This window comes from Hippopotamus amphibius, chromosome 3 (assembly GCF_030028045.1).
Source record: "Hippopotamus amphibius kiboko isolate mHipAmp2 chromosome 3, mHipAmp2.hap2, whole genome shotgun sequence".
NCBI lineage: Eukaryota > Metazoa > Chordata > Mammalia > Artiodactyla > Hippopotamidae > Hippopotamus > Hippopotamus amphibius.
Genome location: NC_080188.1, coordinates 48,967,401 through 49,111,579, shown reverse-complemented (window position 1 = coordinate 49,111,579; position 144,179 = coordinate 48,967,401). Strand labels below are relative to the sequence as shown.

The 144,179-nt window shown below is 35.8% G+C and overlaps 1 protein-coding gene across 4 annotated transcripts; it reads left to right on the top strand.

Moving 5' to 3' along the window:
• Window positions 1-28,131: 28,131 nt before the first annotated feature.
• Window positions 28,132-132,103, top strand: CNOT6L (CCR4-NOT transcription complex subunit 6 like). 4 transcript variants are annotated; one of them, XM_057726629.1, is made up of 12 exons: window positions 28,132-28,693; window positions 69,676-69,797; window positions 72,413-72,599; window positions 73,885-73,970; window positions 85,563-85,652; window positions 95,863-95,931; window positions 98,641-98,798; window positions 100,775-100,929; window positions 112,073-112,224; window positions 116,217-116,444; window positions 118,616-118,818; window positions 123,628-130,942. In XM_057726629.1, exons 2-12 carry the CDS (start codon window positions 69,686-69,688, stop codon window positions 123,838-123,840), a joined length of 1,653 nt encoding a protein of 550 aa, XP_057582612.1. In that variant the 5' UTR covers window positions 28,132-28,693; window positions 69,676-69,685; the 3' UTR covers window positions 123,841-130,942. The 4 variants fall into 4 exon arrangements, with proteins under 4 accessions (XP_057582612.1, XP_057582613.1, XP_057582610.1 ...); XM_057726630.1 differs by lacking the exons at window positions 28,132-28,693; window positions 123,628-130,942 and adding exons at window positions 28,912-29,063; window positions 131,962-132,103; XM_057726627.1 differs by lacking the exon at window positions 28,132-28,693 and adding an exon at window positions 28,913-29,063.
• Window positions 132,104-144,179: the final 12,076 nt, after the last annotated feature.

The window sequence follows — 144,179 nt, the reverse complement described above, 5'->3', positions numbered from 1 at the left end:
TATTCCATGAGAATTAAGTATCCTTCACAGTCTACAGTAAGAAAGCATTATCACAATTCATGGCAAAATCTGAACAAATTATACTCATTGGCTAATCCTTCTTTGTCATTTATGTTGCCTCTTTCAAATAATTTAGCAGGTTAGAAGGAAGCTTTATTTTTACAAAACTGTTCTGTTCTTATCACGTTGCCAAAAATCCACCTGCTACAAAAATGCTTCATTGTCTCATTTTTTCCTGACATTTTTTTTCTCCTTGCTATAATCTGCTAATTATTGATAACTTCTTATTTTAAAACAATACTATACTGGTTATACTCCATTTGCTACCAACTATATCCTTCCTTTATCCTGTCCACCCTGCTAGGTGTATCCTTGGAGACTGACTGTTTTAAACTGTACCACCCCTGACTAATACAGATACCTCGTCAATAAACATTTGCTCCTCAGTATCTGTGGGCAATTTGTTCCAGGACCCCCCATGGACACCAGAATCTGATGATGCTCAAGTCTCTTATATAACATGGTGTAGTATTTACATATAACCTGTACATCCTATGGATTATTTGTAATACTTAATACAATGTAAATGCTATGTAAATAGTTATAAATACAATGTAAATGATACGTAAAATAATTGCCAACATGGCAATTTCAAGTTTTGCTTTTTGGAAATTTCTGAAAACTTTTTTTCAAATATTTTTGATCTGTAGTTGGTTGAACCCTAGATGCAGAACCCTCAGATATGGAGGGCCAACTGTATTGCTAGATCAGACTTTAGGTGGAATACACAGAATTATATGTGCTGGTGAATACTTTTAACACCATGCTAACAATTTCCATAGTTCAAAGGAAATGCAGGCAAGAGGTCAAACCATTCATGGCAGGTCCTCTTATGGTTACTTTAGTTCTTAACTCTGTCCTAAGGTCTGTGTTTTACTGTAAGAACACCACTTACATCTTATTTTCAAGGTACAATCCTTCACCAGTCTTTGCTGAAACTGCTTCTCTACTTAAAAGAGATGGCACTACCTCATGATCTACAGTATAATACATAGCCAATATTTGGAGTCGTTCAGTTAAAAATAATGCCCTGGAGACTCCAGCAAGTGTCCGTTAGCACTCTCCAAGGACCACAGAACAGTTCACTACAACACTGGCATTACAATCTGATTCTCTTTAACTTTTCTCTCTAGTGCAAATGGCAAAAATGCCTCTTTGTTGTTTCAGTTGCCTAGCAGGTAACTATTAGATCTCTCTCTCTCTCTCTCTCTCTCTCTCTCTCTCTCTCTCACACACACACACACACACACACACACACACACACACACCCCTCCTAAGGGGAAGTACGGATGCTCAGAGATAGTATATATTGTTAATATAGTATTGGAGCACAAATTTTTTTCATTGAACCGACAACAAATTAAGCTAAAAAATCTAGATTTCTGTCTTCTTTTGAAAATAACCAACAGACGAAGCTATACTGGGCCCATATTTCTACATGGTCATGATGTAGCTCTCAGCTTCAGGGGCAGCTGAGAATGCACTGCACTTTTTAGTTGGGGAATCAGCTACCTGTGCTCCATAACCGTCACCACTCTCTATTGCCTCTCTGGGCATGTTACTAATTCAAAGCATCGGCCTGGACTCTGCAGACACTTGAGTTTGCGTCATCCAGTCCCACTTATTTTCAAATCATGTCCTCTGGAGTCTGTCAGAATGAGAAATAGGGCTATTGCTGAAGAATAAACCTCTTAAAATGGCTGTTCTAGTAGCAAAAATACCTGGCTGATGCTTTGAAATTACCACTTGTAAAAATGTGAGTAAATTCTTAGATAAGGTCCATTTGCCTTTCATATTTTAAGCAATTCACCAAAGGGCCCTGCTATCTGAACCATGTATATTTAGTAAATATTTATACAGTTTGCTACTTTTTTTAAAGTAGGTAGATGTTTCCCATCCTGATGGTGTCTTTCTCTATTTTACATACTTTTGAACACATTGGAAACTCTTAGTCAAACTTGTTTAGGTAAACCAGCTTTCAGTAAGTTAGTCTGAGCTTGTCCAGCTATGTATTTTTTAATGAATGAATTCTTAAAAGTTTTTTTGTTTGATTATTGAACTGTGTTTTGTCCAGTTTGAGTTAGTTGTATACACCACGAAATGTAATACAGTGCTAGCTGAGACATTTTTTATCCTCAGCCCAGAATTCTTATTTGAAGCCTGTCCACTCCATTCCAACCCATTTTTTAAACTTGACCTCCCGCATTATAATATAATGCAACTGAATTTATTAAATCAGTATTGTACTGAGGGTGTAATGCTCTAAACGGAATCTCCATTGCTGACAAAAAACTTTACACTTATTTTAAAAGTGCAAAACTTTTAAGACTAGTTTGTCACTGTGGCATCTAACAGTGCCCATTTAAACTTTGCCATCGTCAAGTCACTACTGGCTTTAAGATGATCAAGAAAAGATGGTCTTGTTGCATTTGTAGTACTCATCCTTTTAACCAACTTTCATGCAATCAACTAACCAAATTAATTGGACATTAACAACAACAAAATAGTAGAGTATAACCTTTAAAAACTGTGGATCACTAGGTTGTATACCTGTAAATTATATAACATTATACATCAACTATATTTCGATTAAAAGAAAAAGAAAACAAAACCCAAAAAAACCTGAACTCATAGAAAAATTAGTCTTTTCAATAAGCAGTGCTGGGATAACTGAACATCTATATGTAGAAAAGATGAACTTCAATACATACCTTACACCTTACACAAGTTAACTCAAAATGGAACATAGCCCTAAATATACAAAACTATAAAACTTCTAGAAGAAAACATAGGAGAAAATCTAGGTGACCTTGGGTTTGGCAATGAGATGTTAGATAAAACACCAAAGGCACAATCCATGAAAGAATGGATGGATAAATTGGACATAATCAAAATTAAAAAATTTGTTTTGTGAAAGATATATTAATAGAATGAGAAGGTAAGCCACAGACTGGGAGAAAATATTTGCAAGCCACATATCTGATAAAATACCCAAAATATGTGAAGAACTCAACTATTATTAACAATGCTAAAATGGATATTTTTGTCCATAGATTTTGCTAAATATTTTTATTATTGAAAAAAGATTAGAGTTAGAGAAAAACAATTACTATACCAGAGAATAGGAACTATTTAAAGCATACCTCTTAACTTTCTAAAAGCAGTAATATTTTATTTTTTGTGACAAAATTAGTTACTCTTAAATCCAAATGAGGCAGAGGGTGTAGAATAAGGAGGAACATTGAAAAGGAAATGAAGACAGTTGAATAAAAGCAGAAATAGGATTTGGAAACTAAGGAAATAATAACTAACCCTTATATAATACTCATGCCTGGCCCTGTTCTAGGCACTTTACATATATATGCATTTTATTCTATGACAACTTACGAGGTGAGTACTAGTATATTATGCCCATTTTGTAGGTAAGGAGGTTGAGGCATAGAATGATATTTAAAAACATACCCAAAGTCACAAAGCTAGTAAGTAAAGGGGGTGGCAATTGAACACAAGATCTGGCTCCAGTGTATACTCTCAACTATTATACTGTACTGCCATTGAAATCAACAAGCACCTGTCAAATGTCTAACATGCATCATGCATTGTGTAACACATCACCAGAAAAATAAGAGCATTTTGTTCACAAGAAATATGTAATGTTATACAAGGGAGAAACCTGCTGCTAACTCACTATGGGAACAAATAAGAGAAAAAGACTAAGCCCAGGTGGGCAGAATCTCAGGTTTGGAATGAAAGTAGAACTTTCTTTAGCAGCTTGAAGAATGTGTAGGCAAGGAAACTGATAAGGTGGTAAAAAATACTCAAAGGAGGCTGAATTTTTGGTAAATTGGTCATTAACGGCTGTGATCATTAAGTAAATAAGCTTTGAGAAAATTAGCTTCAGATTAATTTATTTCAGTTAACCGATTTTAGACTATTGTTTTTGTTTTTATTTGTTTGTTTAGAAGGATTGGTTTCATATGAAAGCCTTGTTGAGCACTTACTGTGAAAACAAGTGGGAGTCTGAGGGTGAGAAGGATGTCAGTGGATCTCTGCCCTAGGGCTGTGGGTCAGCATCTCCAGAAGTGCTGGTTAAAACACACAATAGGCCCCACCCCCTTTCAAATTCAGTAGGTCTAGCATGTGACCAGAGAATTTCTATTGCTCACAGGTTCTTAGGTGATGATTGCTGCTGCTGCCAGTAAGGGACCACACTAGAAAACCGCTGCCTTAGAGGAATCTCAAACTAACTGGAAAAAAGATTGGTATTTGGGAGGATTTCACCGCTGAGTTTGTAATGGAAGGTTAAGGGGAGGAAATTCTGGGCACGGTGTGGCCTTTTCAGAAGCAGAGACTGTCAGAGAAAATTCTTGGAAAGGAAGTGGCTTAGGAAGTTTGGAAACCAGGGAAGACTTGGGGAGGCCCACCAGAAAGAGCAGCTCTGGCCTGCTAGGCTAAGGAGTTGGTTTATCATGGTGATCCTTGGGGACTGAGGATTTTAATAAAGACAAGGGAGAAACTGTAATAATTTCATCACAAAACTCCTTTGACACCCATGAAAGTTAGTGATATCTGCCACATTCCATTAAAAATGAGAATAGAATTTAATAATGCAACAGTACTTAAAAGCAATTATTTCTAAATGACCTTTTCCCAAACAAAAGTCTACAAGTGGGCTGCATCTTTGGTACAGAGGGATTTCTATTAGATAATCTGTTTTAGAAACTCAAGATAAATTTATTTAATGCTGTAGCAATATTTAAGAAAAAGCATTTCAATTTTTTCTTCATTTCTGGTTGTAACTAATTACCTGGGAGGGGAATATAGTTGACTTTTCTCGGCAGATTTTGACGTTTAAAATAATATGTAAGCCCAAAGGGTAGGAATTTTCATTACTAACGTTTACTTTTAGTAAATCAAATCACTGTTTTGTATAATGTTATCCAGCAGGATTTGTTCCATATTAAGAATCAAAAGAACATTGTAAATGGGTATTAATATCTCATATATATTTAAATTTTAGTAAGGAATTAAAGCCAGCACAATAATAATGTATATTTATCAGTGATTATACTGAGACATAACACTGACAAATATTTCAGAGGCAGATAAAGCTAAGAAAAAGTTTGGAATAGAAAAAAAAATCGTTTAAAGAACATTTGTGTTTCCAAATAGAACTATGAAACAGTAGGGTTATTGCATCTATTAGTTGAAAGCTGTAATTCAACATTGGTGTCAGCCAACCACCTGTACTGGTGCTTAGACTGGGATAGGTACCAGGCATAGCTGGCACCCACCAAGAGTGGGTTGTGTTCTAAGAGTTGCATGCCACAAAGGAAAACTTTTAATTTCCACAACAGTTTGTAAATGCAACTGTGAATGCCTAATTCACATGAACAATAGATGGAAGGGAAAATGCTGTTCAGAACACAAAAGGTCAAGAGAGGTAAATATCCAAAGCCAAAGAAGTTTAATAAAAATTCACATGAACATTAAAGGAAGTAGGGGAAAAAAAACTCATTTGTGCATACAAACAAGTTTCCCTCTATAGCAACTAGCTTAGTTCCAAAAAAACTACGGGAAAAAAACTCAATACAAACGTAATAAGGGAAAGAAAGAAAGGAAAATAGATTTAGTAAAAACTGACCTACTGCCAAAACCTTAATTTTCCTTTTCTTTTTTCAAAGTATACCTATCAATACCATTTTTTTAAGTAAGAACCATTCCAACTCAATTTTAAAATGTGAAATTCAATAAAATATAACAAAAAAATCTCAGTATTTCAGATCCATTTTTAACTTTGTTCATTCTCTCCCTCTCTCTCTCTTCCCAGGCATAGAACAGGAGGAAAGCATCTTTCCGCCTGGAGAAGAAATGTGAGTTTATATATTTAAAGACTGCAAAGACTTGCTAATGATGACCATAACATTTCTGGTAGATAAGTTATAAACCAAGATGCTAAGCCATACTTGCGGTAAGTAGACATTTCTTATTTGGCTTAGTCTTTCATCTTTTCCTGTCAAGCATTTACTATAGCAAATGACCCACTTATTTACTGCCATGGAAAGAAAGCATTGCAGTACTACCTCTTTGTTCTGGGGAGACAACAGGGTGCAGGGGGCCAAACAGTAGTCTGGAGAGACATGGTCAATGAACACTATCCTGTCTTTGCCATTTCTTACCTTCAGGATCTTAAGCAAAGCATTTATTCATCCATCCATTCATTCATTTAATCACTTTTTAAAAACTCAGATAATAGCACCAGAGGAGTAGTCGTGAGAAAAAGGTAATTAAAGTATATGAAAGAGTTTTGTCAACATAAAATGCTTATTTAATCATTCCTTTAGAAATTGAAATATTAGAAGCAAACATTGTTTATAGAATGGATAAACAACAAGGTCCTACTGTATAGCACAGGGAAATATATCTAATATCCTGTGATTAACCATTATGGAAAAGAATGTAAAAAAGAGTACATATATATGTATAACTGAATCGCTTTGCTCTGCAGAAGAAATTAGCACAACATTGTAAATCAACTATACTTCAATTTAAAAAAGAAATAAAAATATTACGTATAACTTATTTGTTATATCAGATTTTTGATTATATAAACTATCCCTTGAAAATAAGTAGGGAATTTTTAAAGTTAACTTTTAGAGATTATTATAAAATCTCTTAGGTTACTAGGGGGAAAAAAACTGTTTCAGAGCCCATACTGATATCCTTCTATTTTCAAAGTTATTCTGATTTCAAAATAGAGTACAGCTAAGGTCTATTTAATGTATTCACTTGACAAACATTTACTGAGCACCTACTGTGTACCAAGAATATAGTCTATCCCTTGAAAAATTTAGGCACACAAAAATCTCTGAGTACAATCAAATAATGAAATACTTGCGAAGGGAGAGAAGTGAATGAAAATAATTTTTCCCAAGTGCCCATAAATATAAGCTAAATTGGTAAAATCTACTTTAGGAAGTAGAGAATAATTTTTTTTTTCACCCTGAGAATCATACCCATTGCCTCCAATGTCTGGATGACAAGCCTTTTTTCAGTTTGGGTTATTAATACAGCACATTAAAGTTCTTTACTTTTTATAACAGAAGTAATATAATAATTCTAAAGTATGTAAAGTAAAAGTGGAAGTCTCTCTCCAGTAATCCCACCTCCTAGGAATAACTACTGTTAACATGTGTATTCATCCAGACTTTTTTTCTATGCACTAAATTATAATAGGTGACCCAAGAAAGTAGAAATTTCCAAAGTACTGGGTAATTTGAGAATTAAATCTCTTCTATAATTGGCGCGAGCCCAAGAGAATCTTGTTACCCAAAGATTGTCAGCACTGTGTGCCTCTCCCAGTTGGTCAGTGGTCTGTTGAGCTTCCTCCCCACTTTAGTGTATAAGCAGCAGGATATAGGGAACGCTTTCACAGTCCTATTGATGTCCATAAAAGAGTTGAAAACTTCCAAACTATCACAGTATCAAAATTTTGTCTTCACTCTTCACAGGGCTTTAGCTTGTCCTGTTAATAACTGCTAGACTTGAACTTCATGACATCACATATTGGATATTTGCAGCAAAGAGGCCTTTAATATATCCCCTTTCCCAGCTTATACTCTCATTTGGATCTGAGAGACTTTCATAATTGTGGCCAAACATGCATGTGAAAACCAGGCTACTATTTATTCTTTCAATGAGAATTTTTTGAATACCTGCTTTAAGTCAGAGAATATTTAAGAAGGAATACCCTGAGATGACTTTAAGGCCAAACCTCTCATTTTGTAGATTAAAAAATTGAGGTCCAAGAAATGAAAAGATTCTTCCAAAATTACACATCTGGCTGATTAAGCAGTCAACTCAGGGCCTGGGTCTGTACCCAGGTTAGGGTACTATATAAGGGAAAGAAGTTTCCAGGATACATTAATCCCCAAAGAGAACAAAATGAAATTTGAAAAAAAAAAGGTAAAATTTAAGATAAATATACAAAATACAAAATGATTAGTTGCTTAACAATCCTTTATGACTTCCAAGAAATTACTGCTGAGAGTAGAAAAACAAAGCAACATACAAGAGACATCAAAGACAAGGTTAACAACTTAGTCCTCTTTCTGAGTAAAACAGTCTATATGCCCCATGTAAACTGCTCATAAGATGTTTTCGATCAAAAGACTTTCCAGGAGCCAGAACAAAACCCAGTATTAAATTCTAGGAGTACATGCAGAGCCTGTTGCATTTTTTAAGCCTCATGGATCAGGCTCTCTTGTCAATTATACGAAAAAGTTGGTGCCGGCATATTTCTGTTCTAATGCTTTCTTTGCTTTATGCCACATCTTAGTCTGCAAATGTATAATCATAGAAATAAAAATATAATAGAAATAAGAACTGATAGAGATTTTAATCCACATCTTAAATGACCTTACTGAATTGTCTTACCTTACAGCCTATGACGTTGTCGTACCCCCTGTGTGACAACCACCGAATTCACAAACACCCAGGACGTAAAAATAGGCTGTTAGACAACTATCTTAAAAATATATTTTGGAAAGAAATTTTTTGTTAGTTGGGATCTGATCTTATGTGAAAAGTACGGAAAAGAAATAGTTTTTAAAAATGTGGTTATCACTGTCTGATTTGCAATTTGCCTTTTAGTATGGCAAGCAGCTAAGCGCATGAGACTTGTGCACTTATAAGAATTATAAGACTTAGTCGTATGTGACTTAGACATATACAAGACTACTGAAGACTTTTGAAGGTAATATATTTTAAGTTCTTTCATATTTACTTCATTTTTAGTTTGTCATTTCCATTTAATCCTTCTATTAGAAAACTCTTTCTCATAAGGGGTTAATGTCCCAAATATTTAAAGAACTCATACAACTCAATAGAAAAACAAACAACCCCAGGTTAAAAAATGGGCAGGGAATCTGAATAGACATTTTTCCGAAGACGTATAGATGAACAACAGGTATATGAAAAGGTGCTCAATATTACTAATCATCAGGGAAATGCAAATCAAAACCACTCTCATCCTTGTTAGAATGGCTACTATCAAAAAGACAAGAAATGAGAAGTGTTGGTGAGGATGTGGGGCAAAAGTGCTGTACAAAATAGTAGCCTTATGCACTGTTGATGGGAATGTAAATTGGTGCAGCCACTATGGGAAACAGCATGGAAGTTCCTCCAAAAAATTAAAAGTAGAACTAACATACGATCTAGCAATTCCACCTCTGGGTATTTATTTGAAGGAAATGAAAACAGAAACTCAAAAAAATATCTGCTCCCATTTTCTTAGTAGCATTATTTAAAGTAGTCAGGACACGGAAGCAATGTAAGTGTCCATGGATGGATGAATGGTTAAGGAAGATGTGAGAATATACATATACACATAATGGAATACTGTTAGCCACAAAAAAGGAAATTCAGCCATTTAGGACAACTTTATGTTAAGTAAAATAAGTTAGAGAAAGACAAATACCGTATGATGTCACCTATATGTAGACTCTAAAAAGAAAAAGTAAAATCCCTAAACTCACAGACACAGAGAACAGGTTGGTGGTTGCCAGAGGTGGGAAGTAGGGGTGAGGCAAGGTGGGTGAGGGTGGTCAAAATGTACAAACTCCCAGTCATAGAATAAATAAGTCCTGGATTTGTAATGTATAGTATGGTGACTATAGTTAATAATATTGTATAGTATATTTGAAAGTTGCTAAAAGAGGAGATCTTAAAAGTTCTCATCACAAGAAAAAGAAAAGTTTGTAACTATGTGTGATGATGGATGCCAACTAGACTTATTGTGGTGATTATCTATATCTACCTATATATATACACGTATATATAAAATCATTCTGTTGTACACCTGAAACTAATATAATGTTTTATGTCAATTATATCTCAATAAAAAAACTCTTTGATGATTTCTATTCATTTATCTTGATTTCAGGTAATTGTAGCTGCCCCACGTTGTTTCACTGATATAAATCTTATTCCACGAAAGTTCATTTGGATGAAAAGTCAGATTAGTGTCATATTCATTTAATATTATAATAGCCCCCTAACTTTCCAATATTTTGATAATTGGTGTTAATTCATTAACACAGACAATTGGGTAAATGTTCTCACTCTAATGCAGTCTTCAAAATATAGCTCATTAGGGAGGTCTCTTTGGATTCAATGCAATTATTTGGACCTAGAGTGTCTGTCTCCTGGGTTTCTCCAGCTCCTATGCTTCTGGAAGCAACATCTACATTAGTAGTTGCTAAAGTCTGGATTCTAAATGATGAAATGTTTTGTCCTACTAGATAACCACATAATCTATACTAATTTTCTACACGTATCTAGTGAAAAATATTTATACAATAGAGGTTGTGATTCAGAAACTTCAACATAATTAAAATCGCATTTAAATGTAAATATAAATAGCCTTATGAAATAATGTATAGCATGAAGAGGTAAAAGAATCATGTTCTAAAGGTAAGAATGCCTGGATTTGAGATCTAGATCTGCCACATATAGGCAGATCTTGTGAATTTAAAGATGTCATTTGGCTTTTTCTTATCTGCTAAAAATGACAGTTGTGACATAACTCTGATTTTTTCAAAAAAAATTTGTTCTAAAGACCAAATGAGCTGATTGTACATCAAAAAGTTTTATAAATTGTAAAGTGCTATACAAAATGAGAACTATGGTGATAAAATATTTGTTAAAAAATGCAAAGGAGTATTTCATTTTTCTTCTTTCACTAAAATTAGGAAAAACTGCAGAGGTTTAGAATGGCATTATATTTTTTCACCTCAATTCATTTTATTGGACCTTTGCCACACAAGTCAGATAACAATTTTTATTTTCTCATCTGATTTTAATAAGGCAATATTGTTTATAACAGACAGCATGCATATGTTCACCATTAAGAATTTTAACCAGCTTCTGTAATATATTATGTGTTGGGGGTAGGGGGAGAGAAACACACTAGGTACAGATTTTTCACTTTACTAATAAAACATTTACTAAATATCTTCTGGAGAAAATATAGAGAAGGCTATTCTACCAAAAGTTAAGAATGGCCAACTTGAAGTACAGAAAAACTTAAAAAAGAAAAAACAAAAAATGAAAAGAAACCAAACTTGAAAGATAATCAAAGAAAAGCTTCCAGGGAAGTTTTTTCTCCAGTCAAGAAGGATATGCTCAAAGCTTGCTTAAATAAAGAGAGGAGGGAGCTATTAGAACAATAGGAATTGTTAATATGAAAGAACATAAGAATGGCATCAAGGGAGTGAAAAAGGCAAGGAAGATGAAGCACAAAAGCACAAGTGCTCTTAAGGGAGAAAGAAGTTGAAAAATGCTTACAAAAAGAGAGAAAGGTAATGAGCTGGGGAACTTGAGACATCCTTGAGTTATTTATGTCTGTGTCTATCTCCACCACTAGATTTTTAGCTCCTTAAAGCAAGATAAGGTATCTTATTCATACTTGTGTCTCCCAGAGCAACTAGCTCAGTTTCTTGTGCATAGAAGATACTCAAAGGGTATTGAGTTCAACCTGAGTAAAAGCTGCCTGTGCTGCAGCTTAGATGCTGGCTATGAAACACAGTGAGAGGTACACAGCAAGACAAATCTCAATAAGTATATACTGGTTTATTTATTTATTATACAAATTCTTAGTGAGCATCATGTACTGGAAAGGCTCTGAGGATAGAGCAATGAATCATATGTGTTAGGGTTCTGTTTTTCTTTACAAAAATATAACCCAGATCTTCCAAGTTTAGCATTGAAGAATTTCCAGACGATCAGGCAACAGGTGGACCACATGGCCCTGCCTGTTTCTCCTGCCTTTCCATGGCCATTGGAGTCTTTAAACTGATTGCCATTGAGACAGCTATGCTGAGGGTGGGAGATGGGGTAGAGAGCCTCCTTTTGGTAGTCTGGTCCAGGCATGGACAAATGACCCTCTCTTCATTTCCTGTAATCCAGCTAAAATAGTTTATTAAAGATTAGAGGGTAACAAAAGGTAAATAAAGCTAAATAACAGCATGAATTTGGGAAATCTGGGTGAAGATATACCTTGCCTTCAAAGTTCACGTTACTCTGGAGGGAAAAAAAAAGACAATTAAAAAACAAACAGATCTTGGGACTTTCCTGGTGACACAGCATTAAGACTCCACCTGCCAATGCAGGGGACACGAGTTCAATCCCTGGCCCGGGAAGACCCCAAATGCTAAGAGCAACTAAGCCCACGCACCGCAACTAAGCCTGTGCACCACAACTACTGAGCCTGCACTCTAGGGCCCACAAGCCAGAACTATAGAGCCCGTGTGCCACAACCACTGAAGCCCATGTGCCTAGAGCCCGTATTCCGTAACGAGAAGCCACCACAGTGAGAAGCCTGCTCACTGCAACGAAAAATAGCTCCAGCTCTCCGCAGTTAGAGAAAGCCTGTGTGCAGCAACGAAGACCCAACACAGCCAATTAATTAATTAATTAAAAACAAAACAAAACAAATCTTATCTGTGTTCATCCTTCTTGGCTCCCATATGGGGAATCAGGGAGCCATCCTTAACAGTAATTACCAAGAGTACATTTCCAAACATTCTGACTCCTTGATCTTTGGAGATCAAATTTTTGTATCTATTTTGGGTCCACCCACTCAGTCAAACTTCCCTGTCTGAGGACTAGATTCTTGCCTTGACAATTATCAACAGGAAAAACCTAGTCCTTCAGACTGTATCACAACATAATAAGCTGAATATTCTCTCAAGAGGCACATACAGTACAGTATAAGGTGAGAAAGTTAGCCCATATAGTGAGGGTACTATATGCCCTAGAGTCTTCTTTCATTCCTAATTAGGGAAATGTGCTCTGTATCTTTTAAAACAATAACAATATAAAGCTAAAAGTTTGTTAATTGTGTCCAGATATCTCACAAAATTCCATACGCATGTCATACAGAAAGAAAAAATACCCTCTATGCACACAAGTCCAAATTTTGAATCCTGAACACTTTGGCCCAAAGCACTCTGTGAAGGGAATGGGATTGTAGGGAAAAGATAGGGGAAAAGAAACTACTCTTCTCAAATTTTCCCTAGTGCTGTATAGTTCTAGTAACACACGAATATCTCATGTGCCTTCATAACAGTTCTAGGAATTCAGCTCATTTTTTTTAACTTTGAATCTTCTATATTTATTTATACTTTTGAGCTTTAATATTCTCTCCTTTTTAAAGCTCTTTATTGGAATATAACTGCTTTACACTCTTGTACCAGCTTTTGAGGTACACCAAAGTGAATCAGCTGTATTTATACATCTATCCCCATATCCCCTCCCTCCCATGGAGTCCCTCCCACCCTCCCTGTCCTGGCCCTCTAAGGCATCAACCATCATCGAGTTGATCTCCCTTTGTTATACAACAACTTCCCACCAGCTATCTATTTTACAATTGGTAGTGTAATTATGTCTATGCTACTCTCTCACTTCACCCCAGCTTCCCCTTCATGCTCCCTCAACCCTGTGTCCTCCAGTCCATTCTTTGCATCTGCATTCTTATTCATCAGCTCATTTTATAGGTGTGAAAAACAAAATACCAAGGATCTAAGTGAAGAAGTCTGTTCATGTTTAGCTTATAATCATTGTGCTGAATTAGACTGAACTCAGCTTCATGTTGTCACTCAACAGATATTTGCTGTGAATTTATTAGGTACAAGCATTACAATATAACATAGTAGAAACATAGTTGCATATGTTCTCTGTCCTCAAATTACTTCCACTCTAGTAATGGAGACAAAAAACACTCCACTAATGAGGAGGTCATTCATAACCACTGAAACAATATTTCAGATAATAGTTGGGGGGGGGTGAAAGCAACCACCTAGTCATTTAAAAAATTAATGGCTGGTGAGGAAAAAGAGGCAATGAACATGTACTAGAATACTTCCTGGACGTGTTAGTTCAAGTTAAAAATTCTCAAGCTCCTTTAAAAATTGAATTTGCTCAGTTATATTGAGTCATTTATTCAGAGACAGACTGAGGGTAGGGACATTAATTAGAACCAATTGTAGCAGATCCAATTCTAACACAGATCTCCACTTTAAAAGGCAAGGGAAGGAGGGACTGGGGAACAGCCTCGTGTTTCCAGAAAAGAATTGTTCCAGGAAGATCAAAAAGGAAAGGCAATTATGAAGAGAAGCAGAACCAGAAGGTAAGAAAAGAATTGAAGAGGAGAATGGCTGCTCTAAGAAGTAATACAAACTTCATCTGACAGAGTATTGCTGTGGCAAAGTACATGGATTTAAACATCAAAAAGATCTGGATTTGGATCCTGGCTCCCTTGAAGAAAGTTACTTGGTATCTTTGAGTATCAGGTTTCTCATCTGTAAAATAGGGAAAATAATAATACCTCTTACCTTTATGTGGCAATTGTAAAGGTTAAATAACCAAATGCAAATAAAATGTCTGGGATATTGTGTGCTCTCAGTTGGTGGTTCCTATTATGATTATTCAGTAATTTAAGAAGACTGTGTTCTTGAATTTAGTGAACAGTTGGTAATTCCCTGGTCCCAATTACTTCAATGGAATGGTAAGCAATCTTTAAAATACATTCTACAGTAGCAATCCTTAAGTAGTATGTACCCACTCAAGGGTGGGAGTATTTTGAGAGTTTGTAAGGAAGGTTTTTGGACATCATAATCACATCGGTAGCAGTGGGAAGTGATACTTTGGATTAGTGGACAGGGGATGGGGATGATAGATGTTCTGGAATCCTCAGGAAAGTTCTGCACATAAAAGGATGCATGCCCTTGCATCCTATGTGATTTTCAAATGTCTCTCTAGACATTCATGTAGGTAAAAAATTCATGTATGTGATCTGAACCTAGACCTCAACGTCATTTTACATACAGCATAAATTTTTTTCATGGTTTTAATATAAATTTTCTAGTACTGCAGTTATTGTATAAATAAAGGAAAGACTGCATTTTGTTTTGCTTCGAATTTTACCAAGAGTAGCTCACCATCTTGGTAAAATCATGTGACTCACAATAGTGTCACTCACATGACAAATCAACATATCTGTATATTAGTCTGCTTTTGTAGTCATGACTTTCGAGTTAAAACTACAGGAGAAAGACAAATACCATATGATTTCACTCTTATGTGGAATATAGAAAACAAAAAAACAAATAGGCAAAACTGAAAATGAACATATCAAACCAAACAAAAACAAACGTGTAGATACAGAGAACAGAGCAGTGGATATCGGGGTGGGGGGGGGGTACAATGGGTCAAAGGGATTAACTGTATGATGACAGATGAAAACTAAATTTTTGGTGGTGAGTACACTACATTGTATACAGAAGCAGAAATATAACTTTGTACACATGAAACTTACCTAGTGTTATAAACTAATGTTACCTAAATAAAAAATAAATTAAAAAAAGAAAGCTACTTATAGGTACAAACATCTAACTTTTTCACTCTGCCTTTCAATGAAGTCACACCTGAGCATTCTAATTACCTTATATATTATAGCTAAGGTATTATCTTTTTTAATAAATTGTTTACACATATACAATATGAAATCTATGCATTTCATCTAACAATAATGAAAAAGGTATTAGAAAATATTTGCTATGAAAGGGAAGTATTGGGTATTATGGGGTTTGAGAACTGTGCTCTAGAACTATATTTAATGTTATGAAAAGACATTAAAAATATAAGATCAAGTGAAAAAAGTAGATTCAAAGCATTACCTATGGATTAATCCCATTTTTTTATAAACAAAAAAACAAACACAATTTACAAAAACTCACACTCCCTTCACAGCCATATCTCATGGAATCACAGTAACCCAACTGAATAGGTCTCTTCTTATGTGTTCTACAGTTCTGTAACATTTTGACCAAGTAATTTTTTTATTTTATTTAGGAAATTATAGAAGTGTATTGTCTGAGTTCCCAGGAATCAGAATGGAACGAAATATGGATTCTAATCTTGGCTTTATTACTTAAGCCAAGTCATTTAACTTTTAAAAGTCTATTTTTTAATCTGAAAAACCTTAAGATACATGATCAATAACACAAGATTTCCAGCTTTCTGGTGCTATGATTCTAAAGCAAATGTTTGCTGATTATAGGTTTAGGTCATGTTTCCCTAACTATGCTCTATTGGGGGACATTTAAGCATGTTGAATATATAGAGCTCTGTGGTCAATATATCTGAGAAAACACTGGATTAAATGAAGTAAAACATGTTTCTGTAGGTAGGACTTTTCAGTTCTTTTGTTAAGCTTAAGAATATTGTGAGTTTTCAAGAGAAGTACAGTGTGTAGCATTTCCTGTACATATTTGCCCATAGAATCTCCCTGGTCCCTATACCCTGAGAATCTCATGGAAATAGTGTTCTGCATAGCAGGTGTTGGGACACACTAATTTAAGATGGTATATATTTTAATATATTTTACAAAAGCTTTTATTTTCCAAAGACTGACTCCCCATGGTTAATTTTCAGGAATTACAAGCAGCAATAGGGAAAACAGTTTTGTGTGTAGTGATTCTATTAAATCGCATCATATGTTGAAATTAGAACATTTAAGTTCAGGTTAATAGAAAGAAGGAACTGAAAATGTTAACAAAAAATCACGAATTGTAATGTGAGTGAGTATGAGTCATTTTAGAGCTAAAAAGTGACATAGAGGCTCTCTTCACATCAAAAGATTGATCTATTTCAAAAAAATCTGTTCATAAACACAAAGCAAAAGACAGGTTTGGTGTGTCCATTCAGTCAAAATATTTAAGTCTGAACGTTGTTTTTAGAAAAACTGCACAGTGTAGATATAGAAAGAATGTAGTATTATATATGGAAAGTAAATAGGAAGAAATTAGATGATTTGAAATATTTGAAATATTGTGCTTTCTTGGTTATTTTGGGGGATTAGGCCACCAATATAGACAACCTAAATTAAAAAGTGGAGTATAATTCTAGAAAGAACACAAATAACAAGATTATCCCTGCTGCAGAAAAGAGCATAATTCCTTTAACTGATGATTGTTTTAAAGGTCAGCTGGTGGAAGTTCACTGAATTTGTTTTGTGTAGGTATATCAGCAGTCGGTATTAGTTAAAAAACCCCGAATGTTTGACATTTAAAAAGTTATTTCAGATTATATGTTTCAAATTTCAAAATGCAAATTTTGAGTGGAATATCTGTTGAAAGATTTTTAACATCTAGTTTATCTGTCCTACCATACAGTTTGTTTCTGGGCCACAGTTTCCTGCACAAGATAGTTTATGAAAACTAATCTTAATAATGTACCAAGTAAAACTTAATTGTGAAGGTAAGTCTACCATCAAAATAAAAACAAAACAAAATACTCAGATAATGGATTCTAAAACCAAGGTAAAGCTTGACTAATATATAAAGTCCTTAAGGGCAAAAACAATACTGAAGTCTATATTTAACCAAATAGTTATTACGTCTCTACAGGCAAAACGTCCTTGAGCTAGATTTCTGGGGAAGAAAATTGTCATCACTCTAGTCCAGGGTCCAGATTCATTATCATTTCTTGTGAGTCAACTAGATGGTATGTATCTTCTGATGCGAGGCATGACACACAGAATATACCTGTATTGTAGTTGAGCCAAAAATATTTAATTTCAATCCATTAATCTTTCAGATGTAGCATTCAGTTTACAGAAAACACAGAGAAGAGTGGAACAGACTAAAATGATAACATTAGATAAACCAGAAAGTGTGACATTCTCCAGAACAATTGTCCTGGCTCCTTCAACAAGTCGGGGTCGTGAAAAACCGACAGTGTTAGATAAAAAGAAAACTTAGCCATATTAACAAGATGCAAAGGGCTTCTGGGGTCTAAAGTGCAGCTCTGCAATTTTCTTTTTCACATTAGATGGAGTAGACTGGGTTTGTAGTCCAAAATGTTAGCTAGACATTTGAGCAGAGCCTTCTTCACTGCCTCCCATCATGAGGACGTGGCCTGACATCCTCTCTCTGTGCCACCTTTTGCTGCCTGTCCATCATTCTCCTTCTTGCTGATGCAGCTTCTCATGTGCCGCAGGGTAAGTCTGCTAACCAGCCATTTTCATCTCTTTGGGAAAGAATCCCTGAGTTGGGCCTCAGCCCAAATAGTGTAGCTAGTTCAACAGTCTCTAGCACAGTATGGGACATATATTTAGAGGCTATATGATAAATGTCCTTTGTTGACAGGGAAAAATCCCAGAAAAATGTACTCGGTTTCTGAAAGAAATATAAAAATGATTCAGGGAATTCCCTGGAGGTCCAGTGATTAAGACTCTGGTGCTTCCACTCCCAAGGGCACTAGTTCGATTCCTGGTAGGGGAACTAAGATTTCACAAGCCGCGTGGTGTGGCCAAAAAAATAAAAAGCTTCGAATAGAATGTTTAGAGAATATGAAATGTCAATTCCTCACAGTCCTTCAGGGAAATTATAGTACTATGCATGCTTTCAGGGTAATGTGGCAGACAGCGAAATCTTGATAAGTGTATACTGTCTTTGCACCTCTTTGTTTCTTTAGGCACTTCTATTTCTCTATTGAATGTGCTGATATTTTAATTTAAAAGTATGTAATCAAAATAAAAACAAAAATTAATCCAAAGGTTGAACATCTTTATTCTTTTGGAAATTTGGAATTTCATGGAAATTTCTCATCTGAAAAATCATCCCTATAGCAACTGACTATAACTTTATCAACAGATTCACTTAGTGTGAAGCCTGGATTGATGTCATATAGTCTTTCTCAGATTTCAACCCCCAACTCATGCTTGCCACACAGAACTGCAGGTTGCCCTGAAAAACAAGAACGAGGAAAACAGAAAAGCATGTTCTTCCTCAGTGATTTTAGCACAAGAACACGATGACATTTGGTATTTTTGGTAAAGCAGTTATGTGGGTCAACCCAAGCATTAGCATGTAATCTTCTTCCATCCACCAAAAGGGTGAGTCAGGTAAAAATATTAATTTAATGTATCAGACAATTGTAAATCCTGCACTATTAAAGGGAGGGAAGAAGGAAGAAAAAAGTAAAGTAGGTGGGTAGGTTGGTTCTGGGGAACTGCTTAGGGTGTGCTATGGGCAAACAAGTCATTTTAGCTGATGATAAAGAAATTCATTGGAGGAAGAGAGCCAAAAGAGACATACTTTTTAAAAACCATGTATTGTCTTATAATAACATAATTAAAAGACTTAATATATAACATTTTTTGTTATTTTTATTTCTCATAATATTTTCAGTTGGTCATCTTCATCTTCAATTTGTTTAGGGTATGTAATATCCTGTTTTTGTTCCCCTGTTTTCGATAGTCAAAGAAGCTGTGAAAGGAGAATCCTGGCAAATTGCGAAAGGTAGCAAAGCTATTTAATGACAGAATTGGAAGTCCAACACATTACAGCTGCCTCCCAACCCAGTGCAAACAGATATGTGTATTTCCACAAGTTTTCAGGCTATGGTTACCTATAGATTATTAGTGAAGAGATTTCTTGAATTAAACACATGCTTCAAGTATTTTCTACTTGTGGTTATGTCTTTTAATTATGTCAGTGTGTTTTGGTTTTGTGATTTTTTTTTTACTTTATGCAAAATCTGGTGGAAGAATGCAGTAGCTGCTCCTTGAAAATATCTTTGAAAAATTCACAGTGTTAACACAAGTCAGCACAAGCCTGTATGCTATATTTATTAATTTAGCCAAGAAACATTGTCTACTCTTGTCAAGCTTAACATTTACTATTTTACTTGTTTTCATGCCAACCCTGCAAGTACATATTATACTGCTGTTTCAGATGAAGTTGAGCAATTTGCCTGGGATCATATAGTAAATGGCAGAGCCAGAATTTGTACCCAGAATGGTATTACTCCAAAAGCCATAGGCTTTCTACTACACCAAGATAACATGCCACAGTCTCCTCTCTCAAAGTGCTGTGGGTGTTCAGATGGGGAGGAAGGTATATCTGGTTGGGTTGGGGTGGGGGTGGAGAGGGATTCAGAAGGCTTTGTTTTTTTATTTAAAAATTTTTTAAATTTGTTTTTATTTTTGGTCATGTTGGATCTTCATTGCAGTGCTCAGGCTTTCTCTAGCTGCAGCAAGTCGGGGCTACTCTTTGCGGTGCGTGGGCTTCTCAGTGCGGTGGCTTCTCTTGTTGCAGAGCTCAGGCGCTTAGGTGCGCAGGCTTCAGTAGTTGTGGTACATGGACTTAGTTGCTCCGTGACAGGTAGGATCCTCCCGGATTAAGGGTCGAACCCAGTGTCCCCTGCACTGGCAGGCTGATTCTTAACCACTGCCCCACCAGAGAAGTCACCTGAAGACTTTGTGAGTGAAGGAGCATTGGAGCTAGTGCTTGAAAGATGTGATTCTTTTGGTCATGTTTAATTGAAAGGTTGAGAAATGTAAGCCAAGAGCAATGTGAACAAAGGCATAGAGTGGGAAAGTCAGAGCATATGCAGAGAACAAGTTTGGATGGAATCTAAGTGAGCAAAGTGGAAATGTGCTAAATTTGGAAAGCTGTTTGAGGTTATAAAGATCCTCAAACAAAAGGCAGTGGAGAGGCTTTACTAATTACCAGTGGCTTACAAATGTGGGTATGAATTAAAACACAGAGTCCTAAAATTTCAATGGTATCTGGGTTAGGAGAATGACCCTCTTAAGAGGAGTTTTCATTTGTTTGTTTGATTTGCGAAGACTAATGGAATCCTTCTACTTGACAACTCAAAATTTAAATATAGATGGTGTTCGGGATACCAAAACCTAAGTCTACTGACCTTTAATTGAGAGCGAGAGATAGAGAGAGAGAGCGACGTTAATTATTGGTTTCTAAAAACAGAGCATGAAAGTTTTGGTGAAAGTATCTTGCTTTAATTTAGATAAACATAATTAGAAGTTTGCTAAAGTTAAGATTTTTAGTTATGAAACTCAACACAATGCTTTAAGTCTATTTCTTTGCACTCATCAACCATCCAGTCAATGTTGAAGTGATGGATTGTATATATGCTGCACCTATACTGAGGCTGCCCAGTAGTTTATTTCTGGAGGCAGTGTGTTTATCTAAAACACTGATTCCCAGCTTCCCTTTCAGCTATTTGTGTCCTGTCATTAAGTTTTGGCCAATGAAGTCTAACCAAATATTTTTTGTGTGGGCCTTCCAGGCCAGTGCTTGAGAGCAGGGATAATTTTTGCCCAGCCAGGAAAATGGAAAGGATTGCTGGGATCTCAACAGACACAATATCACTTATAGAAAGAAACATCCATCCTTGCAGGTGAATTAGAAAACTTTCCTCCTCTGGATAGATGCTCCTCTCGCTTCTTGGTTGGGTACCTTTGCAGTAAACAAACTGCACAACTCTGGCAGCCATATTGGACTATTAGGAAAGAAGGGCATGTTCTAAAGATAACAAAGCCAAAGAGAGAAGGAGCCGGGTTCCTACTGACCATGGATGTGCCGTATCAGCCCTGAATTGACTATTTCCAGACTTTTCATATGTGAGCGAAAAATAAAATTTATTTTGTTTGTGATTTATTTCTGATATCTTTTACTAGCAGCTAATTGCTAGTAAGTTAAGACACACGGTAATATTTGAGAAGTGCTACTCTTAATTAACAAATTAAACAAATGTTCCTTGAGCATTATGTGTCAGACACTCTGTGATGCTGTGATATACTAGAGATAAAGACAGAGCTTGCAGTCTAGGACGTGGACGACAGATGTGTACTTAGATAACTGCAGTATACTGTGATAGGGTTGCTCAGTTTGCATATTGCATAAAAACATCTGGCCAAGAGGTGAGTGGAGGCTGTGCTCTGACAGACTGTGTTCACCCAGAAGGGGAAGTTTTCTAGTTCATCTCCACAAATGGGATGCTTTTTTTAAAAGATTATAATTCAACCAATAAGAATGCCTTATTGTCATTTGGTTCAGTAATTTCCAAATTTATTTTAGCAGCAGTTAGTCTTCTTTGAAAGAACTTTCATGCAGAAACACAATGTATTAGTTGAGACATTTTGGTTGTAGAGGTCTAACTCAAATTAGTTTAGATGTAGAAGAGAATTTACTACTTAATTTAGTCACACATTGTAATAGAGCTGAGCACGGTGCTAAGGCTTTTAGAGACGGTTTTACAAAGGAAGTGATGCTTGAGCTAAATCATGAAGAGTGATTTCAAGAAGAAGGCAAAATAGAAAAGAGCACACCATGCTGAGGAAATATCATGTGCAAAGATACCTAAGAGAGCACGTCCTGTTTCAGAAACGGCAATAGTTCCCTAAAGGCCAGGGGTGAGAGAGAAGGTTAAGTGGCTGCAGGTGGTGATGGTAAGTGAGAAGCCGATCATTAAGGGACAGATATGCTTGTGAAATAAAGTTTTAGTTTATAAATTATGGGAAGTCATTGAAAGATTTTAAAGAGCAGAGTAACACAAATAGAATATGTTCTAGGAGGATGCTGGGATTATACTTAGTAGGGGTACGTTAATAGACAAAATACAAAAGCCCAGGCAGGAGGTCACAGGCTAACTTAAGACATTAGCAGTGCATTGGGATGGAGGGACTTGAGTAATGAAAATATTTAGTAGATCAATTGGTAGATCATGGGGAAGATGGGAAGAAAAGTTAAGGATGATTCCTAGGATTCTGCATTGGGTGACCATTCATATGATTACAGGGCCACTAGCATGGTGGCACCATTTTTAATGAAAGAGGGTCACACAAGGCCAGGAATACATTTTGGAGGAAAGACAACAAGCTCAGTTTTAGACATAGTAATCTTGAAATATGAAGACTGTCCAAATGGAAATACCTAGGAGGAAATTGACAATAAAGATATGAATGTGTGGCAAGAACCCTAAATTGGAGATGTAGATTTGGGAGTTATAAGCATAAAGATGGTAGTTAAAACCTGGAGATATGACAATCTAAGACTCCAAGAGTGTGTTTGGGTCCAATATGAAAAACATATGAAAGTCTCAAAGTGGAAAAGGGGTCTGTTATGGCCTCATGCCACCAAATATTGCCATTGTGATTTATACTTTTAGGTTGCAGTTGTATCTCTAAGCAACTGTCTCTTAAAAATACCACTGGGAAGAATTAAACTAAGATGACAGGGTAGTATAATGAAGAGAACAACTGAACTAAATATCTAGAAATCAGTTTCTAACACTGACTTGCCATTGACTGCCTGGGTGATATTCAGCAAGTCACTTTGCTTTAGGTTCCTCATGTGGAAAATGAGGACGTAAGACCAGGTAACCTTCAACATTTGGGAGACTATGATTCAAACAATAATATTGTCCTGTTATAGTTTAGTTCCGCAATATTTAGCAGCTGTTAGCCTTCTTTGAAAGACCTTTCATGCAGAAACACAATGTATTAGTCAGGATGTTTGGTTGCAGAGGTCTAACTCAAGTTACTTCAGCTGTAGAAGAGAATTTATTAGTTAATTTAACTATACTATCTGCAGTTGGACCCCAAGGATGACTGGAACCTGACACTGATTCACCACCAGGACTCACTCTCTACACTTCTCATCTCTGTGCAATGGATTCTTTCTACACAAAACAAAATGTAGCCACTGGCTGCTCTCAAGGCTTCCTTCTTCTTTCCTTCCTTCTTGTCTCAGACTACCACTATGGTGGACTAGCCCTTCTTTCCTTAGTCATCTTCATTTTTTTTTTTAAGATTTTTAAAAAGTCTTTATTGAATTTGTAACAATATTGCTTCTGTGTTATGTTTTGGTTTTTTGGCTGTGAGGCATGGGGGATCTTATCTCCTGGACTAGGGATCAAATCCACACCCTCCGCATTGGAAGGCAAAGTCTTAACCACTGGACTGCCAGGGAAGTCCCCTTCCCTTAACTCCATCTGAAAACATTCTGAGGAAGAACTCTGCTTGTTTTGGCTTGAGTCATAAGCTCACCCTGTGTTCAAGAAGTTGGGGGACTCTCTTGAGCTGCAACTGCCACCAGAATCACCTGTTTATAGTACAGAAAGGAATAGTTCCCCCAAAGGAAAGGAGCATTGTTCATAGGAAAAGGAAAATTCCAATGCAGACAGTCAATATGTAAAACAGAGGCTTTCTAGTTGAGATCCCACCTATCTGGTCCCCTCTGTGTATCCTAGGTGGCTTCTTAAGCATACCTCTGAAGGCCCTGTAAAGATCATTGGAGTACAACAAATAATTGATTTTATTGATTGGATAGCATGCCAGGTGCTTCCAAATCCTTGAAAAATTGAAGTGCTAGATATTTATTTGTGGTGGTGGTACATTTCTGGAATGTAGGGAAGTACTGGAAAGAATGGTGCTAATGTTGATGTGGTTGGAGTGGAGATTCTGAATGTTCTCAAGGGAGTGTAGAAAGCAGAGGCAAGACAACAAAATGAACTTTGCCTACTTTGTCATTTTATGTAAGACTAGCATATCATATGGCACACTATTAAAAATGGTGAAAAATGTTTATCTTTGGCCAAGAGAGAGGAATGGTCCTTGGTGTCATCCATAGTCATTCTAGAGAAAGGAGCAAATAGGAGGCTGACGGAGAGAGAGAGCTGATGGACCGGAAGAGGGGTGGAGGCAATGAGTAAAGCCACCTTTCTGGATGAATATACCCATGGTATATGTTACCTCAAAAAATATTAGAAATGGGGATGGACAGGGAGAGAGGAAGAGGAATGAGTAAAGACGGGAAGTTAGAGAGGAATGTAGTTCAGTAAAAGGTAGAATATGTCACTGGACTGTAGTTTGGAGGTCCTGTCAGGAGGCCTGGGAAGTAAAAATTCAAGATCATCTTGATTAACACCTATTTAAAAGCTGTACTAATGACTACCAGGTAAATTACATTTAATTATTTTATTAATTATACCTTACCTTAAATGTAACACTTTTCTTGAAAAGCTTTGTAGCTATGAGTAATAAAATCAAATTTAATTGATTCTCTATAAAATAGTAATAAAGTTCTTAAATTACAAAATTTAAATCTTTGCCTTTCGAGCAAGTTGCTCAACAGAATTTCAGAAAACAAAGGAGTGTAGTTACAAGGGATCTCATAGGTCTAGCTATCTGTGCTACCAACAGAAAGAACATGGAGAGATCAGATTTACTTAGATAAAATATTAATTGCTAATTTGGAAAAGATGCAGGTGGTCACTAGAACATCAAGTACTTTTTTTTTTTGAGAAGTAGTGAACCAATTCTGTAATAATACAAATAAATATAAGTATTTTCAGAACAAGTTGTACCTACACAGTACTACTGTTAAACCATTTTGGTCAAAAAGGCTTTATGTAAGCCAGAAGTTTTTACTTGGATAAATCACCTCTTTAAAGAGATATTTTCTTATTGAGTTTTTTTTTATTTTTATTTTTTTTCAGTATATACCTCCTTCTCTTTCAGTTCCCTAAAAATGTAATTTTCAAAATCAGCTCTCTACTTTTTTCTATATTTTCTTTCATAGAATTGTGTTCTCTTTTTTAATCTTAATTAAAAAATTGCAATATCTGTCAAACATGAAAACTTCCCATGAAATAAGCTATCAAAATCAAGTTACTATTTTGTTGCAAACTTTGATCTACTACAAAACTACTTTTTAAAAATGGCTTAAGTGCTACTCTTTTGTTGTTGGAATGTCTTTTGGAGTCTTATTAGGGAGTTTTAAAAATATCAGCGAAGATTTAATTTCTCAGCATTTGTACAGGGCCAACCATTTGAAAGGTTATTTCTTTAACCTCAATTTCCTTGCAAATGAGAAAAATAACAAGCTATTTTTTGATGATATGGTTATACTCATTAATATATGAAAATATTGCTTTCCTGTTTTTAGTGAGTCAATCTATTCTCTATGGTGTAAAGAGAACAACCCTGAGAGTAGAGATTATTTAAACTTAACCTCATTCAACTGACCTTTTTATAATAAAATCCACTGTTCTTAACTCTGAATGTCACAACTGTAATTATTCAATGGATCGTGACACATTTAGTACTTAAAATTTAAAGGCCAGCAATGAACATGGCCTATAGAAATCTGAACTTCAGGACCAGCAAAACCCACCATGTATTCGTGCTTCTTTAGCATCCACAGAGGCTCTCTCCTCCTGCCTCACCCCAGTCACTTCTGCTAGTCAGCCTGTGAGAGTGGCAGGTATCACACCGCTCAAGTGAAATTGCCAGTGCCATCAGCTTTATCCCCCTCGGCATCATTGTGACTGCTAATTTTGTGTTACCTTTCATACTTTCATTTCTGGTTTGTTCTCTGAGAATTTCCTGTTTATGGGTCTGCTTCCCCAACAACGACTGTGAGCTACTTACAAATAGGGACTACATATGCTTATTTTTGTATCTCTGGTGCTAAATACAATGTCTGGAATATAATATACCCTCCAGAGGTGTTTGTTTATTGTATATGAATGGCTAGGAGTCTTTATATCTACAGGTATTTGAAGAAGCTTAAATCTGTGAGGATATCTCATCATCTGACATATTTCTCAGGTATTTATTTTCCTCTTTTCTTCAACATTTGGTGGTATTTCTCCTTGGGGCCAGTATTTCTGTGCCAAGGAGAAATGCTGTGGCAAGATGCCATTGAGGCAGGTTTACTATTCCAGGCTCCTGAAGTGATTTGTTTGGCTTTGCTGCTTACAAAGCCAAAGATAATTATTCATTATATGTCAGTCTAGAATCAAGACAGTTAGGAATGAGTGGGACTTCTAGGATGAAGGCCATTTTCAGATCCATGGCAGAAGCTGGTAGGGGGGTGATGTAGCTAGGGAGGGAAATGGAAACTTAACGAAGGTGGAACACAAAGTAGCCTGCGGTCTTCACGAAGGTGGAACACAAAGTAGCCTGCGGTCTTCTACCTCTTGAGGGGCTTCTCCAGTTACTCACACTTCGTGGTGACAAAGATGAAAATGATGCAGTTGTTCTGCTGGTGGACTCTTTCAATAACTGATCAGTTCTGGCTCAATGATGATTTGCCTTTTTACCGCGACTTTGCCCCCAAGAAATGAAGGCCTTTTACATTCAATAATAAGGCCTACGATTAATTGCAACCAACACCATGTGCTTTGTGTGCTAAACAACACCTCTGTGGGGGAAAAAAGTCCTGAACACTGCTGACATACCCTTGACCAACACTGGTAAGTACGCAAGCCTGGGGCATGCATTGGGAAAGAGATTGTGCAAAACTGCAACAGCAGTATTTTGCCTCTAGAGCTGGTTAAATTTGTTTTTGGACTGCTCGTGGTAAAAGCTGAAGCTGACTCACAAAAACAAAACTAACCCCCATAAACTTAAGATGTCAGGGCCACATGCACCACATAAACATTACTATTCCTGGTTTACATTCTGCCGTTTGCATTCTGTAACTGGCACGGCCAAACAAATGTATTTCTACCGTGAGAGGGGAGACTCAGAAAATAAATAGGACGGGGTTATCGTAGAGCGTCACAGGTTCTTTTATTTACCTCTCGCCATGTAACTTACAGATGTTACACGTTAAAAAAAAAATTAAGCCACTGAAGATGTCAGGAAACATTTTCTCCGGTCACTTCCTTCACCTCACCTGGCGTCCCATTCGCCACCCTGACCTGCGCTGTGCTTCGCGCTCAGGCCGCCTCCGGCGAGCGTGCAGTAAACAGCGACAAGTACATGCACAAACACCGGCTGAGGAGGGCTCACCACTGTCTTCCCGCCACCCTCCATGGCTTTGCGGCTGTGGCTTTTTGATAACCTACCACCCTCCTCGGCTCCGCTCATCACTTAAGCCAAGAAAAGCGAGCAAGAAAACAGCAAGGCTAAACGAGAAAACGGGAAAGAACACTGGCAGCCGCGCGCGCAAGCGCACCACGATCGACGCGGCGCCCCGGGGGCGGGGCCAAGGCGCGGCGTTGGAGCTCCGCCTCCTTCCCCTCACCCCACCCCTCCGCGCCGGGGAGTGACTGACTCTCGCCAGCCCCTCCACGTCAATCAACCCTCCTCCTTCTCGCCCTCTCTGCACCTTGTTATTAATCTCAATACCGATACCGCGAGGACGCCTCTCCCCCGGCCGTCGGGGGTGTGAACGTGTGTGAGCTAGAGCGGAGGCACCGAAAGCTGGCGTCTCAGTGCAGCAGCCTCGGCCTCGGCGGCAGCAGCAGGCGCAGCAGCGACCCCCGCAGCGGCGGCAGCCCCAGCGCCAGGAGGCCAAGGCCAAGGCCAGGCTCTGTGCGGCTCTCCGAGTGATAGCCGCGGCTCCGGCGGCTGCGGGGGCGCAGCTTCCTCCGGCAGAGGCCTTCGCGTCGGCGGCCGCGGCCGCGGGGCCTTTCCTGCGCGCCCAGGGTCACCGTCCCCGAAGCCCGGCGGCGCGGCCCCCGGCCCCCTCCCCGCCCCCCCATCCGTCTCCTTCTCGCTCCCCTCAGCCACCCTCTTCGCCGCCGCCTCTGCCGTTCCTCAGGCGGCCCGGCCCGGCCCGCCCGCCCCGCGTCCCCTCCGGCCGGTGCCTCTTTCCCCGGCGGGCTGCCTGCATGTCTTTGCTGCCCTCAGCCCCGCCGCCACCGCCGCCGCCGCCTCCCCCGCCGCCGCAGCACCAGCACCAGCAGCAGCCGCCCCGCCGCCGCCGCCGCCGCCGCCGCCGCCCGGACCCCGGCGCGCTGAATGCAGGTGAGGAGGGGGCGCAGGCCCTCGGCGACCCCAGGCCCGGGCGCCCTGCGCGCCCTCTGGGGCGCTGGGATCCGGGCCCTGCCCGCCGCCGCGGCTTCCCTTCGGGGCGGGCGGGAGCGAGGCCCGCCCGTGGGTGTTTGTGTTTGCGTCTGCGGCCGCGGCTCTGGAGGGGAAGCATCTGTGGGGGCCTGGTGCGCGCGCGCGCGCGTGTTTGTGTGTGTGTATGTGTGTGTGTGTGTTTCCCCTGCCGCGGGGAAATGGCTGCTGTTGCTTCTTCTGGGCCAGAGGAAGAGAATGAGGTAGACTGTTTTTGTGCCTCCGAGTAGGATCGAGAGTGTTGGGAAGAGGAGCGCGTCCTCGGGGAAATGAGGTGGGAGAGGGACAAAATGTGCGTGGGGGTGTGCGAGTTGGGACTTCGGCGGGCGGGCGGGCGGGCGGCCTGAGGACCCACAGCGAGTGGGTGTGTGTCGGATGCGGGGCTGACCCGCGTTTCTGTCGGAGGCGGCGAAGGTTCCGGGGTGCGTGTGTGTGTGTGTGTGTGTGTGTGTGTGTGTGTGTGTGTGTGTGTGTGTTGGGGGGTTGTCCGCGCCCAGGGCCCGGGACTCTGGGGGCGGGTTCCGTGAGTTCGGGACCCCCGAGTGCCGTGTCCCTCCCCTTTGTGGCCGAGGCTCCGGAGCCTCGCAGGTGAGAGCTGCTTCGCGGAGGCCGGGGAGGGTGAGTGTGTGCGCGGCACACACAGAGCAGCCGGGCCCGGGAGCTGCGGGTCGGGGCCGCGCCGCCGTTCCCCGGGCCGCGGCAGGAAGCGCGCCGGCCTGCAGCGCGGCCTAACCGCCTCGGCGCCCGCCTGCCTGCCTGCCTGCCTGCCTGCCTCCCGTCAGCCTCCCCGGACGCCTCCCGGGGCGCCGGGCCCGCGCGGGCCCAGGGCGCTGCCTGGGGCCTGGGCAGGTGAGGGTCGGAGGCGGGACGCGCCGATCGCCGTCGCCTCGGCAGCCCCCGCGTCTTCTGAGGAGAGGCGAAGGCATATTTTTGCGTTACAACTGCAAGCTCTACCCCTGGCCGGCGGTGGGACCCGAGGGAAAGTGAATCAAAGCAGTAAATCTCGAGAAGACGCGGTGTTGAGATCCCTTCCTTTCATCCTCTCCTTAGGGCTGTGTGGAGGGACTAAGTACATATTTTCATTTTTTTTTCGTTGCAAATAACTTTCTCGTTGATAGTTATTTACGCATTTTTTTTTTTAAGATAAAATTTTTCTCTGAGGGGCGGGGGAAGAAATGGAAGCTGGCTTCCCTGTCCAATGTTGTGGGTAGGATTGGATGGATTTTGTGCATTTGAAATTGTTTTATCCTGCCTCCTAGGGGGAAAGGCGTGTACACGCCGAGTTTAGGAGGTCGGTGAGGAAGAGGAAGTTACTGGAGCTGTCATGCTGCTTAGCACGGCCGACTCTTTAGCTTAGGCTGTTTAATTGCATTGTGTTCAGGGAATTTAGCTGAGCTGTTTGTACACATGGGAAGCACAGTACTATATTTTAGGAGATACTACCTTATTGTCTCTAGTTATCTTAATTGTCAATCAAGATAGTCATGTACAAACAAGTTTTCCCTCACAGTCTCCAAAACCTAGATCAAGCAGCCTGCATTGTCTACTCCAAATGTGTGCTCTCAGAAAGCTATTTTGAGAGTAGTTTAAACAGAACGCAATTATAAAGGTAAATCTGCTGCCAGTACGTGTGCAGTGCATTTCAGAACCAAATATAAATGTTATTTGGATGATAATTTGCTATTTATCTGCTCCACCCTTTATTTGCTCTAGTTAGCTCATCTAGCTGAAACCCTGTGGATGAAGTCATATACAGATTCCATCCTTGCGGGCCATGCTCTGTGTAATGGCCAGAGATTGCTCCTTTCTGAACCTGATGTCACAAAGAATGTTTCCTGCTCTTCACTGGAAAGTGAGGGGAAGAGCAGGAGGGGTGGAGAGCTGTTTTCTGTGAACATTACTGGACAAACAACACATGTAGTTTAGTGGAAAAAGCACTTGTTTTGCGGACCTCAGAACTCTGGCTGTGCTATTTTTCTTAGCTGTTTGACCTTAGGCAAGGTACCTGATGTCTATAAATCTGTTTTCTCATCAGTAACAAAGAGATAAGACATTTATAGTGAGGCTGTCCTGAGGATAAATTGTAAAAACATATGTTTGGCACATAGTAGCTGCTTAGTTAAATATTAGTTCTTCCTCCTGCAGTCCTGACTTTGGGCATTGAAAAAATACACGTATAGTTACAAATACTCATTGGATTACAGAGAGCAATATTATGCCACTGTAAGTTAAAAATCAAGACAATGGAACATTTGAGTCCTTTGATGTATGTGAAGCATATATAAACAATGTTAAATGTCTTTTAGAAGTCTTTCCTAGAACTGACTGTCATTAAAATAGTCTAGTGTACCAGTTTATAGAGACTATCTAGTCATACTTGATTTGTTTTCATATTTTCGAATAGGCCTTCTTTCAGTTTCATTACTCTTTTTATGAGTTCCTGCTATGTAGCCCTGGAAAAAATTGTTTAAGCTATATATATCACATATATGTTCCAATACAATCAAGCATGAAAAAGGATCAAAGACCTAGAGTTTATTTATATCAATCCACAAAATATAAGTGCCACAAAATAGCTACGTAATTGTTTTAGTTCATGTTGACTGGTTCTGGGAAAAACAAAAACAAAGACTTGGAATATTTTTCTGAGTGGAAGCAAAAATCTTCTATCAACTTTCAGTAATTTTCCATTTCTATTATTCTTTGTGGAGTGGTAAATGTGCTGTTCATTTAATTTTAATTGTGTTGTGGTGGAAGAAATAATGGTATAGCGTTTAACGTAAAGGCAACAGAAAGGTTAAAGAGTTTTTTCTTTTTCTGTTTTCTCTCTCTTTTTTTTTTTGGTGAAGGCAGGGTGAAGATGATGTGGGAAGAATTTCATTGGTTTAAGTTTGTAATGTCTCTGTTTACTAACACCAGGTTTCCTTAGGCCTTATATCATTATTATTTATATCAGCAATGTTAAGCTTAAAAAAAAACCCTAGTAAAGCACTAAAATTTCAACACATTTGTGAAGTATTTTTGTGAAGGATAGGAGAGAGAACTTTATTAGAATGCAAAATGTCATGATTTTGTTAAAATGTATGTGTGATGGGTGAGTGTGCATTTACAGTGAACAGAATTACCTGCCATATGGTTGTATTTAAAGGAAGAATTGTTACCTTAAAAATTATGTGATAATTTTTAATACTTTAAAAACAATAAAATGGAGATGATTGTTGCCCTTAACTAGGTATTTGGTAATTTTCATTAGACATTATGAATTATGGTATTTTAAAACACTGTAGTTTTTTTTACACTGGGAGAATTGAGGAAGACATTTTTCTATAATAATCATGAAAATAGATGATATTGAAATAACATGTTAAGACATGTGAACAGTGAAATTTATTACTAACAGTAAGACTTCTCTTGCTATCATTTGAAAGTAATTACAGTAAAATCAAGGTGGAAAATTGTTTAGGTTTTAAAATTTAATGTTACTTAAAAGGGCTTTTTAAGCAATCTTTCCAAAATATCCCTTATAAATGTCTTTAATTAGGGGGAATTGAAATACTTAAGATTTGTGCATGTTTTACTTTGGGTAATGCTAATTAGGGTAATAAATATACTCCAAAATTTCAGTGGCTTAACACATGTAAGTTTGTATTTTGCTCACATAACAGTCCAGTGCAGGTGCTCCTTGTTAGCAGGCTTGTGGCTTTCCTCCATGTGGTAATTGAGGAACCCAGACGCCTTACATCTTATGTCTCCACTGTTCCCTGGAGCCTTGGAGCCCTGCCTGCTACCCACAGGACATTTCTTAAGAACCCCCAAAAAACAAACATCTGCCCACATTTCATTGGTGATAATTTGTCACAGAGCCTTATTTGAATGCAAGGGGGATGGGAATATAGTCTCTGGGTGGTGGACAGCTTGGGGCATTTCATGATGTTATTTTAGGTGGTAGCACATATTTGTGAAATTATGTCTGAAAGGTAAATTGTAATACTAAAAATTGCTTTCTATCTTCAAAGAGTAAAGTTGTGTGAAAGTGGGGAGTTAGTGGAAAGAGAAGGAAAGGAGTAAGAGCCACAGGAGGAGGAGGAAAGGAGAAGGACCATTTTTCTAAGGTGGGTTTGAATGGCAACTAAACATCAGCAGCCATTTAACATACAGATTTTACAAAGAACATTACAATTGGATTTTATAATTTTTCGCGGGTCTCTCCTTTACTCTCCAGTTATTGATTGCTGTTGTGGTCTGCTGGGTTCTGGCTGTTTGAGTTCTTTCTTTTTGCGCTTTAAAATCAGTTGACTTTGAATTTCAGTTTCTGAGGTATAGTTTCATGGGAAACATATTTTTAAACTTTTTCTTTTTCTGTTAATAGTAATAATAATAGCATTATTATTATCATTATTTTAAAATATCATTTAGATGGACCTTACTGTGCTCTAGTGTTTTCTGTTGCTGTTTTTGTAATTCTAAAGTCATTGTAATTCATATTTGTGAGCCTTAACCCAGAAAGAACAATACAGTCATCAAGTAAACAACAAAAGCTTAATTGTTAACTTGTGCTCCTGTTTCTTGATGAAAATACTACAACTTCTTTTGACCACCTGCACTAATACTGAACCGTGATACATCACCTGCACTAATACTGAACCATGATACGTTAATTTTATTCTTGGACAACTTTAATTTTAATTGAATTGCAACTTATTCTATTATTGCCTAGGATTATTGTAATGTGAAACTCAGCTCTAGGTATCCTTTTATTTATCTTTATTCTGAAGAGTTTGGTTAGGAATCTGAGGAGTTGTATATATGTCTGTATTCCCCAAAAGGAAGATTTTTGAGTAGTCTGGCAAACTTCTCCATGTTAAGTATTTCTAACATTTTGCGTTTTGAAAATTAAAAACCGTGTTTGAGAGCCCAGTCTGTACCCATTGTTATACTTGGTTCTAAAAAGAAGTAGAAGAGACCCTTGTGAAGCTTGTAACTTATGAATAAGGGAAATAAAGCATATAATTTAGTGATTTCAAAAACAATAAATGAAGACGTGCGAGTCACTACAATATAAATTGTTTACAGACATTCTGAGGGGGAGTAACATAAAATGGGATGTGGTGGGCCGGGGACTACTCAAAAGTTGAGATTTTTTTTGGTAACAGCTTTTTTGAGATGTAATTCACTTATCATAGAAGCAGCTCATTTAAAATATATAACTCAGTAGTGTTTAGTATATTCACATTTGTGTAGACTTCACCAAAATTTATAGAACATTTTAATCACCTAAAGTATAAATCCTGTATTGTTTAAAAGTTATCCCTCATTCTCCCATACCCTTAATTCTAGGCAATCACTGATCTGCTTGTAATTCCATATAAATTTTAGGATTAGCTTATCAATTTCTGCAAAGAGGCCAGCTAGAATTTTGATAGGAATTGTGTTGTCTGTAGATCAATTTGGGGAGCATTGCCATCTTAACAATATTAAATAAGTCTTCCTGTTTATAAACATGGGATCTTTTCATTTAGATTTTTAATTTCTTTTGACAGTGTTTTGTGGTTTCCAGAGTATAAGTTTTACACTTCTTTTGTTGCATGTATTCCTAAGTAGTTTATTCTTTTAGATGCTGTTGTAAGAATTGTTTTCTTAATTTCTTTTTTGGGCTGCTCATTGCAAGTAAATAAAAATACAACTGACTTTTCTGTGTTGATCTTCTGCAGCCTTGCTGAGCTTGTTTATTCTAATAGTTGTTTAAATGAATTCTGTCTGGTTTTCTGTATAACAAGGATTGTATCACCTGTAAATAAATATAGTTTTACTTTTTTTCCAAGCTGGATGCATTTTATTTCATTTTCTTGCTTAACTGCCCTGGCTAAACCCTCCAGTACATTCAGTACATTGGAAAGAAGTGTCAAGAGCAAATATTCTTGTCTTGTTCCTGATCTTGGGGGGAAAGCATTCAGTCTTCCACTATTAACTATGATATTAACTATGGGGTTTTCATAGATGCTGTTTATCAGGTTGAGGAAGTTCCCTTCTATTCCTAGCTTGCTGAGTGTTTTTATCATGGAGAGGTGTTGAGGTTGAGTTTTGAGGGAAGTATGAAATGTGAATTAGAAAAGTGAAGATGCTAAGTACAGTAATAAGTGGCAGATGATGCTTAACTTGTTCGGGAAAGAGTGGCTAGCTTCTCCCCTCCTCTTTTTTCCTCCCAACCCTTTCATGATCTCTAATTGTCTTCCCATTAATCCATATACACGTTTGAAGGGCCCTTAATCCTTTACTGAAGATTTTCTGAATAATTCGGGTTTTTTGATCGGTGGCGAATATTGCTTCTTTTGAAAAATATTAAAGTGTGGAGAATTTTTTTTTATTGGTTTGATAGCTAGGTTGGAGGGGGACACAGGAAGCAAAGAAACTAAATCACAAGTGAAGTACTAAAATAGAATTAAAAAGGGAACAAATCTTTGTGATACCAAGTGTATGGTTAACGAAGAGTTCCATGTTTACTTTGAATCTGGCTGTCACCTGACTTTTTTCCCCAAACATTTCAGCTTCAGTGGATTTGCTTTTGTAAGTTTTCTGCATAGTTTTCTAAAAAGTTTAATAGATTTCTTAGGAAATTTTACTCTGCACAGTAAGTTTATGATTCACTTGATGTGGTGATTATCCTTTGTTTACTTTTTGAAATTATAATTGTATTTCCATGCAGCTACATTCTGATTAATGTTAAAAAAAAATTTGTCCACGTTATAAGTCTCAGAAATCAAATAACTTCGGGTTTAGCTAAGAATCTTTCTGTTCACAAGACAAAAATTGATAAATAGTAACAGAATTTTTGTTTTGTATCCTCTTTTGTAGCAGGATTTTCATTAATTTTTGAAATTAATTTATTTTTGGCTGTGTTGGATCTTTATTGCTGCGCACAGGGTTTCTCTAGTTGTGGTGCACAGGCTTCTCATTGCCATGGCTTCTCTTGTTGCAGAGCACGGGCTCTAGACACACGGGCTTCAGTAGTTGTGATACTCAGGCTCAGCAGTTGTGGCTTGTGAGCTCTAGAGCTCAGCCTCAGTAATTGTGGCTCACGGGCTTAGTTGCTCTGCAGCATGTGGGATCTTCCTGGACCAGGGCTTGAATCCGTGTCCCCTGCATAGGCAGGCGAATTCTCAACTTCTGCACCACCAGGGAAGTCCCGTTTTTCATTAATTTTTTTTCAATCCACTTTAAAATCTCATTACAGGTAAAAGTTTATTTCTGTTTTTTTGAGGAAATGAGTAGTTCACTTTCTGTTTGAGAGACTCATCATTCATACTGAATAGATGCCTGGTAATTGTGGGTTTTCATATTGTTTTCATTACTAGCAATAGAAATTGGTAACACAAAATAGAAGTTACAGTACTTTTTCTTAATAGTCATCTTTTGCAGAGAGAACTTCTCTCTGTAAATATAGTTTAGAATCTTTTTATATTTCTCTCCCCAAATTACTTAAATAGATTCCCTAAACGAGTAAAATAGATCAGAGTTATATAATACCAGTTACAAAAGCTACTAAGAGAATAGAACTAAACTTAGGATATATTAACCTTAATGTCTTTCTATACAGAGACTTTGTTGGGATCTTTACATATGTATACATTGCTCTCTGACCATAATGTTTATATTTAAACAAAACCAAAAAGTTGACAAGGTGTATTCTGCTATAGGTTCATATGTGGTGCAATCTCCTGCAAGAGCTACATTTAAATTTATGAAATAATATGTTGTGAATTATGTACAAAGTGATAACCTTGAAGTAATAAGAATTTGAATTACCAAAAGTATATCTAACCTATTAATAAGTATTTATTAAGCTTCCACTGGCTATAAACTGTTATATTCAGGATTCTAGGAAATGAAGTTTAGAATATAGTATTTTATACCAGGAAGTGGAACTAATATTTATTGGACTACTGAGTACTAAGGACTGTGAAAACCATCACCTTCCCTTTTAAATATGTAATCTAAATTAGTGTTCATAAAAGTCCTGTGAGTTAGACAGTATGATTCTCATTCTCCAGCTGGTTAGAATGTGAGCCTTTTAATCCTTCACTTTCTGGCTCTTGGGAAGCTCATTTAACTTCTCCAGGCTTCAGTTTCCTCATCTGTAATAGGGAGATAGTAATTAATAGTCCTTATCTTATGTGCTTGTTGTGAGGGTTAAATGAAATAATGCCTATAAAGTGCTTAGAACAGTATGTGGCACATCTGAAGTAAAAAAGCAAAACTAAACTCAATAAATATTAGTTGTTACTGTTTCTTATTATTAGGAGCCATACAAGTTAAATATCAGATCTTAAATATTGATAAAACTAATATTTAAAACATCTGATGAATCCAAAATATTTACTCTTATACTACTTACACTTATAGGGGATTTCAGCCTGGATAAATAGCAAGCAAGTGAAGGGAGAATATGCTAAGTGACAAAAAACATTAAGTGCTATACCATATGGCAGAGTACATATGGGTTTGTAGCCTACAGGGATAAAGAGAAGTTCATCTCACCTTTATAGTTAGAAGGAGGAAAGGAAAAGTTAATGGATTACTGCAGTATTCTTGCTTGTTTCCCAGCATCCATTATTGCTGCTTTAACTTCTGTTTCTTTGTAGACGTTGTCACCAGAGAAATCCTTTTAAATTTTATTCGGTATTGCTTAAATTTCCTTAAAATCCTTAATAATGTTACTATTTTTTGGTTGCCTGTTATGTGCTAAGGGTAGGAGTTGGTGAGGTTTTTATGTAAAGGCCATATAGTAAATGTTTTGGCTTTGTGGGTCACATAAAATCTCTGTTCTATACTCTTTGGGGTTTTTTTTGTTTGTTTTAATTTTGTTTTTTTGTTAAACAGTCCTTTAAAAATGTAAAACCATTCATTGCTGGCAAACCAAGCTGTAGTTTGCTGACCCTTGTGCTAGGAGATTTACATGAATTAACTTCTTGTTAGAATCTTGGTAAAATTGATATTATTAATTCCTATTTTATAGTTGAGGAAACTGAAGCTTGGAGAGGCAAATTTGATGAAAGTCACAAAGCAAGTAAATGACATGAGGTTGAATTCAGATTTAGATCATTGGAATTCCTCAGCTTGCATACTTTTCCACCATATCCTGCTGCTGCTTATTGCTTTTAGAATAAAATGGAGCTTTCATAACATTATATATAAGGCCGAAAATGATATTGTCCTTTTGTACCTTTCCAGTTTTTCATTTATTATTCCTCTCTCTTCAAACATATTCTCTAGCCTAACCATACTGAGTGACATATATAGCCTGGTTTGTGCTTTATATGTTTTTACAATACCTTATACTTTACTACCTCACCGACTTCTTTAATAATTCACCTTGGATGCTTCTTCTTACTCCAGGAAACCTTGTCTCACACTTCCACACTTTGCTTTATGCTTTTTCTCTGTGCATTCTGCATTCCTCTTTTATGACATTTACTGCACTGTTTTGTGTTTACCAGATTTATGTCTCTGCTTTCTCATAAGGCTGAGGTTTTTTGTTTTTTTTTTCCAAAGTGCACAACCTGACTAGACTGGGATTTTTAAGGGCAGAGATACCTGACTTTTGTAGCTCAAGTATTTGATACATAATAGGGGCTCAACCCCTACTATGTAATAAATGTTTAGTATATCTTACAGGCTTAGTAACTTTATTAAATGAATGAATGAATCAAATGGCATTTCTGATAATAGAAATTACATCACCAAATATGTAGTAGCAGAAAAGTATGAGTCCAGATTCAAGGAGGAGAGGGACATTGAGTTAATATCTGGTTAACTTCCAGAGCTTCATTGGCAATAGGGAGGTGATAAAGCAAATTGAAGTATGATTATAATGGAGAGGTTTGAATGAGGAAATTAAAATTATCCTAGGTTTAACTCTAGAGCACCAAGTGGTTTTTCACGTCTATATATTGGGGTTTTATTAGTAATACCTAAATTTTATGTCATAATATTGTATAGATGATATTTTATAGGACATGGCTATATAATTGTTTTGATTTATAGTTATTAATAGTTATTGCAAATATGGCTCTAGAATCATGTAATTATCAGTACTACTATTAAAGACATCGGGAGCATTGAGTGATTTTGAAAGGTTGGTTGCAGTTTGGAAATAATTATTTAAGATTAATCTGGTTGAGGTATGCAGAATCAGTTGAGGAGATCAGAATGGGAGGAAGGAGGCTCTTTTTTAAAGAAGTAAAATTAAAATATGAAGTCAGGAGAGAGATGTGTCAGTTGGGATAGAAAAGAAAGCTTTTAAGTGACATCAGAATGTGAAGGATAAAGTCAAAGATAACTGAAAAATCAGAAGGAGGATACGATTTGGGGAAGAAAATTACGGATTTTGTATTAGACAAATAGATTGAAATTGGAATTATTTCTATTTTTGCCTAAATTTAGGCCCTACTTGCTTTATGCCTGAGTAATTAGAATACCCTCATGATTGGTTTCCTTTCCTCCCTCTAATGCATGGGTGTTACGTTTGGATATGGGTGGATGTTTATGGACTCTTTGGCAGTCTAGAGAAGACTGTGAAGCCTTTTTAGAATAATGACTTTAAGTGAATGAAATAAATAAGATTAAAAATTAGGCAAATATTATATTGAAATACATAAAAACAAGTTTGCAATATATTAACGTATGTGCCCTTTTATTGGCGCTTTTAAAGAACAAGGTCTAGGAGTGAGTCTAATACCATAATTTTAAAGTAGTATGTGTGTAGATGATGTTTTGAGGTATCTATAACAACTATAATGTGATATGAAAATATAACGTGTTAGTGACAAAAATCACAGGTGCTGCTTAATATTATTATGGTAGGTTGTCTAGGTCTAATTGGAAGAACGTACTAAATTTTAATTAGAGGTTAGCGAAACTAGGCATATAATTTTTTTTCTCTTTATAAATTTACAGATTCTTTGCGGTTTATGGACCCCTGGTTAATAATCTTTGCTGTATTGTCTCCTGGTTTCAGTCTACTCTGTGTATTTTTGTCATATTATTCTCCTTTTCTTTGCAGATGGGAATATTTTTTCATGTCTGCTTTTGGAAATAATTATGTGCTCTTGTGTAAAAAATGATACAGAAGAGCATAATTTTTTGGTTATCCTATCTCATGGAGATCAAGACTGTTAGTAGTATTGATACAGTGTATATACTGCCATTGGCTGTGTTTGGGCACTATGAACTTACATAACCACATAAACATACATAAATAGAATCATACTATATATACTGTTTTTTAAACTTGCTTTTTGATTTAACAACATATTGTTGGCATTTTTCTCGATCAGTAGATATGCTTCATGTTTTAAAAAATTTATAGCTTAAAAAAAATTGAGATGTATATCATATAACACAAAATTCGCCATTTTAAAGTGTACCCTTCATCGGTTTTAGTGTTTTTCACTATGTTGTGAACCACCACTACTACCTAATTCCAGAACATTTCCATCACCCTCAAAGAAATCTCATACCTATTAGCAGTTCAAGTTTGCCATTTCTTCATCTATTGGCAACTACCAGTCTACTTTCTGTCTCTATGAATTTGACTATTCTAGGCATTTAATATAAATGGAGTCATACAATATGTAACCTTTTGGGTCTGCCTTCTTTCACTTAGCATAATGTTTTTGAGATTATGCCATGTTGAAGCAAGAAACACTACTTCATTTCTTTTTATGGCTGAATAATATGCCATTTTATGGATATACCATATTTTACCTGTTCATAGCCGATGAATATTTGGGTTGTTGCCTCTTTTTGGCTGTCATAGATAATTTTGCTATGAACATTCATGTAAAGGTTTTTGTGTGGACATAAGTTTTCACTTCTCTTGAGTATGTACCTACAAGTGGAATTATTGGATCATATGGTAGTTCTGTGTTTAACTTTTTGAGCGACTGACAGACTTTTCCACAGCAGCTGCATCATTTTACGTTTCCATTTATCATGCTTTTTAATGACTGAATTGTAGTCCATTTTACTGGTGTGCTATATAATTCAGTCTGCTGTTGATTGGCAATTAATTGATTTCCTTTTTTTCTGCAATTATCAACATGAATGCGATGAAAAGACTCATACATATACCTTTGCACACTGTTTTAAAGGGTAGATTTCTAGACGTGGACTTGCTGGATTAAAATGATTGCACATTCAAAATTTTGATATCTTCTCAGGTTGTCCTTTAGAAATGTTGTATAAAATTATATTCCCACCAGTTATGTAGCAGATGTCTATTTCCCCACAGTCTTTCACATTATTAATCTTTGCCATTCTGATGATAGTCATATATATTTTATTTATTTATTTAATCACTTACTTATTTTTGGCTGCGTTGGGTCTTTGTTGCTATGCGTGGGTTTTCTCTAGTTGCTGTGAACAGGGGCTCCTCTTCGTTATGGTGTGTGGGCTTCTCATTGAGGTGGCTTCTCTCATGCAGAGCATGGGCTCTAGGCATGCGAGCTTCAGTAGTTGTAGCACTTGGGCTCAGTAATTGTGGCTCATGGGCTTGGTTGCTCCATGGCATGTGGGATCTTCCCAGATCAGGGCTTGAACCTGTGTCCCCTGCATTGGCAGGCAGACTCAACTACTGTACCACCAGGGAAGTTCTAAAGTCATATACTTAAAATTTTTTTCGATTATTTGATAATTAATAGGGTTATATTTTTTCACTTTTTTTGGGTCATTGTATTTATTCTATTATGATTTGACTTATGATCTTTAACCCCAATTTTTCCCTTGAGATGTTTACATTTTTTTCTTATCGATTTGTAAAAGCTGTTTGTATTTTAGAAACATTACCTCATTGTCCATTATGAACATTACAGAGACTTTTTGCTCTACTTTCCTCTTTACCTTTTGATTTTGATTTTATGACTTTGCTCTTTGCCTTACAGACATTAATTTTTTTGCGTGTTGTTTAATCTGTCATTCTTTTTCTTTGTGGTCTTTACCTTGCTTTGAAAAGTTTTTTTGCACTCCAGAATTATGACTATTCTTTATCTTCTTCTAGAAATGTCTAAAATTAAAATTGTCATGATTTAGTTGAAGTAGCTTGGATTTTGTAGTTGGACTTACCCATGTTTAAATTCTGGTTCAGTCACTTATTTGCTGTGAGGTGTTGAATGTTTCACAACTTCTCTGTACTTCAGCTTCCTGATTAATACAATGGCAGTTAATAATAGTTTATAATTTTAGCAAAATTAAATGTATAATGCATGGAAATCGTCTAGCACAGTATCTGGACACAGACTGAGCATTCAGTACATGTTTTCTTCTCTCTCCCATTTATAAACTCTGTCTTCCTTCAGCCTACTTAAAATCTGATTCAGAAGGTAAGGGGGGAAAGTTTCAAGAAAAGAGGGTGGTCCTCAGTTTTTAAAGCCAGAGAAGCCATACAGCATGAGTACTGTTTGAAAAGGGGATTGAAAATCAATTTAGTAATTTGAAGTCAGGTATTATTAATAAGAACATGTTTTATTAGAGTGGTAAGAGAGACAGCTATGTTTTAATAGGATGAGGACTAAAACCCATACAACATACATGAAGGATGATATTCACATATGCACCATGTATCCATCATTATTTATATCTTTAAGGAATAGTTGTAACTCTTTTTCTCTCATTGATAGAATGGTGGTAAAAGGATAGAATTAGCAGTACTAAATACACATATAGTATATGTTGTGTGTATAAATTGTGTACAAACTGAGGTCATTTTTACTATTATTAGTTTACAAATCATAGTGCTTATAGCGCATTTCACAATTACTCATCAAACTGGTCAAGAACTATTGTTCCATTCAAATTTTATTCTTCTTAGTAGCTCTTTTATTGAATTTACACACATTTTTTCATTAAACTACAGTTATTTGTAAACAGTGTTAAATATTCTTTATGGAAAGCAACTTTAAATACATTTTAGAAAGAGGTGGAATATACATAAATGTTTACAATATAGTAATCATTGTTTACCTTTTCCTCATCTTTCCTAGACTATAAGGTTTTTAGGGCAAGAAACACAATCCTAATAATCAGAAATAATGGATTTAAAAAAATTTTTTTTTATTTTTTGGGGGGGTACACCAAGTTCAGTCATCTGTTTTTATACACATATCCCCATATTCCCTCCCTCAACTCCCCCCCCCCGCCTCGAGTCCTCCCCACCCTCCCCATCCCAGTCCTCTAAGGCATCTTCCATCCTCGAGTTGGACTCCCTTTGTTACACAACAACTTCCCACTGGCTATCTATTTAGTTGGTACTATATATATGTCTGTGCTACTCTCTCGCTTCGTCTCAGCTTCCTCTTCACCCCCTGCCCCCCCCACACCTCAAGTTCTCCAGTCCATTCTCTGCATCTGCGTCCTTGTTCTTGTCACTGAGTTCATCAGTGCCATTTTTAGATTCCATATATGTGAGTTAGCATACAATATTTGTCTTTCTTTCTGACTTACTTCACTCTGTATGACAGACTGTAGTTCTATCCACCTCATGACATATAGCTCCATCTCATCCCTTTTTATAGCTGAGTAATATTCCATTGTATATATATGCCACATCTTCTTTATCCATTCATTTGTTGATGGGCAAGAAATAATGGATTTTTGATAAATGTTTATAAAGCATTACATTTTCTTTTAGTCTTTTTGTAAAACAACCTAAAAATAAAGTTTAAAAAAAATTTTTTTTTTTTAAATTTTTGGGGGTTATACCTATTCACTCTTCTCAAATGGAGAAATAAAAGACATGGATTATGTGCAACTGGGTTTTAAAAAATGATATCAAATTTTATTCCTTGATTCTGGGTAGCTGCCTTTTGTTCCTAGTATGTTGTAAGAATGCTATCCTCATTTTGTCAGCCTCAAAACAAGAAGAAGGAAATTCTGTATTGGTTAGCCCAGGAGGAAGGTAATGAGTTTAAGTAACAAAACAGGAAATTTGTTCCTCTGTGACCTTTGATGAGTTTGTGAATTTGGCATTTTGACTGCAGGGTTGAATTTCAGAACAGCTTTATATTTAGTTTGCTTTGTTGCTTTTGCAGAATATCTACCTACCAGGAAAAAATAGGAATCTAAGTTAAAGGCTCTGCTGCCTTTGTGGGAAATAATGGACAATACTCTTCCTTTTGCTGACAAAATCTGGGTATCTGTATCTTACAATGGCTGGTTTTTGCTTTCACATAGAGCCAAAGTATCCTTTTCCTGGAACCAAGCATGACTCAAAGCCTTTGTAAGTTCTCTTATTCTTTATCCTTTTAAGCAACTATTTTAGGAACTGTTTTAAAGCTGACACCCCTTCCCTTCAAACCTTTTCCGCTCAGCACAAAGCACCACCTTCTTGGCAGTCATTTGTATGAGTAGAGTGGGTACTCTCCTTAGGCATTTTATTCATGTCAAAAAGTTAAGGATTAGCTCTGTTGTTTAATGCTATCTGCTTTGGATCAGTGCAAGTCTGCATTGGCCTTGCCTTTTAAATTCTTTCATAATTAAGATGCTGGCACCTTGGAACCGTTTCTTGGATGGAGCTTTTCTTTGTGCCTTATCGAGTTTTATCCCAGTGTTTAGTTACTAGGGTTTTTCGGTTTTATTTCACTGTTTTTAATGGAGACTTGTTGATATAGATACGGCTTTTCCAAATTCTAAGCCCTGGTTCTCAGATAAGTAAAACTCGGTTGAACACCTCTATGTATATTTTGCTGTGTATATCTAATGCTGGAGCATTGTGCAATGGTTCAGGCCAAACAGTATGGGACAGCTATTATGATTACTCTCAGACTTTAATGTTGGTCAGTAAATCCTAGTATTCAAGATTTAATTAAATTGTTTTCCCAAAGAAATAGAAAAGCTAACATAATTAGAAAAGTATTCATTATGAAAAGGGTTCATTAGCTAAATCCTTAGTTTTTGATGTTGCTATCATGTTCAGTTTTCTACTAATGGAAACTAAATGATTTCTTGAATTAGTGTTTAAATTTTCTTGATGCAATACAACATAGTTTATACACAGATGATTTTTTTTGCTTAAAGCATTATACTTGTGAAATATTACTGATTTATTTGATTTTATATACTGCTAGAGAGGCAGAGCCTGAAATTAGAAGGTAGGAGAAAGAAAAAGATGAAGTGTTTTGTTTTGTTATGAAGTGTTAGCATGTTACATCAGTTCTTTTTTTTTTTCACATTTAACAAGTTGGACTAAGTCCAGTTTTTCTAGTGCATTTGTTATTTAGAGTTACAGGAACTCTCATACTCTTGATATGCTTGCTTTTTTTTTTTTTGGCTGTGCCACACAGCTTGCTGGAATCTTAGTTCCCTGACCACGGATTGAAACTGTGCCCCCTTCAGTGGAAGCTTGGATTCGTAAGCACTGGACCACCAGGCAATTCCCTTGATATGCTTACTTTAAACAGTATGCCTTATCTAGACGATCTGTGATCCTCTTACAGCTTCCCTTGCAACTTGTCTTATTTTGGGTGTGAACATATTTACTCTTGAATTTCTTTATAGCAGCAAAGATGTTTTCATTTCTGATAGGTTTGAAGCAACAGATTTTGCTGTGGATTCTTGTTTACTCTTCTTTCAGATTACACCAGACAACTGATTTAGGAGAATACTGTTCTTTGGGTACTACTTGTTATTGATTAGCAGCTTTAAGAGAATGCTTGCAGTAAACTTTCTGATCTTAAATCTTTGTGAGTAGAGTACTCTTGCTTCTGTTTTTTTCCCCTACCACTTCAGTAGGTTAATTGTGATGGAAAAGAGGAGTTTGAAGGAGAATTTCCAACAGTCAGATATAGTGACCTTTGATGATTAGTATGTTAAGGAGAGTGCTGGAGAATAGACAAACAACTTTGCCTGTTTATCCTTGAACACATATATTGGATAGTTCCCTCTTGACTACATAATAGCATCTCGAGTACAGTAGTAAGGTGAAAACTTTGTTCTCATCCTGTGGCTTTTTTCTTGCTTACCTGGATATCTTATAATTGCCCTACAAAGAGGTATATTGGAGTTAAGCTCACAGAGAATTTGGAGGACAAGAGTACAAATTTTAAAAATCCCAGACCATTTTTCTTATTTATTTTGTCAGTGTCTGTAGTTTGATTGAAGTAGGAAATAAAAGAGAGGAACTTCTAGTGTGAGAATTCATTAGAGAAATGAGAACATGATTTCCCTTGTGTTATCTCAGTTTGTTGAATAGTAAGCTGTACTGTAATGGATATTAAATTTGTTGTCAGAAAATTGAACTGTTCCTGAGTCACTGTGTACTCTGTTCAGGTTACTTGGATTCAGTATGTTAGGGATATGATTGTAATAGGATTTGGGTATTCCTGGGTCTTCAGCTATACTCTCATTTGCCCATCTATCCAGCTAGTTAGAGTTGCACTTGGCTACTTGGGTTCCTTCCTCCCTCCCTCCCTTTCTTAATTTATTGGCGTATAGTTGATTTACAATATTGTGTTAGTTTCAGGTGTACAGCAAAGTGATTCAGTTATACATATACATATATTCATTCTTTTTTACATTTCTTTTCTCATATTGGTTATCACAGACTATTGAGTAGAGCTCCCTGTGCTATACAGTAGGTCCTTGTTATCTATCTTATACATAGTAGTGTATGTATGTTTATCTCAAGCTCCTGACCCCTCCCCCCCACATTTCCCCTTGTGGTAACCATAAGTTTGTTCTCAATATCTGTTTTGTAGCTAGTTCATTTGTATTTTTATTTTTAAATTAGATTCCACATGAGTGATATCATATGATATTTCTCTTTCTTTGTCTGACTTTACTTAGAATGATAATTTCTAGGTCCATCCGTGTTGCTGCAAATGACTTTATTTCATTCCTTTTTTATGGCTGAGTAATATTCCACTCATAAGTCTTTATCCATTTCTCTGTCCTTGGGACATTTTTTTTTTTGTATTTTTATTTATTTATTTATTTTTAGCTCTTTATTGGAATATAATTGCTTTACACTCTTGTACCAGTTTTTGAGGTACACCAAAGTCAGTCAACTGTATTTATACACATATCCCCATATTCCCTCCCTCCCTTGACGCCCCTCCACCCTCCCCGTCCTGGCCCTCTAAGGCATCATCCATCATCGAGTTGATCTCCCTTTGTTATATAGCAGCTTCCCACTGGCTATCTTTTACAGTTGGTACTATATATATATGTCTGTGCTACTCTCTCACTTCATCTTGGGACATCTTCTTTATCCATTCCTCTGTCTTGGGGTTTCTGAGGGGACTATATATATGAAGAAAAATGAGAATTGAATTAGCAAGTTATTAATGCATAGGCCTTGTGCTGGGCTGCTTTAAAATTAAGACCTATATGGATGCCTTACTCCTCATCTCTTCTGTTTCTAGATCAATTTCTTTGAAAATCAATTTGCCTAAGGATCAGCTTGCTGAAATTACAGAAATTAATTTCTTTCACTAAGCAAAACTGTTTTGAAATTTATCCATGTTGTCATGTGTATCAATAGGTCAGGCTTTTTTTTTTCTCTCATTTTCCAATAAGTTCTTTTATTTAAAAAAAAATTGGAGTTAATTTACAATGTTATATATGTTTAAGCTGTGGCACAAAGTGATTAAATTCTTTTCCGTTATAGGTTATTACAAGATATTGAATATAGTACCCTGTACTATATAGGAGATCCTTGTTTATTTATTTTATATATAGTGGTGTGTATATGTTGATCCCAAACTCCTAATTTATCTCCCCTTTCTTCCTGCTATCCCCTTGGTTTTCTATGTCTGTGAGTAAATAAGCCCATTTGTATCATTTCTACTTCTGTTTTGTAGATAAGCTCATTTGTATCATTTTTTTAGGTTCCACATAAAAGAGATATCATATGGTATTTGTCTTGCTCTAACTTTCCTTAATGTGATAATCTGTAGGTCCATGTATGTTGCTGCAAGTGGCATTATTTCATTCTTTTTTTTTTTAAATTGGGTTATAGTTGCTTTACAATGTTAGTTTTTGCTGTACAGCAAAGTGAATCAGTTATACGTTTACATATATCCACTCTTTTTTAGATTTCCTTTCCATTTGTCATTCTTTTTTACTGCTCATATTCCACCACATATATGTACCATATCTTCTTTATTCCTCTGTTGATGGATATTTAGATTGTTTCCATGTCTTGGCTATTGTAAATAGGGCTGCAGTGAACATTGGGATGCATGTATCTTTTTGAATTAGAGTTGTCTCTGGTTATATGTCCAGGAGTGGAATTGCACGATCATATGGTAGGTCTATTTTAGTTTTTTAAGGAACATCCATACTGTTTTCCATAGTGGTTGTACCAGTGTACATTCCTACCAACAATGTAAGAGGGTTCCTTTTTCTCCACACGCTCTCCAGCATTTATTATTTGTAGACTTTCTGGTGATAGCCATTCTGACTGCCTTGAAGTGATACCTAATTGCAGTTTTGATTTGCATTTCTCTGTTAATTAGCAATGTTGGGCATCTTTTCATGTGCCTGTTTGCCATCTGTATGTCTTCCTTGCAGAAATGTCTATGCAGGTCTTCTGTCCATTTTTTTGATTGGGTTCTTTGCTTTTTTGATATTAAGCTGTATGAGCTGCTTGTAGGTTTTGGAAATTAAGCTCTTGTCAGTCATATCATTTGCAAATATTTTCTCTTAGTCTGTAAGTTGTCTTTTCATTTTATGGTTTCCTCTGCTGTGCACAATGTTTTTAATTTTAATTAGGTCCCATTTGCTTATTTTTGTTTTTATTACCGTTACTCTAGGAGATGGATCCAAAAAATATTGCTGAGATTTATGTCAGAGTGTTCTATCTATGTTTTCCTCTAGGAGTTTTGTAGTATCCAGTCTTACAGTTAGGTCTTTAATCCATTTTGAATTTTTTTGTGTATGGTGTTAGGTAGTGTTCTAATTTCATTCTTTCACATGTAGCTGTCCAGTTATCCCAGCACCACTTATTGAAGAGGCTGTCTTTTCTCCATTGTGTATTCTTGCCTCTTTTGTCATAGATTAATTAACCACAGATGCTTGGCTTTATTTCTGGGCTTTCTATCCTGTTCCATTGATATATATATATCTGTTTTGGTGTCAGTTCCATGCCATTACTGTAGTTTGGGTAGTATAGTCTGAAATCAGAGAGTGTGATTCCTCCAAATCTGGTCTTTTTTCTCAAGATTGTTTTGGCTCTTCAGGATCTTTTGTGATTCCATACAAATTAAAAAACTTTTTTTTCCTAGTTCTATAAAAAATGCCATTGGCAATTCGATAGGGGGGATTGCATTGAACCTGTAGGTAGCCTTGGGTGGTATGGTCATTTTAACAGTATTGATTCTTTCCATCCAAGAACATGGTGTATCTTTTCAGCTATTTGTGCTCTCTAATTTCTTTCATCAGCGTCTTAGTTTTTGGGGTGCAGGTCTTTTGCCTCCTTAGGTAGGTTTATTCCTAGGTATTTTATTCTTTTTGATACAGTGGTAAATGGCATTGTTTCCTTAATATCTCTTTCTGGTATTTTGTTGCTAGTATGTAGAAATGCAGTAGATTTCTGTATGTTAATTTTTTTATCTAGCAACGTTACCAAATTCAAAGTCATTGATGAACTCTAGTAGGTTTCTGGTAGCATCTTTAGGATTATATATGTGTAGCATCATGTCATCTGCAAACAATGACAGTTTTACTTCTTTTCCAGTTTGGTTTCCTTTTATTTCTTTTTCTTGTCTGATAGCTGTGGCTGGGACTTCCAAATCTTTGTTGAATAAAAGTGGTGAGAGTGGGCATCCTTGTCTTCTTCTTGATCTTAGAGGAAATGCTTTCAGATTTTCACCCTTGAGTATGATGTTAGCTGTGGGTTTGTCATATATGGCCTTTATTATGTTGAGGTGTGTTCCCTCTATGTCCACTTTCTGAAGAGTTTTTATTGTAAATGGATGTTAAATTTTATCAAAAGCTTTTTTTGCATTTATTGAGATGATCATATGGCTTTTATTCTTCAGTTTGTTAATGTGGTGCATCACACTGATTGATTTGCAGATATTGAAGAATCCTTGCATCACTGGAATAAATCCTGCTTGATCATGATGTATGATCCGTTTAATGTATTGTTGGATTCAACCTGCTAGTTGAGGATTTTTGCATTTATGGTCATCAGTGATATTGGCCTGTGATTCTTTTTTTGTGTGTGTGATATCTTTGGCTGGTTTTGGTATCAGGGTGATAATAGGCTGATAGAATGAATTTGGAAGTGTTCCTTCTTCTGCAGTTTTTTTGCAATAGTTTCAGAAGGACAGGTGTTAATTATTCTCTAAATGTTTGGGAGAATTCACCTGTGAAGCGCTCTGGTCCTGGACTTGTGTTTGTTGAGAGTTTTAAAGTTACTGATTCAATTTCAGTACTGGCAATTGGTCTGTTCGTGTTTTCTGTTTCTTCCTGATTCATCCTTGAGAGATTGTGCCTTCAAAGAATTTGTCCATTTCTTCTAGGTTGCCCATTTTATTAGTGTACAATTGCTCATAGTAGTCTCTTATGATTTTTTTGTATTTCTGTGGTGTCGGTTGTAACTTTTTTTATTTCTGATTTTATTGATTTGGGCTCTCTCCCTTTTTTTCTGGATGAGTCAGGCTAAAGGTTTATCAATTTTTTTCCCCTAAAGAACCAGCTTTTAGTTTTATTGATCTTTTCCTATTTTTTTTAGTCTCTATTTCATTTATTTCTGATCTGATCTTTAGGATTTCTTTCCTTCTACTAACTTTCGATTTCATTTCTTCTTCTTTCTCCAGTTGCTTTAGGTGTAAGTTTAGGTTGTTTATTTGAGGTTTTTCTTGTTTCTTGCGGTAAGCTTGTATAGCTATAAACTTTCCTGTTACAGCTGCTTTTGCTGCATCCCATAGCTTTTGGATCATCATATTTTTATTTGTCTCTAGGTATTTTTTAATTTCCTCTTTTATTTCTTCAGTGATCCATGGTTGCTTAGTAGCATATTGTTTAGCCTCTACGTGTTTGTGGTTTTTACAGGTTGTGTGTGTGTGTGTGTGTGTGTGTGCGCAGATGATTTCTAGCCTTATAGCATTGTGGTTAGAAAAGATGTTTGATATGATTTCAGTTTTCTTAAATTTACCGAGGCTTGCTTTGTGGCCAAGCATGTGATCTATCCTGAGAATGTTCCATGTGCTCGTAAATGTATTCTGCTGCTTTTGGATGGAATGCTCTATAAGTATCAGTTAAGTCCATCAGGTCATTTAAGGCCTGTGTTTCCTTATTGACTTTCTGTCTGGATAATCTGTCCATTGATATAAATGTGGTGTTAAAGTCCTCGACTATTATTGTGTTATTGTCAATTTATCCTTTTATGTATGTTAATGTTTTCTTTATATATTGAGGTGCTCCTGTGTTGGGTGCATGTATATTTACAATTGTTATGTGTTCTTGGGTTGATCCTGTGATCATTATGTATTAATAGTATCATTCCTTTTTATTGCTGAGTAGTACTTCATTTTTTGTGTTTATCACATTCTGTTTATCTGTTAGGCTGTTGATAGGCATTTGGGTTGTTTCCAGTTTTTGGCTGTTACAGCTACAACTGCCAAGAACATTTGGGTTCAATTGAGTATTTGAGTGTACGTGTGTTTCAATTTTTCTTGAGTAAATATCTAGCATTGAAATGTCTGTGTTGTTTGATAAGTTTATATTTAATATGTAGCTTTTTAAGTAGCTGTGAAACTATTTTCCAAAGTGGTACTATTTTTCATCTTACCTGCAGTGTATGAGAGTTCTAGTTGCCCCACATTCTCACCTGGTCAGTCTTTAAATTTTAGCCATTTTGGTAGGTGGTATCTCACTGTGGTTTAATTTTAATTTTTCTAATGACATTGAGAATCTTATCATGTGCTTATTGGCTGTACACATATCTTTTTTGGTGAAGTATATGTTAAGATGCTTAGTCCATTAAGAAAATTTTCTTTATTGATTTTTGAGAATGCTTTGTTTATGCTGGGTGATACATTTTTTAAAATTGCACAGATGATTTGCAAATATTTCCCCCAGTGTGTGAATTGATTTCTCAATTTCTTACTAAGGTTTTTCAAAGAACAAAAGTTTTTGACTTTGATGAAGTTCAAGTTATCAGTTTTTTGCTTTATGGATCATGCTTTTGTTCTTTTGTTTGAGAAATCCTTGCTAAACTCATGGTCACGAAGATTCTCTCCTGTGTTTTCTTCTAGATATTTTGTAATTTTAGCTTTTATGTTTATAATTCTCTGTCTCTCCAGAGATAATGAAAACACCTACACCTAGAGTAGTTGTGATTACTAAGTGAATTAATAATGCATGTAAATTAATATATGTTACTGATTTTGAGTTAATCCTTGTATATGGTGTGAGGTAAAGATTGAGGTTCATTAGTTTGAATATGGCAATCTAATTGTCCAGCACTAATTGTTAAAGATTATCCTTTCCCTATTGAATTGTCTTGGCACCTCTGTGTAAAATTAACTGACCATATACATGTGAGTTTACTTTTAGACTCTATTCAGTTCTCTCTGTTTATCTTTATGCTAATACCACATTGCCATGAGTACTGTACCTTTATAATAACTCTTGAAATCATATAGTAGAAGTCTTCTATTTTATTTTTCCTTTTCCTAGTTATTTTGGCTGATCTAGGTCCTTACTATTTCTGTATAAATTTTAGCATAAGCTTGTCAATTTCTTTGAAAACTATCTGCTAGGATTTGATTGGGGGTTATAGTGAATCTGTAGGTGAATATAAGGAGAATTAACATCTTAATAGTGTTGAGTCTTATGTTCTGTGAACATGCTGTATGTTTTCATTTACTTTAGCTCTAATTTTTCTCAACAATGTGTTGTTTTCAGTGTACAGGTCTTGCACATCTTTTTTCATATTAATCTTTATAATTTTTCATGGTATTATATATGGTATTTTAAAAATTTCAGTTTCTGACTGCTTGTTACTTGTATATAGAAATGCAGTTTTGGGGAGCAGTATGTTTATATTGTATCCTGCCACTTTGCTAAATAAACTTATTAGTTCTAATAGCTTTTTTTTTCTTTTCTTGTAGATTCTGTGGGATTTTCTACATGTAAACAATTGTGTTGTCTGAGAATAAAGATGGATTTTAACTCCTTCTTCCAATTCCAATGCCTTTTATATCTTTTTCTTGCCTGGTTGCATGGGCTAGAACTGTCAGTACAAAGTTGAATAGAAGTGAGAGCAGATATCATTGCTTTGTTCCTGATCTTAGCAGGAAAGCATTCAGTTTCACTATTAAGCATGATGTTTTTCATAGATGCGATTTATCAGACTGAGTACATTTTTTAAAAAAAATCTTTCAAATGGTAGTTTTTCCCTTTTTAAATAGCAATCGCTGTTGGATTTTAAAAAATGCCTTTATGCCTTTGTTGATGACTTTATGTGTGTGTGTGTGTGTGTGTGTGTGTGTGTGTATGTATGTGTGTTTATTCTGTATACTAGTCGGATATAGGTGGGTTATATTGATTTTTTTAAATGTTAAACAACCTTGCATTCCTGGGGTAATCACCACTTGGTATGGCATATCATCCTTTTTATATATCATTTGTTACAATTATACAATTTGCTAAAAATTTTAAAAACATTTCATGTACTGTCTGGTTTTGGTATTAGGGTAATGTTCATCTCAACTTTGTGGAAGAGTTTGTGTAGAATTTGTATTGTTTCTTCCTTAAAGACTAACCATGGTTGAGAAGTACTAGACTACATATGATGTATAACTTGAAATTTGCCATTTGTGTGGGAGATTTACAGATAGGCAAATGGTACAAATAGAGCTTTATTTGTTAATTGTCTACTGTTAGGAAAATGATGGAGGAAATATTATTAATCCAGATGAAACTTTAATGTTCTAAGTCTGTTGTGAATAGCACAAAAAATTAAGGAAACATTTTTCCAGTATTAGACAACCATTATCAGCAAAGGAATTTCTCATATCATTGACAAGCAAGTTCTGATATGTCTTTATTGTTTCACTTTCATCCTTTTAATGTAAATGAAATTGTCAACCATCATTGATGTTGGAACTGCTTTCAGTTGTCATTTGCAACCATAGATTAGCTACAGAAGGAAGAGTTCAGTAACAAATGAACTAAAACATTGTGAGGGTTAATTGATTACATGAAATTTACAATAATGAATATTGTATATTTTATGATTACTTGTTAATTTTGTGGCACATTTTGTTTTAGTGAAGTTTATAACAAATTACACACACACACCCCGCATACACACCCTCACACCACACACTCTTCCCCACCAGAGAGCTTATTTGTCACCTGAAACTGAGCAATTCCTGTGGTCAGTTATATTGGCTGTGTCTTTCTCAGCTTCCCTGCCCAACACTCAGCAATGGATGGCTGCTCTTTAATACTCAAGAGAGGGCCCAGAGTTTTTGTAAAGTTTTGCCCTGTCCTCAGACTTTCCCAGGTCCAGCATATGAAGCGGTAATGGTGTATTGAATAAGACTGAGACTGTAGGACCAGATTGCTTGGATTGAATCCCAGCTCTGCCACCCACTAGCCATGTAACAAGAGGCAAGTTCCCTTTGCCTCTCCAAAATGGAAATAATTAAAGCATATACTGGGATTTCCCTGGTGGCGCAGTGGTTAAGAATACACCTGCCAATGCAGGGGACATGGGATTGATCACTGGTCCAGGAGCATCCCACATGTCATGGAGCAACTAAGCCCATGCGCCACAATTACTTAGTCTGTGCTCTAGAGCCCGTGAGCCACAACTACTGAAGCCCGCATGTCTCAAGCTTATGCTCAGCAACAAGAGAAGCCACTGCACTGAGAAGCCCGTGCACTGCAACAGAATAGCCCTTGGTCGCTGCAACTAGAGAAAGCCTGTGCGCAGCAATGAAGACCCAATGCAGCCAATCAGTCAATCAATCAGTCAATCAAAAAAATAAAATGAGATGCCAGTCTTTTCAAAATTAAAAAAAAAAGCACCTACAACTTACAATGGTTGTGATTACTAAGTGAATTAATATATGTAAAACTCTGTGGATAATGATTTCACATGGTTGGTGCTCATTGAGTAGTAGTTATAACCTGATATTTGTCTCTGTGTGGAAATTGCTGAGATGCTCAGCCTTTGGTGGAATAGCTGTCTGCTTCTCTTAGTCCTGGGGACAACTTTAATTGGCCAGGATGTCTTTAGTCAAGAACTTATAAATGAATATAACCTTTGACTTTTCCCTTTCTATAAGTGATTTTTTTTGCAATAGTACTTGGTTTCTCTAAATACTTGTTTAACATACACTGTACTCTATCGTAGGATGTTTAGCAGTATCCATGACCTCTACTTAATAGATACCATTAGCAGTATACCCCTCAAGTCGTGACAACCAAAGATATGTCTAGACATTGCCAAATGTCTCCTGAGGGGCAAAGTCACACCTGGTTGAGAACTACTTTTTTAGATGGGACTGCAGTTGTGTGCTGTGATATGAGACTGTGATTTGTTATTTTAGTATTTCTTGGAGAGAGGCATGATGGTTTTATTGATCAGTACTTATTTTTTAGATTGCTGCTAATTTTATTCAATAGATCTTCCTTATATTTTCACTTTAGCATAGCTACTTGATTAGTTGATGCTACTGGGATTGGTCAATAGGGTGACTTTTCTTGGTGACTGCTCAAACTGATGACTCTAAAAAATCTTTTCTTGCCCATATAGATGCAACAGATGTATGCATCTAGGGAATTTTTCAATGGATAATGGCACCCAGGTATAAGCTTTTTTGTATGTTACTGCACTTTGGTTCCAAAAAGAAGAGATAGGAAATCATCTGTCTTAGTGATGATTCCACTTTTTATGTTATGCTCAGAGGTGGTTGGGAGAACATATATTTCCTACTCCAAAAAAGGAAAGTTTTGCTTGGAGGGTAGTCTGTTGTCCTTAGGCATTCATAGGTGACCTTTAAATAGGATATTTAAAAAAAATAGTAATGCAAGGTATTTTATTTGAATTAAAATTATTGAACAACTTAAGAGCAAATACAGTATAAAGTGTTATTGGAAGTAAGTTTTTAAACATGCTTTTGAATATGATCTTTATGCTTCAGATATATATATATGTGTTTATGTACATTTTCTGGGAAGACTGGTTTTGAATCTATAAATTAAAAAATTAGCATTTCTTTTAGATGTGGTTTGCCTTATCAGAATATTTCTCATACTACCAAATGGTTTTTTAAATATTATGCTGATTATATGACTGATTGATAGAAGAAAAATATCCTACATGTGTAGTTTAGATAATACCAAGCAAAATCAGGTTAATTTCCTTAATCAGAATATGGAAAAAAATTCAGAAAAATATAGTTGCAACAGATGAATAAACCTTAGATAAAGTATATGCTATAGTATACTTCTGTAGGCTTAGGCTTATAGTAACTAAACAGTTAAGCACAAAAATGCTTGAATATACTGCTCTTGATTAAAGAAAATACGGATGTTTTAAATGGACAGTGATCTCTTTACACGACTCATTAATTTTGTGAATCTAATTAAGTATTCTTAAATTATCTTCCTTATTTGACAGAATTTTATTTCTTGTCTTGTTATTCTTTGTATTTTACAGTGTGAGCTTGTTATTTATCTTGATATTTTTGCAGATGTCTGTAGGTAAGATATAACTATCAGTATTGATAATGTGCTAGGTTATTAACAGAATTACAAAAAAGTTTTTTTTTCAAATGTGAAATTTTATATATGTCTTCAAATATATGTTGGGTGCCTTTGAAATTTTTAATTAAAAAAAACTCTTTGTAAAATAACAGTGAATACTACACACCTATAAGGATGGCCAGAAATCCAAAACATTGACACCACCAAATGTTGGCGAGGATTTGGAACAAGAGGAACTCTTTCATTGCTGTTGGGAATGCAAATTGGTTCATTGATTATAACAAATGTTGGGGTGGTTGTGTGGTGTGGGAACAGGAAGTAAGTGGGAGCTCAGTGCATTCTGCTCAGTTTTACTGTGAACCTCAAATTGCCTTAAAAGTAAAGTTTAATAATAATAAAAAAGTCCTTTTGTCACGTTACAAGAACAATATGCTGTCAATATTGAAAAGTTAGAGGATATAACTAAATAAGAAAATAAAATTACTCATAAGCCTATTACTCTTAGACTTTTTCATACACATTGATACAGATTTCATGTACACATTGTTTTGTTACAAAGATGGGACTGTGCTGTATTAAGTCAGTTTTTGTTTTCAGTTAGCAGTACATCTTGAATGCTTTCCCACAGATTTAAATATTCAAAAAATTTTTTAAAAATTGAATTAGTGCCCTTACACAATTGGAGAATGGACTGTTCTGATTTTCAGAAGTGCTTTTTTTTTTTTCTTTTTTTAGAAGTGCTTTTTGATAAACATAGATTACCAACTTTGAGGTTGGGCTACAAAAAAATAAACATCCACTCTATGCTGATTATAACTTAATGTTATTCTTTAGGATTATTTGCTGTAGAATTGTAGATTGGCACAAATTTTGGGTATTAGGACCAAATGATAGAATTCTGGGTAAACCAGTTTCTGTAGTATTTATATTTTGTACATCTTTGAAAAACTGTAGTTATTTGAACACCATGTGTTTTTTAAAGTAAATCATGGGATCTTGAGGTAGTTTAAAGGAAACTTATAATAGGCTGTTATCAATGTAAAAGAGCTGCTGGTTTTATTGGAGGCTAGTTCTTAAAAGCAAGGATAACAAACAATAAATGTTGATTAAAGTTAATTTTACTAAGATTGTATAGAATATATGATCTTTTAGTTACCATCGTACATATTTTTGGTCACCATTTTGGAGTGACTAGCATCACTTCCTAACCATCATGGAGAGTCCCTTTTCATTTATTCACTTTGGAACTGACTCCTGAGAACATGGGAGTTTGTTATTTGGTATATTTCTTGCACTCTAACTTTTCCCTCTTTAAAGAGAATCATGAGGAAACTGAACTGTAGAAAAAACTTTCCCCCTGAAGCAATTCATTTGTCTACCTCAGTTTTAGGGACTTGGATTGCTGTAGCTCTTTTTCATCCTGTTTTTGATGTATCTATGTATAAAAATTACAGTGTCTTTCATTAAATATTAGTTTAGAAGTTTTATGATATTTTTAATGCAGCCCTTAAATTATAGTGTTCCATTAAATATGTGTTAATTCTGAAATTTTTGAATAGAAATTTGCTGGGATAGCCTAATAAATGAAACTTTCTAAAATTATAGCCCACTACCACTAAGTGGGAATTTTAAATTAACCCTTGGCATAAGCTTGGGATTTTGTTGCATTTCTTCTGTGGCATAAAATCATTCTTTTAGATGGAATAATCTGAATCTTGATTTGTACCTTAGGTTTGTTTTTCAGAACCTGAAAAGATTTACAGTATTTTAGAACTAAAATATAGGCTTGTTGCTGACCCTAAAGAACCCCAAATTTAGAGATAGTCTGCTTTAAGTGTATTCTCTCAATTTCAAAGAAGAGTATGAGTACACATTTTAGAATTGAGTCTTTGGCTAACTGGATCTGTTTACCACACTAGTGATTATAATTGTGCATGCTGAAAAACTTGGGCTAAATGTGATAACAATCAAGTACTGTGCTATAGTCTGCTTTTATGATGAGAATTGATAAGAATATTTTATATGTCATATAAGTACAAGGTTTTTAAGGCATTTATAACTTTTTCAGATAATTTATGTATTTTTATTTTTCATTATTTTTTAATAAATTTATAATTTAAGAATGTGACAGCTGAATCAATAGAGGATATAGGCCCTCTTAGAAGTGTGAGTAGAAGAAATGCTGTTGAGCAGAAGAAAGTAAAAGGAAATGAAGGAGGCAATCAGGATTGATAGCGTCACCTTTATTATTAGAGACTCTTATGGCTGGCAGTTTTTCATGTTAGGAAAATGTTTTGTAGGAAAGCATAAACAGATTTTTGAATTTTCCATGATCTTTCCTCTGCCCACCTATACAGCACCATCTCTCCATACGCCCAGTGGTATTGTTAGCAATGCTGAACTGCTTGTAATCCGTGTGTGTGTGTGTGTGTGTGTGTGTGTGTGTGTGTGTGTGTGTGTGTGTGTCTCTCTCTCTCTCTCTCTAGGAGGACTGAGTGGGGGAGTAGCGGGGGAGGGATTTTCTTACTTTTCAAATGGCCTGGGTCACATAAACTCTGTTAGCACTTACTACTCAATAAAGTTGACTTATTATAACTCTTTGGCATTGTTACTAAGAGTTTGCAAAATGCTGTGGATTTAACTTTTGTGATTTGACTTGCTAAAGTCAACTTGTGCTCTTTTTAGGCTAACATATTTATAAATGCCTTGCGGTAAAGCTAGAGATAGGGAATCATATATTGTTTGTTTATTTTCCTTTTTTAGTCTCTTAAGTGGTGTTTTGGATGGGAAAGCAATTTCCCCCAAGTTGTTTTGCTTTACTAAGAGACATGAAGGATTAAATTATTTTGTTTCCTGAGTGTATTTCTGATGATGATATAATGAGTAATTATAGATTAACCAGTTTATCTAGTTCACATCATCACGAAAAAAAAAAAAAAATTCCCTTATCCTCATTACAGTCTATCCATCCCTCTACCCCAACCCCTGGCAACCACTTACCAGTTTTCTGTTCCCATAGTTTTCATTATAATGGAATATCATATAAATGGATTTGTGTATTACATAGCTTTTTTTTTAAAAAAAATTGAGACAGTTGACACATAGCATTGTATTAGTTTTAGGTGTACAACATAATGATTTATCATATGTATATACTGTACAATGATTGCAGTGAGAAAGGTCTAATTAATTATCTGATCACCACATAGATAAAAGTTTTTTGTGTGATGAGAACTTTTAAGATCTCTCTTAGCAGCTTTCAAAAATACAGTACAGTATTGTTAACTGTAGTTAGTGCGTTACACATTACATCCCCCATTATTTGTTTTGTAACTGGAAGTTTCTACCTTTTGACTCCTTCACCCATTTTGCCTACCCTCCCACCCCCCACCCCCACCTCTGGCACCCACCCATCTGTTCTCTGTATCTATGACTACGTTTTGTTTGGTTTTTGTCTTTGTTTTTGGATTCCACACACAAGTGAGATGATAGAGTATTTGTCTTTCTCTGACTTACTTCACTTAGCTTCACTGTCTTCAAGGTCTGTTTGCAAATGACAAGATTTCCTTATTTTTTTATGGCTGAATAATATTTCATTGTGTGTTTTGTGAGTGTGTGTGTATCACATATTGTTTACTCATTTATGTGTTGGTGGGCACATAGGTTGTTTCTATGTCTCGGCTATTATAAATAATGCTGCAGTGAACATGGGTGCAGATACCTTTTCTAGATAGTGATTTTGTTTTCTTGGGATAAATACCCACAAATGGAGTTGCTAGGTAATATGGTAGTTATGTCTTTAATTTTTTGAGGAAGCCTCCTTACTGTTTTCCATAGTGGCTGCACCAATTTACATTCCCACTGACAGTATACAGGGGTTCCCTTTTTTCCACATCCTCATGATTTATCTCTTGTTTTTTTGATAATAGCCATTTTAATAGGTGTGAGTTGATATCCCAGTGTGTTTTTGATTTGCATTTCCCTGATGATTAGTGATGTTGAGCCCCTTTTAATGTATCTGTTGGCCATCTTTATATCTCTTTGGAAAAATGTCTGTTCAGGTGCTTTGTCCGTTTTTTAATTGGAATTTAAAAAATTTTTGCTATTGAGTTGTGTGAATTCTTTATATATTTTAGATATTAACTGTTTATCAGATAGGTGATTTGCAAATATTTTATCCCATTCTGTAGGTTGCCTTTTTATTTTGTTGATAATTTCCTTTACTGAGCAGAAGTGTTTTAGTTTGATGAAGTCCAATATGTTTATTTTTGCTTTTGGAGTCTTTGCTTTTGTGTCAAATCCAAAAAGTCATTACTGAGACGAATGTCAAGGAGCTTACCCCATATATTTTCTTCTAGGTTTATGGTTTCAAGTCTACATTCAAGTCTTTAATTAATTTTGAGTTGATTTTTGTTAATGGTGTAAGATAGGGGTCCAGTTTCTTTTTCTTCTTTTTTTTCCCCCATGTGGCTATTCAATTTTCCTGACATCATTTGTTGAAGAGACTGTCCTTTCCCATTTTATATTCTTGGCTCCTTTGTTATAAATTAACTTATCATATATTTGTGAGTCTTTCTGTTCTGTTCCAGTGATCTGTGTGTCTGTTTTTATGCCAAAATCAGGCTATTTTGACTACTGTAGCTTTGTAATATGCTATGAAATCAGGAAGTGTGATACCTCTGGCTTTATTCTTTCTCCAGATTTCTTTGGCTCTTCTGATCTTTTGTGGTTCCATGTACATTTTAGGATTGTTTGTTCTATTTCTGTGAAAAATGCCATTGGAGTTTTGATAGGGATTGCATTGAATCTGCAGAGTGTTTTGGGTAGTATGGACATTTTAACAATATTAATTCTTCTAATTCATGAGCATGGGATACCTTTCATCTCTTTGTGTCCTCTAATTTCTTTCATCAGTGTCTTATAGTTTTCAGTGTACAGGTCTTTTATCATGGTTAAATTTATTCCTAAGTATTTTATCCGTTTTGATGCAAATGTTAATGGGATTATTTCCTTAATTTCTCTGATAGCTTGTTATTAGTGTATAGAAACAACTTTTTTTATGAATTGATTCTGTATTCTGTAACTTTACTGAATTCATTTATTCTAACAGTCTTTTGGGTTTTCTATATATAATATCATGTCCTTTCTGATTTGGATCCCTTTTTATTTCTTTTTCTTACCTAATTGCTTTGACTAGGACTTCCAGTACCACGTTGAATGAAAGTGGCAAGAGTGGGCATCCTTGTTTTGTTCCTGACCTTAGAGGAAAAGCTTCCAGGTTTTCACCATTGAGCATGGTGAAGACATTTATGTATGGGTTTTTATGTGAACATAAGTTTTAATTTTACTTGGATAAATACCGAGGAATGGGATTGCTGGGTTCTATAAGTGTATGTTTATCAGAAACTACCAAACTGTTTTCTGCAGTGGCAGTACCATTGTACTTTCCCACCAATAAAATATGAGGGCGTGAGTATGTGTTTGTACTTACGTACAGATATGTATATATTTATAAACATACACACAAAGATGTGGGGTGTGTGTGTGTTTTCTTTGTCAGTCCTAACTATTTTAAGTTTTCAGTGTAATCATTCTAATAGATGTGTAATGATATCTCATTGTGGTTTTAAGTTATGTTTCCCTAATGCCTAATGTTGAGCACTTTTCATGTGCTTATTTTCTATCCGCGTGTCTTCTTTGGTGAAGTATCTGTTAAAATCTTTTGCCACTTTTTAAAAATTAGACTTTCTTATGATTTTGTTTTGAGAATTCTTTATATATTCCAGAGTACTTTTTCAGGTAAGTGTTTTGCATCTATTCTCAACTGCTCGGCATGTCTTTTCATTCATGTTTCAAGGAGCACATGTTTTAAGTTTTCAGGAAATCTAGTTTATCAGTATTTTTCTTTAATGGATGATGCTTTTGTGTTTTATCTAAGAAATATTTGCCTATTCTAGGGTCACAAAGATTTTTCTCTTATGTTTTCTTTTATAAGTTTTATACTTTTGCTTCTACATTTAAACTTATGATCCTTGCAAGTTAATTTTCTGTATGCTGCAAGGTGTGGGTTGATGCTTATTTCTTTATTTTTGCATAAAGATGTCCAGTTGTTCCACCACCACTTGTTGAAAAGTCTGTCCTTTCTCTGTTGAATTACCATTGTACCTTCATATGAAATCTATTGACTGTATACATGTGGATCTATTTCTAGTTTCTCAGTTCTATTTCTTTGAACTATATGTGTGTGTTTTTTTCATTAGAACCAAACTGTCTGGATTATCATTGCTTTCTAGTAAGGCTTGACATCAGATAGAGAAAGCATCCAAGTTTATATTTTTTTTTCTAGAGTGTTTTGGCTCTTCTAGATCCTCCCATAGAAATTTTAGAATCATCTTGTTGATTTTTAGATGGGGAAGTATTCTAAAGAAGAGATGAAAGATGACTTAAGCCATGAAGGATGGATAGCAATTTGACATCATTGAAAGAGATGAGAATGTATATACCAGAGGAAGTAGAAAACACAGACTACACCAAAAAAAATGGAAAGATAGAGATTTGGGGAAGAAGTCATCATCCTGGAAAAATTGATGTTGAAATTTTTAATCTACTCTGATTACTTCTCATTTTCTGTAAGATAGATTGTATTCAGTATCTTTAGGTAAGTAGGAGGCATCGAATATAAGAAGCAATAAAGCCTAGTGGTTATTAGATAGAAACTAAGACCTAATTTGGAGTGATAGGGTGAGAATCATAAGCTCTAGTTGTCTAAGTTGATTGCTATTGAAATAAGATGAAACTTGTCTAAAAATAGCATTATTTTGGAATTTTGAAGTGCTTGGTAGATTCGTAATTCCAGGTCTTCATTTTTCATTTTAGTATTTATTTATGTTTTATGTTGCCGCTGCTGTTATTTTCTGGTGTCCTACATATGGGAGGAAATTTCTAGATATGCAGAAAAGGAGTTATATCCTTGTTTCTGCCTTTTTTCTCCCTCCTGATAGTACTTTAACTGACAAATAGACTAACCCTAACACTTATCCTTTTACAGAGTCAGAAGTTATTTTTCTGGACTAACCTAAAGTTTTCTTTGGATTACCTTTATAAAGAAGTATAACAGTCATTATTATTTCATTTTCATCCAGGGGCTTTATTGTTACATATACCTATGCATTTTGGGGAGGTAGATAATTGGACATGAAGGAGATCCCTAGGAATAAACTGACTAGAAATAAGATGTATTGAAGTCTTTCTAAAGTGTTTCTAAAGACCAAAAGAATCTTTGGTACTACTGTTATGTCATTATTTAATTTGTCAGTAAGGATCATAGAACAAATGTGATCACTGGGTTAGGAAACCATTTGTCATCATCACCTCAAGTTAAATGTACTGATATATGTTTATCCTTGTTATCTTTTGTCTCATTTGCCAATATTAGGCCACTTAAAACTTGCCATTCTTGTCCTGGGAATGCTACTCTTTCTTCCTATCCATGACCATTCTATAGGTTATCTGTTATTCATTACCTTCATCCTTTGTGTTAAGGAACTTTTATTCTTCCTCTAGCTGTATATTTCAGCATAGTGGCAGTCGGGGGCAGTGCAATTACCTGATGAGGGAAAAAAAGTAGTAACAAGAAGAAATGCCAAATTCTTTATGGAAGTATTTGAAAGTAGAGTATTTTATAACTTTATTTTTCAGGTAGTGCCATGAAAATGGTGTAAGCTACATGAGGGCAATGATGCTGTTCATCTTGTTCACTGTTGAAGTCCTAGTGCTTGGTGTAATACGTTATAATTATAGGCCTGCAGTAAATATTTATTAAATAAATGTTAAGCTGGTCAGAAACACGAAATTCCAAAAGTCTGAGGTTATTTTTTCCGTAATGATGGGTGGCTTTACCATTGTAAAACATGGATTTTGTTTTGCTTTGTTTTTGTTTAGAGTGGTGACAGTTTGGGAGATATCATGAAAACTTTCAATGGATTCTTTCTGAATGTTTATATTATCATCATCTATGGACTTGAGTTGATTCTGTCATTGAAGATAAATGCCATCCAGAGGCCCTTGGTAAAGAAGAGAAGTGGGAATGTAGATGAAATTATTTATCTCAGTGTCTTCTAAGCTCTTGTGATTGCCATCAATCTTTGTTTTTATCAGTGTGATTCTATTATGTGCAGTGTAATTTGCCAGGTGCTGTTTTTAGTATCAGCTCTTGAGCTCATTCAGGGAAGGTATAAATTTTGTAGGACGGTTGTAATGATTAGTAGTTGTGTGTAGTTAAAAATAGATATTGAGAGGAAACTTCAGAAATTTTGTGGTGCAAGAGTTATTTTGCTTTATTAAAAAAGGTAAACTTAGGTATATTTTCTCAGAAAGGAAAATGTTCTTAATTGTTAAGACCAGATGGAAAGGATGGATGTTAGTCAAGGTGAGTACTCAGTAAATAACAAATAATGTGTTCACAACCTTTGGAAATAAATGCTGATAGAAGACAGACTTATCTGAGAATATCTGAGAGTATGTAAGATATAATAAGCCACAGACAGATTGCTCTAAAATGTAAGCAGAAATAGCTAATGTAGGCTTAATTTTGTCTTTTTTCAACTTTGGGAACTCTACATCTCTGCCTAAGATTGCTTTGCAAAGTACTGCTGAGGTGATCACTTAATATTTCTGTGTATGTAAGTGCATGTCTACTAGTTTGTAGTTTAGGTTTGGATTCATTGAATTAGAAGTCTGGTTCATTATGAAGCACTCTTTGGTGGATGTAGCATATTTTCTTTCTTATTCTGAATTCTAAATGAAATAGTATGAATTGTGCTGAATAATAGACTGAGGTAAAATGATCTTAAATTTAGAGAAGGTGATGGGAGGAAAGCTGTGATTTGACACCATAAGGACTATGCACAATAGAGCCTGCTGTTTTTTTAATAAGCGGTTCTAGATGACCAAAATTAGCAGAAGTTTAGTTCCGGCCTTTAACAGTTTGCTCTGATTTGGCTCAGATGATGATGATGATAATGATTTTTTGAGGACAGAGCAAGGAAGAGTTATGTTGCATTGTTTTCCTAGCCCCAAATATGAAACCTGAGATTTGGGATTCCTTGGTAATAGTGTATTTGGGGGTAATTTATATATATATATATATGTATGTAACATGCTACTTATTGAACACCATACTATGTAGCTATCTTGCATTTTATTTACAGTTTTGGAATATACAATGTAAATTTTTTAAGGCAGAGTAGCCCTAGTATTATATGTATAGTGTTGCTTGCAGTTAAAAAGATTGGAATACATTTTCCAAGAAGTCAGTATTTTACGAGTTTACTTGAAGTTTTTGCTTAATTATACAGAAGACTGCCTGTGAAATAAACTAATGAAAATCTTCGCTATATGTAGTAATTAATCATCCTTCAGTGATGGAGATTAAGACTTGTTTACTTTCAGGATAGTTCATATAGGAACTAAGAAATAGGAGATAATCAGGTTCTTTGTCCAGGACTGATGGTTGCTCTCGAAAATTTTGCACTGGACTCTCAGAAGGCTGCTTTGGTGATATACTGAGATTCAAGGAACGGAGGAGAGAGGATGGTAGATTCAAAGAAGCTTATGTAGTTAGTATTTGGGGGGCTATGTGGAGTATTTTTCATGGTGTTGAAATGGGGTTTGAAGACTGGAAGTTAAAAAAGGCTGTGTTGTGAGGGGCCTTTTAGTTTCTTACGTGATCAGGATCCCCAGTATAAATTAGGTTGATGTGATGGGAGGATCCTTTGGGAACTGATGTAAGATATTGCAGAAATTAGAAACTCTTGGAAAAAGCAATTAAAAAACCTGCCTCTTCATCAGTTTGATAAAGAAGTTAAGAAAAGGAATTAGCTGCTAGGCTTTACAAAATAAAACATTTCTCTTTCTTGGATGAAAAGTGTCAATCCAGTATTCAAGCCTATATCTTAGACTGTTAAGAAAGCATATTATCAGTGTCCCATTTAGAGATTTAAATTACATTTGAATTGTTATTTTATATGTTAACTTATTTTGAAATGGGTTTTTGTGGTATGTCTCCAAGATGGAAGGTTGATGCTGAGGAACTGAGAGGGAAAATAAAGCTGAATAGGAGGATTCAATAATACCAGTTTCCTAAACTTGAGCTAAGTTTTTAGTAGCATGTTTGAAAATCTGATGTTTGGGACAGTAGTGACAGAACTGTAGACTCTACTAAATTACTCAGTTAATGTAAATGAAAAATGCTTTAACTTCAATCAGACTATCCAGATTTAGATTCATTTTGAAGGCTTAAGTGACTTATATTTTTACTGACTTTCCAATCAAATCCAAAGGAGATCTCTGACCCCTAATAACAGTATTAATATTATTTTGTGGGTTTTTTTTAAAACATATTACAGATATTGGTAAACACTTTATGGATATGTTTTACAGGAACAGATTTTGTAAATTTCATTGGATTTACAAAGATGGAGGTGTATGAAAAGTTAAAAAAATTATAATTCTTATATAGTAGCTGTTTTAGAGATTAGCATTAGTGGGTCAGAAGATTAATGATTATTAATCTCGTGTCTAGATTTTTAAAATATTTAAGGAAATTGAACATGTGGATTAATGACCATTTCAAGAGATTAATTTTTAGAAGAGCATTGACTGTTAATTGAGAAAGGTGGGAGGAAGACAACTGTAGTTTTTAGGAATACAAAACATATGATCGTTCCACAAATACATGTTGAGTGCCTACTATGTGGTAGGAATTGTATAGAGATATAAAAAGGATATGCCTCCACACAGAAACACCTCATTGTCTCAAGTAACATGCCATCTAGTGAGAGCCATGATTAAAACTACCAAATTAAGTTGACCTGTGCATTGTGTTTTATAAAAATAATTTAAAGTTAGTGACACATGTTTTTGCAAATGTCATAGTCTTTGTTTTTTATCCATCCTCTTTGTAGACGATGGATTTGTAGCATGTCTTTGGATCTGGATCTGTTTGACTTGGTTTTGCTTAATCTTGTGTTTTCATAGAATCTTATATTAGTATGCAGGAGTACCCACAGAGATACACGTACCTTATGGTGTATAGTAGAAATTCTGAAAACCTTGTTACCTAAAAATTTTATATTCGGAAATATTTTACATAGGCCAATGTGGTAAAAAGCTCTTCCCCCTGTGGAAAACGATCATATTCCTTGTGCTGTAGGAAGATCTGGGACATTTATGGAAAATAAAATATATTTCAGTATCACCCAGTTGTGTGATAAGATTAGAGCAGTAGAGCTTAACCTGGAAATTTGGAAGCTAATTGCTGTTAACAGATGAAAAAATTTGGAACACATTCTCTTTGCTTCTTTTAGTAAATGGGAAGGAATGACTGTTTTTCCTTTAGAAATATGAGGACAAATTATGGTATGAGAAATTTTGATTATACTCCTATAAACTAGCTTTGATTTCTTGATACATGATAGAATACTTCTTATTTTTCTTTGTTCTCTATATGTAACATTTCAGACCATCCAAAAGCTCTTCCATTCAGATACAAGTTCTAAACTACTTAGAAACACTCCCGGTTTTAGACACTTGGTTTTGGTGTGTGTACGTATGTCTCTGTGTGTTAAAATGTGAGCAAAGAACCAACTATAAATACTGTGAGGATATTTACTGATAGCATGCAGGAGTTTAATTAGGTTCAGGACTTCGTAATTTGCTATTCTTGTTAGATCTGAACTAGATTTCATTTTCTGCCAATTACCGAGCATTAGCTCTTGTATTAGACCTCTTGAATGGTTACTTTTATTGCCATTTGTCATGTGATTCATACATTGCACACTTGAGGAGTTTTATGTCTAGTTGGTCATCACTGATGATTGTTCAGTTTTTTTTTTGGTATTTACTTGAAGGAAACTGTGTAATATTAGTTTCAGTTAACGTGGCTGTGTAACTCATCATCCAAATTGGACACTTTAGAGAGAGAAAAAATGATACTAATAATTACCTAATAATAACAGATATAAACCAAGACTGGCCCATGTAAACCAAGATACATGGTAATCTTAAAATGCTTTTGATTGCAAGTAACAGAAAACACAAACTAGTAGTTTAAACAATAAGTAAAATTGATTGGCTTGTGTATCCAAAAAGCCCAGTGTTTGAGAGTGCTACAGGTATGGTTTGGTGAAGACTCTGGCTTTGTTTCTTTATTTTCTAGTCTCTGACCACTGTGGCTCACTTCCCTTATAGTTGTTGGATCATTGCCAACAATAGTTGGGGCTATATTCTTTTTCATTTATAACCAGCAGGAGAGAGAAGTCTGCTTCTCCCATAACCATCAAGTGAGTTTTAAGTCTAGTGATTATTAGATATTTCTGAACTAATCTCTGTGTCAAGGGGAATATCATATGCTAATTGTCTTAGATATGGAATATCTGAATATCACTGAAGCAAGGAGGATAGGATTACCCTGATTCTCTTAGGCCAGGGTCCATTCAGGAAACTTGGTGAAGGGTCTGTCTTGGAAAGCAAAGCAGCTAAATGAAGGGGAAAGGGTGCAGTGGATGTTTGGGAAGCAACAACCATGTTTACTGTGAAATCCATTCCCTGCTTCTTTGTATTTTCCCTGAGGCATCTGTTACTGAGTTCCTGCAATAGCCGAGCATGCTGTAGATGTTTTCCTTCTAGTGAGAATTTAGTAGTAGCCTGGCAAGGGGGGAGAAAAAGAAAACTAACCATCACATTTTTTTTCTCTCTTTTTTTTTAATAAGACTGTAATTGGTTTGTTTGTTTGTTTATTGGGCTGCATTGGGTCTTCCTTGCTGCACATGGGCTCTCTCTAGTTGCGGCGAGTGGGGGCTACTCTTCATTGCGGTGCGTGCGCTTCTCATTGCAGTGGCTTCTCTTGTTGCAGAGCACAGGCTCTAGGTACATGGGCTTCAGTAGTTGTGGCCCTCAGGCTCAGGAGTTGTGGCTTGTGGGCTCTAGAGCGCAGGCTCAGTAGTTGTGGTGCATGGGCTTAGTTGCTGCCGCATGTGGGATCTTCCCAGACCCAGGGCTTGAACCCGTGTCCCCTGCATTGGCAGGTGGATTCTTAACCACTGCGCCACCAGGGAAGTCCCAGACTGTAATTGTTGATCGTCTTTTTTTTTTTTCCCTTACAGACTAATAGGGATGCCAAAGGAAAAATATGATCCTCCAGATCCTCGCAGAATTTATACCATCATGTCAGCAGAGGAGGTAGCCAATGGGAAAAAGTCTCACTGGGCAGAATTAGAAATCTCGGGTGAGTGGAATCTGAAACATTTAATCTGGGCTATAATAGCAATAATGAACAAGAGTCGAGTATTATATTTATTTCTTTGCTGTACATTTTTAATTAGATGAATTAGCTGAGAAAATACAAGATGTTGAGGCACTAGTGTTTAACTTACTATTTTATCTGTGACTAAATATCTTTGTTCCCATTCTTTCTTTTTTTTTTTTTTTTTAAATTTTTAATATTTATTTCTTTGGTCGTGCCGGGTCTTAGTCACAGCTCGCCAGCTCCTCAGCTGTGGCACATGAACCCTTAGTTGCAGCATGCATGTGGGATCTAGTTCCCTGACCAGGGATCGAACCCAGGCCCCCTGCTTTGGGAGCGCAGAGTCTTACCCACTGTGCCACCAGGGACATCCCCCATTCTTTCTTTTGAGATTAATACTGTGGGCCACAGTTGGCATCTAGAATTGAAGGCATTGGGAGTTCAGTTTTTAAGTAAAACCAGGTTCTTTGATATAATAGATTTTGTTTTGGCTATTGCAGAGTAATCATTTTTGCTTGCAAATTGATACCTTTGCCATCCTCCTATCATCCCATTGTTGGTAGAATAGGAAACCTAGAAGCTATCTGTTCTGTAAATTAATAACTGTGTTACATGACCTTACATGTTTAGGATTTGTTAAAATAGAATCTGATTCCTAAAAACACATAACCCCAGTCTAATAGTGAGGAAAACATCAGACAGACAGAAGGACATTTCACAAAATTCCTAGCTAGTAATCCTTAAAATTGTCAAAGTCATGAAAAACAAGGAAAGACTGAAAAACTGTCACAGATGAGAGCAGACTAAGGAGACATGACGACTAAATGCAAAGTGGTATCTTGAATCAAATTTTCAAGCAAAAAGCTGTAAAAACTGGTGAAATTCAAATAAAGTCTGTAAATTAGATGACATTGACACTAAGTACCAATCTTGGTTTCCTAGTTTTGTCAAATGTACCATGATAATATAAGATGTTAGTACTGGGGGAAACTGGATGATGGGTATATAGGAACTGTATAATCTTGGTAGCTTTTTTGTAAATCTACAATTACTACAAACTTAAAAGTTTATTAAGAATAAAATATAAGTACAGTGTTTCTTTTATGAGTTGATACAATATAGATTATATGTAAAAAGTAATTTTTTTCCCAGTAGGCTTTCATTTGGAAGGGTTAAACCCATATTATGGTGTCAGTAGCAAGAATTATCTGTATCTTTAGCTAAAAGGTAACTGGGTGGATAGGTGATGGTAATTTAAAAAGAAAAATGAATATGAGCAAATCCTACTAGGTTAACCCAGAGTTTCTTAACTTGGCACTGCTGACACTTAGGGCTGGACAATTCTTTGTGGTTGGGAGTAGTTGTGTGCATGTGGGATGTTTAGCAGCATTCCTGGCCTCTACCCAGTAGATGCCGGTAGCACCCCTCTAGTAGCACCACCTGTCAACCAAAAATGTCTCCAGATTGCCAGAGTCCCTTGGGGAGCAGTATTGCCCCTGGTTGAGAACCACTTGGTTAAACCCTGGGTAAAACTAAAATAAGTTTCTTCTTTACTAGAGCCTCTTTTCACTTGAAAACTTTGTTTCCTATTAAAATCAAAATCCTAGTTGACACTTTAAGCCTGATTATAGACAGCATGAAGGAACTTGTCACAGAAGAACCCTGGACAGAAGATCTAAGTTACAGTCTACTGCTTGATAGCCATACGAAAAATAGCGTTTCCCTATTGAGACTTTTTGCCCTCTCTACATTCCACCACTCTTTCAATAAAAATCTCTTACCGTTTTACTTTGGTGAAGTTTTCAGCGTTTCTTCATGTAAGTTTATTGTTACGAAAATATCACATTTTACAGAAGCTGAAACTGTGTGATTTGCTTAGGCTTATATGGCTAATAAATGGTAAAAATCAAGACTCTGAACCAAGTCTTCTTTTTCCAGTGTGTGTTCTACCATAGCTGTCAGATTCTGACTGAGTGGTAAAGCTTAATGTGTGACTACTTCCTTGAGTATATTGCACTTAATGCAAAATCTTAAGCCAGAGTTATTAATTGATAATTGAAATATGAGATAGCTGGGGAAGATGTCTCCTTTGGGAATAAAATGGTTTTCCTGGTGGCTAATCTAAGGTTGGTTCTAAATCATAGCAATTTGTTTAAAGTTTGCAGACTAATTCAGGTCCTAGACATAGACAAACTTTCCACTATTAATTTTTATAAAGTATATGAGAAGTACTTTGGTGAGGATTATGGCTTGAAGAAAAAAATTCAGGACTATTCTACTGCAAAAGCTCACTTCAGCCCCATGCTTTCTCCTTGAGACCATGTGATCACCCTGACTCCAAGGGTCTCCTCATTATGCCACATCTCATTTAATACATGGGAGATTCGTGAAAAAGAATGGTTGTCAGGCAAAAGAGGCATGAAGTTAAAGAAGAACCAGGTGTGTTTGGAAGCAGTCAAATAGCATTAAATATAAAATTAAATGTCAAAGTCACAATATCTGTGTGTATTTGTGGGCTCTTCTCCCACTTTTTAGTCCTGTAGTTCAGTCTTTGTCTTGGGCCTAGAGTTTCACGCATCAATATTTTTGCCTTTTAGGTAGAGTGCGGAGCTTAAGTACATCACTTTGGTCATTGACACACTTGACAGCGCTGCACCTAAATGACAATTACCTTAGTCGCATTCCACCTGATATTGCCAAGCTTCATAATCTGGTTTACCTGGATCTGTCATCCAATAAACTCAGAAGTTTACCAGCAGAACTAGGAAACATGGTGTCTCTCAGGTGAGGAAATATAAATGTGACTCACTGTATAAAATTCTAAATTTACCAAATAAGAATATTATGGGAGGTTACTCATCTTATAGTCAGATTTACATATGTATGTGAAGATTAAATGATATAAATTGTCTAAGCAGAGTGCTTGAGTTGGCCTCCATTGAACACTTCTTTTCCTTCCTTCCTTTAAATTTGGAGGTTTTTTGGCTAGAAATGTACTTGTGTTACCAATTTCTTTTGGCAGACTTGAGGTGGGATAGGGCTAAAATACCTAAGTCTCGCTTTACACTCAACTGACAAATATCATCAGGATTAATTGGGGCTAGACTAGTCTAGACTAATCAGAAATATTTGGGAAAATACGATTTACTTATAACTAAAGCTTTTAGGAACATATCTATTTTATAAGGCAAGGTATACTTATATATTACAACTCCTTAAGGAAATCTTAAAACCTGATAATAAATGGATTTATTTCTAGTCTTTTAGGATTCTTTAAGAATTTCTTTATAGGAGAAAATTTCATAGGAATCCTGAGACATTGTATAAATGTTCCCAATGAAAACAAGGATTGCTTTTCTATCTTATCTGCTGAGTAGTAATGTTAAAAAATTGCTATCACATGTTTAAAATTAAATATTTAAATGCCATTTAAAAATCTTGTTCTTCACTGTCCCCTTGTATGTTTTTATTGTTTGCTTCTACTTTTTAGTCATTTATTTTATACCTTTTAGTCATTAATTAATAACAAGGGCTGTTTATTTCTTTTATAGTCTGTCCCAAATTTCACAATATTTATGTTATCCTATGCTTTATTTTTAATGTTTATATTCTGTGTCAGTTGTATCATTGTATTTTGAAGTGATTATAGTTGTAATGTTATAAAAATTGATACAGGTAACTGGCTACTATAGTTAAATCCTGAAGTTTATTTTAAAAAAAGTACTCTTTCCTATGAATGTGACTAGCTTCGAGGCTGTCTTTAGATATATAAAATATCTGTCACTCTGATTTGCATCTGAGAGGCATTTTGGGTGAGAGAGAAAAGGGAGTGTATTTAGCCTGAGAATGATATGCAATGCCTATACCTTTAACTTTAATCTGTGCTAGAGAATGAGTAAATCATAGAAACACTTAATAATTGTGACAGTTACAACATTTTTGGATGAATGTAGAGAAATATGCCCTGTAGATACCACTCATGGTATGTTAGAAGGCAGGTTAAGAACAACAATTGTAGGTATTAATAAAGTTTGATATATTAAACTGAAGCAGTATTTTTTTTAAACAGGGAATTGCTTTTAAATAACAATCTGTTACGGGTTTTGCCTTATGAACTTGGTCGGCTCTTCCAGCTACAAACTCTAGGTTTGAAAGGTGAGTGATTTTTTTTTAAAAAATGATAGCATTAACATAGCATTTCTTAGCCTTTTAAAACCCATTTTGGTTACAATTAGGTCAGGTTTTGGTATAATTTTTAGAATGTAACTATACATTCCTCTTGAAAGAAAAGTAGTTCTGTATCAAATTGAGCTTTAGGATTTCAACAAGCTGCCATCATTTTAACAGACTTGTATGGGGGAAATTGCGTTGTTTTTTGTTTTGTTTTGTTTTATTGTTTTACTTTTAATTTTCTGTGAGCCTCTGAAATTTCTTGGAGGAGATAAATTAACACTTAACACTAGTTTTTTTCCCATTTAAAAAAAATTTAAAAACCATGATGTAACATAATAAATTTTAACCTCAGCCAGAATGTCTGGTTTTGACAGAGTAGTAGATAAGACAGCATTGACATATTATGTATTTATAATAGGGAAAACATTACAATAAAAATGAGCTATAGCTAATAAGTGTAGTTATTGTAAATAAAATGTATTAATCCAAAATGCATGTTCCTCTGATGATAATCATCTCAGTTTGGGATGAAAGTCATACTCAAATCACATAAATACTGAGATTTGTGTATTTTTCTCTTACAGAATAGCATAGGAAGAAGGATTTATATTGAATGCAGAGGAATAAATACAGATTTACTGTATTGGTGTTAAACATTTTCTATGCTAATGAGCAGTGAACATTAATCAGACCTTATAAAGTATACAGTTTCATGTTTTATTTTCCTTCTTCAAAGACTACTGAGTCTCATGAACATATTCTGTTTGCGTTTGCTTAAGTCATATAATGGAGCATTAAGAAATAAGCTTGAATAAGAGTGGTAAGATTGCTAACTGTATTTGTTGAAATGACAAAAGTGGCGTTAGGCTTCCTTATCAGATAACCCTTTGTAAATTGGATAATTATATGAATGGTCTAACTCTTGTGATTTTGGTTTCTTTGTTGGAATTTACCGATACTTTTTTATCATGTATGAAGTAGACATACAGGGGGGATACATTTTATCTGAAATATTTTCTTGAGGATTAACCCAAGGCATTTGAAATTTAACTGTTGGGACATTTCACCGTATTCTCTGTATGCTAAATCTTATTCTTATACATATAGTTGAAACAGCCATCCAGCTAGAGCTGGAGTGGGGGCAGGTCTGTTCCTTTCTATTAAAAAGTGTGGAATGGTTATCATTTTTTATAATCTTAGATTTCATGAAATATGGAATTCACACTTTCATACTGATTATAATAAATTATATATTTTTTGTCTCCAAGGATAGCCATTATTTCTTACTTTCAACATTAATCAGAACAGCTGTTTTCCTCTTCCTAATATTGATGGAGAGCACGTCAATGGCAAATGAGTAATTTGCTGTTGAACCCAGTTGGACTTATTCTTTATACCACATAACATTCCTGGAAAAGCAAACATTATCTGTCTTACTGTTTCATAACTCTAGTCCATGTTATCTCATACAGAGACATGTTCTCAGAAAATTTATACCTAGTATCAACTGAATTAATCATTCTGGATATCTGTTATCTCCTTGGTCCTTCATTCTGTTTTACTAGTTAAAATGTTAGTCTTCCAAACTACTATCTTTGGTTAGATGTTGATTCTAGTGTCCTTTTGTCTACTGATGATTCACATTTGTTAAAATCTCTCTTTAAACTTTCAAATCAGGCACCGGCTCTGCTTTACCAGCTGTAACTTAGCTTTGTCCGTGCCTATGGATAAATTCCTTTTCATAAAACTTCAGTTTAAATTCAATATAAATACCTACATACAGCCCTTTCCTCTTCTGTGAGAATCTGTTTTTCTGGCAGTGCTATTTTATGTTCAGATGATCAGTACAGAAGAGCAAAGACCTTTTAGAAATGAAAGAAAACCAGAGCCCTCCCAGCCTTCTTTGAAAACCTTAAGATGGTAAAAACAGGATTGATTTTATGAAGGAATTGAAGGAATAAAATGTCCCTAATGAATGGTAGCTTTATATTCTTAGGAAAGTAAAACTTGAAATAATTTCTTAATCATTTTTAATAACTGCATAGTGGTACTTTGAGTCCAGAAAATCGGGGAGGGAGTAGAATGGAGCATTTAAAATAGCACTGTGATATATTTAAAAGAAACAATGAAAATGGATTGCCTCTGAGATTCCATTTTGTCTTGAAACTAGAAAAAGGAATGCCTTTCTTCCATTTCCTGTCTTCCTCTGAAACATAGATGCTGAAATTTTGATAATGAATTTGATCATCCTGGCTCAACAAGTTAATTTTTAGAAATTCTATTTTGAGACTTGAGGAGTATGTGTGGTGGGTAGGGTATTTGAAGAGTTAGGATAAGAAGGCCAATTTAAAAACTACAAATATGGCCAGTCCGGTAAGTTGGAAATGTTCTTTTAAGTCACTTGAAAGAAAAATCCAAACTGTATTAGTTTTATGGAAGAAAAGGTTAAGTGAAAGCAGTTCCCATACAGTTATTTTTAAATAATTTAGAATTCACGTCCTAAGGGATAAAGCAGTACTTTCTCCGACATATGGGCTAAAGAGTTGTTCTCAGGCATTAAACATTGATGTCCCCAAATAATAAAATCTTTAGAACTTCAATAATTGTGAAGATTTCTAGCTTTCTCCTAAGAATTACATATCTGCCTTAAAATAAAGTGTACCATGGCAGTTGAAGATTCTTCTACTATGTAAACTTTTTAGTTCATGAACTATATCATAAGAAGAGTAACATTTTAAAGAAAATAAGATAAATAACTACACACCCATTATCTAACATTGTCAATACCTTTTCTTCCCCTCAGATCTTTTTTTTTTCTATTTTTTTTTTCTTATTTTCTTTTTCTCAGATCTTTATTGGAGTATACTTGCTTTACAATGTTCTGCCATTTTCTGCTGTACAACAAAGTACCCTTTTAAAAAATGCATTTAAAAAATCCAATTGTCACTCATATAGGAGCAAAGTACTTTCTTCTCTATTATGTAATGAGTTTCTGGAAGTCAATAAGTAAAAGGCAGTCTATTAGAGAGCATAGTAATAATTCATATAAGAGGATTTACAAATGGCTCTAAAAATAGAAAGTTGATTATTATACATAATAATAACAATGCAAATTGAAACTTTACTTAATTTTTACCTCTCAGATTGGATGAATTCCAAAAAATTGATATAATACCTGTTGATGAGATTATTGGGAAATAGGCACAGTCAGACCCTGTTGGTGTATATCCCCTGTATCATTTAAGTTTCCTGTGTGCCTTTTCTTGATTACATCTTCATCCCTTCTCCCAGAGGTTATTATTGTCCTGAATTTTGTTAGTTATCACTTTGCTTTTGTTTTCGGTCATCCAACAGGTATTGGTGAACACATACTATATGTCAGATACTCAGGTTATATATGTATCTGTTAAGGATGTTTTAACCTTTATATAAATGGAATCCTATTGAATGTAATTTTCTATGACTTGGTTTTATTTGACTTTATATTTTTATGATTCAGCCATGTTCATGCATGCATGTAATTGTAGTTCATCTGTTTCATTGCTGTGTTTTATTCTGTTATATGAATATGCTGTAATTTATTCATTCTACTGTAGATAGTTTCCACCTTTTTTGACTACTATAAGCAGTGTAGCCATGAACATTTTTGTACATCTCCTGATAGAATTCCTAGGAATTGAACTGTTGGGTTGTAGAAAGAAGCTTATACATTCTTAGCTTTATTAGGTAATGCCATAATATTTTACAAAGTAGCTGTACTAAAATATACTCCCAAAAGTAATATAGTTGCCATTTTTCTGTCTTCTTCCCAGCAGTTGACTTAGTATTGTCAGATTTTTAAAGTTTTGCCTATTATTAAGTATGAAGCAGTTTCTAGTTGTACTCTAAATTTTCCTAATTGCTAATAAAATTGAGAATCTTTTCTTATATGTATTGGCCACGTTTATTCTCTGAAATTGCTATTGATATCTTTTGCTCATTTTCACTTGGAGTTCTTAACTTTTGTCTGTTTTGTATTATAAGTGTCTTCCACTCTGTGGCTTTTCTTTTTGTTTTCTTTGTTGGTATCGTTTCATGAATAGATTTGATGTTTTTATTGTGGTTGAATTTAAAAGTCTTTTCTTTTATGATGAGTGCATCTTATGTTTTATTAAAGAAATCCTGCCCTACCCCAGTCAGAAAGTTTTTCTGTGTTATGTCCTAAATGTTGTAAAGTAAAGTTTTGCTCTTCATAGTTGATTCTTTCATTTACTTGGAGCAGATTTCTTAATACCGTATGAGGGATCTAATTTTGCGAGTGATCTAATTTTGTTTTTTCCTTGTGAATAACCGGTTGTCTCAACAACATTTAGTGAATAGTTTTCCCTTTTCCCACTGATCAGCAAAGTCACCACTCTCTTTTTGTAAGAGACACACCTAAACATAAGTACACAGAAAGGTTGAAAGTAAACAAATGAGAAAAGATGTATTAGACAGACATTAACCAAAAGAAAACTTACATAGCTATAATATTAGACAACAAAGACTATAAGATGAAAACCCTAACAAGAGGCTCATGCCCTAATATCAGGTTCAATTTACCAGAAAGTATAGCAATGTATAGGCATAGTTGGTATACCTAATAAGATAATCTCAAAGGCTATAAGCAAAAGCTGACTGAACTACAGGGGGAAATGAATAAATCCAGCATTTAAATGGAAATTTTACCATATATACCTTAATTATTAAAAGAGCAAACGGTCAAAAATTTATAAAGATACAGAAAATCCGAGGAACATAATTAACAAATTTGATCTAATAGAGAAATATACAGACCTGTACCTAACAATTAGAGAAACAATACTCTTCCGATGCAGTAAAACATTTATAAAAACTGATCACATACTAGGCCATAAAGCAAGAATCAACAAAGGTAAAAGAACTGATTCATACAGGCTACCTTAACTGCCTATAACGCAATTAAGTTTAAAGTTAACAATAAAAAAGGTAAATTTAAAACTACACATGCATGGAAATTTCAAATAACTGATGAGTCAAAGAAGATATGATAACCTATAGTAATAATACTTAGGCCAAAACAATGAGGATATTTCATATCAAAATCATGGGATGTCAAAAATTGCCAAATAAATTTATAGTCTTGCCAAAAATTTGTCTTTTCATTTCTTCCTTTCCTTGTTTTTTGCCTTATCACACTGGCAAGGACAATATTAAATAAAAGTGATGACAGTGCAAATCCTTGCCCTGTTCTCAATTTTAGGGAGAAAGTGCTTGGTCTTTCACCATGAATTATATCAACTACAAGTTTTTTGTTAGATGCTTTTTTGGATTAAATAAATTTCCCTTCTATTACTTCACTTTTGCTGAGAATTTTCTTCATTGATGCAAGTTGAATTTGGTCAAATACTTCTCTGCAACTGTTGAAATGATCATAACTTTTCTTCTTTATTATGTTCATATGCTGAATTACATTGGTGGTTTTTCAATAATAGTCAGACTTTTATCCATAGATAGAACTCACCTTCTATTCCCATCTTAAATACATACCCCTTGGCCATGATGTTCTGTTTTTATATATTGTTGGATTTGATTTGGTAGTATTTTGTTGAAGATTTATATATTTATGATTGTAAGACATTCTGTAGTATTTTTTTTTTTTTACAATATTTTTGTCTGGCTTGATACCAGGATACTACTGACTTTGTAAAATGATTTGGAAAGTGTTATACATCTTTTTTCTTGAAGTGTTTGTATTATTACTTTCTTACATTATTGGTAGAATTTTCCACTAAAAACTACATGGGCCTGGAATTTTCTTTGTTGGAAAGTTTTTTTTACTACTAATTCAGTTTTTTTCATTGATATAAGACATTGAGTTTATCCCTGTCTTAGTATAGCCACTTCAGCTCTTTTGGTTACTGTTTGGATGGTGTACCTTTTTCTGTTCTTTTACATTCAGTCTATTTATGTCTTTGATCTATAGTATGTTTCTTCTGGACAGCATATAATGAATCATGTTTAATTATTCATTCTGTTAAATCTCTGCTTTTTAATCAGAGTTTAATCCACTTACATTTAATGTATTTGCTGATAAAGTAAGATTCATGTCAGTCATTTTGCTATTTGTTTTCTGGATGTGTTATGTCCTTTTAGTTCCACTGTTTTTCAATTAATGCCTTTTCTTCTAAATGGATATTTTTGAGTGTACCAGTTTAATTCCCTTGTTTCTTTTACTATGTTATTTTGAGTTATTTTCTTAGTGGTTACCCTGAGGATCACAATTAACATCTTTATTTTACAGCAATCTAGTTTAGATTAATAGCAATTTAATTTTAAAAATAGAAAAGAACTTTGCATCTTTAGCTCCATTCACTTCTCTTTTATGCTGTTATCATTACAAATATCATCTTTTTACATGTGTGTCCATCAACATAGATTTGTAATTATTGCTGTATGCAATTATCTCAAATCAGGAGAAAATTAAAAACAAAAATTACGTTTATACTGTCTTTTATATATACTATGTAGAGTACCTTTACTGGTACTCTTAATTTTCATATGGATTCAAGTTACTGCTCTGTGTCCTTTCATTTTAGCTAGAGGAATTGCTTTAGTATTCCCTGTAGGGTTGGGCTGCTAGTGGGAAACTCAGTGTTTGTTTATTTGGAAATGTCTTATTATCCTCTCTATTTTTGAAGGATATTTTTGCTGGGTATAGAACTCTTGGTTGATAGTTTTTTCCCCCCTTTCAGTACTTTGACTGTATTATTCTGCTGCCTTTTGGCCTCCATGATTTCTGATGAGAAATCAGCTATTAATCTTATTTTGAGGATCTGTGCACCATGAGTCACTTCTTTCTTTCAAGATTCTCTTTTGTCTGTGACTTCACAGTTTTTTTTATAATTTGTCCAGGAGCGGATCTGTCTTACATTTTATTTTACATGGAGTTTATTGAGCTTCTTCTGTTAATGCTTTTCATTAAATTTAGGATCTTTTTTGACCATCATTTCTTTACATTTGTTTTCCTGTTCTTTTCTCTCCTCATTTGGGACTCCCATTATGCATATGTTGGTATACTTGTCTGATAGATACCTGAGCTCTGTTAATTTTTCTGCATTCTTTTTTCTTTTCCTCAGACTGTGTAGCTTCAGCTAACCTCTTTTCAGGGTCATAGATCTTTTCTTCTACCTGTCCAGTACTGCTCTTGAGCCCTTCTAGTGATTTTTTTGTTTTGTTTTATGATTCCTATTTGGTTCCTTTTTATAATGTCTGTTTCTTTTTGAAATTCTCTATTTGTTGAGATATCATTCTCATACCTTGTTTTAATTCTTTAGACATTATTTTCTTCAGCTCTTTAAGCGTATTAAAATAGTGGATTTTCAAAGTCTTTTCTATTAAGTCCTTGGGTACAATTTTTATTGTACTGTTCTTTATGAACAGTTTTTATTGATAGCTCTTTTCCCTGTGTATGGGACATACTCTCTTGTTTCTTTGTGTGGTTCATAGTTTTTTTGTTGTTGTTAAGAACTGGACATTTAAAATAATGTGGCAGCTTTGAAATTAGACTCTCTCCCCTTCCCAGGGTTGTTGCTGCTTGTTGTATTTGTTGTTTGTTGCTTTAGTGACTTTTCAGAACTAATTCTGTAAATTTGGTATGCTTTATTATGTGTAGCCATTGCGGTATTTCTTCAGTTTATGGTCGTTTAATGCTTGGACAGAGGTTTACTTAAATGCCTGTAACTAGTAAGTCTCCTGCTCCTGACCAAGTGGCTCGGTATGTGTTTTGGGTCTCACCTTCATTACTCAGCCAGGAAGTTTATAACTCTGCCTTGTCCTTCACTTCCTTCATTGCATAGCCTCAAGGTCAGACAGAGGTGAGAGCTTAGGCTGTTTTTAGGTCTTTCCTAAGCATGTGTGTAGGCTTCCATGTACATATGACCTAGAATCCCAGGAATATGTCAGAGCTTTTCAGAGCACGTATTGCCAACTTATTCCCAAGTTAAGCTTTTTGGTTAGTCTGTTGTTTCCCCCAACTCTTTCCATTACTTCAGGCACCTACAAATTTGAAACATTTGCCAGTGATAATTTACTCCCTACCTCCAGGAAGAAGTCTTTTAACACTATGCAAGAGTTGAGGAATCACCACACAGGTCAGGTAATGAGTAGTGTTTGGGAATGAGGCTTTGAGAATGCTCCAGCTCAGTTTTGGTTGCTCCAGTGGCTGCCAAACTGCTCTGGCAATGAGGGAACAGAAGAAGGTTAAAACTCTACAAATCACTGTCTTTTTTTCTTGAATAAATGCTCCTTGGGTTGCTGTAATCATTTAGTTAATTTCCAGAGTTCTGAAATAGTTGAGTTTGCAATTTTTACTAGCTTTTTTGGTTTTTGATACTGCTTTTGCGGAGGGCAAAATTTTGGAAATCTACTCAGCCATTTTTGCTGAGCTTTCTGTCCATTTCATTTTAAGGTTGATAGTTTCTGTCTTTCAAGGAACTTTTTCATTTCTTTTAAGTTGAAATATTTTTTAATAAATATTTTTAAATATTTCTTAAAATAAATATTAATGAATATTTTTTAATATTCTCTATCCTTTTAATGTCTCAGGGGCTGATCCCTCTTTCATTCCTGATGTTTATAGTTTGTGTCTTTTTGTCCTGGTCAAAGAGAGGTTTTACTGCCTCTTTCAAAGTACCATCTTTTTGGGTTCAGTAGTAATCTGTTGTTTTTCTGTTTTAGATTTTATAGGTTTTGGCTCTTTCTTAGTTCCTTCCTTTTGGGTCTTTGAGGGTACGTTTGGTCTTCTTTTTTTAAATTCTTAATATGGAAGTTAGGTCACTGATTTTAGATTTTTCTTCTCTAATTCAAGCATTTGATGCTATAAATTTTCCTCTAAACACTGATTTAGGTGTATCCTACAAATTTTGATAATGTTTTCTCACTTTAATTCAGTTAAAACATTAAAAAATTCCCTTGCAACTTCTTCTTTGGCACATGGATTATATGAGGTTTAATTTCAAAGTGCTTCGGGATTTTTCCAGATGTCTGTCTGTTGTTGATTTCTAGTTTTGTTATGGTCAGATAGTATGCTTTGCATGATTTAATTTCATTTAAATATGTTATAGTTTGTTTCCTGGCCCAGAGTATGATCTCTCTTGGCGAATATTCATGTGTACTGGAAAAGAATGTATATTTTCCTGATTTTGAGTAGAATTTTATATAGATAACAGTTAGTTGTTTGACAGTGTCATTTCGGTCTTCTTCATCTTTATTGATTACTTTTTATATTGGTGACTGGTAGAGGAGTATTAAAGTCTCAAATACTATCTTGCAACTCTAGAGATATTATTCTACTCTGTTGTTACTATTACTGTACTATTCTGTTGTTGCTAATGAATTTTGTTGGCATTCTCATACTTTTTTCTTTAGAAGTAATTAGTCCTTTTTCCCAACTGGTTTTAAAGGCTTCTGTTTGCCATTGGCATTCTCTGCTTTGCAGTACAAGGTAAAAATGAAAGTTTTCATAAACTTATTTGTATACATTGTGCTTCTTGCATCAGTTTATTCAATTTTTGATAAGTTAGCTTTTGAAAGTTTGTAACCTTTTTCTTTTTGAATATTGCCTCTCTCATTTCTCTTCTCTCTCTCATCTCCTTCTGGCTAGGAGTTAGAATGTGTTTACTACTTATTCCAGCTGTGTGTCAAAATTTAAAATTTCCTCTCGTGTCCTTGTTTTTGTCTCCTGTGTTGTCCTTGGGTTTTCCCGACACCCTTTAACTGGGATCTGAGGCTTGCAGTTCTTTGAGCTCTAATCCTCTGTTATAGAGGAGCTCTATTGATGTTATGAGGTGTGGAAGAAGAGGGAGAGTCCTCTAGTCCTATCATTAGGTGTCAGTCTGTTGGTGAGCCTGAGTTGGGTATCCTCACTCCCGGCACATAACAGGCTAGAGAGGGGGCTGGAGTGGGATAAGAGAAATATTGGGTTGGCTTGGCTTTGGTAAAACCCCACTTGGTTATGGTTTGGTAGAATGGTTTCCCTTGTGGGCAGAATTTATTAAAAACATTACTTTCCCTCTCCCCTGCCAGAAGCACAAGGGGATTTTTCTCCAGTCTTTATAGTGAGAACCCAGAAGGACTCCGGGGAGTAAAACTCAGGAAAGTATGGGGGCCCCTGAGATTGGATCCACTCTAGTTTTTCACTTTGAAGCTAATTTCTGAGCCTCCAGCAATTTGTCAGTTACAATTTAAAGTGTTCCACCTAATACTAGTTCCAGCTGTGGGCTTCTGCTCCCACTAGGCTTTCTCTGATCTGCCTGCTTGTGTTTAGGACAGCAGTTTGTCCTATGACCTCAGTTGTGGAGGTGGGAGTGACAGCTTCCAATCTCTTTACGTGTTGGACCAGAAACCAAGCACTGTTCTGTCTTTCTAGAGCTCCAGTTTAACATGTATTAAGATTTCTTGTTCTAACTCCCATATTTTTATTGTCTCATACTTTACATCTTTTTGATGCTTAGTGATGCATCCTGGGTAATTTCTTTGAATATAGTTTTCCTGTTCACTTGTTTTATTTTCAGCTGTATGTCATCTACTGCCTAACTCATTCATGGTTTTTCATCCTAGTATTTTATTGTTATAATTACATACAGTAAAATACCCAAATACTTAAGTATGCTGCTTGACTAATTTTGACAAAAGTATACACCTGTGTAACCAATGCCTAGCTCAAGATTTAGAACATGTCCATCAACCCAGCAAGTTTCCTTTTCCTACTTTCAAGTCAGTTGGAAGCTGCTAACCAATTTTCACCATAGTTGTACTATTTTACATTTACACCAGCAACTTCTGAGAGTTCCAGGTACTCCACATTCTTTCTAACCACTTCATTGGTCAGTGTTTTTAATTTTAGCTACTCTGGTTGGTGTGTGTTGCATTGAAGATTTTGTTTTAATAGTTAGAACCGTCATTTCTGGAAGTTCCACAATTTTTGTTTTTTCAAATCTGTTTGCTAGACTATTTTTGCACGCTTGTCTTAACAAATACTGCCTTTATTTTTTATGAGAATATATGGACTGTTAACAGTAGCTTGTTTTTTGAAATTTGATAAGTCTATACTCAGTATTCAGATACCCCTGATCACTGCCGTTAAAAAATTCTTATTTCCCTCTGCATTTCATTAACTCATCTTAGTAATGACAGTTTTTCTTTTTTTAACTTGAAATATCTTCCTTTTCTCCATGTGTAGTATAAATATTCTAACTAGGAAGACCCTCCTTTTTTATGATATCACTCATTCTTTCTCATAGAAGGCTGTTTTTCTTTCAGTTAGAATATTACCTTCAAAGATAAATGTAGAACCTATAGGGTTACTTCAAGGTGCCAACTTGTGCTGTTACTTCAGGACTGACCATGATTAATATATATATGTGTGTATGTATGTATGTATATATATGATTTTGACACACCCAAATTATGGTTTTACAAGACAAAACAAATTACACTATAAAACAAAATACTAATTTTCCTAAGTGAATTTTACTTTGTAACTCTCACAGATTTTATTTTTCTCCTCTTCTTTAGGCAATCCTTTATCACAGGATATTCTCAATTTATACCAGGACCCAGATGGAACCCGAAAGCTACTGAACTTCATGCTTGACAATCTTGCAGGTAAATATTAATGATAAAGCAGTAAACTCTACAGATATTACTGTTAGCTAATATATCACATGTGTCTTAAGAGCTTCTGACCATTTCTTTTAGTTGTTATCATTATTTTTAAACATTTTTTTTGGAGCCATCTGACCATTTTTATAACTGCATATAGGATCGAAGTTCCTGGCATTAGTATATCCCATGGTAGTGGGACATCCTTCTTTTTGCATACTGAGTGCTTTATGTTAGGCGCATTAGTTACATTATCTTGTCAGATCTTTTTAGGAACCTAGGAGGTAGGAATTTTTACTGGTGCTATACAGATGCAAATTCTGAGATTCAGAGAAAAAAGTAATTTACCTAAGTACACAGCTGATTAATGCCAGAGCTGTGAACCCAAGATTGTCTTGCTCTTAATCACAAAGATACATAAATATCAGTTGTTTGAATTTGATGCAGGTTACTTGGAACCCACACATGGTGCACATTTTTCATGAATGAAATGTGTTTGATTCACGACACATTTGTGGAAATTTTGAAAGCAGGGTTTTAATTAAGAACACCATACTTATCTGATCAAAATAGTTATATTCCAAATGAAAAATTTTTAATATAAGAAGGGTATTAAGTATTTGACTTAAAACTTTTTTGTTGTTTAAGCACTCAGAATACAGTTAAAAGAATGGAGATGCTACTGAATTCAGATATTTTTCTTGGAATAATGGCTTGCTAAAATACAGAATCCTGAAACAGAGCTAGAGAAATCTAGATTCCAGCATAGAGGCCATGATCACAATATTTTGGCAGTACTCTTTTTAATTATATCATAGGAGACACCCATCTACATATGAAATTTTTTTAAAAATGAGTAAGATTTACAATAAGGTGAAATCAAATTAATGTTATTTAAAATTTTTTTGGCTGGACTGATGGGAGTGAGATAACAAACTTATTAGAAAGTCCTTTTAGTAAGAAATGAAGAATATGTGGCTATTTAATTAAGTTGTATACAAAGCATGTATATGTTATTTCCTTCTTGTTTTAAAATTGTCTCTTGTGTGTATGGATATAGCCTGTTGACCCAGATGTATGGCACGTGTGGTGTGGATATATAATTTTTAAGGAGTTTTTCACCTGTTTTAAGATATAAGCTGTTTGTTGATACATATGTTGCAAATACACCTTTTCTGGTGCTCTTGTTGCTTTTTCACTCTCTTAATTTGTCTCTTGAGAACAGAAAAAAATTTAACATACTCTGCTTTATTGATCATTCTAGTGTGGTGCTGCTTTTGTGTCCATTTTAAGAATTTTTCTCTACCTCAAGCGCATGAATGTATTCTCCTGTGTTATTATCTAAAAACTCCATTTTTTACTTTGCAACACTTAGAGCTATAGTCTTCCCAGAATTAATGTTTGTATAACTCAGGAGTCAGTTTTTCCACATGTATATTAAATTAACCCTTAGCCATTTATTGAAAAGACTTCCCTTTCATTACTGTTTTTTGGGGCCATATTTGTCATGAATCATCAGTTTGTGTGGATCTATTTCTAGATTCTCTATTTTCTGTTCTCTTCCACTAGTCTTTATGGCAATATAACGTTGTTGTTAATTCTGATAGCTTTATAAAAATTGAGATCCAGTAGAGTAAGTCTTCCCTCTTGATTAGATTATAAAGTCTTGGCTAATTTTGGCCCCATGCTTCTTTTGCCTTGTATTTTCATTAAAATTGTTGGAAACCCAGCTTTTCAAATTGCTCCCCTCCCCCAAGAGTAGGATTTTGACTGGGGATACAGTTGACCCTTGAACAACACAGGTTTGAACTGCATGGGTCCACTTTTATGCAGACTCTTTTTCAATGAATAGTACTGTAGGATCCACGTTTGGTTCAATCTGTGGATGTGGAACAGCGGATATGAAGGGGCTGACTGTAAGATTCTATGTGAATTTTTGACAGGAGTCAGGGCCCCTAACCCCCGTTTATTCAAGGGTCAGCTGTAGATTGCTTTGGAAAGAACTGACATGTTTACAACACTGGGCTTTCTAATATAACAGTGTAGAATATTCTTTCATTTATTGTGCCTTCTCTAATTTATGTCATTATATAGTTTTAGGTTTCTGTCTGTTGGTCTTGTGCATTTATATTACATTTATTCTAGGTATTGACTTTTTTGATGCTTTTATATAGTCTTTTTAAATTTATTTATTTATTTTATTGACTGTGTTGGGTCCTTTTGCTGTGAGTGGGCTTTTTTTTTAGTTGTGGTGAGTGGGGGCTGCTCTTTGTTGTGGTGCGCGATCTCCTCATTGCTGTGGCTTCTCTTGTTGTGGAGCATGGGCTTCAGTAGTTGCAGCACATGGGCTCAATAGTTGTGGCTCACGGGCTCTAAAGCACAGGCTCAATAATTGTGGCCCACAGGCGTAGTTGCTCTACACACGTGGGGTCTTCCTGGAGCAGGGATTGAACCCGTGTCCCCTGCATTGGCAGGTGGATTCTTAACCACTGCGTTACCTAGGAAGTCCCCCAGTGTGTTTTAATGTCAGTTTATGCAGTTGTATCATTTGCAAATGATACTTTTATTATTATTTTTCTAGTTTTTATATCTTTTATTCTTTTTCTTGCTTTATTGCACTTGCTAAGACCACCAGTAAAATGCTAACTAAAGGTGGTGATGATGGGCATCATTGTCTAATTTCATAATTGATTAGCTTTTAATAATTTACAGTTAAGTATGATGTTCACTGTAGTTTTTATATTGATAGTTTAATCAGATTAAGGATTTTCTTCTGTTCCTAGTTTGCTAGGAGAGTCTTATTTTTTTTTATTTATTTATTTATTTTATTTATTTATTTATTTATTTATTTATTTTTTTTGGGGGGGGGTACACCAGGTTCAATCATCCGTTTTTATACACATATCCCCATCTTCCCTCCCTTCCTTGACGCCCCCCCCAAGCCCCCCCCACCCTCCCCGCCCCAGTCCTCAAAGGCATCTTCCATCCTCGAGTTGGACTCCCTTTGTTATACAACAACTTCCCACTGACTATTATACAGTTGGTAGTATATATATGTCTGTGTTACTCTCTCTTTTTAATGTGAATAAATGTTGAGTTTTATCAAATGCTTTTTTTCTATTGAGTATATAATTTTTGTCTTTTATTCTTTTAATTTGGTAATTGGATTGATGGTTTTTCGTATTACCACCTTTGTATTCCTGGAATAAGCCCAAGTAGGTTGTAATATTGTATTATTTTTTTATATATCCCTGTTTCCATTTGCTGATATTTTACTTAGGATTTTTTTTGTGTGTGAGTGAGACTGGCCAGTAATTTTTTCTTGTCAAGTTTTGATATAAAGGTTATACTGGCCTCGTGAAAGTTATTGAGGATTATTTCCTCATTTTCTCTTATTGGAAGAGTTTAAGATTGTTATTCTTTCTTTCTTAAGTATTTGGTAGAATACAACTGAGCCTGGGGTTTCTTTGTAGGAAATTTCAATTACTGATTTAATTTCTTTAGTAAGTATAATACTCTTCTGATTTTACATTTGTCTATCAGTTTCTGAAAGTTTTTGTTTTTTTGGTAATTTGCATATTTTATCTAAATCTTCAAGTTTATTGACATACAGTTGTTTAAAATATCTTTTTATGATGTCTTAATGTCCATTTAATATATAGTGATGTCTGTTTTCCATTCCAGATATTAGTTGTGTTGCCTCTATTTATTTCATGAATAGTCTTGTCCAGTGATTTATCGATATTTTCTTTGACAAAAAGAACCAGTTTTTAGCTTTGTTGGTCATCTCTATCATATATTTTTTCCCCCACTATCAGTAATTTCTTATCTTTATTTTTTTCCTTCTGCTTTCTTTGGGTTTCATTTGCTGTTTTTTTTTTTCTAACTTTTTATAGCACCTAAATCATTCACTTTTAGACTTTCTTTTTCCTCTGATGTATTCATTATCTCTCTCTAAGAGTAGCATAGAGATATATGCTACCAACTGTAAAATAGATAGCTAGTGGGAAGTTGCTGTATAACAAAGGGAGATCAACTCGATGATGGGTGATGCCTTGGAGGGCCGGGATGGGGAGGGTGGGGAGGAGGCATGGGAGGGTGGGGATATGGGGATATGCATATAAATACAGCTGATTCACTTTGGTGTACCTCAAAAACTGGTACACGAGTGTAAAGCAATTATATTCCAATAAAGAGCTTAAAAAAAAGTCTCTCTAAACATGACTTTTAGCTGCATGCTGCAAGTTTTAATTTTGTATAATTTTCATTATTTAGTTCAGCATATTTTCTCAAAGCTCTCATTTCTTCATTGACTGATGAGTCATTTAGAAGTGTTTTTTTTAGTTTTTAGGGTATTTTTCCCCTAGTTTTCTTGGTCATTGATTGCTAGTTTAATTCCATTGTGGTCAAAGAACGTACTCTGATTGATATAAATTCTAAAAATGTATTACGTATCACCCAGCACATGCTTAATTACTTTTTGTAAATGTTAAATATGTACTTAAAAAAGAATGTTGTGCATTCTGTAGTTGTTTGGTACAGCATTCTATGTATATTGAAGTTTGTTAATTGTTTGAGTGTTTTATGTATATTTAATGATTACTTTGTTTTTATTCATTACTAATAGAGCTATGTTAAAATCTCCTGCTTTGTAGATTTGTTTATTTCTTTTTACAACTTTTAATTACATATATTGAGGATGTATTTTAATGTATTTCATCTTTCTGGTTATTTGAAACTTTTATCATTATGCTGTTATTATTATTTTCATATTAATGTAGCTACATGAAAAAATATAGCTGCATGAGTTCTATTTTGGTTAGAATTTGTACTGTGTATCTTTTTCTGTTTCTTCTGTGTTAAACCTTTCTGTATCCCTTTATCTTAGTGGTTTCTTCTGTCTTCTTATTTTGGGTTTATTTTGTTCTTTTTCTTTTTTTTTAAAAGGTTTTTTTTTTTTAAGGTTTTTTTTTAAATGAGACTGATTATGCTGGGTTTTAGTTGCAGCAGGCAGGCTCCTTAGTTGCAGCTCGCTGGCTCTTTAGTTGTGGCAGGCGTGCTCCTTAGTTGTGGCATGAGAACTCTTAGTTGCAGCATGCATGTGGGATCTAGTTCCCTGACCAGGGATCTAACCTGGGCCCCCTGCTTTGGGAGTGCAGAGTCTTAACCACTGCTCCGTGAGGGAGGTCCCTTGTTCTTTTCTTGTTCGAAGTAACAATTTAGATTGTCGATTTGAAATCTTTCCTCATTTTCAATGTAAGGGTGTAGTGCTATATACACTATATTATTTCCCTCTCAGAACTACTTTAGCTGCATTCCATACATTTTGATATGTTGTATTTTCATTTTCATTCAGTTCAGTGTATTTTTTTTAATTTCCTCTGAGTCTTCCTCTGTGACTCATGGATTATTTAGAAATATGTTATTTAATTTCCTGTTGTGTGTTATTTTTTGTTGATTCCAGTTTGGGACCAGTTGGAAAACAGTCTGTATTATTTCAATTCTTTAAAATTTCTTGAGGTTTGTTTTATTGTGTATCTTGGTGAATGTTCCATGAGTGCTTGAAAAAAGTATATAATCTGCAGTTTGTTGGGTGCAGTAGTCTATACATAATGTAAATTAGATCATGCTGGTTGCTGGTGGTGTTTAATTCTTCTGTATTTTTCGTAACTTTCTATCTAGTAGTCTTACCAAATGTTGACATTATAGTGCTGACATTGCCAACCGTAATTGTGGGTTTGTCTGTTTCTCCTTTCAGCTTTGTCAGTCTTGCTTCATGTATTTTGAAGTTGTGTTGTTTGATATATACATGTTTAGGATTGTTACATCTTCTTGATGAATTTATCTTTTTATTATTGTGTAATAACCTTCTTTGTTCCTAGTATCTTCTTTGCTCTTAAGTCTTCTTTATCTGATATTACTATAACCACTCTGCTTTTTGGTTTAATGTTTACATACTCTTAAGTTTCTATGTTGTTGTATTTGAAGTGAGTTTCTTGTATTAGTGTACAGTTGACTTAAATGTCATGTTTTTTTTCCCCTACTCTGCCAAGGTTCCACTCATTTAATTTGTGTATTTATTAGACCATTTACATTTAAAATGATTATTGATATGTAGAACTTGAATCAGCCATTTTAGTACTTGTATTCTGTTTTTTTTCTTTGTTTCTTCTTCATTTATCTTTTTTTGCTTTCTTGTGGGTTACTTAAACATGTTTTAGGATTTCATCTTGTTTTATTTATGCTGTTTCAGAGTATCTTGTATAGTTTTCTTAGTGGTTATGTTAGATATCACAATATATATACTTATCACAGTCTGTTGGTAATGGTGTCTTATCACTTTAGTGAATTATTGATGGCCTACTTCCATCTGTGTCCCTTCACCCTCCCCACTTTTTTTTTTTTTTGAGGTACACCAAAGTGAATCAGCTGTATTTATACACATATCCCCTCCCTCCCGCGACTCCCCCCCACCCTCCCCATCCCAGCCCTCTAAGGCATCACCCATCACCAAGTTGATCTCCCACTCTCCCCACTTTTAAAATACAATTGTCTCTACTATTTCCTCTGCCGACACTGAGTACCACACAGACGTTATAATTTTTGCTTCAGCCATCAGATACCATTTAAGAAGCTTATGTGAAGAAGGGTAATATGTTCTCTTTAGCCTTAATTTTACTCATTCCTTGTTCCTTCCATTTTGATGTTCCATTTCTTCTGTTACCATTTTCTTTCTGTCTAGAGTGCTTCCTTTAGCTGTACTTTAAGGGCTGGTCTGCTAGCAACAAAGTCTTTTAGTTTTCCTTTGATAACATCTTTATTTTTCCTTGATTTATGAAGGAAAGTTACGCTAGACACAGAATTTCAGGTTGACAGTTATTTTAGCACTTGAAAAATATTGTATCACTTCCTCTGGCACCATGGTTTTATTGGCTTGACCAAAAAAAGTTTGTTTGAGGTTTTCTGTAAGATGTTATGGAAAAACCCAAACAAACCTTTTGGCCAACCCAATAGAAAAGACACTTATTGTTCCCCGTTAGGTAATGTGTCATTTCTCTGATGTTTTTGAGATTCTTTGTTTTCAGTTTTTAGCAGTTTCATCATGATGTGGTTTGGTGTGGGTTTCTTTGGGTTTATTCTCTTTGAAGTTTGCACATCTTCTTAAACTTGTAGATTTATGTTGTTTATTAAATTTGGGAATTTTTAATCATTATCTCAGAATACTTTTAAGTCTGCATTCTGTCTCTTTTTCTGAGCTTTGATGATATGAATCTTAGATCTTTTGTTATAGTTCCACAGCTTCCTTAAGCTCTGTTCTTTTTTTTTTTTTTTTCAGTTTTCCTTATATTGTTCATATTGAGTAAATTCTCTTGATTTGTTCTCAAATTCAATCATTTTATCTTTATCTTTATTATTGTGCCCTTCAACTCTTTGCTGAGGTTTTCTGTTTTTTCATGTTTCAAGAGAATTTGTAATTACTTTTTGAAGCAGTTCTATGGTGGCTGCTCTAAAATTTCTGTCAGATAATTCCAACATCTGAATCATGTCTGTTGTTGCCTGTTGGTAGTCTTTTCTCACTTAAGTTGTGATTTTCCTGGTCTTTGGTATGACCAGTGATTTTCACTTGTGCTCTGGATGTTTTGAATATTATGTTAGGAGACTCATGACCTTTTAAAAATCTCAGTAGCAGGCTACCAATTTAAGTTTAGCATGTGGGTTCTGTTGGCCCTTCCAGGCTCAGCTGGCCACCCTCACTGTGAGGACCAGGCCCAGTGCTGCCAACCACTGTGAGATGTGGGAAATCAAAACTTTTCTTGCAGGCCTCCCTTCCACCCCCCCAGTCTATTCCTGGTAGCTTCAGGGTTGTCTAGCACTTAGTGTGGCATGTATAGGAGATAAAAATGGGAGAATTGTTTTATCACATTTTATGTATGATGCTGAAAGATGTATTAAGATGTTAACTGCTGTCTCTTCTTTTCGTAATGAGAATAGACTTATCTTGAATTTTGATCTAAATTCTGGTGCTGTGTCTAGGACCATACAGATTTACCTATTAAACAGTCTTTATTTTATTTGATAGTTGGCTCGTATAACTCTGTGTTCCTATCCTTTGTCATATCATTGGCTATGCAATTTTATCTTTGAAAAAAGTCAATTTTAAGTATGTGTCACACATGAATATATTATTTTCTTTGTAAGAAATATTAAAATTCCGGTGAAGACTAGATTTTCCATTGACCACTACCTTTAATTCCAGTCCCCTCTATGTAAGTAAACATACTTGTATGTTGGGTGTGTATCCTTGTAGACATTTCTATAGATATTTACAGATAAAAATTATACCAGTAGAAATTTTATGGTATTACTTTGCATGTGTTTTAAATTTTTTTTCTAATAAAATGTATCCTATTATTATAATGTATCTTATATCTAACTAAAATGTATCTTACGTATTTTTCTACTTTTTTCTCACTCAACAGTATTTCTTATATATGTTTCCACTTTAGCACACATGTATCTTCTTTCTTTTAAACTATAGTGTAGACTTCTGTGAAGCGGATAATAACCATTTGCCATTGCTTTTGCTATTATAGACAATGGCATAATGAATATCTATTTGAATGCTGCTTTAAGCAGATAGAGCTGATCCCAAGAAATAGAATTGCTGGTCACAGGGACATGAATGTTTTAAATTTTAAAAGGTGATACCAGTTTGTCCTCCCAGATAACTGTACCAGTTTGTATTCACACCACTAGTACGGTGCAAGTATCTGTTTCTTACCACCTTCACCAACCCTGGATATTATTAAACTTAAACTTTTTTTTTTTGTCAACCTGGGTAAAGACATGCTATCTCATTTTTAAATTTTTCCTGGTTATTGGTGAGATAGAATATCTTTTCCTATGTTTTTGTTCTTTGGTTATAGTTGGGGAATACTATATGTTTTACTTACACTGGTGTATTGTGCTGTATTAGTTAAGATATGGGAAGCATCAGAATATTGACATCACCTTTCTCGTTTTATTTTGATATTTTTCGTGCTTTCTAAATTTTTAACTATTTGCTAATAATAAGGATCCCAGCAGCTGAAAAGTTCCTTGTTTCCTCTTTATTAAATTTATATAATGAGTTTTCCATCTTTGAGATAGTTGCCATGATTCTTCCATGGCATTCCTGGCAGTCATGATTATTTTCCAGGATTCAGTGTGTTGAACCAGCTGGATGGTTTGTTTGTCATCTTATGATGACCTTCATTCCCTTTCCTGGCTAGATATGGACTGTGCAAAATAATGTTCGTTTCACTTTGTGAAAAATATGGCTACTAAAACAGGCATCCTTTAGGTACACTTTGGAACATCAAAATGGTTAGTAGAGTGACACTTTTTTAAAGATCTTGGATACTTTGGTCAAAATTTCTGTGGCTAGATGATGAGGGAGTGTTTTTGTTTTAAAGGAATATATTTCTTAGCCACTAATTCCCTGGATAAATCTGCAAACTTGAATCAGATTGTTCTGTAATTGCAAATGTGTTTAAAAGGGAGAAGAAAAAGAGGTAGTTAAATCTTAACTTAGTAATTTTCTTTCATCTGGTAGTTTCTTAACATTTGGTTCCATAGTATTGACAATCATATGTGAGCAATTAATGTTTAACCAGTGCCTTCCTTTTTTCAGTACAATGTAGTTCTAATCTCTTGATTTGCATTGACATTATAAAACAGAGAAAGATTAAAATTAGGAGATGAAAGCCCTATTAGAATATTCAATAATTTTTATTATATGTGCATATTGGGTTTTTCTGTTTTAAAAATATTTGAGTATTTTGTTCATCAGTGTGTTGAAACGTCACATAGCTTTGATTTTCCAGCTGGGAACAAGGCTGAGTCAACACAATTTACATGTGTAATTAAGACATAATTATCTTACTTAAGGTTTTAAATAGGTACTTTTTTATGAATACTATGTAAGTATAAATGCCATTAATGAATTTCCTTCTGTTCTTTTTTGGATATTAATTACATGTTTTCTGTGTAACTCTTGGTCAACTTCCTTCAGCTTCTAAATCTTCATTATATTTCAGTACAAGATTTTTAAGTCAGTTTCTGGGCCGTTATACTGAAGAGAAAACAGAAGCTGATTTGACATTATAAAGTAAATGATAGTGATTTTAGAAAGACACGAAAATATGTTTTTAAAAAAATATTTTTTTTCCAGTTCATCCAGAGCAGCTTCCTCCGAGGCCATGGATTACATTAAAAGAACGAGACCAAATTCTGCCATCAGGTAAATAGTTTTCCTTATTCTTCCTTGACTTTTTTTTTTTCCCAGATACACTTGAAATGCCATTTAGGCTTTGTGACAGAATTAACAGTCCTTCATTTTTACCTCCCCTGAGTAGATGCATTTAAAAATACTGATGGATAGACTTAAAGCCTACCTTAAGGCTTATGTATAGGAATTTCGTATCTTTCACAATTGATGCAGCTCTTGGTTTTAAAGTCATTTTTTGTAATAAAGCTTTCCAAATGGCATCTTCACCTAGGGTTTGGAGATTTAAGAAAAATGAGTAGTAATGAATTTTCTTCTGAAAAATTTTAAACTGCTTACTTTATCTTTCTTGAGTGGATAGACTGATAACACTTGTAGAAGGATAATTTAGACAGTCAAATTTACTATATTGGAAACAAAATATGATACCAGGCCAAGGGTATAGAAATGGTGTAGGGTGAAGATTTGAGCAGTTTAATTATATGTTTTAACAATTCTAGAACTGCAGTAATGTAGGAAATATAAACCTTTATCTTTTTGTGCAGAGCAATGATGACTTGACATTTATAAGGCTTCTTACTGCTTATTAGACATTTTATGATTGGGAATTCTGCTTAAAATAAGTTGTGAATTAATATTCCTCTTAATCACAAGTCATAGTTTTCATGATACCTAATTTTATTTTAAAAATGAAAATTTTACTGTTTTAGTATGAAGGTACACCAATCACTGAATACTGATACTTAATTTTTAAAGGCTAAACTACAGAATTTATTATGTACCTTTTAAAACAATATAAAGCCTTTTTTTAAAAAAAGAATTTAAGGTGAGAAGTAAAAGGATTCAGAAAAAATCATTTGCTTAGGTATTGGGAAATGTGGGAAGTGTAATATGTTCATGGTTCTATTTATATTTTAATAACATAATACATTTCTGTGTCTTCCAGCGGTAACAATTGTAAAATCACCACACTCTAGAGCCATAAAATCAGCCTGTTCTCAGAGGCACTCTGTCAGTGTTATCACAAATAACACTTCTATTATCAGGATTCACATTGGTGGTCTGAGTAAAAGGAATACCTAAGGCTTTCTACAAAGCCTTAAGTTATGCATATTTATTTTATGTTTAGCCTTCCTTAATGTGTAACTGATTGTTCCCTTTCAGGTATATAACACCATTTTCTAGTTCTTCACAGTAATCCCTTTTTTAGCACCAGTTAACATAACCTTGAAGACAATCTTTGCTAATGTCACATACCTTCATTTCCATTAAGAAAAGGAACAGCAGAAACAGGTTTTCATTAGTTGTTGATTCTCAAGTAGTTTGTGCTTGGGTTTTCCTTACTGAAAAACCAGTATGGATTTTTCTTGGGATATCTGACTTCCTTGAGTAGAATCAGTGCTTTAAAAAAAAAAACAACCCAGATATTATTAAAAATGCCTTTTACTTCTGGTGCATAGGAAGATGTATATAATAACTAACAATGGCTATGGGTGATTTATAGCTACAAAACTATAATGATAATTAAACTATGTAAGAGTTAATCCCAGATGGTGAAAGAGGTACCAGTATACAAACTGGCCACCATTCAGATTTCCAGGGGACCGTTGAACTAAGTTTCTCTTAATACCTTTCCCATCATCTGACTCTGAATCAGCTTCAGTCAAATGTTACTTTATTTCTTGGATTCCTCACCTTTTATTAAGTATTTGATTCTCACCATGTCTGCCTATTATAATCACCTGGGATGCTTTTTAACAATATTAATACCCAAATCCTAATATACTAACTTGATTAGTCTGGAGCCAGGGCCCTGGGTATCAGCATTTTTAAAAAGATGTTCTACAAAGTGATTCTAATGGATAGCCAGGATAGAAAATTAATGATAAAAATCAGGGCCTTTCAGACTGCTGTGCATGTGCATATGAATCACCTGGAGATTTTGTTAAATTGCAGATTCCAATTCAGTAAGTCTTTGTGAAGCCAGAAATTCTGCATTATTGAGTTCTAGGTGATAACTGATGCTGCTGGTGCTTAGAGCACACTTTTGAGTAGCAGGGATACAAGCTGTGTTTTCCTGTTAGTTTGCTCGTAGTTCTTTTATAGTTCAAGGGCATTTTAAAGTGAGAATTTAGTTTTAGAAATGAGTATTTGATTTGGTAAAAAGGATTCTCTTGTGACTGAACTTTGTTAGTCCATGTTCTTCTGGCTCAGAGCAGTGAGAGCAGTAAGAGGCCCAAAAAAGTGTTAAGTATGGATATTTTGTTAATACAAGTTAATGATAGAGCATTTTAATAAGAAAGAAACTAAAATTTACTTTTTTAATTTACTTTTGTTCCATTTATAGAGAAATGTTTTGGTCATCAAATTATGTACAAAAATAGTATTCTGATTTTAAATTTGAATTTTTTATTAAATAGAATTTTTATTAAATATTTTATTTATTTATTAAATATTTTTATTAAATATTTTTATTAAAATATTTTTAAAAAATCTCTAATATGAACTATTAGTCTAATTCTGGTAAAAGAACTTTGGTGTGATGGATTCCAGTGAAGTTTATATAGATACAGTTTAATAGACTCTTGCCCAAGGCATTTCACGATGATGATATCTGGGGTATGTTTGTGTGCCATGTGTACTTGTGTAGGTGTATGTGTTATTGCTTTAGAAAAGGTTGCCTAATTTTCTCCCTTTTGTCTGTTTTTTTCTCCCACTTCTTAGCATCATTCACGGTTATGTGTTACAATGTGTTATGTGATAAATATGCCACCCGGCAGCTATATGGCTATTGCCCATCCTGGGCATTAAACTGGGAATACAGGAAAAAGGGAATTATGGAAGAAATTGTTAACTGTGACGCAGATATCATTAGTCTTCAGGTAACACTATAGAAATTAAATTGTCTTTATCTTAAAGGTGAACCTAAAAATTATAGAAGATCTTTGGGAGAAATCCTGTGTTTGAAGGAAAACCCAAAGAATTATTTTCTCTCCTCTTAAAAAAGAGGAAAATTTTAATAAGCACTTAAGATATTTACACAGTGAAACTGTTTTGCTAAGTATAGCCACCAACTTATACTCATTTACCGTTTCCTTAAGTGAAAATAATCTCACCACATTATTAATGTTAATTCAGCTTATGAACAAATCATTGGTATTGCCAAAAGAGAAAACTGCAGAAGGTTGCATCTTTAAGGAGTATAAATTTAACTTATAATGGGATCTGTAAAACAAAAATTACTTGCCCACCGTTGTTCCTTAATGGTAAACATTTTAAACATTTAAAAATATTGTACTATAAATCATGCATTTTTGCCTTATTTTAAAAACAACCTCAGAAATTTGGATACTTTATTACAATGAATTTAACTGACAAAGCATCTTTCCGTTGAAATATGTGTGTTACTGCTTCTTTTCAACACTCAGCTAATGAATGGCCAAAGTTTATGGGTAGTTTTTAGTACTTTTTTCTTAGCAACTTTCAAAGCATATTAAATGCTTAAAGGTATTTAAAAATTTTAAGTGTTAGGATTTCAAACCTTTTCAGCATAGCTTAAGAAGAAAGTTATTACTTTTTATAGTAATTTTTTGTTCTAGAGCAGCTTGATTATTTACATTTGTGTTATTATCCATGGTTCATTTGACTTCCTGGGAAATAACAAGAAGTAGAGGAGTCTTCAGAAATTAAATTTCCTTCTAAACACTGAGAACTGACACAAAATTGGGGGAGGAGGAGGCAAATAAATGTATGCTTGTTGTAATTACTTAATTGTCCTCCTTTTGATTCAGTATTTGTAGTAATAACAGCCTCACACTCTTTTAAGTAAAAGCATCATAATTTTAAAAGTATGTTCTTATTATAAAAGTAATACTATATTATGAAGTGTTCGTTCTAGAGAAATTGGAAATTTTGAAAAAATATAAGGAATAATGGAGGATAACACCTAATCCCATATCGCAAAGGTAGTTGCTGGGTTAAAACTTCTGAAGTATTTCTTGTACACTTTAAAAAAATTCACTTGCCTACTTATTTACAGATGTGTACAGATTATGTTTTCAAAACAGAGATCATACTATTGATGTATTTTGTTTCTTGTTCATTGTACTTAATACACTTTCCATATTACTAAAAGTCCTCAAAACCAATTATGTAAATATATATTAATTGATTTAGCATTTTTCCTGCTGTTGGGCATTCAGGCTGTTTATGTTTTCACTATGACAAAATCATGTTGTTATAAGAATTAGCATACATAAATCATTATCTTCATACTTGATTATTTCATTTGGAAAGATTTGTTAAAAACACGTTCTGGGTCAAAGAATATAATAGTCAAACTTAATAATTACTAAATTAACACAGACCATTGAATTATTGGTACTCAGGTACCTAAAAGTTCCTTTAAGCAGAAGTTTTTGTTGGTAGATCTTAAGCTTCTCATTCTTGAGCATCATTCCTTTCCACCACAGCTGAGAAGTTCAAAATAATTTTTAAAATTACCTCTTTATAATATAAAATTTGCTATTCCCTCCCACTTAATCTATAATATGACCAACTTTCTTCATTCAGTTACCAGTTGAGGAAGTGAAGTATAGTGGAATGAACTCAAAAATGGGAGTCAAGAGACTTGGGACCAACTACCTGTGTGAGCATGAGAAAAACATGTTACTTTCTGGTTCTTTTAGGTTTTAAAAAGCTGCCATTGTCAAATGGTGGCTGCTATCAATAAGGTGAGGTAGTTAGATAATAATTGTTAAGTGAACTGTTTTAACTTAGTCACACCTTACTCATAATGCTGCACATTTTTATATCTTAGCTTTCCTCTGTCATGTCAATGATATTTCTTTCATCTCAGGAAGTGGAAACAGAGCAATACTTCACTCTCTTTCTGCCAGCATTGAAGGAGCGTGGATATGATGGATTTTTTTCTCCGAAGTCACGTGCCAAAATCATGTCTGAGCAGGAGAGAAAGCATGTGGACGGTTGTGCAATATTCTTCAAAACAGAAAAGTGAGTTAAGGAAACAAAGTATAATAGTGTACTTATTTCTTTAATTACCACACATTTGAAATTGTCTTTGGTTGACCCTAAAATAGACAAGTAACATAAAAGTTAAAACTATTGGTAATGTTTTATTTCTTAGGCTGTATATTGGAAATAAGAATGTTTATTGTATTATTCTTTATGCTTTTTTTGCCAAATTACACTAAAAATATTAAGGAGTATATACTTGAATATGATACTATCATATTTCTATATATATTTTCATGAAGTAAAATATTACTTTTTGTGTGAAAAAAATTTAGTACTCTTTAAGATTAGAAATAAGTGATCTGAAGTTTCTGTGATTTTTTTCTGATAGTTGGCCTTTTTCAGAATCGTTCATTTTATCAACTTTTCATCTTTTTAAATTAACATTCCATATGTTTATTTAGTCATTTATTCACTGAATGTTTACTGAGCATTTGCTTTGTGACAGGTGCTGTGGTAGTCACAATAGACACAAAGACACATAGTTTCTGATACCCCTCAAAGCTCTAAGTAGGAAGATGTAGGCGTATAAGAAAATCGCAATATAATATGCTATATATGAAATAGAGGTATGCATAGATAGATAAAGGAGGACAGAGAGAGGCACAGAGCTTATGGAGGTAGGGAGTTAAAGGATTGATTAAGACAGGACAATGGAAAGTGGTCGTGCCCTGAAATGGATAACAGAAAACGTGACCTGTGTTTTTCCAGGGCTGTAATGTAGTTGATGAGAATACAGCCAAAGATAAGAATATCATGACTGCTTATTAAAATACATGAACAATCTTGTAGAGACCTCTCTGCTTTAGTATTCTTGAGTTTAAAATTGAAAAGAGTATCTGCTTAGAGGTAGTTATAAGAATTAAATGAGATGATAGGTACTTTGTAAATCATTGTATCCCGGAAATATTTTTATTATTGTCGTATTTCTTTGTTTCTGTAATGCTTTGCAATTTTAGTATTTATCTCTTACTGGGTTTATAATGTTGTGCTCATTAAATTTAGGAACTGCATTTTCTACTTCAGGGTGCAGAGCTGTAACACACTTAGAAGGCTGTCTCTTTTTTTACTTGAGAATTGTGAAGAGTTTTATTATATAACTTTTTGTTTCATTCTTTTATTTATTTTTATTTTCTTTATTGAAGTATAGTTGATTTACAGTAAAGTGAGTTAGTTATTGTGTGTGTGTATATATATACACATTCTTTTTTATCTTCTTTTCCATTATGGTTTATCACAGGGTATGGAATATAGTTCCTTGTGCTATGCAGTAGGACCTGTTGTTTATCCATTCTAATTATATATAACAGTTTGCATCTGCTAACCTCAAACACCCAGTCCATTCCATCTCCACCTCCCTCCCCCCATCCCCTTCCCCTTCCTCCTTGGCAACCACAAGTTTGTTCTCTATGCCTTTAAGTCTGTTTCTGTTCCATAGATAGGTTCATTTGTGTCATATTTTAGATACATATAAACGATATCATATGGTATTTGTTCTCTATGTCTGTAAGTCTGTTTCTGTTTCATAGATAGGTTCATTTGTGTCATATTTTAGATACATATAAATGATGTCATGGTATTTGTGTTTCTCTTTTTGACTGACTTCACTTAGTATGATAATCTCTAAGTCCATCCATGTTGCTGCAAATGGCATTATTTCGTAGAAGGGTGTCTCTTGAACACTGGCTGAGTGACTAGATGGTTAGAGGTAGGTTCTTTTGGTTATCTTCTTGAAGAAAATAGGGAAGTATATTTTTGCCTCATGTGGGCTGCCAGTTTTACAGTGGAAAATTTGAAGGAACCTCCAATGGAAGACTGAAATGTATGGATTCTGATAGAGGTTGTATCCCGTAGTTAATAACTTAGGTTTGATACATTAGATAGGAAGTCATCTACTAATAGAATAGGTACATAAATACCTGTGACTATTTTCCTGTATTTTCCTGTTTGGTACCTATTATAACAGAGCATTTCAATGTTTTTGTTGATACAGGCTTATTTATTACCAACATGGCATGTTATTTTAAGTAAATGAATTAAGTGTATTTGAAAGCTATCTGAGCCACTTCTCATTTATTTGTACCTACTTTCATATCTTTTCTGTGAATTTTTAATAGAGACTCTTCATTTGTTTAATAATTAGTACACAGCCTTGTAGTATTTGAGATCAGGATATGCTAAATTCTTCTAGTGGGTTGGTGATTTCTTTCTTTCTTTCTTTTTTTTTTTTTTTTACAAATTTTAGAATAAAAATAGCTATTACTTTTGTAGTGTTTACATGTCAGCCTTTTTATTTTATTTATGTGGATTATCTTATTTAATTTTTAAAGCAATCCTCAGAGATAGGAATAGAGCTATTTCCTCAGTTTTATACATGAGGAATCCAAGAGGTAGAGAGTATCTGGCTTCACAGTCAGTGCTTTTAACCATTGTGCTAAACTGAATCTTTAGACTTCTTTTTTTTTAATATTTATTTTTTTTTAATTGAAGTATAGTAGATTTACAATGTTGTGTTTCAGGTGTGCAGCAAAGTGATTCTGTTTTGTATACACACATATTTTTTTTTCAGATTCTTTGCTCATATACGTTATTACAAAATATTGAGTATAGTTCCCTCTGCTATATAGTAGGTCCTTGTTTTTTATCTTTAGACTTCTTGTTTCAGCTTCTGATATCACTTGTACCTCTTAAAAGGTTACCTTATTTGGAAAAATTGCCTTCAATTTGATATTTGATATTATTCACACACAAATTTCCTTAAAACACCATAATTAACAAAAAATTACTGATAACATTGAGACATGCAACATCAGCCTGTTTTTCCAAGTGCTGTTGTTTCTTTCTGAAGGATGACAGTACATAATGGTTTTTTTGTTTGTTTGTTTGTTTGTTTTTTTAATTTTTTGGGGGGGTACACCAAGTAGTACATAATGTTTTTTCATTCCCTTCAGTTTTGAGAGGAAAATCTAAAATGCCTTGATAATTTACTAGAGTTAATTAAGATTTTGAATTAACAGTTATAGCTGTTGTCTAGGAAACTTTATAAACAACAGAGTATTTGAAAATTGATACTTGAATTATTATTAAAAATACTGTCAATTAGTTGAGATAAATACATAGGAAATACTTAGCCACATCATTCGCATTTCTTTCCTTCTTCAACTTTTTGCCTAAATAGAAACGTGGATCCAGTAACAGATGAAGACTTTGAGGGTGCTATGTTGTTACAGTCTACCTCTTTTGAACAGTGCCAAATAACTTGCTGATGTCATATTATCTACCTATCTAATGCCAAACTATTTGGAATTTAAGACAAAGTATGCTACTCTGCATTTCTTCTACTCCTTGTTCAGATTGGAGAAATGGTACAGTGCAAAGAAAAGAACCAGGTGGTGTTCTCCTACTTATGTAGCTGTATGATCTTGAATGAGTCACTTACCCCTTCTGGACTTATTTTCTCATTTGTATATATTTGTATAATACCTTCTAAGTACAAAACTAACAGTTAAAAGATAGCTGTAGGTGAGTGTTTCAATTCTCTGTACTCATTCTCAAGGTCTTACTCTTCTAAAACCAAAATATCAGATAATTTCTCATCTTCTTTGATGACATTTTTTTCTCTTCATGGAAAACAGTGGTGCAGAATAGGTAACAATAAATGGAAACTGTAATAATTACTGTTATTAGCAAAACATAATAAAAATCTCTGATCTATCATGATGGAAGGATAGTATATTGCTTAGTAAAGGCCAGGACACAGACCATTATTCAGAGAATTAGAATCCAGTAAGATACTTCTTATATTGTATTCATTGTAGTTTAATCTTTGAGGATTCAGAAGGTACTTCAAGATTTGGCAGCACTTTATGGTCATAATTATGGAGCATCATTTTTTTGTGTAATTAGATGCATAAAGATACCAGAAAATAGAAATTTTGGTTGATAAGATGCCAGAAATTGGCTTTTTCTTTCTCCTTTATCTTAATAAGTATTTTCTTTAGTCCAAAATATTTTATAACACAAACATATACATGTTGGCATGTATTTGTGTGTGTGTGTGTATGGAGAGACTGTTATTATAGACAAGTTTTTTAGAGTCAGAAAGTTTCTCTTTGCCATGTTTTGTTCTATAGACTAAACAGTTAGTAGAAATTATGGAATCTTGGCACCTGAGGTTAACAGTTCTGGTCTGATCATGCTTTGTTTCAAATCAATGAGAAAGGGAAAGATGAAGACAGCAGTTTTAGAACAATGTGACCATTACATTGTGAAGACACAGTCTCTTCTAATAGGACTGGGAGCTAGGTTGTCATGGTGCTTAGTCCTTTTTGTACTGCCTCTGCTCTCTGTCTCAGAGGTACCAGGTAAGGCCAAGTCCTTGTTTTTCCTTCTTTATTACAACAGGTAGTTTTGTGGTTGAGAAGAGGGCGTCTAGAGGTTATGGTGTTGTCCCAAAATGACCTATTGTGGTAATCCTGTCTTACTAGTTTCTCAGTTACTGATTTTGTCTGTCATCGATGGTTGCATTTAGAATTGTAAAATCTGAGATTGTGATTTCTGGTTTCCAGTGTTAGTTTTCCCATTACTTTAATCTGGAACATAAAATTATTGTTTTATGCCAGTTTCCTTTACCTTTCCAATATGGATGATAACTGTTCTGCGTAACTTCAGAGGTTATGGGCTAAAATGATCAAGAATGTGAAAGTGCTTTCAGTGATTAAGAGTTGTACAAGTATAAGTAGGATGGTGAATATCCACTTTTCTTCACAGTTTATCTCACTCTCACAGCTTACATTTTCTAGCAAATTATTTTCTGGCACTCCCATGATTACTTGAAAGGACCCAAGAACACATTTTATAGCACCTTATACTGAATATACAATAAAAACTTCTATTTGGCTTAGGTTTAAGAGTGAGCTTAATGTGATCAGAAAGGATCATAGTTAACAGAAAGTAGAAGCAGAGGGGAGGTTATTTGATTGTAGATGAGAAGGGAGAAAGTAAGAAGTAGTATTGTTCTATAGTAGTATGGGTAGAATATTTCTTACTGTTTTATAAATGTATTATAATTATAGTATAAAATAAACACAGAAACAAGATAAGCCATAGGAGATTATAACTCTCTATACTGGTGCTGGAAATCTCATTTTCTAAAAGCAGAGTCCCTGAAAAGTTCTTATGGTTCAAGAAGCATATTTATGCTCTTGTTTAATTCTCACTGGAAAAAAGGAATTTTCTTTTCCTTAGTTCCCAGCTGTCTCTTTGGTTCTTCAACTATTGGTGAAGCTGAAATAATAAAATTGAATGTATAACTCTGACCCTTTTAATATCTCTAAGCACCAAGGAGGGAGGTGTTAGTTGTAATGACGTGTTATACTTAGGAAAAATGGTTCTATTTTTATGAACTTTTGAAACTAAAGACATTAAAAAGTAGATATCTCAAGAAGATTGGGAAGTTTTAAAAGTCAAAAGTAGGGAGTCAATCATAAATTATACTATCAATGAGGAAGAAAGTTGGACGGGTAGTTGGAGGCATCAAATAAACTGGGTAATTGTTCAGGATTCATTTTAGAAGGCATGTTTTTGTTCTTTTGTTTTATTATTTTAAAAAGTCAATAACCAAGCATGCATTAAAAAAAAAAAGTTTGTGAACCTATATGTTCTTTGCCATGAAAATTAAGAGAAAGGGAAAGTTGGGTGAAAGTGCTAAGGCAACGAGGAGGATATTTTAAATAACATGCACTGTAAAGAGGTGAACCTGATGAACCCAGTGACAGGGCAAAAATAAAGATGCACATGTAGAGAATGGATTTGAGGACGGGGTGGCGGGGGCGGGGCGCGAAGGAGAAGCCGGGACAAAGTGAGAGAGTAGCATTGACCTATATACACCACCAAATGTAAAACACATAGCTAGTGGGAAGCTGCTGCTGCATAACACAGGGAGATCAACTCGATGATGGGTGATGACTTACAAGGGCTGGGATGGGGAGGGAGGGAGGGGATATGGGGATATATGTATAAATACAGCTGATTCATTTTGCTGTACAGCAAAAACTGGCACAACAGTGTAAAGCAATTATATTCCAATAAAGACCTTAAAAAAATTAAAATTAAGAGGTGAACCTGTGTGGATTGTGCAGTCACTGAATGATGATCAAGAGAAAACCAGAGCTGTACAACTTCTGTTTTGCTTTCATGGTCTCTATTGAGGAGAATTATTTTCAAAGTGGAAAGACTAAGTAAGAGACCAGGTAAGGAGGAGATTGGCAAACCAAGAAGAGGAGATTGGTAAGCCAAGAGAGTCGCTAAACTGCCTTAACTAGTTAGGTTTCCAAATCAATATAATTATATCGCATGTCCCCATGGTATTAAAATATCTTGCCAAAATATGATTAGAGAAGCATTGGGTTGGCCAAAAAGTTCGTTCAGGTTTTTTCCCTAAGATGTTACAGAAAAATTTGAATGAACTTTTATTTTGCTAACCCAATAGAAGCATGAATATTGGCAGGTAGGAAAAATCCTAATATATTGGGGACAAATAAACCACCTAATTTTTCAAAAAATTTGCGAGCCTCAGTTTTCTTCATCTTTGTAATGGTAGTAGTAATACTGCTTGTTGCAATTTGAATTCTCCAGAAAGAAGCCTCCAAGTTACTTAGGTGTTCAGGAGTTTATTAGGGATCAACACTGTGGAAAGAAAGCGGAAAAAGCAGAATTGAGCATAGAGAGTAGAACTGTGTTTCAGATCCCACAGCCTCAGCTGACCCCACCTGTAGTTTTGTGGCTGAAATGGCCTGTGAGAGTTAACCCAGGAGGAACCAAAATCCCCAGGTCTTTATCTTTTGCTTTTGCTTTGTAATTGGATATATGCCATTCCCAGAAATACTTGACCTTAGTGAGGCAGCTCTCTGCAACTGGAGCAATTCCTGAAGGATTGGTGAGGAATCTGGGCATCATCTCTTCGTGTGCACCCCATTGCAAAGTTTTAACAAATTTTAGGACTAATGTGTATGAAGTACCTATCACAGGTCTTGATACAAAGTAGATCATCAATAACGGACAGCTTCTTTTTATTATTGTGCTGTCCTATTGAGAATTTTGATTGCTTATGAGAGGACGTATGTATACATAAAAGATTTATAAAAAAAAAGCTGACAGGGATATTTAATTTTTTGGAAAAATAGAATGTAGTTTCAAAGTGCCCTTCGTATCTGAATGGGTGAACTAATAAGCAGAAGCTCATAAAATGATACTCAACAGAAATAAAGTCAACTACTTTTTAATTGTTAAAGGAAAAGAAAGAGGGACAAGTAAAATTATTTGAGAGCACAGAAAAATACTTATATGTAAAAAAGTTCATTACTAAACCAAATATTCATTACTATAACTAATGGCATCAGTTATAATAGCTCACATCAGAAGTAACTTAAATGTCCAACACAGAATAGTGCAATTATGATGAATCTCTATAGTGGACTATAATGCAAACATAAAAAAAGATTTTTGAAGCATATAGTATTTTATAAGGAAATGTCCATGGGAGAATGTTCATTAATATAGACTTAGAGTGTTATTCTAATCGTATAAAAAATGTTTGTGTGCACATGCATGAAGTAAGGTCTGGGAAATATATTGACTCGTTGATGGGGGTGTTAGGTTGCAAGTGACTTGAAAATTTCTTTATATTTTTTCCTCATTCCCAAATCTCTGTAATAAATATATGTAACTTAAAATCATTTTTTCGCTTGGTTTTTTTTTTGCATCTATAAATGCAGAATTGAAGAGACCTGGTTTAAGAGCTAAAAGGACCAAAAAGTTTTAGATACATATTAGTACTTATTTGGCTTATAAATAATATGGCTGTCCTCAAGTGCAATTTCAGTCTTTATTAGCAAAAACGCAGTTCAAAATGAAGACAGCGGTAGTTCATTTATGCCCAGTTCTAGGTACTGCACCTTTGGGTGAACTTGAGTTTTTCAAATGAACAGTTGTTTCACACCACATATCATGTAAAGAATTGATGATTTCTTTCTGGAGAAGACTTGGGGATGATATTTAAAGTAGTGTCAAATGGAAAATAAATTCTATAATCCTGTAAAGAAATGATGTAGATCTAGTTTTGATAGAAGAAAGATATAGGGAAACAAATTTTAGTTAGGGAAGACAGTTCTAATGATTAGATACTCTCCCTCCCCACCCCACCCCCACCAAAAATAGCCTGACTTTGGTAGAAGAAAAATATTCCAATATTAAAAATATAACTATTAAACAGGATTTTCAGATTTTCCTACAGAACCCTAGGTTCCTATAAATAAGCCATAAGAGTTCTGTAAATATTTACAAGATATTTCAAAAATTAAATGCAAATAATTAAACTGTAATTTAAAAATAACACTTAAAGAAGTGAGAGGTCCTAGGCCAGCAGACAACTTTGTATGTTTATAGATTAGAAAAGAATGGAGGAGTATGAAACCATGTTGGAGATTAAGAGGAAGAGGACTGACTGAAGTAGGTTCTAAGCAAGGATGTGATATTTGATTTATGTCTTTAAGTTCACTGCAGCTGCATTGTAGAGAATGAATTACAGGAGCCAAATGTTTCAAATACCAAATTTTAACACTTTGGAAATCAGTAACATGTTCCTGATAGACTGCTTAGTTGACTTGTTGCAGACCTGTGAATTAAGGTTTTGCCTGCTTGCTTGCTTTTTCTGAGTTCGAAGTCAGAGTTATTTACCCCTTGTATCTGTGTAAATCAGGATTTTTATTATTAATACTGTGTAACCGAAACAGAATAGAGAAATAAACTGGATACTGAGACTGATATTAAACTATAATTATCATCTATACCCTCTGATATCAAATTTTTATAATCAAAACAGATTCATTGTTTTCAGTGATTGATTTATTTAAACATAATACTGCTTTTATCTGTTTTATATATATCGGAATCTTACCAGAAATTGAAACAGGTATTCCACTGCTTAAAGACATTTTAAAAAGTCTGATATGGAGGGTGGTCATTTATATCTGTAGAACTTATTCTGAATCTGCCTACTTCTTCTACTTATTTCTTTTGCCTTAGCCTAAGCCACCATGATCTGTCATCCAAACAACCTCAGAAACTTTCTAATTGTTCTCACAATTCCCAAACTTGGGCTCCTGTAATTCATTCTCTATAATGCAGCTGCAGTGAACTTAAAAATATAAATCAAATAATATCATATCCTTGCTTAGAACCTACTTCAATCAGTCCTCTTCCTCTTAATCTCCAACATCATTTCATACTCCTCCATTCTTTTCTAATCTATAAACATACAAAGTTGTTTGCTGGCCCAGAACCTCTCACTTCTTCCTCTATCTGGAATGCTCTTAATTCCATTCTTCACCTTGATAATTCCTCATCCTTCATGTTTCATTTTATTTTTATTTTTATTTTATTTTTTTGGGGGGTACACTAGGTTCAATCATCTGTTTTTATACACATATCCCCGTATTCCCTCCCTTCCTTGACTCCCCCCACCTCGAGTCCCCCCCACCTTCCCCGCCCCAGTCCTCTAAGGCATCTTCCGTCCTCGAGTTGGACTCCCTTTGTTATGCAACAACTTCCCACTGACTATTTTACAGTTGGTAGTATATATATGTCTGTGCTACTCTCTCGCTTCGTCTCAGTTTCCGCTTCACCCCCCGCCCCCCCCATACCTCGAGTTCTGCAGTCCATTCTCTGTATCTGCATCCTTGTTCTTGTCACTGAGTTCATCAGTACCATTTTTAGATTCCATATATGTGAGTTAGCATACAATATTTGTCTTTCTCTTTCTGACTTACTTCACTCTGTATGACAGATTGTAGTTCTATCCACCTCTTTACATATAGCTCCATCTCATCCCTTTTTATAGCTGAGTAATATTCCATTGTATATATATGCCACATCTTCTGTATCCATTCATTTGTTGAGAAACTTGTATCATGTTTCATTTTAAATATCACCTCTTTAGAGGGTGGAAACTACACTCCCTTTAATCACTTTGGCTTAGGAGTAGGCACATGACCCAACCTTTTATTCTTTTCAGCGCATCTGAGACATTCAGAATTGGAACAGGGAGAGGAGTATTATTTCATCTAGCATGGTGTCCTGCAGCACAGTAAGGTTTTAGTCAGTATTTTTGAAAGGATATGTGCAGGCTTCTCTTTCAGAGCTCGGAGGAAGATGGGGCGGGAGCCTTTTACAAGAGCAAAGATGTCTATTCTCCACTGAAAACCTAGTGAAAGGTAGACAGTATATTTAGTAGGTTTTGGTCGTTTACTTCACAAACTTAATAAAACTAGGCTGACAGAGGTTAAATGGCTTGACCAAAGTCATACTGCTATTAAATGACAGTGCTAGTTCTGTTAAATCCTACAATGCTACAATACCTACTTTGGCACTAAGGAAAGGAAATAGTATTAGTGCAGATGCAGAGGTTAAAATCACAGGGAGAGCCATTCCTCATCTTATAGAATCTTTCCTTCTTTTCACTTACATACACGCAGTTCCAGCTTTCTAGTAAAAGCCAGATGGAAAAATCAGCTTTGCCTTAGCTGAGATAAGGGTGTGTCCCTGCATTTTCTTGACAGATTTCTTGATGTGGTGAGAATAAAAGTGCAAACAGGGTAGGTAGATTTTACTCTGTTCTTTCTCATTAACTTGCTGACTCAGATAAGGCTGTGTTCAGCTTTGAATACCAGACAATCCCAGCAGTAGCTTAAAGAAGTAGAAGAGTAATTTTCTCACACAAGAAGTCCAAAAATGGCAGTCCAGAACTGGTTCAGCTGCTTTTCCATTCATAGTGGGCTGTCTTTTACCCTCCTGTTTCTCACCACATGGGCAGAGATGTAAAAGGGTAAAGGAATACACACATGTACACACACCATCTTTGCTAGGTGGCACTTGCAAGAAAGTTCTACAGTAATGAGACCTTTTTTCTCTCATTGGTTAGAACTATATATCACAAGGCCCCTTGCAGCCAGAAAATGACTAGGGAGACAGTAGTGTCTGTATCTTGTGCTCCCTCCATTTCATGTCTTTTAGCATGATAGTCCAAGTATCTAATATCATAACACTAATGCATTGTACCTTTTAGATTTACATTGGTGCAGAAACATACAGTGGAATTTAACCAAGTGGCAATGGCTAATTCAGATGGATCCGAAGCTATGCTGAACAGAGTGATGACAAAAGATAATATTGGTGTCGCTGTGGTATTAGAGGTCCACAAAGAACTATTTGGAGCAGGTGAGTGCAGTTTAAAATATTCTTACTAAAAATAAACAAGTGTGCAGTGAGTCTTGCTGGTATTTATTGCATAGTTATTTTCTTGTCTTTTGGAGAAAGTTAAGGGACACGAGCCGGAAAATAGCACTAATTGTGTAAAGTGTCATGTATATCTTGGGATATGACTTGCCAAGTAATCTGTAAAAGGGAAAGTCTTTACTATGCCATTAATTCCAAAAGGTTATTTGAAATAAGAATTGTTTTAAGCTGAATTTGGAAGTTATGATGACTAGGTTCTCTTTTTAACCGTATTTTTAGCTTCTTGCCTGTGAAATCTTTTGTCTTTAAGGTTAAGTACTTGGCACGTTTTCTCTAATTTCTTTGTTATATCTCAGTCATTGTCAGGGTAAGAGCAGGATCTTTTATCTACCTGGTACTTGTTTTCCATTTTAGATATTTATAGCTTCCTTCAAAGTCAGAAACTCATTATGTACTTTGCATATCCAGACCTTTTTTTCCCCTTTCTACTGCGTGCCTTTCAGCATTTTATTGTTTACTTAACTGTATTTTAGGTAAGAGCAAGGAGAAGGTGTTAAGACCACATCAAGGCTTTTATGTAAACATTTTTTTCTTTACTTACTACCTGTAGAAGAAAAGATTTTTGCCTTAAGTATTGATTTGAATTATTCAGACCATGCATATCTGTCAAATCTCCTTCTCTCAACTGTTCTCAGTTTATCCATCATCAAAGACAGTCAGTCTTTGATATGAGATTTTAAATTCCTTCTTCTTTTTTAGTCTCTCCATTTTTACTTACTTTTATGTCCTTTCCAGTTTCATTCTTCTCAAAACTTTGGTACCTTTTTTTTTCTGGTAATGCAAACATTGAATTTCTTTTAGAGTTTTACTCTCCTTTTAATTTGCAAAAGGGTGATTATAAATTATACAGCCAACACTTTCACATTCTGAAATATATCTCGTACTCCTAGAGGAGGAATTTAATACTATAGAAGGTGCTTATGGCCTCTTTGAAGAGGCAGGATTTTAATATTTAATATAGTGAGCATTTAATCTGCACCCAAAAGTGACACTATAAAAACTCCTAGGAAAAGAAGAGAGCTTAGAGAATGATCAAAAATTGTTTTAGAGATGATTATTTCTGTCACATATAAAAGATACTTCAGTTATTTGTTTACTCAACATTAAAGATAACTATACTTGGTAAGATGGAAACTTGACTTTACCAAAGTAGTAGACGAAGAAAATCAGGTCTTGGACTTCCTGGGTGATGTAGTGGTTAAGAATCTGCCTGCCAGTGCAGGGGACACGGATTTGATCACTGCCCCAGGAAGATACCACATGCCACGGAGCAGCTAAGCCCATGGGCCACAATTATTGAGCCTCTGCTCTAGAGCCTGTCACCCACAACTACTGAGCCCGTGCTCTGCAACAGGAGAAGTCATCACAGTGAGAAGTCTGTGCACCACAGTGAGGGGTAGCCCCCATTTGCCGCAACTAGAGAAAGCCTGTGTGCAGCAACGAAGACCCAATGCAGCCAATAAATTAAAGAAAAAGAAAATCAGGTCTTTCTGCAGAGTTTATATTTTCAATAGAAAATTTTAAGAGATACTTCTATAGAAATTTACATAGAAAAATTAATTTTGTATGTATCTAATATTTCAGTAGTACAAAAAGTATGTAGAGTAAAATGTGAGAGTTCCACTTCATCTTATTCATACCCTCTAGGGGTGACTCTTATTCGTTCTTAACACATTACTAACATAGATGTGTATAGTTTTATTTAATTGGCATCATACTGTGCATATTGAGTTTTGCGCCTTAAAAATTTTACGTTGTAAAAAATAAAAAAATAAAAAGTTAAAAAAAAACTGACAATACCTACTGAAGGCAAGGACACAAAGCAACTGGAAGTCTTCCTACATTGCTGATGGGAATGCAAAATGGTGCAGCCACTCTTGGAAACAGTTTGACATTTTCTCACAAAGTTAAATATGCACTTACCATGTGACCTAGCAATCCCATGCCATTTTACTCCTAAAGAAATTAAAACATGTCCACACATGTGTGCATGATTGTTTATGGCAGTTCTGTTCATAATTGCCAAAAACTGGAAACAACTGGAACTTGGACATTCTTTGACAAATGAATGGATAAACTATAAACACACAGTAGAGTAGTACTCAGCAACAGGAAGGAGTGAACTATAATACACAACAATGTGAGTGCATCTAAAAGGTATTATGCTGAGTGTTAAGAGCCTTTCTCAAAAGGTTACATACCACAGGAAATACCTTTATTCCCAGTTCCAGAGCGAGTCACGTGAATTTTATAGTTTCCCAGTGCATATAAAAGTTATGTTTACACTATACTGTAGTCTATAATATGTGCACTGGCATTATGTATAAAAAAATGTGCATACCTTTAAAAATACTTCATTACTAAAAAAAAAAAAAATACTTCATTGCTGGGACTTCCCTGGTGGTCCAGAGGGTAAGACTACGAGCTCCAAATGCAGGGGGCCCGGGTTCCATCCCTGGTGGGAGTACTAGATCCCACATGCATGTCTAAGAGTCCGTGTGCCACAACTAAGAGTCCGCCTGCCACAACTAAACATGCTGCAACTAAGACCCAGAGCAGCCTAAAATAAATAAATATTTTTTAAAAATCCTTCATTGCTAAAAAATGCTAACCATCATCTGAGCCTATAGCAAGTCATAGTCTTTCTGCAATAGTAACATCAAAGATCACTGATCACAGATTACCGCCACAAATATAATAATAATGAGGAAGTTTGAAATATTGCCAGAATTACCCAAATGTAACACAGAGACATGAGCAAATTCTGTTGGAAAAAAAGTACTGATGAACTTGCTCGGTGCTGGGTTTCTACAAATGTCCAATTTGTAAAACAAAAAAACGCAGTATCTGTAAAGTATAATAAAGCAAAGCACAATAAAACAAAAAAAACCAAAAACAGACAAAAAAAAATTTTACGGACACCTTTCTCCGTCAGTACATGTTAACTGAGTTGAATTTTCACAATTTGCCCATTCAGAGGTGCTTATGGCCTCTTTGAAGGGGCAAGTTTATTAATGTTATCCTCGTCCACCATGTTAATATTTACTTTGACAGAATTATAAAACAGTATTTTAGGTTAAGTGATTAGAAATAAAGGTTAGAAATTAGTAATAAAGCCAAGTCTGAAACCCGTGTCCAGACTTTGAGAGCACACTCCTCCGTAATTCTCATTTTTGAAATTGCTTCTTTTGGGTGTATGGTATTAATTTGTTTTGGTAGCAGATTCATAGCAAATTCACTTCCTTGCTTTATTTTGTATAGGTTAATATAATGATACTGTCTTTTACTGCTGACCCTGTCATTGGTGCTCAGGAAATGCAAGGTGAATGAGTACTTGGCAGTAGAAAGAATTTAAATTAAGGTTTAGGTGATTCAAATAACTGAAAACCTACCTCACCTAGGTTATTGTGATATTTAAATGATAGAGATATTTAAACTGCTTGTTTACACTAAACTCAGCAAATCAAGGTACTATAATCAACTGTTGGTTATATCACAGTATAGTTCCTAATAACTTGGGAAGAGAGCAGGAGTTGGCAAACTTTTTCTATAAAGGGCCAGGTAGTTAATAGTTTAGGCTCTGTGGGCCACATATGGTCTCTATCATAATTTTCTAAACAATGTTTTGTAGAACCCTTTAAAAATGTAAAATCAGTCTTAGCTCATGCAGGTTGTACAGGAACACGTGGTAGGCCAGATTTAGCCCATGGACTGCAGTTTGTCAACCCCCATGTTGGGATTATCAGAATCTCAGCACTTTAGCGTCCAAGAACTACTTTCTGAGATAAAGGGGGAAATATAAATTAATGGAAAAGAGTAAAGAAGTGATGGGTTTGGGGGGAAACCTTAAGATACTACATTTTTGATACATAAAGTATAATCTTAACCTTTTTTTCCCTAATGCTTAAATTTAGGTATGAAGCCTATTCATGCTGCAGACAAACAGCTGCTTATAGTGGCAAATGCCCACATGCATTGGGACCCAGAGTATTCTGATGTGAAACTCATTCAGACCATGATGTTTGTCTCAGAGGTTAAAAACATTCTGGAGAAAGCCTCAAGTAGGCCTGGCAGCCCAACCGCAGATCCTAATTCCATCCCGCTGGTGCTATGTGCAGATCTTAACTCATTGCCAGATTCAGGTATTTATAACATCGTTTCCTCTTTGCTTTCAGTTTTGCTTTTACTTCTAGTTGAAAGGTCAGCTAGCTCTTAACTTTTGAGTAGACAGTTTCTTTTCTAAATTAGAGAGTGTATCAGTAAGAATCCCAGGGATGGGACATGGGGTAATTGAGAGTTTATTTAGTTAAGCTATTTCCAAAGATGTGTGCAGGGTTAAGGGACACGAAACAGTGGATGATGCAGTACCCTGCCACCAGGGGAGATAACGACCCTTCACCACCTGTGCACCTAAGGGGGGAAAGTGGTGGGAGCTGTTATCAGAACTTGGAAAAAGTAGTTATGAGGAGAGAGCCATGTAACAGGAGTGATTGCTTTGAGTTGGGATGCAATCAGTCCCTTGCAAACCAACAAGCTGGGGGTATATATATTCCTGCCTCACTCTGCCCACGTCCTCTGATCTCTTGCCACTGCTGTCCATTGACCAAGTCCAACTAGAAGCCAGAGCAGGGAGGGGGTTGCAGTTGATGCAAATAAAAAGGTCAGCCTCCTGCAGCACAGAGTGCTGTGGAGAAGGATGACCTGAAGAGGCAACCAGAAAATATTCAGCACAGGTAGCTATCTAGTTTAATAATGTTGGCAACCTTTAAGTGAATGCATTAAGTGATACTTGAATTCTGATGTAGGTGTAGAAGAGTAATCAAAATTATCTTAGGATTTCACATTATTTCTTGAGCTCCACTTTACTTTATGTCCTAACTTAAATTATTTTAGATCTTTGTAAAAAAATCATCCTGAACTTAGATATTAAAATTCAAATGTAAAACATTAAAGTATTGCTGTTTTGCTATTGCCAAAGCATATTCCAAGTTTTGTATACTTTCACTAAGCTACTTTAAATTGTTTAAAATAACCACTCAACAATAAATATAAAACAACCCAAATGCCTATAATTATAGTATTAATAAAAGTCTCAAATCTAGAAAACATCTTTGCTTTTTCTCCTTAGCAAATAAATGCCAAAATCATCCTTTCACAAATGTTTGTATTCAGCCCCTGGCCCCATCGACAACCCTAACCATGTCCTCCCTTTTTAATCTTTTGAGTGAATTGCTCTCAAGCACAAGTTTCCCTCATCTCATTTGATTGGTTTAAGCCAGTGAGCTATCATTTGGCATCACAGGAGAGTGAGTTGACTCAAGCCAGACTGTCAGGGCTGGATCCTGGTTCTACCACATAGGAGCTACGCAGTCTATGGTTAAGTTCCTCATGTTTAAATAAAGGGATAATCATTTTATCCACTTCATAGAGTTCATGAGGTTTAGGTGTGTCAGGCACTAAACAGTGCCTGGCATGTAGTAACTGATAGATAAATGATAGCTCCTTTTCAGCTATTCACAATACTGATGTTGCGCACATCATTTATTCATTATATATGTTGCCATCATTCCTGATCACAAATAGGAGATGACTGACAGTGTTCACTAGTCATCATCATCATAAGAAGGATTTTGGTATTTTTTTCATGTTTACTTATTCAGTGGAAGTAGTGTACTTTTTTTTTTTAATGCTTCTGCTCTCTTCAGGTTTTTAGACACAGCTAATATTTTTGACCAAGTGATATACCTCCAGCATATAATGTAGTTTTTACTGTCACTGTAGCTCAAAACAAAGAATGATGTTGCACAGCCGAAGGTAGACATTGCAGTGTTGAAGAAGCAAAATCTATTTTTATTGTCAGTGATTTAAAAATTTTTTAATTATGTATGTTATATTTTACATATTCTAAAAGTTGTTGATTGACTGCATAGAATGGTAGAATACTAAAGAGATAGTGCTTTGGAATAATATTCTAAAAATATTTAGGGTCAAGACCTTCATGGTGAATGCCACCCTAGACCCTGGAAATCTTCAGCTTGAAGAACCATTAAGAAAACTGAAGAGATTTCTGTGATCTGGGTATTTTGCTCTGGAATAGGCAAATACCCTTCAGTTTGATTGAACCATATAAAATTGCTGATACTTGATTTTTTAACATCAACAAAAAGGCAATTTCATATATAAAAACAAATATTCAGTGTAATAAAACCACTCTGAACTTGGTGCACGCGCCTGGCAACAGATTTTGGCGGTGAAGTTTTCTGTAAGGTCTAAATGCTAAGTGGTAGTGTTTCTTCCTTCTTTATTCTACTAGGTGTTGTGGAATATTTAAGCAACGGAGGAGTAGCTGACAACCATAAAGACTTCAAGGAACTAAGGTACAATGAGTGTCTTATGAACTTCAGCTGCAATGGAAAGAATGGAAGCTCAGAAGGGAGAATCACACATGGCTTCCAACTGAAGAGCGCTTATGAAAATAACTTGATGCCTTACACCAATTACACCTTTGATTTCAAAGTGAGTGACAGCCTCTGGGCTGGCATAGAAATTATGTCAAATACAAACGTGTGACGAGAAAGATACATGTTACTTATACTTAATAGTATAATCTTCAGGATTTTTTACATTCTCAAAACATCTTGGCTATGTGTGCACATAAATGTAAGGAGGTTTGTTAGGTTTTGTGGTTGTTATTGTTGACTTGAGAATTCTCTTTGAACTCTCATTTGTTCGAATTTCAAATAACCATGATAATAGCAAAAATTTCCAAAATACTTAGTATGTTTGTACCAGGCACTCTGTTCAAAAGCATTTTATATTTATTAATATACTTAATCTTAACTTGTGCATACCATCCCTAACATTCAGTAAGGATCCAAATAATAACCAACCTGATATAGCAAAACTCATCTGAATGAATTTGTAGAGTATTCCCTCAAAATTTTCTTAGTACTTTCCATTGGTATCTTACTTATCTTAAAATTTTCCAGGTTTCTTTGTGAGATGGGGTTAGAGAAGGTTGCTCTTAGGGTGTATTTTATATCCATGTTGTCATGCTAATCACTTCCCAGGCAGTAGCTCACTCCAGCTTAGTAAAAGGAGAAAAAATGTATATATATATTTTTTTTGCAAAATAAGAAAAATAAATTAGAGGGCCAGTTGTACAAGACCAGTTGTTCTTTTGAAATATTGATTGGTAGTGGTTTTCTGTAGTTAGTCCCTTTCCCTTTGCCAATTTTCTGATCACTCTGTCTGCCTATAGCTCTCGTATTATACCTTTGTTTGACTTTCTGGCATTTCAGGCATCTATCCTAAAGTCTTATACTATCCTGAAAAAATGCAGATGTTAGAAAGTAGTTAGGAGTAAGAAGCCTGCCTAGATGGGGAATTTAATAAAATACCAAAGGAAATTTATGAATTGGGCTCTTACACAGCTCCGGTAACCTTTTCCCATTTTCAGTGCTTGTTAGCCCCTTTCCAAGACACAGATAGTAGGAAGAAGAAAAGAAATTTGTGTGCTGATGTTATTGGTCAGTTTTTGTAATCAAGAAGTGGAAAAAACTTGTTTAGAATAGATAATACTATTCAGAGAGAATTGATTTTGTTCAGATCACTCATATGCAGTAATGTTCTGGTAAATATTTAATAACTAGCTTTCTGAGAAAAGATGAAGCCTAAATTTGTAGCATTTGCTGATTTTTGTGGTGCATGTACTCCCATTGTAGTAGATTTCAAGCTCCTAACATTATAGCATTGAACACAGTGTTGGGATGAAGTGCTAAGAAAGGAAGTACTAGCTGACTATCACACCACTGCTCCTGTGTAAGCTTAAAGGGAAAACCTCTGCATTTAATGATACACAGTTTACTACAGGTTAAATCCTGTACAGTGGTATATAATACAGCTCTGGCAAAAAACCTAAAATAAAGTTCCCTAAAGTAAGTGTTCAGTGATCCTACAGCTCTTATTGTTGTTTTGGTTTGTGTGTAGATAAAAAGACCAAATCATTTCTACCTTAACTAGGCTTTTATAAAGGTTACTTTTTCCTTGCCCACAAAGTAAAAATTAGGGAAGTAAAATTTAGAATATTAATTTATCTTCCTCAATCATCTGAGTTGTTTTAAAATCTTTTGTTGATGTTTCTTCAAAAGAACTTACATGTATTGAATAATTGAATAAAAAACCCTATTGAGCCATTTATATTGTCTAAAGAAGTACAGTTAAATAACCAAAAGTGCATGGTTCTGAGAGTGTTTGATGTTTGCATATGTAGGATAGGATGAGAAAGGGCAGAACTATAAATTCATGCAAGAGAGGCATGAATGGTAAGATAAATATGCTGGCTGGCTGGGTGGATGGATGGAAGGGTGGAACAGGATGGAAAAAGAAGAATGATCAGAGAATGAACTAAGGGCCTACCTGACTAGAGAGAATTAAGGTAAGCTTTTGGTCCAAGTATCAGACAATAAACTTTTCAGTTTCTTACCAAGCATTTTATGTAATTAGCGCTGTACCAATATTGAAGGTAGTTGGTAAAAAAGGATAGGTAACATCAAATATAAAAATGTCATGTAATTAGCATTAAGTACAGATCCAAGTATGGTATTATGCCATTGCATTGATGGAGTACTGTTAAATTTTGTTTACTTGGCTTAGCATTTGTTTACTTTCTTGGTTCTATATAAAATTAGAAATGTAGAAAAGTGGTGTTTAAAACTCAAAGTCATTTAATCTAGAACTGATTTGGAATGACTTGAAGGGTGAGCAGTTAGGAGAGTTACTTGTAGACCGGGTACCTTAGGAGTTTAGGTTTCCATAACAGAATACCATGAACTGTGTGGCTTGTAAAACAACAGAAATTTATTTCTCACAGTTCTGGAGGCTAGAAGCATAAGATCAGGTGCCAGCATGATTAGATTGTAATGAGAGTCCTCTTCTGGGTTGCAGACAGCTGTTTTTCTCTTTGCATTCTCACATGGCAGAGAGAGAGCTCTCTGGGGTCCCTTTTTATAGAGCTCTAATCCCATTCATGAGCGTTCCATCGTTAAGACCTAATCACCTGTCAAAAGCCCCACCTCCTTATACCATCACGTTAAGGGGGGTTAGAGGTTAGGATTTCAACATGTGAATTTTGGGGGAACACAAACATTCAGTCAATAACACCAGATAAGTTGAATAAACAGCCTAATTCACACTTGCTACTGCTTTCACCACCACCACCACCTCCCCCGCCCCCCACTCCACACTCCTGCCCTGTGCCAACCTAAGGGTGTGTCTGAACCATTTAATGAAAAGAGGAAGGACGGTTTTCCTATTATGTCAGGTAGCAAATCTTTCTGTTACATAAGGGAATTTATAGTATATAATTTTCTCACATTCTTTTACAGAATAAAGCTTAGCATAATGCTACCTCACAAACTATTTTCACTGTTTTTACTTTTTTCTCATATATACTTCTATAGACTTACCTATAGTCTTTACTAATATAGAGACTATTTTCCCACATTTTAATGGTCTTTTAAAAAAGAAACAGTTTGAGTCAGAAAAGGTTAAGAATTGTTAGTCTGTAACCTTCTTTGTGACTATGATGCAGTGTACAAATGTACCTATATATGTATACATATTTGAGGAGTTCAGACATAAACTTGCTAAGGATTTTGATAAGAGCTTTTACTCCCGATGTTTCAAACCAAGAAAATAGTTACAAGTGACATCTCCAGTTAAATAGATCTTACTTTCTGGAATGTTTAACATCTTTCTTGGGGCCTGTGTTTGCAAAAGATTCTCTAACTGGAGTAGCTAATGTGCATAATGGTGCTTTATAATAAAGCAATGAGATATAGGAGGTTTTATTCAACATAACTAATTGAAAATGTTTCATTTGTGTTTTGTTTAAAACACAAATATTTTAAATGTTTGCTGAAGCAAAGGGTGATCTCATAAAAGAAAGTAAAACCACTGTGACTCTTGTTAACCCTTTTCCTAAAATGTCACTGTAAAACTAGGCATTGCCCAAAATGAAGGGATAAAAATACATTGTACTAATATTATTTCTTGACTATTTGGACTTGGAGCATTATAGCAGAAAGTACTCCCCCGGATTGAAGTAGGTTCCTTAATTTGTAGTTAAGTAAGACTAAGGTATCTGATGTTGAGTAAGGCCCTCTCCCTCAAAAGAACTATTTTGTTGTTTCAGTCTTGGTCATGTCAAAATTAGCAAACTAAGGTAATCGTTTCCAAAATTTCACAGTATAATTTTTTTATTGAGTTCTTTTTTTTTTAAGTAGCCCATTTCACTGTGATACCATTTAAAAATATTAGCTAGAACTCACTTTCTATAGTATTTATGAATAGGTACTTCCAAGTGTGGAACTCTTTCTCCATACTTGTGCTCAGACTCTCTTGATGTGGGAAGGAAGAAATTTGACTTCACGCTGTAGCATATACAGCCTGGGGCAAAAAAAGCAGGCTAGCTTTGAAACTTACTGCTCAGGTTAACCAAGTCATCTAGCTCTCTCTCCGAGAGACTGTGTATTCAGTTCACCTGCATAGATAAGTGAACTGAATACATAGATAGGTCTTTGCTGAATGTTTTCTGCTGAGATATTGTTAAGCAGCAAGGAATCCAGAATTTATAGTACACCAGGATTTGTGAAAGTGAATAGTCTAAACTGAAGAACAGATTAGAATGCTTAACTGTGTGCAGTATTTTGTATATATGTATAAAATCGGGGAAAGCTGAACTAGGATTAGCAAATCTGAAAACATGCTTTACAGTGGCTTCATTCAGATGTGTTTGGTTGATGTATAAATATAACTGAAAATAATGCCAATTATCATTAAAAATTATTTTTGTCATAACTTTTCATTGACCATGTATGTGTGTAATAAATATTCTGATTTTCTGCTGATTGTAACAAGCAGAGTCAGTGCAGTTTCCATTATGTTTCCATTATGTACTAGTTAACTAGTACAACTATCAGTATAATTAGTATTTATCAGTATAAACACGCCAATTCTAAAGATGCCTAGACATGATTTGGTGTGCTTAGCTTCTCAGTTTGCTTACCACTTAAGCGCATGTGCAAGGCTTTGTGATTCCACTAGGGTACTGTGTTTCCCTATTCAGCCACCTTTATTTCATGTAATACCCATTCAATATTTGAGCTCTGTTTGACCCATTGTGAAGACAACAGGTATCAGAAATACAGGTTACTCAGGTACTTGTCTTTTACAAATTACGAATTGTTCTTTTATATATCTTGGGTTTTTCTTTTATCTAAGCATATATTTTTGTTTTTTTCCCAACCCCCAATCTCTTTTCAGGGCGTGATTGACTACATTTTCTATTCCAAGACTCATATGAACGTGCTTGGTGTCCTGGGGCCTTTAGATCCTCAATGGCTGGTTGAGAACAACATCACTGGGTGTCCACACCCTCACATCCCTTCAGACCACTTCTCACTGTTAACACAACTTGAACTTCACCCTCCACTCCTGCCTCTTGTCAATGGTGTTCACTTGCCTAATCGGAGGTAGTGGAGTACTGCCCCGCAAAGACGGGGATCTGTTACTATGGACCTGTACAGTTGTAAATCAAATTATGTAGGAGTGAAGTATGGCCATCCTTAAGCTGCTTCTTCAGGTTCCTTTCATTATGTGTTTGCTATAAGATTTTGTACAATTTTGTGCATATTGGTATCATTTGGCACTAGGGCTGGAACCAAAGTATTACTCTCTTTCCAAATTTTTAATTTAACATGTTTTTAAGTTGGACCTTCTTCATATTATATTAGGAGTCAGCATTCATAATTGATAACTCACCAATTTATGACCCAACAGTAGTTTTCCAAAACAAATACTTTCTTTTCTTTTGAAGCGTTTCAAGAGAGCCAATCATTTTTCATTTCTGTGAAAGGCAGTTTTTAAAAACTATAAAGATAAAATTTTAAACTGAATGATAGCATGCCTTGCAGGAAGCTTTCTTGAATTTCTGTTTTCCATGATAACAAACTGATTTTTGGCTCCCCAGTCCTTTGCACGTTAATGAAGCACTTAAATTTGTTAGATCTGTACATAAACTAGCCATAATGAGAAAAACTGAGAAATTAAAGATGATTGCACAATACGCTTTCAAAATCAAGCATTTAACAGCACACAGCAATTTGTTGGGCAAGCGCTGGTTGGTTTTTTTATTTGTTTTGTTTTTTGAGGAATCATTCTGTATTTTGTTCCCCTATTAGTTAAAACTTTACTAGAAGTATTAATTCTAATAAGCCTGTCTCTCCAGTTTATTTATAGGAAAACAACAGGTAATTCCTACTGCCACACATATTGAAAATAGAATTTGGTCTATTTAGGATGCCCACAAATTAGTGTCCAGTACTTTTTTTTATTACTTCCATCCACCCTTTTCTGCCTGCTGGAAAGACAGATATTATATGATCTGTATCATTTTTGCTGTTATGGTCAAATGTTAAAAAAATAACTACTGAATGAAAAGGCCCTGATCAAAGTGTTAGAAGAGGAAAGCTATACAAATATTTCATGTATTTCCCAAAGTAGGTCAAGTGGCTCTTGGTTTTGGCTTTTTGAGGTGACCGTGGAAAGGATTTGGGAGAGAGAGAACAGGGAGTAGTTGAAAGCCTTGAATCATTTTTTTCTGACTCTAGTTGCCAAATGGCCATTATATGCTTTTAATCTTTGTTTCCGTTGTCTGTCAGGGTTGAATTAAGAAGCTACTGGTTTATTCCCAACTGTTGATGCTCTTTAGATATGTTGGAATCCTTTTTTTGCCCAGGAGGGGCCAGTTGAAAATCTGTGACTCAAGAGGCAGTGATTGAAATACCGTTTTCTGGGGGAAAATTGGTTGGCTACTTGATGTTAATTATGGCACAGTAACAGGAAAAGGTTGTGTCTGTGTTTTTAAGTTTTTCTTTATTCTGCTTTTTGCTGCTATAAGAGTTTTCTGAAATTTATATTTTAAACTTTTCATGCACTTTACTGTTTCTAGTCTCAAAATGTGATATTTTTAATAAACAAGAAATTTTCCATTATGTGAATGAAATTTTAAAAGAAAATAGCCTATATTTGTGTCTCACTAATATATAAAGTACAGGTCAAATTTAAATTATTTAATTAGTTTTAAATATATACAATTTGTCTCCTCTTTCAAACCCGACATCTTAGGCTGTTTTATTGGTCTTAAATGATGCATTTCCTTTGGTCATTTTATCCTAATTTCTTCCATAGTAAATTAATCAGGCTACATAAGATAATATTTCCCCTGAAGGGTAATTTTAGTGGGACAAGGGTGGGATGATGTAATATCATACATGGATTGCATCAGAAGGGTTCTATAAAGCCTAAACTCCCTTTTAAAAGTGCCTAGTGATAGAGGCGTTGTTTGTCATCTATTATAATTGGAATGTCGTAGTTGAGTGAAGTTTGATGTAAATAAAATATTCTTTTAAAAATGTCAAGATACCAGAATAAACAAACAAAATAAACAAAGAAACAACCCTTAAGATGATAGATTTTCCTCAGTGTGCAGGTATCCCTTCTTATATACCTCAAGCATTCAACATCTAGCCATGCAAATTGATTACATAGTACTGGAAAGTAGAATAGCATGAAAAACTTAATTTTGTGGACATTACCTTTTTTTGTAATCAGCTACTGTATGTTTTATTTTAAATCTTTTGTTTTGGGTGGGTTTTCTGCTCTGGAGGTATATGCACTAACAAAACATTTTCCTCCTTTCATATACGCATGTTAATTAGCAATGTGAGCAATATTTCTTACCATACTTCACTCCCAATATTTTTTGAGATGTTTGTATAAAATGGAATTTAAAGTTCACTTATGATTGTATATGAACCACAGAGGAGCCCATTTATTAATAAAAAAAACTTTTTTAATAGTTAAATGTAGAGGGAAAAATAAAAAAATTTGGGAAACATTGTAAACAGCTTAAGTTTATTTTGTGTATGATCGAGGCACTCTGTTGCAGGAAGGTGTGTAATTGGGTTCTCTCTGCTTCCAAATGCACTCTTTCAAACCATTCATTATCCTGTGTATTTTTAATGTGGTTTTGGTAAATGTTGGTAGTAGCTCTGTTGAAGTAGGTAATTGTGTTATGTTTTGGGTGGCAAACACACTTGGGGCATGGTAACCCAAATTTCATGTGCACAGTTTCCCTTTAGCCCACTGCCCAAATTTCACACACCCTTCACCCTTTGTTCCCTTTGTAAAAGGAGTGGTATCTGTTTTGAGCTGCCAATTCAGATGATCAGAAACGCTGCTCTCCTCAGTATTGTCTTGTTGAAAACACATGCCATTTGGAACTTTGGCATGAGAAGCCAAAAGGAAGAGGTGAATGACATATGATATATATTCAATGAAAGTAAAATATTTATGCTCATATACTTTCTGGTTCTCAGAATAAGTTAATAAGCTTTATGCCATGGGGCTGCTGCATATTTTATCTGAAGATAAAAGAAAAATTGGGCATTTTTAGATATTAACAATGTTCTTTTTTAAACTGTTAAATATGATTTCTGGTATTTTTCTAAGAACTGGAGTGTTCTTTAAATTTATTGAAACAGTGTTGTTTGAGGAAGGGAAAACTGCACTGTTTGCCATTACAACAGTCATACAAGTGCATGTCAAGTCACCCACTCTCTCAGGCATCAGTATCCGCCTCATAGCTTTACACATTTTGATGGGGAATCTTGCAGCATCCTCAGGACTGACATCTGGGAAAGGCTCAGATCCACTTACTGCTCCTTGCTTGTTGACTTTGTTTTAAAATATTGTGCCTGGTGTCAACTTTTAAGCAACAGCACTGCCTAAAAGCAAGCAGAGAACAGAATCCCAGCACCATTCTATAGGCAACTTTTTAGAATTCAAATATAGTAAATCTGTTCAAGATTTATGATGTTTTATGTAAAAAAAATTTTTGTACAACGTAGCTGAATATTTTTGTTTCATTTCTTTGATGTAAGGCGTGTGAACGTTCGTTTGAATATCACATGTTAACAGTCAGGTATGGCACAATGGGTTCTGAGACCAGCTTTTCCTCCCTCCCATTTGCCTTGTTCCAAGCTCTTTCTTTTCAAATTACTTTTCTGATATTCATAGGCAAATATTTAATTTTACTAATAAGCATCCTGTGTGAATGTATTAAAGAAGCCACTGTATTTTAGTGTTGTAGTTTGCAGAAATATAAAGCTTCATTTCATATTTGTCCCAATTCTTTGGTGTTTTAAAGTTACGTAATAAATCACAGAGAAGCAAGGGAAAAAGTTGAAAGATACCGAAGGCTCATATCACTTGATTCTCTGGTGGGTTGTATTAGAATTGAAGATGTGACACATTAAAACTGGAGCATGTGCAATCATATGGTGTTCCATTTTAAAATTGTATCTCCTAAGTATATACCGTTAAATGGGTGAAAAATTAACTTTTTATTTGCATTTTCAAGAGTTTCTAAAAATCACTATTGCCATCTATACTTTCAAATCAAATAGCAAGGAATAGAGAAAGCACAAGAAAAAAAAAATAGGTTAAATATGTTCTTCGATGGAACCAGAGGCATAGGGTTCGTCATTGCCAGTACAAGGCTAGATTTTCTAGCAGTAAAAATTCAGTGTCCCAATACTTACTTCTTTCTTTCTAAAGTCTTATATTCTGAGTTTCTGAGGAATTTTAATAGCTTTGTAAAATGCACTGATCAGTAGCTTCAGTCACAGAAAACATCATCATTTGGCAGGCCCTAAGAATAATGGGTTCATAGCAAGCAAAGACTTTATTGCACATTTTCAAAATAGCGCTCATATATACTTACATTTTGACAGAAATGTGAATTCTCACATTCGTAAGATAGTCTTTCTCTTCCACGCGTCCTCCCCCTTTAAAAAAAAATCACCTTTCTAATGGGTAGAAGATTTGTTTAACCCTTTCCTTCTGAATTGTATCATGTTTGTAGAACTCTGTGAATTATAGGTGCAAAAATTAACTAGGGAAATTAGAATATTTTTCTAAGCCAGGAGCTTTAATTATAGTTCTAAATTTGTAGACGAGAACTTTTATACTTACAGTTGCTTTGAGTGGTAATTTTTTAGCAGCATCATGGTCACTAAATTCAAACGCAAGTAAATTAGTACTTCTTACCTGGCTTATTTACCAAAGTTGTAATCTGTTTAAGGACAGGATGCCAAGAGTATCTTATATTTTACAACATGATGCATCTTTATTATGTGTCACCTTAAAGCTTAAAAGGGAAAAGAAAGTTCTTATACCTGTATACTGCAGGGTGTTCTGAACAAGATCCTCAGAAGGAAAAAGGTAGTTTTTTTCAGGAAGGTGGTAAGGGAGAACATGCATGTTTCTTATTTTTAATCAAATACCTTCTTTGTGTAAGTTTCTCTAAGTCACAAGTTCTGTAAGAGATAGGGAGATACCAGGAGAAGCAAGCTTTATTAGCCTAGTTAGTAATTTCTTTCGGCATAAGTTTGTTTGTTTAGACCTCGGTTATTCTTGGAACCAAAGGAAAACAAGCATGTTGAGGTTTTATTCAACAAACATTATGACATGGAAGTAATGGAATGTTTTTAAGTAAAATAATTTTCACTTTCAAAGCATATGAAATAAGGACATTTCTGCATATTAAATGTTGATTTTCTATGGCAATGGTATAAAATTTAGTAGCACTGTGCTGAAATGAGAAATTGTGTCATCAGAAATAAATCACATTATGAAGAGTTTGCAAATGCCAAGTGATATGACTCTTTTGGCACAGTAGCATTGGATATATTCAGCTTTCAGAAGCTTTCAGAAGGCATAGTTTCGCACCTAACTAGTTGCTGTTTTTGTTAACAACAGTCTCCAAATTTAGACAGTTTCCCTATTTGTCTGTTGCTGTTAACTCTAAAGCATAAGAATCATGGTAGCTCTCTCAGAAGTGGTCCTTTCTTGCTCATTTCAGTTTTGTGTTAATTTCCATTTACTGATATATGACTATTTTCTTTCAAGTTATCGATGGTTATATGTACCACATTTGTTTAATTAGTTAACTCACACAATTGGCTCAGCATTGATGTGTCAAACAATGGCTTTGCTTCTTACTGAACAGGCTTAGTTTCCCGCTACTTGTTTAAATCTTGATGCAGTAAGTGATGCAGTAGTCTGGGTGTGTATTTATTCATAAACTGTACTGTCCTTTCTCTGTGCTTAACTTGCTTAAAATATATTTCCTTACCTTTGAAATTCTTGAGCGGTGCTCTGCCAAGTTTGGGGTGGGGGGGGTGGGTTTGGATGGCTGTGTTACTGCACACTGGATCTGGAATTGTTCAGTGTTGTGAGTGGCAAATTTCTTAAACACCAGCAGCACTGAGAAGTGCACTATGGGCATTCGTACAGTTGTCCAAATGCAAGCAATTCTTTCATCTAGGAGAAGCTGAGGAATAGGGTTCATTGGAGTACTTGGTATATTTTGGGGGAGGGATGAATGTTTCAGCTTTGGGTTTTGTTGTCCCTGAGTGGAGTGGGGTGGTATGAAGGGAGGTGGTTTTTTGTTTGGGGTTTTTTTGAGAGTATGTATGTACCTTTTCTCTCTGAAAGGGCCAGGGTGTTGGTCAAATTCACCATGGATTAATTATATTTTTGCTGTTGTGATTTCTTTCAACCATAAAACAAGTGCCAACTAATCGTCCGTGAGATGACTTACTCTTCCACTCCGTTTACCATTGAATAGGGAAGGGTTCATTTATTTTCATTTCTTGGCATAAAATTAATAATTCATTGTTTTGCATACATTTGAGTCATTCTGTGGCCTCTAAAGTGTTTTTGTAACTAATTTAATGGTTGGAAAGTAAAGCACATGAGTTTAAAACTGAGCAAGAAATTTTGGTAATTTTTTTCCCTAAATACTTGGTAGTTTCTATTGATACTGTTCCAAAACAGATTCTACTGTTTTAGGTTGTCTATTTCCTTTGCTTTTGTCCTTCCTAAGAAAAAGCCAAGCACTAAATCAATTTGTTATTGTGTTCTAATCAGTTTAAAATCTGAGATTTTCTTTCTTTTCTTTTAATTAGAAGATTTAATGAAGTGCCATGTAATTGTAGCTTACTAGTATTTAATGTTTAATAGACTGGTTCTGTGGTGTTCTAATCATTTAACACTCTGTCATCCCTGGAGAAAGTGGCTCTACTCTTATGGAACACATTCTCTGACAAAATCACCAGCTGCTTTACTTTTCTATTTATTACAGTTAAACAGTTGATAAGGTCTGAATCTTGACCAAACTGCTCAGCTAAGATGTTTTTCACAATAGACACTGTACAAAATGTGCGTGCAAAAGGACACAGTTGGGTGGTAGTATTTTTTCATTAATGTGAACATTGACTAAACAAAGCAGTCCTGCCTTTTAAATCTTGTGGCAGCTCAGGAGGGAGGTGCTTAAGAACCTTAACTACTATGTCAGATGACAAAATACTTTTTTCCATTTTGGAGACTGGGTACTGCTCACACATGATGTATAGGGCTAAATATGTGCTTGTTTCCTTGCACCTGTGTACTTCCCCTCCTCTCCCTCCCGTTCCTTCCCCTGTAGGCAATAAATGGCCATTTTGCAACTGCATACCTTTGTCTTGGTTTTTTACTCTTTGTGTGTGCAGTATAAGGGTCTGATTTAAGGTCAGCACATGTATTCTAAAGTGAAGTTGGGAGCCAAGGTCAGGCAGAAATTACAAATTCATACTCCATTTTTTTTTTCCTGGTGAAAACTATGTTACTACTTAAATAATAACTTTGTTTAGAATAGATTTGGAAGATAGTCATAAGGCTTGCTTTGGCTGAAGAAATCTGGGCAGAGGGACGTGTCACTTCTGAGTGGGGCTTTAAGAGCCAGTGTGCAATTTGTCATATTCCCTTTTCTTGGCTTGATGATCATAGAAACATATGTTGAGATCAGACCTCTCATCCTAGATCCTTGAGTAACTGATGAACAGAGCTCCCCTGCTGACCTACGTAGGACATGTAGGGAGTGAAAAACAACTGCTAAATCTGTCTTAATTCAGTAAACGTTTGTTATTACAGCATAATCTAGCCCATCCTGACGGATAGACAACCATCAGACAGATCTGCTGAGTTACCAGTATTGACCAATCTCAACAGGTGAACCTGCCAAGACGTAAATTCATTCAACAAACATTTAAGTATCTGCTATAAACAAGATGGACAGGTTCCCCATCCTCCAAGAATTCACATTCCAAATCCTCTTCTATTTATGATTAAGGAGAAAATACTGAAGTGTTTTAGTTAAAGGTATCTTAAATGTTAGCATCTTGGAAGAGGGGAAGGAAAGGCACACAGTGAAATAATTAGGAATTCCAAAAACTGTATTTAGGGATATTCAGTAGAAAAATGTTAAGGCATGGTGTGATTGAGGCCAGATTATTCTTGAAGAAAGTGAAACAAAAAAACTGAACTGTCCAGCCTAACCAGTGTTTAGAGAAGATATTGACAGATTATTTTGGAACAGATTGCTAAGAAGATCAACAAATCTCTAGGCTGAAAGCTCAGTGCCTACTGATTTGTCTTTTCTACCAAGGACCCAGTGTGAGCCTGTCACTGACCCTGAGGACCGTCTCTTTACAGAGGCCTTGATGTTGACCAGCCTTTTGGAAGTCCTCCTCCGAAAGTAGAATCACTCACCTCTGAAGTGGATCTTGAAGGGACCAGGTTTCAGGAGACTGCCTTATTAAGAAGACACCCAGGGCAATCAAGACGTTTGCCAGGTGACCTTGCATTCCACCATGTGATCTTGGGCAAAACACATCCTCATTGGTAAAATAAATATAAGAAACTAAATCTCATGAAATGGTTCTCTCAAAAAGCAGACACCAAGAGAAGGGCTTGCATGCAGTTACTTTATTTGAAGAAGTGATCCCAAGAAAGCAGAGGAGGGCACTAGGAAGAATGAAGCAGGGAAGGAGGGAAGGCCCAGTCAAGGATGCGTTATTGAGCTAATCACCTCTGTGGGCAACTGGGGCATAAGCCTGCCACTGACCCTCTGAAGAGCAGAATGGAATGCACCTCAGAATCGTCTTCATGAGGGATGGGAGAGAAAAGGATTTGTTTACGGGCTCCCATCTCCCATGAGGCAAGGGTTCTTCCGTGGGTGTTAATTCCTTTTCCTGTCTGTGTGGGCACCTATCAAATCCACTAAGCAGGTTCCTGCATGTGTCCCGTACAATAATAGTGGAGACATGGGGTAGGAGGTGGTACAGAAAGCGAGAAACATTTGGTGGAGCTGAGGCTACAATTAATATATGATTAGTGTCACCTGCCCTCTTCCGTCATGTATTCCACATCTGGCTTTGCACCACCACATCAGTGGGTCTAGGTTGCTTCCCTAACGTCAGGTGACCCATACCTTCATCCCAACAAGATGTTTTATGCTTGTTGGGCCATTGGTAAAGAGTTTGCTAACCCATCCCTGGGCTTGAAAGAACCAAGAGCTGCCCGGTGAATCCTGTGGTGTCCAGACATGCTTCTTCCCTCCTCCCACTGTGTAGAAGTAGCACCCCTACTTTCTCTGGGCAACTTGGTGAGCCTTTACACGAGCATTGTGGGCCCCACAGGACCCCTTGCTAGGGGCAGCCTACATCCAACGCCTGGGCAACGTGTGGGCATAGAAGCTCGGTCTCAGTCCACACCTCAGCAACTCGGAAAGGCCATTCCCTCTTCAGAGTTCCTCGTGGTGCCTTGGTTGAGACTTCATTGTAACCCAACTACTCCCTTGGTCCAGTTCTAATTCCTTTCATGGGGTGTGATTCTGAGAGCATCACTAAACTAGTACGTTTCCTGCACATTCATCTCAGTCTCAGAGTATGCTTCCTGAGGAACAGGACCGGCCGCACCAAGTTTTAAGGAGTCATGCCAGAAGCATATTAGGACTGCCTCCAGGACTCTCTGCTGAGACTTTAAATCTTGAATCACTAGAGAGTGCCACTGCCTCAATAAATTGTTCCTTATGCAGTCTTACTCAGGTCTCTCTGGCCCAGCACTTTCAGAATCCACGTCCACATGTTTCTCCAGTTCCTGGTCATAATGTGAGCCCAGGCCTTATAATTTTTTGAGAAAGTTGTTTTCTTCTGGTGTATTTCTCTGCACAGGCTGTGTTGTGATGTCTCCAGGGAAAAGGGCACCAGCTCTTTGAATTTTCTGGAAGTCACTTTGGGGCTGGGGGCTGGGCTTGCAACAACGAGGGAAGGTGAAACAGCGCTGGCTGCCTGTGTGTGTGCACCTTTGTGATCAGCAGCAGCAATTGACAATCAGAGCACAGATCCGTGATATTTGGAGAACTGGGTTCTTTTTGCTCACCCTGCCTCCTGCAAGCTGTGTGCTGGCTGCTCCAGGAACATGTGCACAGCTGCCTGCCATGTGGCTGGGGGTGGGTAACTGCTACTACTCTAAGAGCTAAGATTGACCAAAATTAATCACAATTTACCTTCCGAGTCTTCCCCTGGAAGTTTCAAGTCTTAGTAGACTCCAGAGTTCTCAGTTCCATCAGATAGATGGTGCCAGTGCAATTGTTGTCTAGGTGGGGAGACAGATTCCTGGTGCTTTCTACTCTGGCATCTTCCTAGAATCCTTCTCCATGTCTAACCATTTTTAACTTCATTACAACCACAACCTAATGCTGCTGTGTAACAGGAGGCAACTGTCCTTTACACGAATATGCTCCTGTCACAGATGTATTTCTTAATACTGTGGCAAAAGAATGTCTTCTGGGCCCTGCAAGGTGAATGTATGGTTGGGAGTGGCTAAGCAGTTTGCACATTATGAACCCATTCCAAATGCTCATCTCTAGGACTCTCCAGATGCCTTTGCCTATGCCTGTGCTACCTAGCGTGGTAGCCACTAGCCTCATGTGGTTGTTGAGCACTTGATAGTTTAAAAAAATGTATTGGATTAAAATATGGATCCTAGAAAGCTAGAAACTACATATGTGGCTCATTATATTTATGTCTGATAGCATTGCTCTTCAATGTGCCAAGCAAGTTCTGCCATCTCTGCCTCACACCTTTTTTGGCATTATTTTACTAACCTAACAGGTGGTTCGTGCCACCCTTTGGTGCTTCAGTCAATACATTTAATCCTGAATCCAAGGCAGGTTTACCCATGTCAATACATTCACCCTGATTCAATCCTCTGAATTTCATTCTTCTGAACAGTCTTAGAATATATTCTGCTATGGTCTGAATGATTGTGTCACCTAGAATTCACGCGTTTAAATCCTAACCCTCAAAGTTAATGATATTAGGAGATTATGCCTTTGGAAGGAGCTTAAGCCATAAGGTTGGAAGCCTCATAAATGGAATTAGTTATAAAAGAGGCTCCAGAGAGATCCTTTGTCTCCTCACCATGTGACAACACAGCAAGAAGGTGCCAGCTGTGAACTAGGAGGAGTGCCCTCACCAGAAGGTGACCATACTGGTGCCTTGGTCTTGTGTTTGTTTGCTTAGGCCGTGCCACGTGGCTTGCAGAATCTTAGTTCCCCAACCGGGGATTGAACTCGTACTCCCTGCAGTGGAAGCACGGAGTCTCAACTACTGGGCTGCTAGGGAATTCCCTGGTGCCTTGATCTTGGATTTACAGTCTCCATAACTGTGAGAAATTTATGTAGTTTATAAGCTACCCATCTGTGGTATTTTGTTATAGCAGCCTGAATGGACTAAGACATATTCCCATACATGTTTTCCAGATTTCTTTCAATACAAATTGACAAAATTCTACAACTCCTTTGGTATATTTGCTGTCTTTTACTGGAGCAGGTCCTGCAGTTTTCCATGTGGGCTATGTTGGGATAGAACTTTCTGAGGCTAGAGACAATGATGGGTGGTTAGCATGGGTTTTATGGGGAATAAGCATCCTCTTCTTGGGCAAGTGCCACAAATGAAGTCATGTAAAAGTTTTATGCAAGTGAAGGTTGACTGCCTTGGGTGGGATGTTAAATTGACAAACTGACAAGGGGGAGAACTACTGTTAGCTAGGAATATTCAGGGAGTTGAAGTGTTCAGAGCTTGCAGCCTCATCTCTGCTCAAATGTTACCACCGGAAGTCTCAGTGAAATGCTCCTTTGCATCCAGAGCCCTTACCTTAGCATAAAATACCTAATAGGACTATACATGTAAGTAATGTTGCAACTTTTCAATCTATATTATTAGCCATGTCTGCCCTATGGCTATGGGGCAATGGAATGTGGCTATGAAGCCTAAGGTTTTATGTTAAAAGTTTAAGGCGTTAGGTTTCTCTTTTCCTTCGTGTATACTCTTCAGAGCAATCAGAAGCATCCATGCCATCTAATAAGTCTTTTTTTTTAAAGCTCTTTACTGGAGTATAATTTCTTCCAGCTAATAATTCTTGTTAATCATAATTATCATAATGGTCAAGTGCATCATTTAGTTGACCAGAGCGTTGTCCTAATCCTGTACTAGTCTCAAGAAACCACAGCTTATTAAGCAATCATGATGCCACAGCATGCCACAACTCACTAGTGTTCATTTATTGCCTATAAGGAGGTCTTCAGTGCCTTCCTGGACAAACAGATAACCACCCAAATCTCAGAGTTCCTTGTTGAATATCAGTTTCCTGCAACCATTCCTGGTACCAAGAGCTGTAACAGTAAGGAGCCATTTGGAAAAATAGAGACCACTTTGGGCACTGCAAACAGAAGAAATTTTGTGCAGGGGATTGTTTACAGGTAATGGAAGAACTGGGAAGCTAAATAAGAAGGTATTGAGGCAATCCTAAAAAATCTGGAAAAGCAGGAAACTGCTACCACCACTTGGGTGGATGGAGTGTAGGGAGCACAGAGTGCTACCAGGGCTCAGAAGCTGAGCCATCTAATGGGAGCTGGAACCTCTCAGTGGCTATCTTGTGAGATCTGAAATATATAGGAATGATTATCCCATGGGAACCGGTGGTTATAGAGGGAACATAGCCCATGCCAGAGTTGCCACCAAAGCAGAGAAGGAGAAGGCAAAATACCCTGATTACTTCTCTCCCCCACTCCCAAGTAATCCAGCAAGGCTCCCCATTTGCCAAACCTACTCAGAAAGCACTTGTCAAGGTACCCTGGGAAATGTAGATCCTGAGATACAGGCAGAACCAGGGAAGGGTGGGAATGAATCTGAGAGCAAGCAGGCAAATGACCAGCACAGGAAGTATATCCCTTTTTTTGTAATTATGTATGCACCTTGGTGCTGTAGGTGGATTCATAGAGATGATACAGTACAGACCTTGCTTCAGAAAAGCTTGCAAATATATCGCTATATTTGTACGTCATTAGTAGTAATAGCATGAATGCCAGATGAATCTTATATAATCCTAGCATTATTTCCTGGTAGGGTTACCTACATATTTTTTATATATAGAAGAAATCACCATAGATATCTTATGAGAGGTATGAGATTACTTAAAGTAGCAAGCTTTTAAATACAATTCTAAGTACTTTCCTTATTTTGACTACTTTATTCAATATTTTACCTGTTAATAGAGAAAATAAGAAAACCCAAAGAATAACACACACCTTCCCTTCCATAAGCTTGGCTTTCTTTAGTAATTTGCAACTACATAGCCAAGATGATTTGTCTAAATTTAGTAGACCACAAATGATGTGTCAAAATGAGGTACTAAACATATGGAGAGGAAATAGCATGGAGAATCCTGCTTTGACATATTTATTTCTGTGGAAACTTTAATCTTTATTTTTAGTATTTCCATATCTATAAAATATTCTATGAGGGGGAAAAAAGGGAACTCTTTTCTTTTAAGGGTCTTATTCTAAGCCAAAAATACTCTTGCCAAACTTTTTGCTTATGCTCTTGATGGTCTGTGAACTGTATCTACCAAAAGTCAGATAAGTTTGGATAGTTTACGTTCTATACCAAGTTTAAAAAAGAAAGACTTTATGTTTTGACTATGTGAATTCTCTACCCTCTGATCAGGAAGTTAGATTCAGGCATTGACCCAATTATCCATGTAACTGCTTCCATTATTCCCTTCCTCCCCCCCCCCCCCCCGCCCCCGCGGAGGGAGGAAAGATTTGCTAGAGAGGCTGAGAGCATGAGAATGTGCTACTTCTTTTAACCCTCCAGATTGGGTTTCTCCTCATCACAACTGGCCATGCAGTTGTTTCTGAAGAGTCTTGGATGCTCTCCACATGACCGGGTTTTCAGTTGTGTATAGTAATGCCTTTCGCGAGCACCAAGGGGATATCTTTGGCAATCACCACAAACATCTGACTTGACAAACCACATACAAACTGTGTGACACTGAATACTGGATTCAGTGTGAAGATGGCAAAAGATAAATGTTTTTCCATTGTCCTGATGTGGGCCAGCTCATGGGCATACTTTTGGGGGGAAAAAAAGGTGCGGCGCCATTAGGAAATGTGTACGCTAAGTGAGGGATGTGAGAGGATACCAAAAATTAGGTTCCTTTTGCAACTTCCCATTTTTAGAATGTGGAGCCGCTTTTATCGTCTTTACACAGTGTGCTCAATAAAATGTTTATTAAATGAATTCATTAAAGAAGACAGAAATATGACAGCCCTTCAAGTATTTGAAAATTGTTATCATATGGGAGAGGAATTATTGAGCCTCTCTTTAATAGCCACCCTCTGTTCTTAGTTTTTCTCCATTTAAAAAGACACACAGAACAATAAATGGGAGAGTTTTTAAATTATTAAAAACTGACCGCATAGAGATTTCCTTGATCCTACGTCTGGAAACACCATAGAAGAAAATATGGTTTCTGTAGTCAGTCTAAATGACCATGAATTGGCCTCCCAACTCTGGCATGTAGAAGCATAGAATCTTCAATTTTCATTATTGTTCAGATAGTTATGTTCATAGTCATTAATGAAAATGTCTTTGAAGTATGCAAAGAATTAAAACATAACAGGGGCTAAAGGAAATGTCACGGCCAATTTATGTATATGAGTAATTGAGTAAGTAGTTCAACTCTTAACTGGACATAATTAAGCCTCTTTCATTCTGTAGAACGTTCATTTGATTCCATTACCCTCTCATCTTGAAAGAGAAGACAAAAGAAAGGGAAATAACAAATGTGATCATGAAGGAAAGGAAAATTCTTGTTCTTTGTTTCTCTCCTCGGTCACTCACTCTTTAGACCCTCTGGACCTGCAGTGAAGCAGGTTAGTGGGGTAGTGGGTCCAGACACCCAACTCCCAGACAGCAAATCAATGACCTCGGTCCTTATTTCCCTCAGCCTTTCTGTCACGTTTACTCATGGTAAGCATCCATTTCTTCTGAAAAATTCCATTTTCTTGGCCTTTGTGAACCTTCAGAAGAGTTGAGAAAGACTGAGGAAAAATTATTTCTTCCCTGTTTGTGCCTTTTCTTTCTCTCTCCACTAGCCTTGAATTATTCCAAGCATCAGCCCTACTGCTTCCTTTCCTTTTCATTACTCCACCCATCATTCCCACTTAGATGACTCCCTGACATCCGCCTCTACCCCTCATCGCTTTCTTTGTTTTTAGTCCTCTGTTTCTGGCTGCCTCTTTGGAAGTTCTTGGTCACACTTAATTTCACTATATTCCAAATTAAATGACTCTTTCCATCATTCGTCCTGTTCCTGCTCTTGGTTTCTTAGGTAGGGTGAGTAAAAGATTCCAGTCAGGAGCAGGCTAAGATTTGGGGAGCCACAGAAAGAAAAAGGTCAGTCAGAATCATTACAGATGTGTGACTGGTAGGACTTGATAACTACTGTCTTTCTCTTCTCCATTGTATTAAGTACAAATCTATTTTTACTAATTTAAGTCGTACAAAAAGTCATTGATAGTTTTTTGTTTGTTTTTTTACTGTGCTGTTTTATAGTTTATTTATAAGGGACTTCTAAAAGTTCAACACTAAGCTCAGTCTGCCCGCTCCTAGTGCTTTAGGCTCTCAAGTTTCTCAAATGCAACTGCTCCCATTTGTAGATGTTTGGGAGCTTAATCTCCACAGTTGGAAGGTGGTGTATATGTGTGCTTGCTAATAATAGATTATGAGCAATGAAAAAATAATCAAGTGTGGGGTTCATACAAATGGAAAACTTATCAAGGAATTGATTGAATCTATACCGCCTTGTCCCTCTCCTCTGCAAACTTCCTCCTCAAATCCAAGCCACATTGGATGGGCTTTGTTACTGGCCTATACGAAACATCTTTGTTTCTCTAATGTTATCTAGCGGTATTCCTCTGACCTGATTACATTCTGGATACAAGTGGAACGACTAGAAACGGTTCTTTGTTCGACAGGGCTGAACTGTGTTCTAAACACTTGCTGTCTAAATACATATTAAAGAAGCTACTCCAAGTAAATGTCGTTGTCTGTCTGTGGAAAATACTCAGCTGTCTGGAGGGACAAGTGTTATGTCATATGAGCTCTCAGTGTCTCTTGCCCTATCCTGAAAACAAACTCAGGAGAAAGGAATAAGTAATAATCCTTTCCGCATACATGCCAAAGGTCTGAGAGTGCCTTACATTATAGTTGGTAAAAGCATGTATAATATTTATTTGTCTATTTGCCAGAATTAGGCAATTACTATACAAAATTCTGATCTTGACTGAAACTGCAGTGGTGGGACTGTCATCTCTAATGGAATTGTGTACTCATGGGCCACCAGTTTTTCTCTAGTATATTTTCAGAGATGCAGGGAGGAGTGTCTTGGTGAAAAGATGAAATGGGAGAAATATTTGCTCTGATCCGATTTTCTATTCCCCTTATCTGAGACTCAGGTGTGAAGAAGAGGGCCTGGGATGACTTTGGGAAGAAAGAGAGAGAAGAAAGAAGAGAACTGAAAGGGTTGATTTTTTTTTTTATAGTGGTAGTGTTGAAGAATTGGTAGTAGAAAAAAGAATTCTAGGAACTGGAGGAAACAATAAAAATGGTTTAGCTCACCTGTCAGCTGTGGGTTTATGCTGGTTAATGTGCTGTACCTATAGCAGAGCATTATATTTGCATTGATTTGTTATTACTATGAATATGTAAAAGTGCTTTTTAAACTAACAGCAGTTTTCTTTTTATATTTTTAAAGAATATTTGTGTAGGAAAAAATGGAGAAAATACATCAAAATGGTTACTAGGTTTTAATTCATTTTTATATCCTACTTCTTTTCCACTTAACATTATAACTTAAGCATTTCTCCAGGTTAATATAACTTCAAAACCACAGAATATTATAAAGCCATTCAAAATGTTTCAGTTGTGCTTTCATAGGGCTGAATTTTGTATTTAATGAATATATAAATTGCTTCTAATACTTAGCTATTATATATCACTGAAACTAACATAAATGTACCAAAATTTTACATTTTCAATATCAAAACATACTTTGCCAACATTTAGAATGACAAATTGCGGAGGAGCATTAAGATATTTTGCAGCTCAGACCTAACCCCATGTGAGGCTTGGGTTTCTAATCCACCTCCACCATTACAACCCAGGCAGCCAGGGGTTAAAACTCCCAGCAGATGGTGCTGCTGCTCTTGAAGCTGCTGACTGAGCATCCCAGGAATTTAAAGACTTGCTTAAACAGGGTTAATACATGGAAGACAGCTGGGCTGTGGCAGAATTGGAGGTCAGGAGGTTAGTCACATTTCCCTGAACACAGAGGACACACCAGTCAGGATCAGTGAAAGCCATTTAGGGAAAGGAAAAAGCAGAGGGGTTCTATTTAAGGGAGCAATTGAATGAGAGGATAGATGGTGCTCGGGTAGAACAGAACCACCAAATACGGAGGGAGGGGGGGATGAAAGAAGACCCAGACAGGCTTGCAGAAAACTGCCAGCACATCCTCCATGCTTGAGATGAGGAGAGAGACCACACCTCCCGCCCACTTCCCAACTCCAAGGTTCATCGTCCTATATTTTCACCAGTATGTAGATGTGAGTTAGCAGAGCTTTGACCTTGCCAGGCTGTTAGACATTTAACTTGGCTAATTCGCTCTGTAAGAGGACACAGTGGGATGTTATCAAGTTGGAAGAAGCTATTAATGTCTTAGAATTAAAATCTCATCAAGGACAGTGCGTGACATCTATTGCAGTCCAAATTCTGCTAATACCTTGAGGGTCTGTTCTTTGTGGAGCACTGTGGTAGATGTTTAGGGGTTTGAAATGGAAAAAAAGTAAGATAGTCTTGGCTCTCAGGTAGTAGTTTACTAAGTAATACACGGACGGTGGATGGAAGAATTAGACAGATGTAATGACTATAGCACTAAGGTCGCCAAGAAAACTGGTACAGAGGATGTGGCAGGTGGTTCAGAGGTGAGAGACAAGGATTGGTGAGGAAGGCTGAATTTTTATGAAGGATGTAGGAAAATACTAACAAAGATGTAGGAAGCCATTATAAGTGAAAGAATCACATAAGGAAAGGCACCAAGGAACTGTTTCCACCTTCCCCCACAACCCCCATCCACCCTCCGCCCCCCCACATAGATGGGTACATATACTTCATCCTAAAGTACTCTGAGGTCTCTTTATGGGATAAATAAATCTATTCTCAACTTCAATTTCTGGTGTTAAATAGTGTTCCAAAATATATTTTGAATATTTGAAGACCCAGTGAAAGACCATGGGCTTTAATGCTAGACAGATTGGGGCTTAAACTTCAATCCATTTTCTAGTTGTGTGACCTTGAATAAGTTACTCGAATCTCTCTGAGCACTTCTATTATTTATAAAATTGGATAAGAATGGGCTTTGCAAAGTTGTTGTAAGAATTAAATAGGAAAATGTGTTAATACACGTGCTTGGTAAGAACCGCTTTCCTCGCCTTCACTTCCGTAGGGCACCCTTCTGCTGACCAGGTCTGTGCTCCCTGCCTTCTTGGTCGCACTAGAGGGCGACATCATCCCGTTCTTGCTTCCAAGGCTTCCGGGAGCGAGAGCCTTCTCAGCAGACAGGATTTTTCTAAATGCCTCAGCGAGGGAGGAAGCAGAAACCCTGTGCTCCAGAATGTGAATAGGGCAGTAGGAGATAAACTGTGGAAGGATTTGGGGGCAGCTGCTGTGTCCCTTTTTGGGCAACAGCTGTGTATGAAGACATCATCGGACGGCACCATTGCAGCATGTCTTTTTGCCAGCTCGGTTGGGAGGACTTCTGGTGCTACTAGACCAGCAGACCATTAGACTGGGCATCTAAATGACCCACTTGGTTGCTACTAGAAAACCACTGTGTCTGTATGATATCTCTAAAAAGCCTACTGGAACTTGTCTGCTGGAGAGTCAGAACTATGGTGACCATGTATTCTAGTTTGCCTGGGACAGTCCTGGTTTATGCCTGGCATAATTACTAATAGTGCCCCTTTTACTTTCAGTGTCCTGATTTGGAGAATAAATTGCATGCCCACCGTATTCAGAATATTAGGAGGTATACTTACTAACAGTGTGGATCTGACCCAACAAGCGTCCTTGGGTCTGGTTAAGATGATGCATGGGCTTTGGAGTCAGAAAGTGGCAGACATATCTGGGTTAAAATCCCTGTTTTGTCTGTACATCACTGGCTGGTTATTTGACATTTCTAAGCCTCAGTTTTCTGATGTATAGATTAGAGATAATAACAGGACACAAACATTGTACCTTTTTTTTTCTTTTTTTTTTTTAAGCTCTTTATTGGAATATAATTGCTTTACACTCTTGTACCAGTTTTTGAGGTACACCAAAGTCAATCAGCTGTATTTATACACATATCCCCATATTCCCTCCCTCCTGCGACTCCCTCCTCCCCTCCCCATCCCAGCCCTCCAAGGCATCACCCATCATCGAGTTGATCTCCCTTTGTTGTACAGCAACTTCCCACTAGCTATGTATTTTACAGTTGGTAGTGTAAATATGTCTATGCTACTCTCTCACTTTGTCCCAGCTTCCCTTTCGCCCCCTGCCCCCCGCAACCTCGTGGCCTCCCGTCCATTCTCTGCATCTGCATCCTTATTCTTGTCTTGTAACTGGGTTTATCAGTACCATTTTTTTTTTTTTTTAGATTCCATATGTATGAGTTAGCATATGGTATTTGTTTTTCTCTTTCTGGCTTACTTCACTTTGTATGACAGACTCTAGGTCTATCCACCTCATTACATATAGCTCCATTTCATTCCCTTTTATACCTGAGTAATATTCCATTGTATATATGTGCCACATCTTTATCCATTCATCTGTTGATGGACATTTAGGTTGCTTCCATGTCCTAGCTATTGTAAATAGTGCTGCAATAAACATTACGGTACATGTTTCTTTTTGGATTATGGTTTTCTCCGGGTATATGCCCAGGAGTGGGATTACCGGATCATATGGTAGTTCTATTTTTAGTTTTTTAAGGAACCTCCAAACTGTTTTCCATATTGGCTGTACCAACTTACATTCCCACCAACAGTGCAGGAGAGTTCCCTTTTCTCCATACCCTCTCCAACATTTGTTGTTTCCAGATTTTGTGATGATGGCCATTCTGACCAGTGTGAGGTGATAGCTCATTGTGGCTTTGACTTGCATTTCTCTGATGATGAGTGATGTTGAGCATCTTTTCATGTGTTTGTTGGCCATCTGTATGTCTTCTTTGGAGAAATGTCTATTTAGGTCTTCTGCCCATTTGTGGATTGGGTTATTTGCTTTTTTGGTATTAAGCTTCATGAGCTGCTTGTGTATTTTGGAGATTAAGCCCTTGTCAGTTGCTTTGTTGGCAAGTATTTTCTCCCATTCTGAGGGTTGCCTTTTAGTCTTGTTTATGGTTTCTTTCACTGTGCAAAAGCTTTTAAGTTTCATGAGGTCCCATTTGTTTATTCTTGATTTTATTTCCTTGATTCTAGGAGGTGG

Bases quoted from the DNA above. Each gene is read 5' to 3' on its own strand.
- CNOT6L (XM_057726627.1), top strand. The intron at 112,225-116,216 runs GTGAGTGCAGTT...GCTTAAATTTAG, and splicing joins CAAAGAACTATTTGGAGCAG to GTATGAAGCCTATTCATGCT. The intron at 118,819-123,627 runs GTGAGTGACAGC...ATCTCTTTTCAG, and splicing joins ATTACACCTTTGATTTCAAA to GGCGTGATTGACTACATTTT.